Raw genomic sequence first — 141759 nt, forward strand, 5'->3', positions numbered from 1 at the left:
CTTAAGGATAGTGTAAGAAAGGAAACAACACCAGCTAGATACCTTTTGGGCTGAATGTTGGATAGTGTAAGAAAGGAAACAACACCAGCTAGATACCTTTTGGGCTGAATGTTGGCAAAGAACTCCCAAGTTAAGCGTGCTTGACCTGGGGTAATCCAGGGATGGGTGACCCCCCTGGGAAGTTCGTGTAGGCCCATCAGGGTAAGTTATTCCGGTCCTTCTTATCGCTCGAACGGGATGTTACAAGTGGTATCAGAGCCGACTCCCGAGCCTTTGAGCGCGGTGGTGGGGCAAACCTCAGCGAGGAGGCTGAGTCCTGAGGGGGGCGTGAGGCCCCTATGGGGGGTGCGTGTAGGCACCTTAGGCGAATCCCACATCGGCCATGCAAGGGGGGAGAGATCTGGGACCGGTTGTAAGGTCGCATGACGAGGACGTCATGTGCTTAAGGGGGGGAGAATGTAATACCCCGAGAGCCCGGAGAAGTTAGTATATATCGAGGATAGTGTAAGAAAGGAAACAACACCAGCTGGATACCTTTTGGGCTGAATGTTGGCAAAGAACTCCCAAGTTAAGCGTGCTTGACCTGGGGTAATCCAGGGATGGGTGACCTCCTGGGAAGTTCGTGTAGGCCCATCAGGGTAAGTTGTTCCGGTCCTTCCTATCGCTCGAACGGGATGTTACAAATTCTCTCAGCCATATATGATATGTTATTCACCTCACGTTTAGTGAATGTTTAACTAACACTATTTACATGTTTATTATCTACGTTTCATACAATATGGAATGTGACTTTTTATTATTTATCATTAGTATCCATATTAATCAAAGTTAGTAAACATGTGCTAGCTAGTAATTAATTAAGCAAAATCCCGTTTGAGAAATCTAAGAACTAAAAGCACTTTAAGAAGTCTTATATTAAAAAATCTTGTCACAATATTTTTAACGACTTAAAAATGAGATATTTAACAAAAGATCTAGAAACTTATTCATGTAAAAGAAGAGATGTGTGAATGAAGGTATGACCATTTTATTCATTTATAAGAATAAATCATAATATTGCCGATAAATGTCATCCAAAATCTTACATTCCGACATATTACTAACATATCATAGTGATTTTTAAATGATTTAAGGAAGAGGGTTTCTTTTTCTTCTAGAAGTTCTAGGAAAATTTTAGATGGAATGAAAAAGTAATTTCGTGTTGGTTAGAAAGTTAAAGTCTACTAGAGAATTTTTGGCCAAAAGTTAAGACCTCAATTGACTGTTTTGAGGAGGAAAAAAGGGAAAGAATGAGATAAATGAATAAGAGAGAATGAGAAAGGAGGAAAAAAAAGAGTAGAAAAAACAACAAGAAAAAAGAGTTGGAAGTTGTCAAAAAATTGACGAATGACAACCAAAAATTCAAGGAAGAAAACAAGTGCGAGCAGGTAAGAATGAGCAGCCAGGCACATGGAGCTAGGTGCGTGAAGAGGTAAGGGAAAAAAAAATTTAGAAAGAAATATTTTAAATTAAGAAAGGGTTTTTCCTAAGATTAGGTGTAAAGTTTGAGATTAACACATAAATCGAGAAATTTAATTTAGCACACTACTACGGATTAAGATGAGTGGTTCACCCACGAATTCTTATCTTATCATACAATGTTTAAGCATGCCACATAAGATGCCCCTACATGATGTGTTGATTTTGGTAATGCATGTGATGCCCCATTTTCCTTATTATTATGTCATTCATTCGCATATTATATGGGTGATGATGATATTTGTCTTTTGGGGAAGCTATGATTAGATCATTATGTTGGTTGGGCAAGATGGCACCCTGACCCTAAGTATAAAGATTGTATAACATGGTAACCTAGTATGAGATATGGAGGTTGCCTATGTTACCCATCACGAAAAAAGAACAAGGAGTCAAATAATTGTATTACTCATGTAAAAAAATAATTTTTGAGCCCTCATGAAATGATTCAACATTTAACATATTCAAATGTGTCAAACAATACAAAGAAAGGAAAGGAAAATATGCACAAATAGTCTTTCACCTTAGAGAGGCATTTTACAAAATTTAGTCTTGTTTATTAATATGTGTGACCTATGTTTTGAGCCGATAAGTGCACCTTATGTTTTCTATGAATGTTTTGAGTGTTTATTACATTTTCAATAAATGTATTCGACATTTAAGTTCGATGTAGTCCATTTTTCATTTTTATGTTATACATTCGGAAAAGTCTGGATTTTAATATAATTATGAAATAGTTTTAATAGAAATTTGGGGAACCCCACCCACCTACAAATTTCTAAGACTATAACACTCTATGAAAGTAGGGTGTTATGAAAACTTTCAACCAAAATCTTGAATTCTTAGCAAAAATCTATCCCCAATACACCAATCAAAACCCTTGGCTAGCCTTCGATAATCATTGCTTCCGCGTGCCAACCTTTCAAATAGGGGTCACAATACGCAAAGTGGCTATGTGGGTCAATGACCTTTTGGAAGTTGTCATGTGTGTATAATTTTGATATTATCTATATTACTTAAAATATTTTACTATAATGTATGTTTCTCTTAAAGGAAGTTAGTTGGGAATTTGCAATAAAAAAATGTGAGTGTGTGATGATAAAATTGTTCTCATATAAATGTAAATATGTCTAATATATTTTAATCCATTTCAATTAAGTGATAAGATGGGGACATCTCTTTCTTTCAAAACATTGTCATACGTGTTCTCTATATGGTGTTTGTTATTTATAATAACACATACGTGGAATTCCATGTAACCCTTGTTAGTTCATGTGAAAGTATAGTGGTTTTAAAAAATAAAACTTTTGAGAGAATCACAAATGCTGAATAATATTGCAGAGCTACGATTTTTTTTTTTTTACTAAATCTGATATGGTTTCTCATTTCTTTTCTCTTTATATGGAGCCAAACAACCATAAAGGCTAATTAAGGCATTTACAACAACTTTGGAATACAAAAAGATTTCTAAAGCATTAATGCTATAAATACTATATTAAAAAATAAAAAGACTCTACTATAATGGCTTTCGTAATACTTTAATGCTGTGTATTTAAATACTTTTAGAAATCACTTTAAATGCTTTTTGATATGCTGGAAATCATAAATTATCTCATAGTTGTAACATTTTCTGGAAATATTTTATATGATAGTTTATAAGCCTTAATTAAGAATTTTCACTCTTAAAGTCTAGAAATATTAAAAAATATATAAGTTTTAAACAACCTTTTATCCTTTTTAATAACTCCAGACCTATAAAGAGACTATTTTATATGCATAGATTTATTATATGACGTACACATTTATTGTGAAACAATTTGTCATCTAAAACTAAGGACAAATTAATTTTTAGTCTTTCTACTATGACCTTATTGTTGCTAGCATTTTGTCAAAATAAATGATAAATATTTTATCTCCAATATCATAGTTTATTACGAACTTTGAAATTACTCTCGTTATAAGAGATCCTTTACATTGTTTTTTAATGGGCTATGATACACATGCAGTGGTTCATCATTAGTTGTTATATCAGATGTTCTTTCCTGACCAAAAAAGGATGATCGGAGGCGGGGCGCGGGCTTCGGCAACGGGTCCATCCTGGGGGTGATTGGCACCTGCAAGCACTCCGACACTCGAGTGAATAAAAGAATAAGAAGAGGCAGTGTATCAGTAGGTCAGAGATCAGAACATACATTGACTATGAAGAGAACTAGTTGATATAGGAGGAGGAGATGTCCTCTTGTATGTATGCGTCGTGCGTTTGCAAGTGATGAGACTGACTATTCGATGCCTGTGGAGGTTCCCAGGTGGTAGTATGGTGGCTACATGACCCTAATTAATGTGGATGAGATCTGCTATTAATGAGGACAGGATCTGAGGCAGCTGCGCGAATACCCTGTGAGAGTCACAATGATGCCGTGACAGGCTGGCGCCAGGCCATGGTTGGGTCCAGAGGGAAGACCAAGATTGGGCTTAAGAATGAGGAGGAGATTGGGCTCAGACGATCCACAGCCCCCCAGGTTGGATGCTCAAGAAGCCAACGTTTGAGCTAAAGAATGGGAAGTTTGGACGATTTTAGCTGCATACGCTAGTTTTGGAGAGCGGGATGTTTAATTCAAGGCATGACTTTGGAGTTGGCCCTAGGTAGACTCGAGGTCTGGTATGCCTATCTGATATAAGGTATGGCTTGATAGGGTTGAGAAAGCCTCAAGGCTCTAGAACAGTGACGAGGCTATGCCCGAGGTCCGGGTCCTAAGCACGGCTAGTAGAGGACCGAGGTAACTCTAAGTCCTGATGGATTGCGTCAGTCTAGATCTCGAGCACGGTTAGTGGATGACCAAGGTAACTTGAATGGAGGATCGAGGCGGGCTCGAGATCCTATGACGGACTGCGTCAACCTAGGTCCGGAGCACTCCAAACAGAAGACCGAGGCGAGTTTGAGGTCCTGTGACGGATCGCGTCCACCTAGGTCCGGAGCACTGAAAAAAGAGGACCGAGGCGGGCTTAAGGTCCTGTGATAGACCGCGTCGACTTAGGTCGGGAGCATTGCAAACGGAGAACCGAGACGGGCTTAAAGTCCCTTGACGGACTACGTCGACTTAAGTCTTGAGCACTATAAATGGAGGATCGAGATAGGCTCGAGGTCTTGTGACGGACTGCATCGACCTAGGTCCAGAGCATTGCAAATCGGGGACCGAGACGGCTCGAGGTTCTATGACGGACTACGTCAACCTAGGTCCAGAGCACTGCAAATGGAGGATCAAGGCAGGCTCGAGGTTCAGCGTGCCTATCTGGTATAAGGCACAACTAGATAGGGCCATGGCGGACTCGAAACCCTAGAACGGGGCTGTGCCCGAGGTCCTACTAATACTTGTATTGAATGAGTTACGTGTAATAAAATGAAAAATTCTTGGGCACCTTATATTTAGCAGGTCGAGTGAGTCTGAGGTGACCCAAGATCTATTTATGCTTTGCCTGTTTAATGCAAGGCTAACTTCAGGGAGAGTGGCCAAGGTTACTCGAGGCTGAGGCTAAACTAAGGAAGCTCGAGATCTGCGAATGCCTGTTTGAGACAAAGCTATTTTCAGGGAGAGTGGTCGAGGTTACTTGAGGCCAAGGCTAGACCAAGGAAGTTCGAGATCTGCCAATGCCTGTTTGACACAAGGTTATCTTCAGGGAGAGTGACCAAGCTTACTCGAGGCCGGGGTTAGACCAAGGAAGCTCGAGGTTTGGCAATGCCTATTTGATACAAGGTTATCTTTAGGGAGAGTGACCGAGGTTACTCAAGGCCGAGGCTAGACTGAGGAAGCTCGAGGTAAGGAAATAGTTGCTTAGCTATAATATCTTCGTAGGCTAGCCACGTTCAATGACTTGGGCAGGGGCTTTCTTAGGAGTTCAACCATGTGGTAAATTCCGTTGCCGAGGTTGTTAGTGACTCGGTAAGGGCCTTCCTAGTTAACGCCAAGCTTTCCTTGTGCGGGTTGTTTGCCCGGGCCTTCAATCTTTCTTAGGACCAGGTCCCCTTCTTGATATCTTCTGGGTTTTACCATTTTGTTGTATTTTCGAGTTGCTATTTGTTTGGCAGCTTGTTCGTGGATTTAGGCTTGGCCTGTGATTTCCCAAATAAGGTCAAGGTCGGCTTGCGATTTTTCATCGTTGGTGTCTTTACAAAAATGTTGTCACCTAGGGCTAGGTTCTTCAATCTCTACAGGGATCAGGCCCTCTGACCCGTAGATGAGTCCAAAGGGTGTTTCCATGGTCAAGATTTAAGCTGTGGTGTGGTACGACCATAGCACCATGGGGAGTTCTTTTGGCCATGTGCCCTTGGCGCCATCAAGTCATTTTTTTAAACCCGTTAAGATGATCTTGTTGGCGGTTTCTACTTGGTTGTTGGTCTAAGGGTGTTCGACTGAAGTGAAAACCTAGTGGATGTCAAGCTCCTGATAGAAGTCCTGGAGCTTGCTATTGGTTTCTGGTTAACTTAGTGACTTGGTTTTGAAGTTGTTGGACAGTCTGGAGAAGGACCTCTGTTATAGCTGGGTTTTGCGGGAGGTGATTGGTGTCGTTTTGTGGGGTGTTTCTAGCTCGCACCATGGTATGGCCACGGGGAGATCGGTTTGAAAGGCTCTCGTGAACTTATGCGGTATGTAAGTTTTATCGAGCCCTACGGTGGGTGCCAGATGTTCCTTCCTGACCAAAAGAAGACTATCGGAGGCGGGGCGAGGGCTCCGGCAACAGGTCCGTTCGGGGGGCGGCTGGCACCTGCAAGCACTCCGAAGCTCAAGTGAATAAGAGAATATGAAGATGCAATGTATCAGTAGGTCAGAGATCAGAACATACCTTGACTCTTAAGAGAGCTGATTGATATAAGAGGAGAAGACGTTCTCCTGCATACATGCGTCGTGCGTTTCAAGGTGATGTGACTGACTATCCGATGCCAATGGAGATTCCCCGGTGGTAGTATGGTGGCAACGTGACCTTCATTAATATGGATGAGATCCGTCATTAATGAGGACATGACTTGAGGCGGCCGTGCAGATACCCAATGAGAGTCACAATGATGTCATTACAGGTTAGCACTAGGCCAAGGTTGGATCCAAATGGAGAACCAAGATTGGGCCTAAGAAGGGGGAAGAGATTGGACTCGGACGGTCCATCAGATATTGGACATAAGTGAGACTTTACTAGTAAGTTAACTTAAGTATATTTCTTAAATTATCTTTATATAGCAAAAATAATCCCATTACTTTGATTTGATTCCCAACGATGTTGTTAGAAAAACCTCTAAACTATAAATTGATTTAACAATACTAGTTGAAATAGGGATCTTTTACAAACAATATAGTGCATTTTGCTTTAATTATCAATCTAGCTAAGCACACTATTATCTAAGTATTTATTATAGTGAAAAAAATTGTATCTTATGGATTTAACTATGTTTGTGTACTACTTTTTCCCCACATGTCATTACATCCTTATGTTTTGTTTTGTCTTTTCATAGGATCCATTTTATCATCACACACAAGGCATTTTTTTTCACACTTTGCTGGCCTTTACCTTCAACTTGAATTATTTCAAAATAGTTACAAACTATGTTAGTTTGTTACCTTTTCCCACAACTACCCAAGGTTGATGGATCAACATCCTTGGGCATTTTTTATCACTGCAATTGTCTCGTTTATTCTTTTGGGCCTAATAATACAATTGTTTTTACATTAGTGATTTTTTTGGTTGGCGGATTATTATGTGTAGTTGTAGTACAATGATAGGTAATGTGTTACGGATATTTCCCGCTCTACTCCTTATGGGCTTGGCTCAACTCAGTGGACCGGCCCAATCGCATAAGACTCAGTAGACCTCGAGCTGAATTCGTCGAAGCCAGCTCGCACGTTGCTGGAGCCCGAGCTTTGATCGCAGGTCCTAGCGAGCTCTCAGCAATATTACTAGCTTACCGGCCTATCTGAGTGAGCTCTCAATTACGGTTTGAGCGAGCTCCAGCAATCCTCGTAGTTTGTCGGCCCAGCCGATTAGCTCGCATAACGAGAAGGTCATGCCAGAGAATATTAGTGGGTTATGGGCTGTCTTAGTTGGGCCATTCAGGCCCAATTTGGGCCCGTCTTCTCGACCCATCTAATTGGCCCATGTCAGTCCCATCCTGGCCCTTTGCAACAACATCATTACAATCGCATCTGGATTTTCGCGCGTCTACCTTAGATCCCATCCTCATTAATGACGGATTTCATTCACATTAATGAGGGTCTCGTCGGCGCCTTACTGCTACAGGGGCGTTTTCGTTGGCGCCATGTATTCTGTCCCATCACCTACAGACGTATAGCATATGCATAAGGACATTTCCTCCTATATATTAATCAGTTTTCCCGAGAGTCATGATATGTTTTTTCCTACCAACTTACTAATATTCTGCACTTTTACTTACTCGGGCACTGACTTGAGCATCGGAGTACATTGCAGGGATTACCCGGCAGGCCAACAACATGAACCAAATAATCCATTCTCTCCATATTGGATTCAACATGCCAGTGCGGGTTAACGAATCACTGTCGACCAATTCCAAATGTCGACATAAAACAATTGTAGGTTAATTATAAGGATTGTATAAAAGATAAGACAAAAATTAAAATATGTGCATAAAACAATTAAAATAATATTGTTATATAAGAATAATACAAATATAAACAAATCATGTAATGAGTGGTGATGGTTCAAATCTTAGAAAAAAATAAATAAGATGAAGATAAATAAAAACTTATTATAAGTTAATTATAAGGATTGTATAAAAGATAAGACAAAAATTAAAAATAATTAATGAGTTATAACTCGTATAACTCATTACTTGTAAGTTAAGATTTAGAAAAATTTTATGTTATCCATATCGAGTAATATAAAATTTGCTTGATATGGACAAATTGAAAGGAATAAGGGCGTGGGATTCACATACATCTCTCTTTAAGCCCGCGTCAAATAGCATCAAATTTATTTGATGTGAGTAATATAAGAATCCCTATAAAACTTAATATGTTATTGTTGTTTTTTAGGAGACGTGGCAATAATTAAAAAAATGTTAAACTGCAATAATTGCAGAAGTATGGGCAATATGGCCAAAAAAATAAAAATTAAGGCATCAAGTTGAAGAAGCAAACTTCAAATCTTACCGGGCCGGGCCTCGTTGTAATGATTCGAAAGTCGGGTCGGTTCGTTCCCACTCTCGACTCAAACCCAACCGAAGGCCAAGGGTTTAGTGCGCAGTCTCCAAGCTGAAGGGAAGAAGAAGAAGCTCTGCGAATCCCTTTCCAATCCCATCACCATGAAGCTCCTTCAAACCATTTCTGGTGCCTTACGTATCTCTCTTTTCATTCTACGGAGAGAAATCGAAAAGCCGTTTCTGATAATCTCTTTGTTCTTCTTCTCTAGGTCACCGGCGTTCACTGGTTCGAGCCATTGGACGGCGCTATTTCGCCGCTTCGACCGAAGAGTACGCAAAGCGTAATTACGCCAACAATGAGTCGGAGTACAACACCGTCATCGCCTCTCTCACTTCACAACGAAGGTCTCCCGATTGTGCCCTCAAGAATACAATTCACTGTAAAAAATGTGTTTTGTGCGTTTAATTTATGCATGTGTCAGAAATGTTGATTGTAATGTAGGCATTATTTGTTGAGAGATGTGTATGATGATATGATGCTGGACGGGGTTAAGCCAGAACGAGACACATTCCATTCACTCATTGCTGGATCCATGAAAGGCGCCCGCCTGCAGGACGCTTTCTTTTTCAGAGACGAAATGAAATCCATGGGTTTGGTTCCTGATGTATGTGAAGAATATAGTTGCTTTTAATTGTTTTTATTTTTCTGTTCTGTTTATATGTTTATTAGTGGATTTGAGACACGCGGATTATATTGAAGTTCATTGAAAGTATTGTCTACTCTCTGTTTTATTTCTTGTATTTGACACAGAAATGGGCTTATGTTTTACCATATTGGATACCATGAATCCCCCTGGTTCAGTTTGCCTTTTGGGGCATGATGAAAAACAAAAAAGAAGGTTGCCCCTTGGGGTTGAGAGCGTAGTGTTTTTCTTCCCTTTAGTGAATTAATTGAGTTCAAGTGCAGAATAATTCATGAGATGTAAATCTATTATATCTTGTAGCTTTAAAACGATCATATATCAAGCCTTAATTCCGTTAGGTGGAGTTGGCTAACAATATCTTCTAGTATCACATAGAAGGTTAGATGGACTTTTCTATTTTAACTATCCTGTCTTAGATTCCATTTTAACAACAAAGGAAGCTGTACCTATCTCAGAAATCCTACCTAGGGAAACTAATTAGGAAGTTCAGTATGGCAGATGCAAAGGCTGTAAGTGTGCCATTTGCCCAACACTTTAAGTTATCCTCAGATCAATCACCTAAGGATGAGGAAAGTTCAAAGGAGATCTGTGGGCAGCCTAATGTATGGTATGGTGTGCATAAGACCTGATTTGGCCCATGCAATGAGTGTTGTGAGTAGATTCATGGCAAATCCAAGTAAAGCACATTGGAATGCTGTTAAAGGGTATTTAGGTATCTAGGGATCTAGTGACATGGTTTTGTCTTATGGTGGAGCTAAAATAAGAGAAATAGCAAGTATTATAGGGTATTCAGATGCTGATTATGTAGCTGATCTGGACAAGAGGAGGTCCACAAACGGTTATGTTTTCAAGTTGTGGAACTCCATGGTCTGTTGGAAAGCAAACCTCCAACATGTGGTGGCTTTATCAACAACTGAGGCAAAATACATAGCTATTTCAGAGGCTATTAAGGAAGCTATATGGCTAAAAGAATTGGTCATTGAGCTCCTTGGGACACGAATGGATACCTTCTTGACGTGTGATAGTCAAAGTGCTATACACTTGTCCAAGAACCAAGCACACCATGAAATGACTAAGCATATTGATGTTCGTCATCATTTTGTTAGGGAAATATTGTAACACCCCCTCTCCTAGAACTGCCCGAGAAGAGGTGCTACTGGGGATAATAAAATAAACTGACTGATAACTGAATTCTGATACCAATACTGTATATATCAATTAACTGTAATAAGACTCCGAGTCAACAAAAACTGAAATCATAATTGCATCTAAGGGAAATTCCCTAAACTGGAAATTAAAATGAATCTAAACTGATCAAGCACTAACTAATAAACTAACAACTCCCAGACATCTTTGGTCTTGAGCAGCTCCACGTACACACACTACTGGACACTGTTGCTAGGCCCCACATCTGGTACTCCCCCACTAGGACCTGGAATGGTGAAGAGTACAAGGTGAGCTACAAAGCTCAGCAAGTAATAAACTGGAAAGAATAACTGAAGCTGAATCGAAGAATATCGATACTGATAAAAATACTTACTGAACTTGTACTGAGAGATATAATAATCACTAGATGGCATTTATAAGATGTAATGCACATAAGCTGTAAACTAAATGCAGGTATGCAACTTTGGCCCATAGGCCCACATAACTGTAACACATACCTGGCTGATCTGAGTCCTGCAAACATAAAAACTGTAAGCACATACTTTGGGCAATATGCCCCTAGCTCCCTGGTCGACATCAGGCGAGCAACTCATAACTGAGATATAATTGTACTGATACTAGTGGGATCCCCGTGGACAAGCCACCTGGTGCGCATAATGCAATGCTCATATAAATGCTGGCACACGATATGTAGTGCTCCACATAAGTCATGCTCAATGCTCATACAATGTGTATGCACATAATCTCACAAAATAATGCTGACCATGTCATAATGAACTGCTAAACATGGTATATGATTTTTACTAGAAATATTGAGATTCAAATATTCTGAAATTTCTAAGTATAGGCTCGGCATATTGGATTTTATCATATCTTGGCATAAAAATTCAATATTTGAATAATTGAATATTCATATTAAATTTAAGACTTGAATCAAGAGTTTATTAGAAGCTATTTGGATGCCATTTGATACTATTTGGATGATTGAGAAAGTCTAAGGAGGTAATTTGAATGAAAAAGCAGCCCATTCGAATGAAAAAAAGGATTTCAGCAAGCTCATTCGAATGGCAGAAAACTCATTCGAATGACAGAGACTCATTCGAATGACAGAAGGCTCATTCGAATGATAGATGATATTCAAAGGCTATTCGGATCTGATCTGGGACTCATTCGAATGACTCTCAAATTCATTCGAATGAATTTTGAAAATTTCCAACTTTTGAACTGGCAAAACTCGACTCATTCGAATGCAACAGTAACTTTATTCGAATCAATTTGAAGATCATTCGAATGACAAGAAGGCTCATTCGAATGCTAAGCTATACAAAGCAACAACTTACTCACATCTTCAAGGGCTCATTCGAATGACAACAAGGCTCATTCGAATGACAGTCTAAAAACCTCAAAAATTCATACGAATAATACGATATCTCAGGACTCATTCGAATGACTGATACATTACAAGGGAAAAACATTACGATAACACTGAAACTTATTCGGATGCTTTGAAATTCATTCGAATGACACAAGACTTATTCGAATGACTGGAATCTTATCAGATATAAAGCTTACGATAACAGAGATCATAACTTGAATCAAAACTTAGCTTCACTACACCATTCCAAAAGAAATCTTGGGAGAACAATCCCAATTGATATATAAACAACTTGAGGGATGATTTACTGATCATAACTAATGTAAACGTTGTAAGGAACATGCATGAACTGGCTGGTACTCACTGTACGCATGTAAATACATATATAAACATGCACTGAACTAATATAACTCACAGTAACGCACATATATATATATATACATGCACTGGAACTGATCCAATTCTGGAAATCTGATATCAAGCTCAATCAAGACCTGTAAGAAAGGATTACAGGGGAAGGATACTTGCCTTATGATCTTCTTGATCGACTTAATGATCTCACGAGAGCCTCCTATGCAAAACTTGAACTCACTGATTGCTTCTTGGCTCTCTGTTCTTGCGGCGTGAAGAACATATGACTTATGAAACTATATATACACTGATCTAAGAAGCCCTAACGCCATAACTCATTCTCCTATTATAACTAGGAGTCTTCTAACCCAATCGTCTCACGGATGGATTCTTCAATCCCTTAATCACAATAATTCTATTTAATAATTAAATGCTAATATCAAATCCTTAAATGACCAACACGTCCTTGCATTTAATCTTCTCAATAATTAAATATAATTAAATGCTATTTTTTCAATTAAATCTCTAAATTGCCACATTAACAATTAATTGGCAAAAATTCTCCAAACAAAACTAATTAAGAAATTCAATAATTTCTAAATAAAAATCTAAACCCTCTAATGGGTCGTTACAAATATTAGATAAAAAAGAGGTAAAACTGATAAAAGTTGCAGGTGATGAGAATGCTGCAGATATGTTCACAAAGGCAGTTCCTATGGCAAAGCTGAAGCACTAGGATACTTTAATAGAAGATCAAGACAGGGGTTGAAGAGGGCAGATATCTATTATTGATGAAGACTAAACTTATGCAAATTGTGGAGAATTTGTTAGAATTTGCCTAAGATTAGTCTTATGGCTCGAAAGAATATAGAGGATAAAAGAGAATGAGCCGTTGAAAACCGGTTTCTAGGAGTAGTTAGGCGTTTGTAACGGTAACTACCAAATAAGGTAACTAGCGGTTAGTTAGGTATTTTCTCCTTGTAACTCCCGCCTCTATGATTTATAAATTGAGGGTTGGGATGAGTCTTTTATTCTCTTGTTTTTCATTGTATCTTGTGATTGTGTACTGCTAGAGAGAAAAGCCTTAGTCTTTGTAATCTCGGTGAGGAATAGCTCAGTCATAGAGTTGTGAGTGTAGTGCATTTTATCATTCCTATTATTTTAAGATAGTGGAAGCCATAAGCCTTTTGATCAGTCTGGATGTAGGATTCATCGGTTCAAAGGTGATTCGAACTAGGATAAATCTGGTGTCCCTTGTGTGTGTTATTGTTGTTTATGTTCTTATTCTTGTTATGTCTTTATCGTGAGTATTTAGTGCCTTTCTTGGGGGCTGAGTGTGAGTGTGTGACATGAGTTTGTTCAACATATAATAATCTAATTTCTTATTCTCTTCACATCCACTATCCCATCATTTAAAGTCTTATTCATAATAATCCCCCACATCATTCCTTGTTATACTCTTTCATGAGTACCAAAGTTTATATTCAGATTTCGTCAACATTTTAGCCTTCAATCCAACCCATCTTATCTCTTTGAGGCACATAATATTATTTTTTTCTCCTAATCATCATGTCCAACACTTCCACAAATTTTCCTTATATTCTATGATCCAATCTTTAATTTATAATCCCAAATTGAATTCTTTACTCACATATGTCGTTGAAAATGTGAGAACCCTTATAGATTTAACACAAGATCTAGGTGTTGACAACAACTTGTCATGACCCTAGGAGCAATAGATGGACATTATTGTAATAGGGTTATAATAGTTTGCTAGGAGACATTTTGCAATTTGTTAGGAGCACATGGGTGCTATTAGGAATTCAGTTAGCAGCTAGCTAGGCTTATAAAAAGGTTACTTGTAAGAGGATGGATATCATGTGAAATGAGATTGAATTCCCTTGCATTCTAATTCTCTCTATCCATCTCTTGGTTCTCTCTAATTCTCCCTCCCTTTCCTGCTGTTTTCTTTCCCTCCTTCAATTCTATCATTTTGATTTCTCCTTTAATTCTAATTACAACCCTAGGAATGTGATAAATGGTATCAGAGCCGAACAATCCTCGGCTGTGATTCCAGCAATTCTTGCTCTAAGAATTTAGGCGAATTCATTTTCGGTTGATTTTCGACGCTTCTCTGCGGATTAATTTCCAACAATTCTTGTTTGCAATTCTGTCACATCCTATCAACTGATCCAACGAAGCAAAGTTTGGTGATTTCGGGCCCAAGGCAGAGATAAGCAAATTCCAATGATTCCGAAGCCATTGTACGGTGATTGGGTAGAAGGCGTGGTTGGGGCGATCATTGAATCACTTCGATTCTGGTGAGTAGTGAAGGCATGACATGGAAGCAGGCCCGACGATCTTGAATCTATAGCAATCTCGAGCAATTGTAAGCAAGTCCAACATTTGACGAACTCGTAGTCGTTAGGTTCAGAATTTGAAGGTGAATTCTGACTTGTGAGTTAGGCGGTCTTTGTCTACTAAAGTAAATTAGGAGGGCGACTGTGAGAAACAAATTCTTGCGTGACTGTAGGCTCTAATCGGCAATTCAGTTACAGATTAGAGGTACTAAATTCGAGAGAATCGAAAGTAGAGCCTTGAGCGATTGGTATTGGAAATTGTCTGGAGGTGATTTTCGCAAGTGGCGATTTTTAGTTGCTTTGATTTGGATTGTGATTCTCAACTCAGATTTGGAAGCTGAGCGAGAGGTGAGTCCTGGGCGAATTCTGACTTGATTATGGGCTGTAGCAGAATCAACCAACATAGGAGGTAGATCTAGTGTAACCGATCTTGATCTTAGCTGCAATCTGGAAGTGGGAATGAACTCAAGTGTCTCTGATCGAATTACCAGATCAGATCGATTTCTTTGAAGCATCGATTGAGGTGGAATTAGGTTGGCTGAACTTGAAGTCGCTAAGGAGGCGGATTAGGTTTACCGGATCGAATTCAGGTTCAACTTTGAAGCGGAAATTGATTTGGAGGCCATTCAGCAGCAGCTAAAGGCTGATTCAGATCTAGCCTTATGTGAATTTAAGGTTGCTAAATTTTAATATTGGAATAAGTTTCCGAAGAGGGCCTTGCAAACTGATCAAAAGGCTGTTACAGTGGTGAATTTTCAAGGATTGAACCTTTCAAGATGGCCAAAGGACTTCTTGAAAGTGCACCGCCTTTTGGGAAAACATTCAAGGAAGAATGTGATGCAATAAAGGAAGTAATCTAGGACGTTAGCAGAAAGTTGGACGACTTGATGATTCTATTTTCACATAAATTTCAAGTTAGTATTTCGATTGAATGTTTTTCTAAAGAATACTTTGCTTTCTTAAATCAGATCGGATATGAGAGTTACAAAGATGAGCTCAACAAGCTGAAACAAGAGGGCTCGGTTGTGGAGTACCTGGTCAGGTCAGGTTTGAGAAATTGAAAGCACTTGTGCTCAATTCCCATCCAATTTTGATTGAGTCTTATTTTTTATTGAGATTCATTAATGGTCTCAACAATAAGTTGAGGCCTATGGTGAGAATGATGTTTCCGGTCACGGTACAACAAACAGCTGAGAAGGCTAGGCTGCAAGAGTTGGCGTTGGAAGCCATTTATAGAAAGCATGGGTTGCCACCTAACAATTATGCTAAGAGCAGCCAGCAGATTAGAGGTATTCCTAAAACTATTGACGCCCTAAGATTCAGATTGATTGTTGCAAGTAGTGAGGATAGACCTTAGATGGAGCAAGTTATTCAAGATGACAAGGGAGAAAGGGCAGCTACTGGAGGAATTATTGAGGCTCCAACGGAGGAGAAAGACGTTGAAATGAATCTTGTTACAATTGTCAAGGAAATCCATGTGGATCACATTTTACAATTGCAGGAAGCTAGTGATTCAGTGGGTATGTAGGCTATAAATCAAATTGGAGGTGAGAACTGAGAGGAGGATAGCTTTCATGCATTCGATGGCCGGATAGGGATGGCAGTGGCAGGAATAGTCACTGCGATACCATTGGAGAAGGTTGATTCGGAGGATAGAGTTGTGGAAGGAGATATATTGGCCGTTGACGCTGTAGAGGAAGGCAGTTTGCCTATTACAACAACTGTTGAAACTGCACTGAAGGAGAATTCTGATGACATGAATTTGGGCACTATTGTTACGCAACCAGAAGAAGGGCTAATACATTAGGATGTGTTTAATGGGAGCTGGCGGGAGAAAAATGAAGGATTATTGGAGGAATTCACAAAGGAATCAAAGTCCCTTGCATTACCCTAGGTACCCAGTCCAATATATGGAGATTCAACTAATGTATGGGATTTGGTTTTGGGAAAAGCTGAGTATTCCTTGGCTGGGGTTAAAACAGGCAATAAGAATGTTAAGACAGCTTCAACATGAGGGTATCTTACTGCCGACATGGAAGATCTTGACCCTGAACAGTATAACGGCATTGCGGTTATTTCAGAAGGTGCAAACCAACTTTTGATGCTGGTTGTAACAGAGGTAACTAAAGCAGGTGTTTTAGGGGAGCAAGACATAGTCACTGAAAAGAGAGATGCTGATTTCTCTTTTAGTCATAGGATGGAGACTAGAAGATAGTTGGACACCGTGCTTGTTCCACATGCCAAGATTTGGAATATTAGAACTTTGATTGCCGAACCTCTAGAATTACGATTAATCAAGACATGTCCTAGTAGCAGCTAGGGGAAGTCTCCTAAGAGTTATGACCCTAAAAGGAATTCTCTCCTTAAGCAGCTGATTCAAAGTTGTTAAGGAATTTTGGAGACCGGTTGTAGCTGGAGGAAAGCTAAGGAAGGTACCTGCAGAAGTCAAAAGTTAGGCTGTGGAGAACAAAGTTGCTGCTGCTGCTTTGTGCATTCTTGCTACAGCTGGCCGATTAGGATTTTTGTCTACTATAATGAAGGATGGAGTGATAACTGGAATTGTTGCTGCCACAACTTCTAGATCTGACAATTCTACATTGTTGCATTTAAAGGTGATTGCTGATATTTTTGCAAGTGAGAATGGCAGTTGGTTTGTTTGGAATCCATTAACTACCTCTAAGGATGCAGGTCTGCCGTCATTAATTTTACTAGATGGTGACAAAATATTAAAGGAAGTTGGGGTCATAGTTAGCCAATCCTCTGGACTTGCACCAGCCCACATCGAAGGAACTATGAGGGGGAAAGTTGGTGAGGACAACAATCATCAGATTTCAGCTGCTCACTTTAACCAACGGAGAGTGATTGATTTTGGTTGTGTTCCAGTTGAGGTGTCCATGAGAGCCACTATAAATTTGTTATGCACACAGAGGTTTTTCAAAACTTCTCCATCCAAGTTGTGGAAGAGAAGGAAAAAGCATATTTGTGGCTGTGGAGGTTTAACATTTCTTGGGGATAAGAAATGTTTGAAGGCGAGTGGGGATTATCATGACCCTAGAAGCAATAGAGGGGCATTATTGTAATAGGGTTATAATAGTTTGTTAGGAGATATTTTGCAATTTGTTAGGAGCACATGGGTGTTGTTAGGAATTTAGTTAGCAGCTAGCTAGGCCTATAAAAAGGCTACTTGTAAGAGGATGGATATCATGTGCAATGAGATTGAATTCCCTTGCATTCTAATTCTCTCTATCCCTCTCTTGGTTCTCTCTAATTCTCCCTCCCTTTTCTGCTGTTTTCTCTCCCTCCTTCAATTCTATCATTCTGATTTCTCCCTTAATTCCAATCACAACCCTAGGTAACCCTAGGAATGTGACACAACCCTAGCTCAATTTTTGCTGCATTCAAGCAATGCAGTGCGTAGCTAAAGGTGTTACACCCTACGATTTGCTCATTTGTCTAGAATTTATGTTGTTTGATTCAATGAATTCTGCATTGGTTGTTGGCTGTCTAAAGCAACCTTCTTCTTTATTTAGTTTGGGACCAAATGTAAATGGGAATCCACGGGTGAAGTTGGCCAACAATATCTTTAGCCTATAAAAGAAATTTTTAGTGATGCTAAATTGGATAAGTTACTAAATTGTTGATAATTCTAGGTCCTTAATTGTCACAACTCAAGGGTAGTTAGAAGGGTATTACTGTAATAAGGTTATAGTAGTTAGTAGGAGGTATTTTGTGCGTTGTTAGGAGTACATGGGTGCTATTTTCCAGATTTCATTTCTTGTTGAATAGCCTATAAATAGGCCCTAGTATGTAGAGAAATGTAGGCTGAAAATAACATAGTGAATTCATATTTTCCCTCCATACTTTCTCCCTCTCATTCTTCCTAATTCTCTCTCATTTCTTTTGATTTCTACTGTATATCTCCCTCCAATTCTTCTTCGTTTCCCTCCCGAATCCTCCCCAATTCCTTCCTAGACCCTAGCTAAACCCTAGGGTCGTGACAAATGGTATCAGAGCCAATCCTTCATTGGCTGTGATTTCAATCAAACTCTGGTGAAGAAGAGGCTAAGGTGATTTGGGAAATCTGTAATTCATGCACGCTCAAGCAACAATTGAGTCCGGAGAACTTGCATGCGATTGAGTTTGAAATTGAGATTTGGATATGTCCGATCTGAGTGGTGAAGCGGAATTCAGATTGATCCTAGAAGGCGAATCTTAATAGCTGTGTCGGAATAGTTAAACGGAGGAGGGCGGCTCGAATTAGTGTTGAGATCTGGCGGATTCCGAGTGATTTGAGATCAGGTGACTGACTCGGAATTGCGTTGTGTTGAATCACAGAAGAAGTGATGAAGTGTGGCGAAGCAAAATCGTATCCGATCAGGCAGCTTTTAGAATCGAGGATTCGTAGCAAGGTCTGACGGAGGTTGATGCTCGGAATTGAAAGACTATCTTCAGCTGCGGAATCAAAATCAGGAAGGCGTTGCAAGCTGAAAGAGTTCTGACCGGACATTGAATTAAATTTTCAAGCGAATCAGAGGGCGCAGCGGAAGTAGCACCGAAAACGAGAAGCTGGTCGGTGATTGGGTGTGGAATCGAACAAGTTACGGAAGGAGATTCAAGAAGCAGCAAACTCTGGGAAATTCTGGAGCCAATTGGACAGTGATTGGGTAGCAACTCCGCTGGGGGAATTTGATTTGCATCAATCGGGGTAGAAAGCGACTAGTTGCAAGGCGGAACTGAACTCGAATTTGAATGGAGAAGCCGAGCAAAGCAAACATCGATCAGAAGTGAATCGGATTTGAAAGACGAAGTTGAGGCGCGATTGAAGCAGAGGCGTGGGTGATTCAAGAATTCAGAAGAATTTTAGGTAGATGTCGGTGATTAGGTGAGATTGGGCGATCCTTGAATCACTTTGATTCCGACACACTCGCTACATGTAGCTGAGGCGAGAAGGTAGGTGCAGTTAGGAGCGGAAATTCAGGTCTAGGTCACTGCATGTGACTGAGTTGGGAAAGAAGGTGCGATCATAAACGGTACAGGGGTGAATCTCGGCGATCTAGAGGAATTACAGCGAGCGGAATGATACTTCTCTGCTATTAATTTCCAGCGTTGAGTTTTGTTTGAGATCTGGAGGCGACTTTGAAGTACTGCAATGGAACCGATCGTTCCTCGGTTGTGAGTCAGGCAGCTCCCAAAGCAATATTAGCAGTGATTAGTTGCAGTCGAGGCGAAGCAACGACCGGGGCAAAATAGGTTGTTGAATTCAGGTTCCAGTGAATTTAGATTGGCTGAACGTGAAACTGCTAAGTTGCGACGATCGATTATTAGTAGGTCTTGGTGATTTATTGAAGCAATTTCAGTGACTGAATTCCGGTGAGTTTGGAGTACCGAAATAAGTTTCCAGAGGGTCTTTGGAAGCTGATTAAGAGGCTGTTGCAGGGTGTAATTTCAGGGAAATGAACTGAGGAGATGGCTGAAGGACTAATTGCTGCAACAAAGGAAATTAAGGACCTCCGTAGGTAGCTGGATGATTTTTTGATCATGTGTTCACATAAATTTCAAATTGCTAATCGGACTTTGTCGACTTCAGTTCCAAGTGCCGATTTGCCCACTCTTGCTCCATTGGCTATTCCGGTGTTTGACAGGGATAGGCCAAAATGGTGGATCCGGCAATGTGAACGGGTGTTCTACCAGCACCGAGTAGCTGAAAAGGAGAAGGTAAAAATGGTTGCAACTAATATGAGTGGAATTCCATATGTTTTGTTCTAGAATTGGAGCTGGGGAAGGATGGAATTGAGCTGGCCGCAGTTTGTAATTGACTTGTGTAACCGGTTTGGAGAAAGGACCAAAACCTATATGATCAATGGAGCTTCTAAGGCTGTTAATCTAGAGATGCAAGAAGCTGATGAGGAAGAAAAAGAAGCAGTAGAAGGGATCGAAGAATTGGGGGATGGCTGTCCAACGGTTGGCAGCATCTCAAGCACTCTCACTAGTACTGGAAATCCAGCCATTAAAACCCTCAATATAACACCGTTGGAGGAGGTAACTGTTGAGGATGAAGCTGAGATGTTTGCTAGCAATCCGGGAGCTAAAGATCTTGGAGTGGAAACAATCACAACAGCCTTAGATTGTGGAGATCTTAAATCTGTTTCTCTTGAAGGAATAGGAATGGAAGGAGTTGCTAAATTACCTACTATGGATCAGGTAACTCCAATTGAGAAATCAGTCAATTGGGAGGAAACTTGTGCCTTAATCGAAGTGGATAACCAATGGAGGGCAGTTCAAGAATGGTTAGAGATTAAGGGAGGATGCTTGCATGATACTGATTGCACTAAAATCTTTCAGCAATATGTTTCTGATTTGGAGCAATGGAGGAAGCAGAAGGATAAAGCGTAACAAGATGAAAGGAAAAAAAGGGAAAAACAAGATAAGAAGAAAGAAAAATGAAGAAGAAACCAATGGGTGAAGATGGACATTGGATAAAGAAACAATAGTTTGGTTGTAATAAGTTTCTTGGGGACAAGAAACCTTTTAAGGGGAGGGGAATGTCGCAACTCAAGAGTAGTTAGAAGGGTATAATTGTAATAAGGTTGTAGTAGTTAGTAGGAGGTATTTTGTGAGTTGTTAGGACCACATGGGTGCTATTTTCCAGATTTCATTTACTGTTGAATAGCCTATAAATAGGCCCTAGTATGTAAAGAAAGGTAGGCTGAAAATAACATAGTGAATTCATATTTTCCCTCCATACTTTCTCCCTCTCATTCTTCCTAATTCTCTCTTATTTCTTTTGATTTCTACTGTATATCTCCCTCCAATTCTTCTCCGTTTCCCTCTCGAATCCTCCCCAATTCCTTTCTAGACCCTAGCTAAACCCTAGGGTCGTGACAAATTTCTTTCTTTTCTGTTTCAGGTTCATTTTTACTTAAACTTCGTTTCCTAGATCCCATACTAGAAAAAGAAAGAATAAAGAAAAAGAAAGAATAAAGAAAAAGGAAAGAAACCATATCAACCAAGAACATACTGAGTCTTAATCCCACAAGGTGGGTCCCCAATCTACTCTACCTATGACCATATATATCAAACAATATATAATTATAGAACAGAAGGCACGTTTGGAATGAAGGGGAACAGGCAAAGTGAGATTGGAGAATTCAAATCTGGCGAAGCGAGTCTCCTGTTTACCGTAGCTGTGCTCCTGTTATCATTTATCATCATTCAATTTATGAGAGGCAATGAAGCATCAGAAGAAACTTTTGGAGAAATACTATCACCTTTTTTTAAGTTACTAAGAGACTTAAAACTTGGTTATGGTTCATGAAATGCCAATGGATTATCTATTTATTCTCATACAAATTGTATTTAACTTGTTTGGTTTCTTTGTGTTTTTCTTTTTTATAAATAATAAAGAAGACAACATAAAAGAATGAACTCAGAGGGAGTGAACCTTGTTAAAGTGTACAAGCATCCACTTCAAAGAAAGATAATCCCAAAGAGTTGTAAAAGAATCCAAAAACAAAGGGAACACTCTCCCTTGCTCACAAAAATTAAGAGAAGGAGAATGGTTCCCTTTAAACTAACTTGTTATTTTCCTGTTTTCTTTCATTCACACACGTTTCTAAAATGTGTTTCACTAACCTACTTCAGATCCTTTATTAACTGGTTATTAGTTGCTTATACATGATAGGTTGCTTTATACAACTTTTTGATTTCTACTTGTGGGAAATGCAAGAACTCTCAGCAGGCAATCCGGGTTTGTTTCTCCCTTAGTTGAACCTTATAATGTTTCTCCTCTGTAATAAAATTAGCATTATACATTCAACTAATATTTCTTTGGCTTTTCTTTGAGGTGTAGTTTTTTGAAGAAATGAAGAGATATGAGGTCAAACCTACTGGACAAACCTTCATCTGTCTACTGAATGCATGTGCGTCTGCTGGACGATTAGATAGAGTGTATGTTATCAAAGCCAATGTGTAATTTGCATTACTATTGGTTTTCTGGCATTTATTGGTTTGAGGACCAGATATTCCATGACTGTATTGTCAGTTAGGTCCTAGTCACTACATTGGCTGATCTTGGGCATGAGTCCATGACCAAAATTTTGGCAGCTAGCTGACAAGTTTGTTTTATTACTTCTTGGGGAAGGAAAAAAAAAAGAAAGAAAAGTTCTTATTAATTTTTTTTATATGGTTATCTCAACTTGGAGTTTTTTATACACCACCTTTTAAGATCAACTGGGGTTTTTATGTTCTTACAAGCAAGCTATTTTCATATTCTCTACTATTTGTACATCTTCATAATAGTCAACTTACCATGGTTTTATACCCGGCAATGCTTCCTTTAAGTTTTGTCCTGTGATTTGACTTGCGAATGTGTCTTTTAGCACACTGACAGCTTAAGTGGTCGCTGTATCGACCTGCCTTATTATTACAGGTATGCGATTGTGCGTGATATGACTGCAGCCGGTCTTGGGCTGAACAAATTTTGCTATGCCGGGCTTATAGCTGCACATAAGAATAATATCCCTACATCTGAAGATGCAGCTTCTAAAGTACCTATCAAGTATTTAATGTGTCCCTTGTTTTATCTTTTTAATTATGTGACTGGTTGTGACTTTTCCCTTCTTTGAAAAAGATTATTGAGCTTGTTCAGCAGTCCAAAGGGTGGTCTTCAGTTGAAGCATCAAGAGACAGTGCTGAAAATGTTATGATGGGTATTTCCGAAGAAGAGTTGTTTAATATTCCCACTTCAGAATATGTTCACAGACGCGGTGGATTCCTAGATCGGAATTTAACTGTATACCATGTTGCTTTCCATGCCTTTGCAGACCTCAGAAATGTGCAGGTATCATCTCAGTGTTATGCTTTTGAGTCAGGACATTTTCAGCTAATTCAGAGTAGCTAATATATATTAAACATTTTCTATTTTTGTTTCAGTTACCTTATTGTTGGTTTTCTTGGCTGGACTATACGATATCATTTGATGTATACATTATATTTTGCTTGGATAAGAAAGATTGTTTTTTTATCTATTACTATGTAGCAACTAGCAAGTTAGTCAACTATATAGTTTGTCTCAAAGTTGACGTCAATAAGCTTTAGTTAAGTGATACTTTATTATTTCTGTTCTTGCTGTTTCACTTTCTTGGGCTTGGTTGGTTATGGTTCTAAACATTGTTTTAAGATTTAGAATCTAAATAACCTCGGACATTGTTGTACTCATTCTAGAACTATTTAGGAAATTGATCTTAAAATACCACAGGCTTTGGGGAAAATGTTTCTTATGTAAATGCATATGAAAACTAAATGATAAAAAATGATTTCAGAATTTCTATAATTTCAGTTTTAAATGTAGGAAATACATGAATGCACACATCATAACTAAACATGCTCCTAGATTTTGTTTTTCAAGGAGCAACTTTTGTATAATGATGAGTAAAGCCCAAACACCAATCTTATAATGGTTGTGGGTACACTTCTCTCAAGCTTGTGATGTGATTGACTCTCTTATTGATTATGCTTTGTGGATGTTCAGCACCACACTTGATCAACTTTGGTGGGTTATTTTTTTGGGTGGGGTGGGGGAGCTGCTTGTCTCTCTAGAGTGCCCAACTCCCTTATAGAGCAAAAGATCCCACTCCTGGGGCCCTCTAAACTGCTCAGAAAGAACTATCTTCTTGACTCTTTACTGCCAGTTTCTTGCTTTCTTGTTTATTTAAGGTTCTTCCCTTCTTGTTCTTGCATCCCAACACTATTTTGGTGTTTGTTGTTACCGTGTTGGTTGTCCTTATCCATTTGGCTTAGTCCATCCGAAATGGTTACATACATCCAACTTTTGGTTGCTTGGAACCCAATGATGTGCAAAGCTGCAACTATAACATCCTCAGGTTTCATACCACTTCTCTTGATTATGCTTTTTTTTTTTTTTTTTGATTTCTTGTAACTGTATTGGAATCCTAAACAGTATGACATGGGGTCAAGGTCTCCAGGTTTAGCCCAATATGGTTTCGTATTCTTATAATCTTTGCCAAAAGCCTATAGTGGGAGTGGTAGTGCCATGTGTCATGACCATGGAACTTGCTCCTTTGTTGTGCGGCCTTGGCTCACAATCATCCTTCTGGTGGTTGCTTTGTCAGTTTGGAACTACACACTACAAGGACGAATAAGAAAATAGAAGAGAACATAAGAGAAAATTGAAGAGGAACTCATAAATCTTATTAAGAAAATTGAGAATGAATGGAATGAATTACAACTTAGAGAAGCACCCCTATTTATAGCCTTCAGGCGCATGTGCAAAAGATAAGAATGCCCTCCTTATCATTATCTATAGAGTGATGGACGGATTTCAGATGATTCCAAAATGATCTAGTTGCATCGAGAAAGTTCTCTCTCTCTACAATTCTCTCTTGAATTTCTCTCTAATTTCTCCCTATTCTTTCTCTCTTTCTCTGTTCTTTTGATCTTACTGTCTCTGTTCTTCTGAATTTTGATATCATTCAACAATGCCAAAAGATCCTCTCGAGTAGCTTATATAGCCACTCTTACAATCAGTTCTCAGTTATGATTTGTAACTGAAAGTATTACAACTGCCAATTCTAAAACAAAAATGTAACTGAAAAAATACAAGTTGTAACAGAAAAATACAAAGTAGTAATTGCATTAAACTGTAATGACTATAATATCCTTGGGGTCGTCACAATCCCACCTCTTTGAAAGATTTCTTGTCCTCAAGAAATCTTAGTTATTGGACCAATATTTCTTCATCCAATCCCTGCTTTCACTATCTGATCCATCATTTTTAGACTCTTCCTTTGTCTTCTCTTGTTCCTTTCTGTTTTTTTCCCCCTCTTTTTCTTTCTCCTTCTTGGCTTTTTTAGATTTTCTCTTTTTCCTCTTTTTTCTTTTTCCAATTGATCTGTATTCTGAGCTCTCCTTAAAAATCTATATGCTTTCCTTCCAACCAAAGTTCTGATGATTTCCTTGTTCTTCATGTAGTCATTATGCCTTTCCTCAGCCTCCTGCTTCTTTCTTTGATCCAGGTACTCATTGAATGCTTGTTTATGCTCACTAAAAGTTCTTGAAGCCCCATGCCTCTTGTTATTAATGATTACTCGCATTGCCTGCTCCTAGGTCCAATTGGATTCAACATTTATAGACTCCAACAATGCTTTAAAAGCATTTGTTACATCCTGCTTGCTAGCATATACCAAAGATTCATCTTCAACAGATTTCTCCTTCAGTGTTGTCGCAGTGACTTTTCCTGCAACTATCATTCATTTCTTGGCTTTCTGATTGCATAGGAAGAGAGGAGAATGTTCCTTAGGTTCCTCAATGGCTGAAACATGACCTCCATATCTAGATTTAAACCACCTGTAATAATTTTCTAGAGTCCAAAGGTCCAAAATTCCTAGATCATAATGAAACCACCGTGGATATGTGAAGGACCTAGGTTTGACCTAGGGTTTTTAGTGGAAATTGGGAGTAATCGAGGAAGAGAGAACAGAAAGGGAGAGAATTAAGAGGAACAGAGAGAGTAAGATCGGAAGAACTGAGAAAGAGAGAAGGAAAAGGGAGAAATCAGAGAGAAATTTGAGAGAGAAGACTTGAATTTTGATATCATTCAACAATGCCAAAAGATCCTCGAGTAGCTTATATAGCCACTCTTGTAGTCAGTTCTTTCAGTTATGATTTGTAGTTGAAAGTATTACAGCTGTCAATTTTAAAATAGAAATGTAACTGAAAAAGTACAAGTTGTAACAGAAAAATGCAAAGCAATAATTGCATTGAACTGCAAGGACTATAATATCCTTGGGGTTGTGACACCTTCCAATGCCTCCCTTTTCCACATGGTAAGGCTTCAATAAGGAGGTAAAGCCAATTGATAGGAAACCTTGCCTCCCTTTGCCAACACTGAGTAAGGTCCTTCATACTTTCTAATTAACCTTTTGTTCAACTTTCTAAAAGCTTTGAACTGTAAGGGGATTGCCTTAACCACCACCAAGTCACCAATCTGGAATGCCACCTTGTTATTTTTAGTTTGCGAACTTCATCATCTTTTTGGTGGCCTTAACAAGATAAGCCTGTGTTGCTTGTGTTTCACATGCCTTCTCTTTCCAAGAGGTTGCCATGTTACGCTCTTGGACTTCCTCCCTTATATTGCACCTCCACCATGGTCAGAGTCAAGGGCTGCTAGCCTGTAGCAATCTCAAAGGGCTTTCTCCCCGTAGATTTGATGCGCTACAAGTTATAAGAAAATTGCACCACATCCAAAAATAGGGTCCAGTTGCATTAATTGGCATTGATAAAATGCTGTAGGTAAACATTCTAACAGTGCGTTCACTTGCTCTATCTGACCATCTGTCTGAGGGTGAAAGCTGGTGGAGAAGTGTAGCTTCGAGTCAAGGAGCTTAAACCGCTTGATCCATAACTGTCCACTAAACTAGGGATCTTTGTTGCTGATAATCGTCTTTGGCATATCCCAATATTTGACCACGACATAAAAATAATTACGTTGCATCTTCTACGTTATAGTTAGGCAACCCTAGGATGAAATTGTCGTACTTCAAGAACTAATCCACCATGATGAGTATAGCTTCATATTCGTCCACCATGGGTAGTCCCAAGATGAAATCCAAGGAGAACTCCCATGGGCACTTTTGTGATAGGTAGTGGCTCTGATAATCCCCTAGGGAACTAGTATTCTAACTTGTCTGTCATGGACCCAAGTTTAAAAGGTAATTGGAAGAAATTGAGGGAGTTAGATCGGAAGAAATGGGAGGGAATTAGGAAAGAACAGAACATGGAGGGAGATTAGGAAGAACTGAGAGAAAGAGAGGGAAATTGAGAGAGATAGAAATCAGATTTCATTCAAAATATTCTTCTATATCTTGCATGAGAGATTGAATCAGCCCTATATACTAATCTGGAGCTGTTTGGTGCCAATAAGGCTGCCAAATATTCAAATCAGTCCAGTTAAAGTCAGTTACAACTTACTATAACTACCATACAACTAAATGGGAATTCCTTAAAACAACTAAAAAAAAATTCATTTATTATCTAATTACTATTATGTCCTTGGGTCATGACATTGTCCTATTGGTATACCAAACACGTCTTCATATACATCTCTACCTCATCTTGCAATTGTGGCCATTGAAAGGATTTCTCCATCAATGCTTTTGTCCTTCCCTAACCTAGATGAGCGACCACCAGGTGTCATCATTGTCATGGCATTCTTTGGTGAGGTTTTGTTGTAGGTTATCCCACCTTGGAACATAGATCGATTGATCCTTGTGTAGAGTACCCCGACCTTTAACCAAAATTGTCAAGTCTTCTTCTGTTGAGCCAACTCTATAATTTGTGTAGCCATCGGGTTGTGGCCATCCCATCTTGGATTTGGGTCAAAGTCTCCTCTTGTACCAAACTGATTGGGCCTAGCTCTGCCTTTTTGCTCCGTGCATTTGCCATCAAATTGGTGTGCCTTGGTTTATACTCCAAGTAATAATCAAACTTAGCTTAGAAATCTTGCCACTATACTTGCTTTGGGGTCGACTTATTATGGGGGTTGGAAGTAACTACTGATGACATTATTTGGATCATGAAATGTGATCCCAACAAATAGTTCCTCCCTGTCCACAGGCAATGTACCACCATAGTCATCTCCTTTTCTTGCACTGTATACCTTTGTTCTGCCTCATTCAACTTTCTACTCTCGTAGGTAATGGGGTGGTTATTCTGCATTAACACACTACCTATGGTGAATATGAGACATCATGTTTGCACCTCAAAGGGTTGGCCATAGTCAAGAAGGGCCAAGACAGGTTCATCAGACACCACCTTCTTCAGTCCTTCGAATGTCGACTAGCATGTGGTTGTCCACTCCCATGCTTGGGCCTTCTTCAAGAGATCAGTGACGGGGGTTGCTAGTGCTGAGTATCCCTAAATGAACTTGGGATGGTAGTTAGCTAGTCCAAGAAATGAATGTAGTTCGGGTACCTTTGTGGTGGTTTCCCTTTCTATTAGGACCCCAAGGGCATATTAGTAATATAGAGTACATGTTTTTTGCCTTTGTGTACTTTGCTACTTTGTTGATTTGTACCTTTACCTAGAAAGCCTATAAATAGGCTGTAACCTAGAGAATTAGACATTGATGAATGATAATTGAGTTATGTTTCCTTCTCAAATTCTCTCTTTCTCTCTGTTTCGTTTGAACTCTCCTCCTTTCTCTGATTTCTCCCTCCATTACTGTCTAATTCTACTTCGGATTCTTCCAATTTCCCATCCAAACCCTAGGAAAACCCTATATTGTGACATTTCATTTCAAAGCCGATCACTCCTCGGCTATGATTCCTGCGAAAGCAGTTAGGTTCGATCACTGTAATCCATAGGCCAACGCTTCTTGGCGTGATTCCAAGTAGAGTACTTGATCCTTTGAAGGTGAAGCAGAGCAAACAATTCTCTGCCAAATGGAACTGATTGAGTTACATGAGGCAATTCAGGAAGCTGAGCTAGCGATGATTCTCAGGCTGTTGATTTCTCAATTCTGACGCTATTAATTTCTGACACAGTGAATTCTGGACATTCTTGTTTGAAATTGAAAAGCGAAGCGGTCTGGCAGTTTCTGGTGGAATTCTCGACGAATTCAATTAGCAGGCTTAGGCGAGTAAGGAAGGCGTGGATTGGAAGCAGATCTGGAGGATTGATCGGCGATCAGTTGCAATGATCGAAGGTGATACCTACAGACAGACCAGAATCGATTAATTGGGAGATTACGTTTACTGAATGTTAAGTAGCGAATTGAGGCAGATTTTGTCACTGTAGATTTAGGTGGATTCAAGAACTGGTGTGTTTGTTGGTAAGTGAACCCTTGTAGTGATCAGAAACAATATATTGAAGTAGACGAACTGTGGAAATGGCAGCGACCAGAGGAACTGAAAACTTGGGAAAGTAGTCGTAGGAGAAAAATTGCGCTAACTTCAAGCAAAAGCTGGACTGCATGGACGAATTGCTAATTCAGCTTGCTAGGATGTATCAGGTTAGTATTCCAACTGTGAGGTTAGTTGGGCTTAGTTTGTGGAGGATTGAAGTGACTGGTCTGGAGAGAAGTCAATGACCGATGCGATTGGCGAATTTCATAAACTAAAACATGTCTGATCAGTGATGGAGTATCAGGATTGATTTGAAGAATTAAGGTCTTTGATGTTGACTTTGCAACCTGCCTTAATGGAGTGGTACTTCGTTTCCATTTTCATCCGTGGGCTTAAAGGTAAACTACAGTCAACTATCAAGGTGATGCAGCCTGCCACTGTTAAGCAGGCTGCTGAGAAAGTGAGGTTACAGGTGCTTGCTTTGGTAGTGACATACATCAAGCACGGGCTGCAGCCTAAAAATTATTTGATGAGCAGCCAACAGATTAATGGTACTACTTAGGCTGCCAATCAATTAGTGCAAGAAGCTGATGAAGTAGCATTGGAAGAGGAGGATTGCGATGAAGATAGCGTTCATCTATCTGATGATAGGTACGAGCCTGATGAGGTCCTAAGAATAGGCATGGTAGTTGCAAGGAATGAGGAAAAACCTGAATTGGATCAGGCAATTCAGGAAGACAAGAAAGGATTGGTAATTGCCAAAGAACGTATCGATGTTCCACTAGGGAAAAAATCTGCTGAAAGTGAGCCTTTGGTGTACACTAGCAATCAGGAAATTCAGGAAGTAAAAGATACTCCAATGGAGGAGATCTCTATGGAAGATGAGGAAGCAAAAGATGTTGTGAGTTCGAGAAAAGATATGATTACAACTACTTTGGATTTTGAAGACTTCAAGTTTGTTTCTCTTGAAGCAATAGGTACCCCTCCAATCCCTGATGACAAAGCAAAGCTAATTTTTGAGGATTTACAGGATAGAGCCAAAGAGGAGGAAAAAGCAGTTAAAGAATGTCAACGTGTGGCTGTTGATCGAAGAGATGTTTCCTTTTTCATCCATAAGATAAAGCCAAGAAGGAGAAAAAAAAAGAAGAGGCCAGAGCAAGTAAGAGAAAAGAATAAGAAAAGGAAAAGAATAAACCAGATCATGAAAACGAGAATTGAATGAAGAAACAGCGGCTCGGTAGCAATAAGTTTCTTAGGGACAAGAAACCTCTCAAGGAGGGGAGATTGTCACGACTCAAGGGCATATTAGTAATAATAGAGTACATGTATTTTTTCCTATGTACTTTGTACTTTGCTGATTTGTGTCTTTACCTAGAAAGCTTTTAAATAGGCTGTAACCTAGAGAATTAGACATTGATGAATGATAATTGAGTTCTATTTCCCTCTCAAATTCTCTCTTCCTCTCTGTTTCGTCTGAACTCTCCTCCTTTCTTTTGATTTCTCCCTCCATTTCTGTTTAATTCTCCCTCTGATTTTTCCAAGTTCCCATCCAAACCCTAGGAAAACCCTTGGTTGTGACACATTCTTGGATAGTTTGAACCTTCTTCGCATCCATTTAGAATTGCCCACCTCCGTTGATGTGGCTAAGAAAGTGCACCTCCTCAACAAATGAGCACTTCTCGTGCTTTACATATAGCTTGTTCTCTTGCAATACTTGAAAAATCTATTAGAGATGTGTCACATGCTTCTCTAGAGTATCATTACACCATGATATCATTTAGATAGGCCACTAAGAATTGATCCAAATACAAATGGATATTTCTGTTTATCAAGGTGCAAAAGGTGGTTGGGGCATTAGTTAGCCCAAATGGCATGCCTCGCCACTTGAACATGCCATACCTTGTGACATAGGCTGTCTTAGGGTCATTTCTTTCCTAGCTGAATGATAGATCCATCTTTGTGAAGGGGGATTAGGCACGTGTTCTTCATTGTCATTTTATTTTTTGGCTTATTAGGTAATGCAGAGTCATAGGGATCCATCCTCCTTTTGAAAGAGCACTGACGCCCCCAAATGGTGCTTTAGACTGTCTGATATGTCCTGCCTCCATTAACCCATACAACTGCCTCTGTAGTCCCTCTGTTTTGGTGGGGTCATCTTGTATGGTGCCATAGCAAGTGGCTTTGTACCCGAGATGAGTTCATTCTGATAGTCCACCTTCCTCATAGTTGGAACTCTCTGTAGTAGCTCAGGCAGCACCATGTCTTGGAACTCTTCCAGCACACCATTGATTGCCTAGGGTAGGGCCTCTACCAACCCCTCTCCTTAGTCCGTCTTCATTGTCACCAGATAAGTGGCATCTCCCTTCTTGAAACCTTTGGTCAGTTGCTTTATTGGGAAGATTGGTGACTCCTTCCCTCCAAATCCAGTTGGGATCATCCAAGTACTTTACTGCTCCAGGATGCAGAAGGTATTTATCCATGATATGGGTCTAAAGTTGATTCTCCGCAACAAATCCATGCCTAGCACCACCTTGAAATCGTCCATGGGTGTGACCTCAATGTCTGCACGGTCTTCCCATGACTTGATCTTTAAGGTTGCTCCTTTAACAACACCTGCCAATGGCTTAGCATTTGTGTCAATTGTCTTCATCATCCAACTGCCTTCATGATTCACCTTCAATCCCAATCGGTTGGCTTCCTTAGGGTAAAAAAATTATGGGTTACCCTCGTGTCCACCATGGCCTGGGAGGGAGGTTTTGTTGTTGATTGTAGTTAGTGCGTACATCTGGCCCTTTGGCATCTCCTTTGTTGTCAATCTTGCCTTCACCATATTGAGTAGGGTTAGGGCTCCTACCTGCACAGTGTCAACCTGTTCCTCTTTCTGGCTGTGCTACTCCTCTATGGCTACCAATTTGCCAAGTTTAGGGTAATCCTTCACTTGGTGTGGATTTTGGTAGACATATCATCCAGTCTGCAGTAACCAGCCTGAAGCCTTCTTCTTGTCTTCATATTCACGACGGCCATTGTATGAGGGTGTCCCATGCACCTGTTCCTCTTTCTAGTTGCAGATGAAGGATTTGTGTTCCAGCTTCACAAGCTTTCTTTGCGCTTCCTTCACCACATTAGCTGGGTAGAACTGGTTCTCTAACTCGGCCTTGAGGGTGTCCCATGCACCAATTTGGATCCTCTCTTTCTCAATGTTAGCATACTTCCAGCGCCATCATAAAGCATTGGTCCCTGCTAGGTAGTATGTGTGGTGCATATCTTTATTGCCTCCTTGATGCTGCTCCCTTCTAAGTACTGCTCCATCTCCCATGAGAAGTTCTCCACTTCAGTAGCATCACGCATACCTTTATATTCTTTGGTCTTCGACAAGTTGATTCTGGGTAAATCACAAACTCCACTTGCACTTGGGCGAGCACCCTAGCCTGGCCTGTTTATTCAAGCCCCCAATTGGTCCATGGATTCCATCAATTGGGCCTCCAACATATCTGTTGAATTGACCCATTGCATGTCAGACTCCTTTAAGGAATCAATTTCCTTTCAGATCTTATCGAATTGCCCCAAACAGTGAGCTTTCAGCATGGCCAAATCGTAACCCTGTCTCTCCACCTGTTTACTCCAACCTTCTGCCATGGTATCGCCATTCAACCCTCCATCAAACCAACATCCTCCTTTGTTTTGCTCGGTCCATGGGCTTCTTCCCACCTTGGGATAGGTTAGATCCATTCCTCTCCTAGTCTCATCAACCAACATTTCCTTTATCAGTCTCGACATGGTGTCCTCAACCACTCCTTCAAGAGTTTGGTGTAACCAAAGCTCTAATATCAACTGTCATGACCGTGGAACTCGCGCATTTGTCATGACACCTTAGGTCACAATCATGCACTTGGTGATGGTTAAGTTAGCCTAGAATTGCACACCACAAGAACCAACAAGAAAACATAAGAGAACACGATAAAATTAGAGAAGAACTCAAAATTCTTATTAAGAAAACTGAGAATGAATGGAATTAATTACAACTGAGGGAAGCACCCCTATTTATAGCCTTCAGGCTTATGTACAACAGACAAGAGTGCCCTTCTTATCATTATCTATAGGGTACAATTTACAAATTTAATCCTTCTATCCCTATCTCCATGCAACCGGATAACTTTGGAATCTTCCAGAATCTGTGCTCATCACTCCACACAGTGTCCTCAAATCACCTCTCCTTGTGGGAGATATTTTGAGGGTCATGTGAGATAGTGCCATGCCATTTGCTTAGTCAACTCCATGTGCCCTGCAGCCTGCATCCATGCAACATGTCCAATCACGTCCCTGATGGGTCCCAATCACAATCTCGTCATGTCCCTGTCAGCTGGATCATCCTCAGAACTTCCTAACATTGACTTGGGGGCAGAGCCTCTGTTACCTATTGAAAATGGCAGTCCTCATTGTGCGGAGCAGAGCACATGGCCCATCTACATGTAGAAGATATGGGTGAACTGTGAAACACCTTGTTTCACTTGATTCCATGGCCTGTCTACATGTACATTTGCCCTTTCAAGTTTGACTATCCTCTTGATGCTGCCAGTCAGGATAAATTTCACACCAAAAAAGTTGATGACCACTTCATGAGAAGCGCGTGCAAAGAATCAGAAACAATGGAAGTTCTATAAAATAGGCTAAGAATGCCCAAGGGACTGTTTAGTTCTAGAAAATAGCCCCAGGTTTTTAGAAAATTTCTCCACAAATGGAAAATTAAGAATCTTATTCAAATACAAAGTTATCTAAACAGAAAATGTAAATTTGGAAAACATGGTTCTGTAAAATTGAACTGAACTTGAAAGTTGAAAAACTCCTAAAATGAGTTTGTCAAATTTTCCTTACTAATCTAGAGATTTAGAAAGCACAGTTCTCCACAATTTTTTTTCCCAAATCATCTCCATCTCTAACAAGAAGTTACACAAAAGAAAAACCTTCCTCTCTCATCTTTGAACATACATTCCAATTTTCTAGATTGGAAATTAGGTTTCTGTATTTTTAACATTTTCTGTGGAAAATGAAAACTGGAGATTTTATAGAAAATTGGAAATACAAAACTAAAAAACATTTTCCACAAATAAACATCCCCTAAAAGTTTAATCTTTTGGATGTTTGATTTCCAAAATGTTATTTCCTTTAAAAAATATATATAGTGTATATATGTATATGGCAGTATTGTAGTGGGAATAAGGCTTGTATGTTGTTGTGTTTTATGGCAGCATTAGTTACAACCTTTCCTGATTTTAGTAATTTATTACTTGGCCAAACTATGTTTTCATCATTTTTGTCTTATGCGCTAAATTTTGATATTTGCCCATCATGTTAGGCAATGGAAACTCTTTTAGAGATGCTCAAAGAGGGCAACAAAGATCTTGATGTCTTTATACTGATGCAAACCATGAGGTACTATTTGCCATAAAATATTTGCACAAGTGAATTATTGTAAATTGCAATACAGTACACAAATGTGTGTGTGTGTGTGTGTGTGTGTGGGTTTATGTGTAGATATATGATCTTATTAGCAAATATACTTACATTTGTAGCAAGAGGAAACTTTCTCAGCTAATCTGCACTGTTATGTGCAATACTGTGAGTATGTTTTGTTCCTTGGGTTATGTAGCCGGATTTGATATATATTTGTATGCACAACTCATATTCAATTGAAGGTTTAAAAGATGCAGAATCTGATTTTGTTTGAAAACCTGTGGTTACTATCATGCAAAGGCTGGAATACCACAAACTATGACCTCCAAAGGAACCATGGAGAACCAATCGTTAATGGTCAGAAGAAGTAAAAATTCTGTGAATTTTTTACTCTAATAATTGCCTTAAAAAACAATTAACCTATTGATATTGGAAGACCTGAAGAAATTAGCATCTGGATCCTCAGATTCTGACAAGGAAAGTTCTCTGCTGACTGAGAGAACTAGGCAGAGTTAGGGCAGGTTCAGCAATTGGAGAAGGAAAGCAGGAGGAGGCGAGATAGAAAGAGGAAGATCGAGAGGGACAGAACAGAATCAGAAGATAGAATTAGAGAGGGAAATCAGAGGAGGTGAGAGAGAAAGAGCTCGGAAGAAGAGAAAAAGAGAAGAGAAGCTGAGGGAGGAAAAGCAGTCAGATCTGAGAGGGGGAGAACACGTAGAGAGAAAATCAGAAGTCTGAATTTTATATTTCACATAATGATTTCTTTACAGCTTTAATAACTTTATATAGCTACTTCTCCTAGGTAGGTAATTCTGTTACAAAGTACAATAGGAAATACAACAGCTAAAATACCAAAATAACTACTGCTAACTAATCCTAAGAAATAATCACCTACATTCAACCCTTCTGTAAGCTAATACACCCAAGGTCCTGACAATTAGTTTTAACTTAAGAATATTCAGTGCCTCAAAATTTTGATAATTCAATCAATGCACCCTCCATCTTTTGCTTTCCTAAAGAGAACTGATCTTTAATTCTGATTGCTTTAATGTTATCCAGGGAAGCAGAATTCACCTCTGACAAATTGTTCCCAAATTTTTGATGAGGCAATTGTTGTGAATCTTCTTAAAATCATGGTTTTAGAGTGATTTCCCTGGTTCCGGAAATGTGTATGCATTTGTCCCTATGTCATGTATGCAAACTTTGTCAATCATTAGTAGAACATCATATGGGATTCCTAAAAAAAGCAAGTCATCCAGTTAAAATCAAAGTTGACATCTTTTGTGAACTTTGAATTTTCTCATTTTACAGAGCCAAGTAACTAAATTAGGTTAAATTGGTAATCTAGAGTCCCAAATGATGAACAAAATATTGAGACAGATTCTTGAACTCACACCATCAATAATCAACTTAGTCAACTCATTACAAATAGCTCTAGTCTAAAAGATTGAATTATTTTGCCTGTCAAAACTTCTCTCTTAAGGATTGACCTTGGTTTGACATAAGAGTAACTCCTTTTTGGTATCACTGATAACATCAAAATGCCATTTTTTGTATGGCAGCATGTTTTTGTCATTAACATATTGCATATACTCAAAATTACTCTACATGGGTGGCCCTTTTCAGAACATCCAAAAAAAGTGTCTTTTATTAGTTGAGATAGGCAGATACGTATATAATCACATATATCATTACTTCTAGATGGCATAAGTTAGATGACTTCTATGCCATTTGTTCAAATCTCCAGTATATCTCTGTTGACGAATTGAATCCATGGGCGATTAGCTAAATCTGCAGCTAATGCCTTCAAAGACTTCTGTCCTTGCTGACCTATATTAGGCTATGGCTTGTTAGAAAGAACCCTTCGATCTCTTGCACACAAAGTACACAGAAAAAGAAGTTTATTTTCTGATCCCTTGCAGTACTTACAAGAGATTATTTATAAGAAAGCCCTAGAAGACAACTACTAGGACACTCCACCTGCTAGCAACCAAAATTTTAAAAGTCTCCTATCACACAAAGACTCCTAGTACTCTTGAAAAACTGACAATTGACTAAATAGGAATAGGAACAAGAATAACTCTAATATTCCTTAACCAAACCCAGAATGGGCATAACCTATTCAGTTTTCTGCTTGATGTTCTGACACTTATAGGTGTTATGAATTGGAGGTTTAGGAATCTCAACCATAACAATCTCCTTATGAGATTGATGGGTAAGAGTTCTCATAAATCTCCCTATTATTGTATCTCCATATATATTTCCTAGTAACATTGTCATTGAGGTCGTAGGTACAGTGTCTTCAAGATCTCTCTCTCTCTCTCCAGGGATCAACCTTTTCATAATGTTCGTCATTGGGTTGTTAACTTTTTTAAAAAATTGTTTTAAAATACAAATTGTATCAAACATATTTATATTTATTTATAAAATTTTAACTGTTATATGACCTTGACAATAAATTTAATAAAATTTAGAATTAATTTAAATTTTTGGGTTTAGGTTAAAAAATGTATAAAGGTATAAAATTTTAAACATAATAGTGTTGCTAACGTAATATGTCATTTATAAAAATAAATAAAAGTTTCATTGTTAACTCTTAAGTGCATAAAAATCTTTTTATATTTGAAGTCTATAATAATTATTGAAAAACATTTAAGTTCTTATTCACATAATTAACAAACTTATCATATTTCATAGCAACTATTTCTAATTTCTAAGAAGAACGAAGTTCTAACTTAGAATTGATTTGTATATACTCTTATGTGTTGGATTTATTAATTTCTGAACATTTATTTTTTAAAAGTTTTTTATTTGGAACTATCCAGGCCTTGGGCCAAATACCCTAGGCATGGCATGGTCCTAAGTATTGGCTCAGGGGCAGCCTAGCCCATTCGTCATCTCTCCTTTGATGATCAAGACTCCATTGGGCAAGGTCCCAGACACGTTGCTCATAAAGGTGCTTGTAGCACTTTTTTGGCTCGATCGAGGGAACTTTGTCATATTTTGGATGCTCATGCTAAATTTTTAGTTTGGCCAACAAACTCTCAACTTGAGTGCTCAATATTTGCATACTCATTGCAGATCTCCATGGATTGGCCAATGAAACTATTTGCCTAAATGCTTTGCTCCCATGGAAGGGCCTCACTACAAGGCTGCTCTCCATCTAGGGTTCTCAAGGCACTTTCATAGCTCAGTTGAGTGCTTTGCTTTGTCTTGCAGAGACAAGGCCTCCACTTAGGTTACCTTCTCTGTGCTGAGCTACACTTCAAAAGCTGGTTGTTAATCTCCAACTATGAGATGACTCTATTAACACAGGTTGAGATGGTGCTTGGATTTCCCTTTACACAAGACTTTCAAGGACTTCTAGATCAGAGTCTTAGAGTTACATCTCTCATTTGCTCTTCAATCATTTCTGCAAGGTGTTTGATCTCCCTGTGACGATACTTCAAGTATTCCTCATTTATCAATGTTATGATGTTGGAGAAATTAATACTCAGATCTTATCCTTTTGTGATGGATGTTTATATAGATTCCATTCCTCCTAAGACCAGAAGGATGCATAATAGTTCAAAGACCACTATCTATGGCCTCCAAAATAATCCTATGAAGAAAGGGTTAAAGAATAAAGCAAAAAATATAATTTGACTTTTTTTTTGGCTAAACAATATAATATGACTTTTCATTCAGTGCAAAGTCATGCTTTCAATTATCTATTGCAACAAATTTGAATTGTATTGCAATACTAACATGGAATTTAAGAGGTGAAAAAAAATAACCCTTAGTGTTGTGACCCAATAAAATCAATTCCCAACATCATGAACAGATCAAATCAAAATATCACATGTCCTCTTTAGGAAATTAAGCAGTTGTCTTTCCAAATGTTGATGAACTGATTAGGTCATAGGGTGCGTGATCTTGCTATCTGTCTTTTTGTTGTTCTCCTCAAAATTTTGGTGCATGATCTTGCCAAGATGCCTTTAAATTATTGGAATGTCTGTGCTGCATTATGTTGGCAGAAAATTCTATATATAAGTTCTGTAAAAGTGGTATTTCCAAAAGTTTTTATGAGGGACTATTGATGGTCTGCTGGTTTCTTTTTCTATTCATTCATTTATCCCTTGTCATTGCACGTGGGGTCAGATACTAAACATGCCTTCGGTTTCATAAGTTAAAAGAAAAAAAAAAAACTATAAATTATGTAAATCTAGCCCCCCCCCCCCCCCCCCAAAAAAAAAAAAAAAAAAAATGATGCATTTATTGCTTTTTATAAATGTTTAGTCTCTTAATCTAATAAAATTACACAGTTTTTCTTTTGCTTTACTGACCTGCAGCAATAACTCGGGTCTATGATGCCAGTCCAGAAACTCATCGTTTTTCCATAATGGCTCCTTGCTAAAAAAATTACAGAGAGTATGCTGCCTTTGCTTGTGAATAAAATATCATTGAAATCAATTTATTTAACTTTTATCCTTTTTAGGTTAGAATATTTTCTTTGCTTAGATGTAGTGGAGGCATTTCTATGCTCAGATTCTAAAAGAATGTATAATTATCAGAGAGGACATGGTTCACACTCTTTCGATTCAATCAAGGCTTAATATTTTGGAAACTGATGTTAACTTCTTGTGGAACACAGTAGATGACTTTCTTGTTCTCTTGTTTATATCTTGAGAATTTTGTCTAATATCTGACTTGTATGCTTGCCATTTCTAAGAGCAGTTTGGTTGTGACATTTTGACCTGTTCCTCTTACTCCGTTGATTGCTTGTTCTGTTGGGCAAAGTGAATAAGATCCCCATCTGTTGGAAGACTACTTGAACATCTATAATGCTTTACTATCCTTTTGCTGAAGGTGTTATCTACATTCTGGATTGGTTGGTCTTGGTCAAAAAGTTTTTGAAGAATACATGAACTCGGGGAAGCCACCTATGATAGAATTATATGTGGTAAGATCTATATTGCCGATGTGTCTTTTCAAATGCTTTACTGCAGAAGGTTGAATTTTATTGGCATCTGCTTTATAAATGCGATGTGTCTACCCTTTGTTTGGCTAAATTTGAGGATTACCGAACTACCTCTTCCGATAAGGCTACTCTTCTGTCATGTGCTTTTCCTGCGAAACTATATAAGAGCTTGTGGTAGACTTGTAAATGGCATTGCAGAAAAGTTCCTGGACCTTCCCTGCCTCTCTTGAACCTCTTTGCTTTGGGGCTTACAATGATCAGTTGTGGTCATCCTCTCCTGGAGTTTGTAAATAGAAACTTTTGGCAATTTTGATAGATGGCTTGACCATTGCTTATGTTGTTTTCTTCAACTTCTTTTCTACTCCAGTTATTATTCGGATTACACTTTTTCCATAAAAAGGCATGCATGCTTTGACTATTTTATGTTAGTTCAATTTTGTTGAAAAATAAAGTTTGGTGTTGACACGGACTTGCATTGTTGTAGACTCTTGCAGAGGGAGCAATGTTGGGGTACACGGAGGAGGGAATGAAACTTGCTCTTGAGACACTTGTATGTTTGAACTGGCCATTGAGTGTTATTACTAGGTATTTTGATCGTTCTCTGGACAATTAACACAAGATCCAATGCCCGTGTTATCCAGGAAAATATGACCTCAAGGAACTTTTCCTTAAGCCTAAAAATGGGAAGCGATCTCCTCCTTGTAGCTGCTGGGGAAAAGGTATGAATGTTCCTTTATTTTTTTTGGTTAAGTTAATAGAATTTAATTTTCATACTTCATTGCAGTCTGGAGGGTACACTGTGGCAAATTACATATGGGACCTGCTGCAAGCTCGCAGGATTACTCCTTCACTCCCTGCTGTTGAAGCATACTACAAGGGCTTAAAAGTGAGTCTTCTTGACTTAATATGTAATTCAGTGTTTATTTCTTATTCCCCTCTTGGGGGGAGAATCCGAACTTCTCAGGGTCAGCCTTAGCCATAATAATCTGTGATTGTTGGCGCTGAAATTTTGTGCCCCGGATGCTAGGTGCCTATGCACAAGAAGCAACAGGATTCCTTTTTGCTCCTCCCCACTATTGAAAACATTTCTCCATCACTCCTGCTAACATGTTGCCAAATCCCTTAATCTATTGCACATTACTAGAAGATTTTCTTTATGGTTGACGTATTAGTAATCCAATTGCCTGTCCATTTGTATTAACTTGGTTAATGTTGCCCCCTCCCCCGGCCTGCTATTAGGAACGCGACATACCTGAAGATGATCAAAGGCTGATTGTTGTCTCTAGAACTTACGACAATTTGCGTTTGAGATTTGGACCAGGACCAGGAGCTGGACGGTGATCTTAGGGGGAAGATGAATGTTTCCTTCTGATGCTCATCCATGTGGTTGCTCCTTTAGCTGCTGCTCCTTCCAATGGAATCTCACTTGGACAAGTACCTGATAGATAGATAGATAGATATATCCAAGTCAGTTTTGTTAGGGTTCATGGAGCTCGGTTAGTAGCTAGGTGAGCAGAAAGAAGTCGGTATAATTGTTTACACAAGTAGTAGCAAGCTTGAAGACATTCTTCCATTTTGGATGGAGCTTAATTTTTCTATGCATGGAGGTGAAAGTATGATGGTATTTGCATGATACTCTCATAGCTCTCTCCCATAAAGTGGCTGGAGATAGGCATAGGCCTCGATTAATCTCATTTAAATATTTATTCTCTTATACGTATTATCTTTATTTTCATATTCATTGGGTTCATTGAGACTCTTATATCCCCGGCCGGAGATACTCTTTCTTGCCCAAAAGTTTCTTTTCAGTTTTGCCTTCACCCTAACAACACCACAATAGAGATCCAAAACTTCACTGCGAAACAGTTACTTGGTGATTAGAGGTAATGGCATTTTTTTTTCGTAATTATGTTTAAACTTCCTTAAAAGAGTGAATTTACATATAGCTTATTGTGTGTTTTTATATCATGCTATTACGACATTCTCTATATAAACATTATGTTTGTAGTGTTTGATTAATTTGTTATCGGTAAAATGAATTTGTTTTCTCTTCATAGTCATAGGTCACATATATACATATATATATATATATATAGAGAGAGAGAGAGAGAGAGAGAGAGTTTTGATTTCATAAGCAATATTGTTTAGTTTATACTAAGTAATGTTGATGTGGTAACTCTAATATAATGATGTGGGGTCCATTCTATTAAGTTGTATTGAAATAATTAAATGGGTAAGTTTTATATAATTATTATATTTGAGTTATTATTTACTAATGTTGCTTAAAATTAAATTCTAGGGCTTTGCTATATTGTCCATTGTCGGGCAACATAACATTTGCCTGACAATGAGGGGACGCGAGCTCATGCATGTGGGGTCATGTGCAGAGCAGGCCTCACGTGCATGGGGCCCGCGCCACTCTCACTATCGGGCAAATATTATGTTGCTCGGCAGTGGACAACATAACATTGCCCTTAAACTCTATATGTATATATGTATCAATAAAGTATAATTGAATTGATAAATATTATGATTAAGAAAAATGGAATGTGGCGTCACATAAATTAAAGTTCAGCAATAAGAGAACATGAGGAGTTGTTTGTGATAATGAAATACAGATTTAAAACAATCTAAAAATTTTCAAACTTAAAAAGACATGACAGTGTTTGGTACAAAGAAAAAAAAAAAGGGAATTTCCGGCCCTTCAGTTTCAGATAAAAAAAATTAAAGAACGTCAATTAAAAAATTGGGTTTTTTATTTTTCTAGTGAGAGATTATATCATTTAATAAAAATTACAATTAAGACATACTTTCTACACTGCAATTGAACAACCCTCCTGTTTTCCAAAAGGAGTTCTGTTAATAAGTTATTATTATTATTATTAGCATGAAAAAAATATAGAATAAATTATTTCTAATATCTTAAAGGCTTGGCAAAAATTTAACAACAATAGATACCCTTGTTGAGGTTATTAATCATATATTTCTTTCTTTTTTTATAATTGTAAAAATATTTTGGGGGTGTGTTATAATATCAGTAACATTTCGAGGACAAAATATTCCATCTCTAACTAGCAAAATATTAATTGTGATTCAAGGGCTGCCCGCGAACCCTTTTCTCCCTCATTTTTTCTCTCATACGTTAATCTTTGTCACAGTCTGTGTGAGTGCCCTGGGCTCAAACAGCCCACCATAAAAATTAAATTTGTAAAGTAAATTTTTTTATTTTTTTAGTCTCCAGCTCAAACTGAGTCCAGCCCACCCTCATTTTTCCCAGCCCAGCCCACTTGCCTGCAAACCCTTCTCTTCTCCTTCCTCTCTCTCTCTCTCTCTCTCGCTCTCGCTCACGTCTCACCCTCGCTGCCTCTCGCTCTCTGCCTCCTCTTCTCTTGCTCGTCCGCTCGCACTCCATAACTCTCTTCCTCTCTCTTGCGTTCGCTCGCCCTCGCTGGCTCTCTCTTGCTCTCGCTCGGGCTCGGCCCCTATTGCGCTCGCTCGCCCTCTTCTCTGCCTCTCTTGCTCTCGCTAGCCCTCCGGCTCTCGCTGCCTTTCTCTCGCCCTCGCTGTCTGCCTGACTCTTCTTTCTATCTTTTTTCCTTGTTACAGCTAACAACTACTCTCACTCTGACCGTCCCCTTATCTTCGTTCCCCCTTGCCGCCCGGTTACTAGGTGATCAGTGCCGCCGCCGTCGAATCACAAACACAAACTGGGCTGAGCCGCCGTCGATTCACAAACACAAATCGACGTTTCCGTGCTCGGTGCCGCCTTTCCGTGCAACACGAATCGTCGCTACCCCTTCCAGCCGTCGATTCACAAACACAAACTCCGAGTGCTCGGTGCCGCCATCGATTCAGCTTAAAGGGGTATGATTTCTTTTGTTTTTCTTCTTTTTTCTGTTTCTTGGTCTTATTTCTGGTGATTCTCGTATTGCTTCGTTTTGATTTGAAAGGGTCTGATTCCTGTCCGTAAGCTAATGATTTTTCTTTCATTGTGATAATTTGATTGTGTTGTTATAATCTTTTACCATCACTTGTGAACCTTTTCTTGCTAGGCTTGTTGATTCATGTCACCCTAACTTTGAGGCTGCCCCTGTTTGATCAAATAAACTCATTCAGAATTATTAAACTGAATTATTGTTGGTTACCTTAAATTGAAAGTGGAATTTGTCTGATGGCAGTTAAAGGGATGTGCCCGCTCTCATTTCAACCCAATAGATGCTTAGCATTTAGCTGACTCTCTTATCCATCCCAACCCGCCAACTTCTATGCTTTTAACTACTCTGTCATCTCTCTATCTTCTCCGTTCCTCTTAATCATACTGATTCAAGTTGCTAGGCTATGGTCTGGGAATGAATTGAAGTGTGAACTTGGTTGATGTGTTTATTAAATGATATTGGACTTGGTTGATATCCAATAGAGCATAGAGAAGGAGAATGATGAAGTGGAGGAACTTTTATAAATTGTATTATGTTTGATTATTTTCTTCTTTTTTTTTTAAATTTATTGTTTGTTTTTTATTAGTAAGTCATGGTTTATGGATGATAGAACTTATGTTTATGTTTGTTTGAATGCATTATGGAATTTATGCTTATTTTTAGATTGAATAACTATTTTTTATATTAAAAATTATATTTACAAAAATGCCCCTATATATATTTTTTTTTATTTGAGCATTTCCGTTTCCTACTTTTTTGAAAAATGCCGTTTTCCAGTTTCCCTTTCGCATTGTATCCATTTCTATTCCCATGCAATCTAGCTGTGGATTTCTTCTCTATTTCCTTCACAACATATGATATTTAGTATCTATGTCTATCTGCTACCTGGCTTTGTTCTCTAGAATTCTCTTTATAACTTTTTACTCTTTAGATATCTTGTTGGTTTATAAATGCATGCATATGAGTTGTCATTTTCGTGGGACAATCTCTAGGCTCTAGGGTTTTTCTTTTTGTTAAGAGACTGATTAGGGTTTTTAAGCAACTTCAAGAACAGGAAGAATACGATTAGGGTTTAACAGCCACAATGACATTTGGAGCACCCTCAATTGATGAAACAGTTTCTGGTCCTGTACATGTAAACTTCCTTTTATGCATGGGCTAATTTGGATTGACACTTGATACTTGTTGTAGAATTTTCTGGAAAATTGTTTTGGTTTTGCGTTTTCCCCCAGGTTACTCGGTTCATTCATGGGTCTGTGAAACAGCATTGGGTACTGGAGCTTTAAGACAAGATGGCCCGTTTTATAACTGAGCGGCTATTGTCCACTAAAGCTAATTGATAACTTGCAGGTAGCTACAATTTAAGATCTCACTTGGGGAGGGAGACACAAGACTCACAGTGCTACTACAAGAGAATAAACTTAATTACTTGAATTGAGATTATTATATAAATCCAATTCTTCTGACTTCATTACATGTGTTGTACATTTGCACTTTCAGTGGAATTTTGATAAAATGCTCGAATGAACTACAGATAGTACAGTCTTGTCACTTTTTGTCATTAGAAAAGATTAAATAGTTCTGACAACTTGATCATAGTTGAAGGCCTAGGATATAGTGAATAAAAGAATTTGTCATACTCAACCTATTATATCACTTGGAGAAAAAAGGCCCAATTGTAGTTTGGACAGCATAAAACAGTGTGCCTATAATCAACCAATTATCTGCCATAACTATAGTGTGTTCAAGGCAACTAAGTTGAACAAAAACTTTTTCCCAACTATTTAGGGTTAGCTAGATTTATCTTTATTTATTTATTTTATCTTAATATCATGTTCACATTCTGAATTGGCATACATTTGCGAGGAGTAGTGTGTCAAATCTCTGTAATTACTGGGGGTTTACTAGATCAATGTACTTGCTCACAGGAGCAGAACCAGGAAAAACTGAGAGGGAGGCTAACAGATACATCATCTTTTTGTATAAGAATTCTGTTCTATAGGAGAAGGGTCAATACATTCATCATCATGTGAATTGGTTTTCTTCTTGAAAACTGAGTCTATGGTTTATGTCTTCATCATTAAATATATTTAATTCAATTTCAAGAAATATAAAAAGAAACACCAATAAAAACTATTGAACCAGTATCAATAAGAACAAAGAAACACCAACATCAATAAAATGAAACTAAAAATTCATTTTTCTTTGTTAACTTTTTTTAATATCACTATTCAACTTGTGTGTGTGTGTTATTATTATTATTTTTTTGGGGGGGGTGGGGTGGGGTCTCTGCCTGCTGCCCCTTGGTTCTTCCACTGCTGAAGTTTAGCTCGTCAGAAGGAAATGTGCGACAAATGGTACCATATGTGTGCTCATCTTCATATTTAATCTGTCATCTGTATTGACTCTGGTCTTTTGAAACCAATGCTATATTTTGTTTGTTCTTGGTTTTACTTTCTGTCTTCATCTTCATCAACTTTTGCACTAGATGCTTCAAAAGAAAATTTGTTTCAGTTGTCATTGTTGATTCTTTTTCTCCTTTTACTTTGCTCTGTTTCTTTGTATGTTTTCTTAACCTGTGATTGCTTTACTTGTATTGCATATGCTGTTTCCTCTAGATTCTGAATTTTAACTGGAATACCATTCATTTAAATTTATTTCTTCAAGGATTGGTATCCCACATAGTGGGATTAGTGCTGTTGTTGGTCTTGCTAATTATGTGCTCTTCATCTCTCTATTATATATGCTGTTATGCTCTTTTGTATCCTTAACTTGCTATGGCATCATTTTTATGTCCTGTAGGAGAGCTTAATGAAGTTTGTTTCTGTTCATGTTTTGTTTGCATTAACTAGAATGGCTGATATAGAAGAGGAAGTAAACCTGAAATCTGGCAGTCTGAGGACAGATAAGAAAAAGAAAAGAAAGAAGTTGTTATTGCAGGAAGCTACAGCAGCTGAAATGGCTGAGATAGAAGAAGAGGCCAACATGACTACACTTAAAGAGGAAGCAAACCTGGAACCTAGTGATGTGAGGATGGATAAGAAAAAGAATAGAAAGAAACTGTTATTGAAGGAAGCTGCAGCGGCTGAAAAACGTGGGATTTGCTACTTGAGCAGGATTCCTCCACGCATGGATCCTCTGAAGCTACGTCAGATTCTCTCTCAATATGGAGAAATTCAGAGAATTTATCTTACACCTGAAGGTACTCATGTTCCCCAACTCCCAATTTACCAAATGATGTAAATTTGTAGCACTTCACCATTTATTTTTTCACTAGTCTTTGTTTTGTGTTTTTCATTTTATTGAGCCAACCAGTGATGTAGCTATAGCTTGTTTGTATTGACCAACTCAAGGATGTACTGTGTACAGATCCTGCTGCTCAGATTTACCGTAAAAGGGCTGGTGGGTTTCGAGGACAAGAATTTTCGGAAGGGTAAGTTCCTTAACTGGTTAAAGTATGTGCATTAGAACTTCTTTGTATCAGATCCAATTCAAACATATGATTAACACATCAACCTTTCAAAAGATTAGTTGTAAAGTTTCTTTTAACGTGGTTTTTTGGTTCTGGTATTATATTTATACACCCCAGATTATCATGTGCAATCATATGTAGGTGGGTTGAATTCTCCAAAAAAAGTGTCGCCAAGATGGTTGCAAAGATGTTAAATGGTGAACAAATAGGTATGCAGTAAATTAATTTTTTTAAACTGAGTTTAATAAACTTGATTGTTTTCTTGAATTATTAGTTATCCTATATGTTAGATCTTATGTTGGGGGCCCTTATATTCCTGATTCTAGTGACACTGACACATTTTAGTGTGAAACATGAAAAATGTTTGTAGCATGTAGATAATGCATTATGAAATTTCTAGTCATTATCTCTTTTATTTACTTTTCCATTCCTGGTTCGGTCTCTTATTTTTTCTTCTAATGTGTAGGTGGGAAGAAGAGGTCATTGTTCTATTATGATCTTTGGAATATCAAGTACTTGAGTAAGTTCAGGTGGGATGATCTTACAGAGGAGATTGGTATGGAACTTTTTGACTCTTATGGTATTTTGTTATGTAGCACTTAAGTGGTTTATCAACTAAGTTGAGATGCTTCTGATTTGCAGCTTATAAGAATGCTATTCGAGAGCAGAAACTAGCATTAGAAATTTCTGCTGCCAAGAGGGAACGGGATTTATATCTCTCTAAAGTTGATCAGTCTCGTGCTTTAACCTCCATACGAGAAAGAATAAAGAAGGTAAACATCCACATCTTTATCTATTTGTACAGTTACCGATTCAGTTCATAATAACTGGTTTGACCAAGAAATTTTTCAGAGGGTGTTTGGTTAATGCCAGACGAAAGATCTGAACTGAATGAGGGTTCAAGATGTGAATTGATGAAATTGCCAAAGGGAACTAAGTATGAGTCTTAGTTTTCCACTTCCAGCCAATTTAAGTTCTACTGGAGAATACCTCTTCAATAACAACAACAACAACAACATATCCAGCATTTATCTCACTATGTGGGGTTGACTACATGAATTTTAGACTTCATGTATTTCTGTCTTTTGTCATATCCTCATTTAGATCTATATATTTCATATTAAATTTTAATGTCTCTCCCAAAGTTTTCTTGGATCTACCTCTACCTCTTTTTGTGACTAATTGTTCCATTTCATCAACTCTCCTCACAGGAGCGTCCCTTAGTCTCCTTCTCACATGACCAAACCATCTTAGTCTAGTCTCTCTCACCTTCTCCTCGATTGGCACTACTTCTACCTTATTACGAATAACTTCATTTCTAATTTTATCATTTCTTGTATGTCCGCATATCTATCTTAACATCCTCATCTCCGCTACACTCGTCTTTTGCTCATGCTAGTATTTGACTGCCCAACATTCTGAGCCATACAGCAAGACTGGTCTTATAGCTGTCCTATAAAATTTTCCTTTCAATTTTAATGGGATTTTACTATCACATAACACCCCCGATACATTTCTCCATTTTAGCCAACCTGCCTTAATTTTACGTGCGACATCCTCGTGGAGAATACCTCTTCAATAATGAGGTTAAAACTTCTAGCACATAGATGAAATTCATGTTTATAGATTTCATCGATAGAAGTTCCTACCCAGATTATTGACAGCGTAACTTCCATAATGAGATGATCAATTAAGTAGGTTGAATAGAATATCTGTAAATGCCGGCAAAGAAAACAGATCTGGAAAAACATAAGTTGTGTTCCAGTTACATAGAAAGGCATGAATAGTTAGGGTAACTTGCAAGAGTTAATTGATTGGAATGTTCTCAAAATAACTGATCACATATCCAGGAAAGAAAGAAAAAGATTGTGAATCTTTTATGAAGTATTATTGCTATGTATTTTTTCTATAGTTCATAAACAAAAACATTATTTTCTCATCTGTCATGTGTATGCATATATCTATCAATTTATATAGAAGGGGAGCCTTGATAGCAGCTCTAAGGTTGCTCTTTTGTGAATAGGTCAGTCTTTCAAGTTGTGGAAACAACCTCTTTGCAAGCAAGCATAAGACTACATATAATAATGACCCTACTCCAACCCTTGTAAAGCGGGAAGCCTTATACTCAGATCTATAAATTTTTATCTGTATTTATATTGTTCAGTTGGTCATGCAAACTCTAAGTTGCTTCTTGCTTTTAGAATATCTGTAAATACTTGATGCACTAATAATAAATCAATTTTTGATGCAGAAATGCTGTGTGATCGATGCTCAGAGTGAACAATTGTTAATTAAATGCATGCTTGCTTTCTAAACATGGGTGCAGCTTTACTTTTACATGACTTTTTCAGCTACAACACCTTTTTCCTCTTCAAGCACCGGCATCTTATTTGCCACTGGTTAACATATCTCATTCAATAAGAAATGCTGTTCACCAATTTTTGGGAAAATGAAATTGGATATGAAATGAATTGCTAAAAACAATACATTATAAATAAAAAATAAATGACCGAAGAATTTTTATTCCCTTTATTGTAAAACTTGTTCCAGATATAGAATGAGTATCTTTTCAAGACTAACAAGTGAATTTAATGGCAAGTTCGCATTGGCTTTCTAATTCAGTTGTCCCTTGTGGGATTTAGAGCAGAAATCTACTTTTTTTTTTTTTTTCTCCCAGCAGGCATCAATAACCTGCTGTGTTGATTCTGTTTAGATCCATTTCCCAGTAGAGAATTTGAATTTGACATGATTGGGTGCCTGATTCTGCAGAAGCAAAAGGTCCAAAATGAGTTGGGGATGGCTTCGGAGCTAGCCCCAGAGCAGCAGGCGCCTAAGGTGATTAGGCAATTCCCACAAACACGGCCTGTGGATAATGCTGAAAAAAGCAAACCTCGCCTTTCTAAAGACATCCTGGCTGGAGTGAGTGCCGTTTTTGTGTATACTGTATAGGCTCCTTTTCCTTTGTTGTGTATTTTAGTTATATCCAAGAGTTCGAATTCAAATTTTTTCATTTAACCTTTTGCAGGTATTTGGTGTTTCTTGAAGTTTAATATGCACCCTCATATTAGGTAGGTAATTTACCTTACCTTTCCTTGGAGGCGGCTGGAAATTCTCAAAATCCTAGGATTTCACCAATTAGCATCACTGACTGCTAACTTGTTTGATCTGAGTTATGAAACAACCATTTCAGTGAAAGCATGGCCAAATGAGATCTCTCTGCACTGCCTCCCCAAAAGTATGCCCTTTTTGTTTTGTTAATTATTTGTTCTCTTGTATAATAATTGATATATTCTCTCATTGCCTGCTTGCTATGGCAATGATCAAATCATTATATGGACGGTGCCTATTGTGGTGGCCAATATTTGCAGAATTATTGTCCTGAGGCAAACGGTTTCTAATACAGAAGTCAAGTTCTCTTGTGAGTTACAGCACTTTTGATTGATGGAATGAATTTGAGGCGCTGTAAAAGTATTCTTAATAGATGCAAACATTTATTTTTTTGTTCTTTCATGATCTGTATATTGTGTTTGTTAATAGCAAAAAGTGTTATGCGACATCAGAAGTTATTTTCCCTGCTAAGTGCAAGTTTAATAATAATGTTATTAATTTGGTATGTGTCTAAAATCAAGTGGCTGGCGTCCCTTGCTGCCTGCATAGATGTAGAAAAATTTGAGGTGTTATCAGGGATCCAATCGACCAATAAAAATGGGAATTAGTTTGCTATGTGATTAAAAGAAAAATGAATTATTTTTCTTATTAAATTATAATACAAGGAGGAGGAGGGGGTAGGTTGCTTGCATGCATGGCAGCAAGAGCAAAGCATTATGGTCTTATTTACTAGTAGGTAGGTTATGGTTCCAGTTAATATAATAAGATGATGCTGTTATATTGAAGGTTATGGTACCACGCAAATTAAATAAAGTTTATTATGATTTATATTTTTTATTTAGTCATAAAGCTATAAATTTTAATGGATTATCAAGTAAAATAGCAAATCACAATACAAAATTATAATAAATGCATGTGGATACAATTATTATTGATAAATAAATTTTAACACTTCAATAAAAGTCTTTTATTGATCTTACTTTTTAATATAATTGAATAATTTTTAATTATTTTTGTTTTTATGCATATTAACAATTAATTGTCTTTCATTATCTTTATTTTTAATAATTTTTAAATATGATAATTAAGTCATTTTATGTACATATATTGTTATTTAATAAAATTGTTATTTTACTTGCGTGGGTAAATATTATATTTACTCAATGTGGGTGCATGAAAAAGGGGCAAGAGAATAATCTTCTGTCATTAATTGTTAGATGGAAAGGAAAATAATATTAGCATTTTACAATTGTAATATTTACACAGTTGAATAAATAAATTTTAAAAAATTAAAGTGCGATCCTAATTTGAAAACTACTGATAAAAGTTAAATATTTATTTATTTTATCATAATTAATTATTTATTTAAATAATTCAATTATTAAATATAAATAGCAATTAAAAAACCAAAAACCCTTCACCTTGGCTGAAGGTTTGAAGTCGGTGCGGAGGAGTTCAATAAAAGAGGGGATCCTATCAGACAAAACCCTAATAATTCTCAATGGCTTCCTTCCTCCAGAAACTGCTCCGGAAGCATTCCGGTGCTATCATCCCCACTTTGAACAAGCCACCAGCCCAAATAGTCGTTCCCCCGTTCTTGAATCATCGCCAGCCCCATCTCGCCGGAACCGAACAAAGCTATCTCCCCGTTGGCTTCCGTCCATCCAAATCGGAGGATTCGATTTCCACTCAGTCGATCCCCATCTTTCCAAGCTTCCCATTCGGCTTGTCTTTGAACCCTATTCCTTCGACTGAGTTCGTGCCGTCCGGCGAAGGCGACGCCGTTTCCAGCGATTCGCGGACGATCTGGGCCGATAGCGTCAAGAAGAAGAGGAAGAAGAAGATGAACAAGCACAAGTACAAGAAACTGAGGAAGCGTCTTAGAGGACATTCTTAGCTTCGTCTGGTGAGGAATTGGTGTTCTGGGATTGGGAAATTTGTTATTCTTTTTGTTTTTTTTTTTGGGGGGGGGGGGGGGGGAAGGTATGAGGATGAACGTTTTTAGTTTTACTTCGTTGTGGCCAAATAATTTTTTAAATTTGCCAATCTACCATCGACTCCAATCATCGGGTATGAATTATGATTTAGTTTATAACTCTGAATAGAAGGGTAAAGTTTATAGTTGTTTTGTTTTAGACTTGATTAGCTCGTTAACATTTTTAAATCTGTTTTTGTTTTCGTAGAAGTGCACGTTTACCAAATCTATTTACCTAAACTATGTTTGTTTTTGTGAATGTGCTCCTATTTTTATGAGCAAATTGCATGGAGGTATGAATGATTTTGAAGTATGCAAAACAACACTGCCAATATGAGGGTTTGCTTGAAGGGTTAGTTATTCCTTGTTTGATATCCCATCTTGTGAAACCCTAGTGGAATGCAGTTTCTAAGAATTTCTTCTCTGAACTCCCCCTCTCTCTCTCTCTCTCTCTCTCAATCTCCATGATGCAGCCCAGAGGAAAATTAGTAAAAGGTTGGATGTGTGGGAGGAGACCACCTCCTTGGGCAGAAACCTGTAGAATTCAGATAAATGATCCGAGAGAATTGAAGTTAATATCAAAAGATATTAGACTGAAATATTCTTCAAAGCTGCCCAAAATACAGAGGGAAACCCCTATTTATAGACCCCACCAGGTTCTAGGACATATTGGACTCTTAACAGACTAAATAAATGATATTTGACTGGCTTTTGTACTGCTCTTGATTACTCAGACCCTTAATTACGAAAATCAACTTTCTAAGACTCCTTAACTGACTTATTTTCCCCAAAACCCTCCATGGACTCAATTAAAGTCTAGGCTGGAAGACTAACTTGCTACAAACATATGGACTCCTTAATTAAAAAAAATACCAATCATTATTCTCCATCACTCCAACCCTCCTCCTCCTCCCCTGTTTCTTCTTCTCTTCTTTTTCTTTCTTTTACTTCTCTCTCTCTCTCTCTTCCCCCTCCCCCCCCCCCCCCTCTTCTCCATTCTATTCTGTCCTATTATCAGTTTGGTATCAGGACATTCTTTAGTATAAAACTGTGTTTAGGTATTTCACGTACGAGAAGGAGTTCTATGTTGTGGTCTGCTGTCTTGACTATTGGAAGTATTATCTTTTACTGAGTTTGTTCTTTACTCTGACCATGAAGATTTATGATATTTGAATTCCTGAGTGCAAGTATGCTATTGCTAGTTGGGTTGTGTTCTTGAATGAGTACACTTTTGTTCTCAAGCATCGTTTAGGTGTTGAGAGTCAAGTGGTAGATGGACTTAGTAGGATCATAGCTACTCTTAATGTTATGAGCACAACGGTCATTGGCTTTGATAAGTTAAAACACGAGTATGCCCATTGTCTTGAGTATTGACTTTCGTATCATCTATGAGGAAGTCAGTCAGGGTGATTGGCATGAGTTTGTTGATTTTGTCATCCATTGGGCTACTTGTTCGGGGTACCAGGCTATGCATTCCTTGTACATCCTGTAGGGATTTCATTGTGTGGGAGTTACATGTTGGGGGGATTAGCTAGCATTTAGGGAGGGATAAGACTATTGCTTTAGTTGCTGATAGGTTTTATTGGCCTTCTTCACAGTGAGATGTCGCTAAGATAGTCTCTCAATGTTGCACCTGTCAGATGGGTAAGGCTAGAAGAAAGGACACGGGACTTTACACCCTCTTCGATTGCTGCACCAATCTTGCAAGGAAATATTTAAGTTTGGTTTTTGTCTTAGGTCCTCCCAAAACATCTAGAGGCCATGATTGTATCTTTGTTGTTGTTGATAGGTTCTCTGAGATGGGGCATTTCCTTCCATGTAGCAAACATGTTGATGCTTCACATATTGCTAACTTGTTCTTTAGGGAGGAGGCCAAGTTGCATGGGTTGCCTAGTTCCATTGTGTCAAGATACGGATGTTAAGTTCATGAGCTGTTTTTGGAAAACACTTTCGATGGACAAAACCCGCGGTGGTGGGTTCGGAGGTGTGAAAATTTATTGCAGCTCTATTAGACACCGGAGGGGCAGAAGATTAAATTGGCATCAACATACTTGAACGACATTGCTGATTCTTGGTTCCAAGATTGGTCCGAGTCGCAAGAAGGCAACAGCCAGTCACAGTTTGTGGAGGCTTTCTGTATTTGGAGATTGAAATTTGGGGGACGGCGTGGAAGAATTTAACAAGCTGAAGCAAGTCGGAACATGGCAGCAATATCAATAAAGATTAGAGGAACTCAAGTTAGTGATGCGCACATTGAATCCAGGATCAAGCAAAGCCTACTTCGTTTCAAGTTTCATAAGTGGGCTGAGTGACGAATTAAGGCTGGCAGTCAAGATGCAATGACCAAAGTCGGTGAAGGAGGCTGCTGAAGGGGCTAGGCTACAGGAGATGTGGGTGGAAGCCCTGATGAAGAAACAACAGCTTTTGGCTCGCGACAATCAAATAGCTTTCAGTTGTGAGGATAGGGAAGCCGGGAAACTGGGCCAAAACATGAAGGGCAAGGCTGTGCCGCTTGCGACAGTGGGAAATCCATCGTCCTAAGGCCGATCCGGGATCTTTGAGCAGTGGAGACTGGCTGGCCAGTGTTACAAATGTAGAGATCGGTATGTACCCGGCCATCAGTGTAAAAAAGAGTTGCTAATGTTGGAAGGCAAGGAAGAAATGCTTACGCCGGATGACGTTCCAATGAAGGAAGAAGTGGTGGCAAAAGAAGTTGCGCAGCTGTTCTCTCTACAAACTATTGAAGAAAAGAGGAGATCCAACTGAAGGGCTGGCAGTGCTGGTAATAGTCAGCAGCCCGGATTAATCAATGTGGCATATTGGAAGAAAAGAAAAAAAAGGGGGGGTTGGCTTCTCACTTTCTTGGGGACAAGAAAGTTCTGAACCGGAGGGGTATTTTCAGGACCCTACGGTGGTTAAGGTAGTTGGAGGTTGTAACAATAAGCTATTGAGGTTGTAACAAGGAGCTGTTGATATATAGTTAGTTGGAAGGTTGTAACAAATAACAGTAGGAGCCGAGAGAGTTAAGTGGTTGTAACGGTTTAGGATGAGCCTGTATAAGGGCCTTTCCCTCTCAATAAGAGGTCTCGATTAATACTTTGATACAATTACAGCTTATTTCTCTCTATTCCTTCTCTCCCTCTCGTACTCTCTGTCCCTCTCAAACCCCAACCCTAATTCCCCTCGCACAAGGAGAATTTCCCCCTTGTCAGGTCGAGACCCTGACAGTTAGCACTTCAATATCTTCCCAGTTGGTGTAAAGGTAGGAAATTATGCTGTTACAGTGACTTATGGATATTCTTGGGAGTTGAAAACTCCTGAAGGTCGTTGGGGTCTGCATAGGATAATTAATGTGAATGACTGGAAAATGAAAAGGATTGTCAATGACATAGATTCCAAAGAGTGGAATCTGCTGTTTGATATTGACTTAATGTCTAATGGTTACACTCATTATTCCTAAGAGACCCTTCAGAAAGGCAATGCCCAGTGTGCCGTACAGCATTGTAAAAAGAACTTGGTCTACTTTTTTATGATGATGCCCCATCGGGAGGTTGGATCACCAAAAAGGTGTTGAAATAATAACAGAGGCAGTTTCTTGGCTGATGGGCCACGATGTGCAACTGGTAGTAGGATCACCAAACAGGTGTTGAGCACAATGAGGGCTAACATGCAACAGATGCTCAGACAGTTTGAGACTTGACATCATGAAAAATATTGGATTCTCAGGGAAGACAACTCATTGGATAAGCACTAGTCCTGATATTCTATTGATGCCCCTTCCAGATTTGAGGTTAGTGGACTGATCCAACTCTATGCAATGAGTTATGGGATTGTTTAAGTTGTTCAAGATATGGGTGGACTACGAGATAATGGGCAGCATTTTGATCCTTATAATGAGTCAAGCATTGGGTGGACATTTGATAGGGGAGTATCATATCCATTGTTATGAGTGATGTAATTTTAAATGAATTAACTCGTTTATGAATTCAGATTCATAGTATTGAAGTTTACTCGCAAGTTAATATTATAAACTCATAAATTTAGTTTGTAAACTCTTATACTTTTGTTAGATATTTAATCATGTGTGTTGTTTTTATTGATATTAGATTATGATTAATTTATGAGAATTTATATTATATATAAATTAATATTTAAAATTTTGATTATGGATGAATGATGATAAAAGATGGACTTAATATTTAAAAAATTTATATTATTTAATATTTTAAAAATTAATAGATGAATTTATTTTAAAATAAGTAGATGTATGTATGTTATTTATAAGAAATATGATTGTAAATTGTAATAATTATGTTATTAAATAATATTAATTTATTTTTTATAAAAGTATTTTTAATTATATTTAAAATTTTACAATTTTACTATCCGAATTTACAATTTGATTTTATAAACTTTTCTTCAATTTGACTTAAAATTTTGATTTAAACAACCTTGATCATATCATATTAATACAAAGTATTCTTGTTGGAGTTGAGTTCCTTTTCAACTGGAGGAGATTTGTTATTAGTGTTTTTATTTTATTTGTTTAATTATGCTTAGTATTTTAAGTTATTAAGTTGTAAATATTATTTTTATTTATTAGTTTTAATAAATAGTCATATGACTACTAGACTGTGACATTTTAAAAAAAGATAAATTTCTTTATTAGACGGATTCAAGATTATAGTAACCTTGTATAAATAGTCTAATGTAAGCAATAATTTTATTTTACTTTTTAACTTTGAGAATTTCTTAAAACCTTAATTTTAAGATGTTCATTTTAGAATTGATCTGGGCAGGCGTAGAAAGTAGTAGAATTTATGATGTGCTTATATTTGTGGTGATGTTTGGGATTATTTCTTTAATTTCTTGTAACTTTAGGTAGTTTTATTTTATGTTGAATGAACATGTGTATATATATATAATATAATGTGCGCGTTTGTTTGTGGCCTTTGAAAATGCTTATTTCCTAAGAGTTATTGTTTGTTTCTTAGGGTTGCAAATGAACTTAGTGATTCGTGAGTGACTTAACAGTGGTTTTTTTTTTTTTTTTTTTTTTTTTATTTCAGTTTTAAATTTATTTTTAATTTTACATTTTGAGTGTTTGTTTTGAAATTTTAAAAAACGTAATATTTTTTTATTTTGAAAAATAATTTTTTAAAATAAAAAATATATTTACTTTAAAATTTTGAAAAACTATTTTTTTTATTATTATGATATTTTATTAAATAAATTTAATTATTAAATAAGAAAATTAATTCTTTTTAATAAAATTCTACTATTAAAATAAAATAATAAATTTGATTAATAAATTACTAATATACATCTTAACAATAATTTATATTAAATTATACACGTAATAATATAATATATGTTATCTATATTTTTAATTATAATATAAATATATTATATTTTTAAAATTTTAAATAAATATATAATTTTATTTTCAAAATTTAATAATAATTTTTTAATTCTTTTTTTTTCTTCTTTTATTTTTTTCCTTTTACTTTTTTCTCATTTCTTCTTCTTCGGCACTGGCTTTGTTGCTTACAAGCACTGTCAGTCGAAAATTTACACGATCAGAGTCTACCATTAGAAATTACAAGCTAAGGGGGTTAACATACACAAAAATGAGTTAGATTTAATAGTTGAATTTTGGCATATTTAATTTTTAATTTACGACCAACACTTGTATACGCATTGCCAGTCACCATCGGTGGCAGGTGGTTTTCGGCTGTCAAAAGCAACCACTTGTCATCCAAGGGCTCATCGACCAACATACTAAAAAACCAACAAGATCTAACGACCAAATCTTCTTAGATCTAAGCTGAAACGTTCGACTCACTTGTTTATATACGAACTGTCAGTCGTCATCGACCATCATGGCTGATGGTTTCCAACGATTAGAGACAACCACCTGACATTTAATGGTCTATTGACCAATATACCCAAAAATCAGGAAGAGAAGAGAGATGAGACAAAACCAGCAACCAGCGAGGCGACGATTGACTGTAGTGGCGGTGGCAGTCGACAGCTAGAAGAGAAGAGAGGAGAAAGATGAGAGATGTGGGTCTATGTGAGATTGGGGGAAGGGGTTGTTGGGTGTTTTCCGTGTTTTTCACATTTTGGGTGTTTTCAGTTAGTTTTGGTTGAAAACACCAAAAACAACAAAATTGTTGTTTTGGGTTTTTTTTATAATTTTTTTTCTTATTTTTGAAAATACATTTTTAAAAATAACAAAGTAAATGCATTTTCAGTATTTTAAAAAATTGAAAACTTAAAACGGGTTGAAAATAGTAAAAAGAATGTAGGCTTAATGTTTGGCTCCACAAAAATTTGTTCCTTAAAGTAAATAAGCATTTTGAAGTTGTGCAATTAGTTTTTAAAAAGACTTTAAATTAATTATAATATTGTCTCAGTTATTAATGATATAAAATAAATTAAAAGGATTGATTAACAAAAAAATAAGGTATAAAATTACTTAATATTAATACTGATAATATAATATAAAGAGTGTTGTGTTTAATTTTAAAAAATATAAAAAAGAATAATTCAAAGGATTTTAAAATTTATGAAAGGGTCAAAGATTATGATTAATTTATTTTTCTGCTTACGAGTATACGACAGGGCTTCCAATAGGCTGTTGAGCAAAGGAGATTATTATATTATTTGTGTAAGATAAATTTTATGTTGTTCGACGCAAATTTGCAAGGGAGAGGGGCAATTTGTCGGATGTGGGCAAATCTTATGTTTCCCTATGCGAGTCGGAAAAAAAATTTCAGAGTAGAATTGATTGATTAATTGAAATTTAGTTATTACACTTACAATTCGAATTCATTTTGAAAAATGTTATTAGTATATTATAGGTTATAGCTTGAGCTACGTAATATAGTTAAAATGTCTAAAATACCTTTTACCCAAAGCGGTGAAGTGAGTCAGTGAGACGGTGGAGACGCATGACTAAAATACCCATCACCCAAAAAAGTGAGGTGGTGCAAGGCGATGAGGCAAAGCGGTTAGATATGAAAAATATTTTATTATTTGTGATGTATTGTCTAGTCCAAAAAATACGTAGCATGATCCATTTATTTCTTTGGTGTTCAGGATCACCTTTTTGTTTAATAACTAATTATATTATATTAACTTTGCAAAGACAGTAGTAAGTCTTGGGATTACGGTATTTGTGTGGTTTCTTGTACTCATGTCTTTGATTTTATAGGGAGAGATAAATCGCATAATGTGTCATGGAAGATTAGGGTTCGAACTCATAATTCATTGGAATAATACCAATATATTATAGCCTGTTTTTTATCATTTGAATTATGCTGCGGGCAAAAAAAAATAAAAATAAATGAATGAATGAATAGCATCCATCAATCACTAATTTGGATTGATTTTTGATTTATGACTAGCACTCGATGATCATCCATTCCATCCCAAATCCAAGTATATATATATATATATATTTATATGAATGAAACAGAAGATAAGACATTAATTAACTGCGGAGGCAGGGAGGAGATTATATACATCTTATCAAATTATTGATTAATTAAATGCTTGAGATTATTATATGACCTTAATTACTTAACATAGGCTAATTAATTAGTCAGATGTTTTCCACTTAAATTAATTTGCAATCTTATGAAGATTTCAGGATTACGCATATATACACTTTGTATGTATTGTTAATAGTCTCCCTTAAATTACACCATCGATCCCAATGAAACAGAAACAGAAAGATCCATTCTTTCTAATTAATACATACATGGTGATCGATCCTCCTGCCAGCCACTGAACCCCATGCAAATCGCACCACCAACAGACTCGCTCTCATCAAACTTTCCGTTTCACATTGCTGCCATTCTCCGCCGTGCCCGGACCTCCATTTGCGCCGCTGCCGCCACCTGTCCCCTCCGCCAACCCCTATATATTCCCCTCCATCCCCCACCGGATTCCTCATTCTCTGATCTCCGCAGTAGTGATCTTCTCTACTATATCCCATCTTAGAGAAAATCCACTGCGCCATCGGAGAATCCCAATAAAGCTTTCTCCATCTTCATCAACAACTCATCCTCACAAATGGCCCGCCAGTTGGTCGTCCTCGCTGCCATCTTCCTCGCCGTCTTCGGCTCCGTCTCTGCCAGATCCCCCAGCCCCGCCCCGGCTGAATCCCCCAAGGCTGCGGCCCCAGCTTCATCATCCCCCGCTGCCACCCCAGCTTCCGTTCAGGCTCCAGATGCCCCCCCAGCTTCCGGCCCGGCTCCCGCCGCCACCCCAGCTTCCGGCCCTGCTCCAACCGCCACCCCAGCTTCCGGCCCCGCTCCCGCCACCACCCCAGCTTCTAGCCCGGCCGACGCTCCCTCCGCCGAAACCCCGGAGGCCGATGACGTCTCATCTCCCCCCGCCCCTGGCAGCGAATCAGCCTCCCCCGCCGGTGAGCCAACAGCCGCGGACGCATCCCCGGCCGAGGCACCAGACAGCGGCGCCGCTGCTTTGAAGGTCACATCCGTCGCCGGTGTCGCAGCTGCGGCAGCAAGTTTCTTTTTCTTCTTCTAAGCAGTGAAAGATCGGTGATGGTGTGGAGTGTTTTTGATAGAGTGGAGATCATCCTCATATGAAGAGGAAGCCATTGCTCGTGAGCTCTTAATTAGCAACCATTTTCATGCATGGTTTGCGTTAAGATTATAGTAACTCCACTTGATTCAAAATCTCTATTCAACGAGCAATGTTATTATGATTTTAACTTTGCATTTTGTTTTGTTTTTGCTTGCATCTTAATTTGGATGATATTAAACATTTCGAACACCCAACATATCTTAATTAGGATCGAAGGATCGAATCATACATACAAATCACATCCAGAAATCAAGAGAAGTTGGTTAAGTGAACTGCTCAAATATGAGCCATGAGGGGGTGCTGACAAAATGATCAGTAAGTTATGATTTTATATACATACATTCAGAATTAAAGCAATCATTGACAATTCTAAACCCTTGGATAGAAATATAGCAAAATCAATCGGAAAGCAAATGGGTTTCAGTTCTAAAGCTTATGAAATTATATCAAAATTGTTCACTAAAATATGAAATTGGGACAAAGAAACATACATAATAAAAGAAAGGACCCAACGTCATAATCATGTGTGGATTTAATAATTCAGTTACGGTTCTTGAACCTGGTGGACCCATGAATACCCCTCTTATGGCCAATGTGGTGTAAAAATGCGAGTAAAATAGATAGATCATACCAATTAAGGCTGATTAAATTACATTAATTAATGTAAAAGAAAATATTTTGGGTAGAGAATGACATGCAATACAAAGAGCTTGAGAAAGCTGTTGGAATCAAACTTGCAACAAAAACCATAAGGCAGAGAATGAATTGGGAAAGAAGAAACGAAGAGCTTGGCTTGGGCACAATGAACCAAAACGTTGGAAACATAAGTGAGAAGATTTTTGCATTTTTGCCTTTGACAGGCTTAAGCTCTACCTGTGTTCTCTACCGGTCCTCACCAAGCCACTATTGGGTAGTCTACGAGGCAATTAGCTTGGTATTGGGTATGAGAAAGGGACATACAACAGAAACCTATGTACCATGAAAGCAAGGTGCTGATCGGCTTTAAAACTTATGCCCTTGTCATGTCAACCTAGAGGTTGAGGCCCTATTTCTAGGCACTCTAGGTGACGATGCTTACTTGCCAACCCCTGTGGCAAGTTCTTCGTTAACTTGAGTTCTCAAGTGAGTAATGGAATTGGGCAAGTTTGACATTGAATACCAGCCTAGGGTCGACCATCACAACTCAGGCCTTGGCAAACTTCATAGCTAAGGGCACTTGGGTGGAGAAGGAGCCTAGTTATCGAGTAGGTTTGGACCCTTTTTATGGATAGATCCTCTCATTTTAGGGGGAGTGGGGTCGCGCTGATTATCTAGAATTTAGAGAGTCACACTTAGCAGGACATACTACTTTGAGTTCCAGACATCCAACAACGAGGCCGAATATAAAACCCTTTTTACTATGCTCAAACTCAAAGAACAACTAGGAGTCAAGCATCTCGTGGTCCAAAGAGATTCTAACCTAGTTGTCTAGTAGGTTACCGAGGAATATAAAGCCAAGATAAGTGAACATGCTCACTATTTGAGCCTTACAAAGGAACTCTTAATTACAAGGTATAGCATGTTCGGAATTGGACATATTTCTTACTCTAAGGACATCCTTGGCAATGCTTTATTGAAGGTGGCATCCTCGTCCTATCCAATTTTATATGGATGATCCTGATTGTGTCTTTATCCTAAAAGAGCATTAATGAAGTTGTTGAGGCTTTATGCTCAATGTTGGAATCAAGTTGAACGAGTAATATTATTGGGTGAATCAACTGGTTTATTCTGAACTTATGGTCATTTTTTAATTTTATTCAGTTTTGATATTTGCTTCAATTTTCTCATCCAATTTTAATATTAATTTTAATTTTATCCTCAATTGATCAGTCGTATATCCCAACATACATGACGATTGAGATGACATGCTGATGTATTAAATAAAAGACACATTAACAAAACAGGTAAATTGGGCAAGATCTAGGTTGGATCTATGTGTCCCAATATTCAAAATAAATTTACTTTTTATATTTATTTTTAATTCAAAATAAATTTACTTTTTACGTGAGTTAAAAATACATTTATATTATAAAAGTATTTTTGTTATCACCAACATCTTATTTACTTATTTTTTAGCTTAACAATCTCTCTTTTTTATGATTACAAAATTTCATATTTTATCATATATAAACATAACTCCCCCTAAGAATATGCTCCCCTTGAATTTATGCATAAAAAAATTTGATAAAATAATTGACTAATAAAATATTTTCGATAAAAATAACAGATTAAACTTATCGAATATAAGATAATTATATTCATTTTGCAACATACATATATGTGAGTAGATAAGATCAAAACAAAAGATAAAACATTAGGTCCTCTCTCTTTCTTTTTGTCATAATCAAACTAAGATTTACTCATGGGACGGAAGAAAAGGAGGAAAGCAACTCTCAAGTCTAGTGAGCTAGTCTTCAACTCGGGTAATCCACCCTCGAACTACCTATACTTCAGTCAACTGACCCTTTAACTTAGGTTGACTGAAGATGGATAGCGAAGTAGGAAAAAGCAATAAACTTAAGATAGCCAAACACATAGATGATAATAAACTCGAAGAACCATATTAATAAGAAAAATTCAACATTTCTAATTCTCTTCTAATTTTGCAAAACTGGTCATCTCCTAAGAGTTTTGTAAAAATATCAGCCAATTGATCATTTGTGCTTATATATTTTAATTCAATGTCTCCATCTTTTACATGTTCTCAAATAAAATGATATCTAATTTTAATGTCAACTATATATATATTTTCATTGTTGCCCAGAAAAATACAACTAGCTAGAACAGGTTATATACCTGCTCTGATACCAATTGTTGCCTAGAAAAATATCCAAGAGGGGGTCAATTAGGTTTTTCGAAAATTAAAAATTTCAACTCTTGTTGAAAACTCTTGAATTTGTGGTCTTAATATGTGATGATTTTAATATGAATAAGCACAATAAAATCAAACAACCACAGAGTACAAAGAATATTTATAGAGGTTCAGCTCTAAAGAGCCTACTCCTCTTTCTCAAGACTTAGCTTGAGGTTCCACTAGGAAGAATCAACAATATCTTTTAATTTGAGATAGAACCAACATACAATCATTTGTTTAAGCAAAAACCACTAGCACACTGGTAGCAAATACAATTCATTCACACAACAAGTAAAAATAACAAACTTACAACTAGAGACAATTATAAACAAGTCACCAACGGTTGAGAATTCCACCAGCCAACACACTTATAGCACTTTGAATCTTCTCACTCTTGTTTGAATACTCTATCAAGTTTGTTCTTTCTTGAGCCTTCATAGTTACTTTATATATATATATATATATATATCTTCCAAACAAGCTAGTCGTTAAAGAAATGGTTAATATGAAGTTTAAAATTCAAAAAAAAATTAGGCTTTTTCAAACAAAGAACAAAAACAAGAAAACATGTCTAAAAGCAGCTCACATTTAATTCAAAATAAATTTATATTTTGCATAAGTAAGAAATATATTTATCAAGATATAAAAATTTAAATATAAATTTTCGAAACATAAATGATCAAAATAAGAAAACATGTCTAAAAATAACTTATCTTTAATTCAAAATAAATTTATTTTTTGCATAAGTAATATACATTTATCAAGATATGAAAATTCAAATATAAACTTTTGAAACATAAATAATCAAAATAAGAAAACATGTCTAAAGACAATCCACATTTAAATCAAAATAAATTTATTTTTTATACCAACTTTTAATTCAAAATAAATTTACTTTTTGCATGAGTAAAAAATACATTTATATCATAAAAATATTTTTGCTATCATCAAAATTTTATTTACTTATCTTTGGGCTTAACAATCTCTTCCTTTTTTATGATGACAAAAATTTCATGTTTTACTATATATATAAATATAACTCTCCCTAAGGATATGATCTCTTGAATTTATGCATAAAAAAATTTGATAAAATAGTTGACTAATAAAATATTTTCAATAACGAATTAAACTTATCAAATATAAGATGATTATATTCATTTTGCATGAGACAGACAAATATTAGAGTACATAAGATCAAGATAAAAGATAAAATATAAAGTCTTTTCTCTTTTTTGTCATAAGAATCAAACTAAGATTTACTTATGGGATGGAAGAGGAGGAGGAAAGCAACTCTCAATCCTGGTGACCCGGTCCTCAACTCGAGTAATTCACCCTCAAACTACCTATACTTCGGTCAACTAACCCTTTAACTTAGATTGATCGAAGATGGATAGTGAAATAGGGGAAAGAAATAAATATAAGATAACCAAACACATAGATGATAATAAACTTGAAGAACAATATTAATTAGAAAAATTCAACATTCCTAATTCTCTTCTAATTTTGAAAATATAAGATAATTAAATTCAATGTCGTCGGCCGGCCAAACAAAAGGAAAAATAGACCAGAAATAGCGAAGGGTTGGGGAAATGAAGGCTTCAGTGGTGGAGAAAATATGGGTGAAACGCTCAAAGATGGCCATCTGGTGGATGAATAGAAATATGGGTGAGGCACTGGTGGGGGTGGTGGTGCTGACCATTTTTCCTTGCGGGCTAGTTGAACAAAGAGATGGGTTTGGAAGAGGTGAATAATTTGGGGGGAAGGGGGAGTCTATTGCCTTCGATCAAGTGGGCCTCTGCAAACGTCAGACGACCATAGATCGGCCTTTCATCTACGTCGGCCATCATGCTTCTGTCATCTTTTTCATCACGTTCCCTGCAACGTGACCACCAACAACATCTAGATTCATCATAACTGACCGACGTCTTTCTCCTATTCGCGACCACCGATCAAATTGCTCATTATCATCGTCGATCTTTCTCACCACTAGCATTACTTCTAGCTTTCTCGTCACTGACCATCCCTTCCTCTGTCTATCATTAAAGCATCCATTCCAAGCACACCCAGATCTAGCCCGGATCCAACTCGACCAAGCCCAATTTACCCATAGATCCAACCCAAATCTTGCCCAATTTACCCGTTTTGCTGATTAGCATGCCACCTCAGCTGCCATATATGTATGTTGGAGCACACATCTAATCGATTGAGGATAAAATTGAAACTAATGTTAAAATTCGATATCCAAATTAAAGCAAACGTCAAAACTAGATAAAATTACAAAATGACCCTAAATTCAAGATAAACTAGTCGATTCCCCCATTAAATATATATTTTTAACATCTTCACTCACACGCTTGGACATAAATGCTCTCAATCTCCACAATGAAACATATTCATCATACTAGTGAAATACATTGTGTGACCATAGAACACACTTATAGATGGGAGCTTCACACTAGATATCGATGTGAAGGCATCAATCTATAGTCTTTTCGCGCTTGGGGTGCAAAAAGCCAAGAAATGGGACCACCCCATTTGCATCCTACGTCTCCTCGTGCTTAGGACACTAAAGTCGGGAAAGGCATCACCCACTCACATCCTAAGTCTTCTCATGCTTAGGACTAAAGTTGCGAAAAAGGACCACTACTCACTCGCATCTTAAGCCCCTTATGCTTGGAACGATAAAAGCTAGGAAATGGATCACCCCACTCACATCATAAGTCCCTTTGCTCTTGGGATGCTAAAGTCAAGAAGATGACCATTCGACTCATATCCTAAGCCCCATTGCATTCAAGATGTTAAACCCAAGAAGAGGACCACCCACTCGCATCTTAAGTCATAAGTCTCCTTGGGCTTGTTGGGACATAAAAGTTAGTAAGGGGAACACCCACTTACATCTTAAGTCATAAGTCCTCATGCTTGGGGCACCAAAACCAGGAGGGGGGGGGGGGGGGGGACACCTTGCTCTCAATTGCCATTAAGTGTTCCTTAGATCAGGCATATCAAGGAAAAAATACTTTTCTAAAAATGGGAAAAAAGAGTAAGGTCAAAACGTTCAACAATGCCCGAGGCCATGTACAAAGAAAAGTGGAAGGGCTTAAGGCCGAGTACAAAAAAGAAAAGAGAAATACAAGAGAAAAAAACAAAACAAAAAAAGACTACATCTACCATTGTTCTTTCCCCACGGATAAATATAAAAGTTTGCCCCTTGAGGGGAGTCGACCTCGTGCCCCTGTGCCTAACCCTAGGAAGGTCCCTTGGGAACTGGCTTATTATTACTCAACGAAAGGTTGGGTGTGCTTGCTTAGTCCCCCCAGAGTTGGGCAGTAATCTTTTCCATAGAGTGATAATGGTTGCCTAGGACCCCTCGACCTTACATCGTTGAAAACCTATCACCTAACTCTTCACAAGGTTAACACAAAATGTTTCAGCAATCTCGAGAATGTTAGTGGGGGTTATTCTCCATTTGCTCAACAAAGGTTGAGTTTCTTTCTTCAGGAAGTCAATTTTGGCTTTTCCACCTTTCTTCTCATTGCTAAGTCGCGTCTAGTTTATTTCAGAGGGGTAGACATTTTTTATGTTTGCTTTTGTCTCAGCCCTTTAGACATTATCCACCTCAGTTTAAAGTGCCTGCATCTTCCTGGCATCTTCCTCTATTTGACTTTCTTTGTTGTTTAATATCTTTTCGAGCCTAAGTAGCTTGGTAAAGACCTTCACCAGATGAGGCGACAACTTTTTATAGGTCTCAAAAGGAATATGAATTCGTGCCTGTATTTGCACCATGGATGAGGCGACAATATTTCATTTGTACATACCTGATAGAGAGAGGGTAGGAAAAGGCCTTTACCTACCAATTGGATGAGTCCGACTAGCATCTAACCATAACATTAAATTCTAATTAAGTCTACCCTATTCAGAAGTTGGATGGAAAGACCCCCAACTTTACTCCCAAGCCTAACTTTCTAAACTCAACCCAAGGAATAAAAGGCCAAGTGGTGATAGGGCACCTTAACCCCAAAGAGGAATTACCCAAAATAACCTTTACATGGAAAAAACCCTCACCTAAAAAGACATAGGCCCAGATTCAATCATAGACTCGAGAAGCTTGTGAAGATCAAGGTTGAGGAGTTAGGCTTGGACCCATAATGGGCCCAAGGCACAACTAAAGATCCTCCAAGGGTAACAAACTCGGCCCATGGGAATAGGCTTGTATCCTAGCTCGCATTGCATTGCCAACTAGTTATTAGTCTCACCCAGGGATCAAGATTCGTCCCTCCACGCAGTCCAATCTTAGCCCTACAGGAGGCTATATGAAGGCACGATTTTCTAAGAACCAAGCATCTCATTGATTGCGCATTGATAATGTCATTATTGCATAATTCAATATCACATAGTAACTGACTTGGGTGTCAAAGGGAATCTCAGGGGTTTAAGCCCCAACTCTTTCTTATAGGTTGAGTAAATTTAAGATAGGCTCTGAGTAAGTTTCAGACTTGAGGATGGTGGGGAACTCCTCCGAATTGGGAAGGGCTAATCACAAGCATTGCTATTGGGTCGAATCGGGTGCTAATCTCCAAAACGTCATCAAGATTCATCTCCTGTCTTTGGTTAAATTATCCGAAAAGATAACAAAATTTAGGAGAATATTATCTATAAAAAAAATTAAGGTATGATAGTTGTGTTCAACTTTTTATATGATAGTAAAACCTCATTAAAGATAATAAAACAAAAAAAAAATTAAAGATGATTATAAGGCTAATTTTATTATATAACACTAAATGCCTGTTAGTACAACATTTGTAAAATATGAGCATAATAAAAATAAATATATTAATGTATCATAAAAAACACAATATAGAATTAGAAATAAAATTATTCTTAATCAACTTGGAGTACGTAACTTTTATTGAAGATGCATGTGATACAAGCTTAAAAAAACTTATTAAAAAAATCTTAGGCATGATATATATACATATATATATGAATGATAAAAAGAATAATGACTATATGAATGATAAAAAGAATAATGATAATTGAGTCAAAACTTCCGGCGTAATTGAGAGGGTGGGTGGGCCCTTTGTCCTATTTTTTCCTAGTTGATGCAAGGGCAAGATCACCAAAAAAAAAAAAAAAAAAGACATTCGAACTCTTAGACTAAAAGTTCCATTGGTGAAGGGTAAAGTGGGAAAAAAGTGCCAGTTAGACCTTCCAAATTCAGCCAAAAGTTTCAACCCATCATCATCACATATAAGCTTTCCCTAGGATATGGAGGATTCTTCACTCTTGCAAGGTATTGACTTTTAGAACCCTCCCCTTCCATGTGCAAAATATTCAAGGCTTGAGTAAGAGCCTTGAAGCCTGCCTACCTAGCTAGCCAGCTAGCTAGCTCGCTCTTGTCGTTTAGTACCGTACCTCAAATTAAGTTGAATGGTCATCCAGCTTGTACATGATTAGGAACTAAAATCTAATTACTGCTTTGAAAATGAAAAAATGAGAAAGAGATCAAAATGAAGCAAGAAATTGTGCAGTCATCGGTAGCTTGAATATTAAGTATACTACTTTTCTGAGTTTTTGTTGATCATTAAGTATAAGACAAATGGTTACTACCCAGTTGTAATATTAATCTCTTGAAGAACTGATCAAACCATATAATTTTTACAAACAGCTGTCTATGTGAGTATATATATATATATATATAGAGAGAGAGAGAGAGAGAGAGATGGTTGAAAGAAATCTTACAAACTTTCTATATATCTTCTCTTTATCTTTCTGGGAATTGTCTGTCTTGTTCTCATTTTCTCACAAGAAAACAGGTGTCATCGTGCAAGATACCATCAGAATCATGAAAGAAGAGAGCAAATTAATTAATCCTCAGGCAAATGAATCATACCTCTTGATTAGCCGCAGATTGGTGCAGGTGCAGATGCAGGATGTGGGAGAAACTGAACATCGATTCGATCGGCTCAGAAAGCCACGAATCATTTGTTGACAGAAGAAGAAAGAGCACAAGGCTGCTCATGCCCACACCTTCATGGACATGTTCAGTTGTGCCCTCTATCTTCTGTCAAGAAGCAGAAGCAGAAGCAGATAACAACATCACCAGCCTCTTCGCTATCCATCAAAACAGCAAGGATATATCAAAGATATGCAACTTTTCAAGTTTCCTGCTGCAAGCAAAATCGAAACCAACACAAAGAAATTAAGAACATTGAGATGCAAGAGAAAAAGGCAGAGATAGAGCAGAAGGTGGGAGCTGGATTGATCAACGAATCATCCCACTGGAAGAAGAGGAGAAGCGTGGACAGACAAAGCACAAAGCCCAGCCAATTAAAGTTGACTGTTGAAAGCAAGTGAATGGCCCTTGATAGGACTTATACATGTAGAGATCATGTGACTCTCTTGAAAGTGGGTTATCTTTTTTAGGATAATGTTAGGTATCATGATTGATCGTTTTCAGTTATATAACGTTTTTTTATTAAAAAAAATTAAGGAGATCGTTTGTTATTATCTTCTTTACTTAATATTTTTTTTAATAAATAACTCTTAATATTATTTTTTATTTTATTATGTAATAAAATAGTCTATCAATCTAAGCTTTCTCTTTCCTTTCAATTGACTTGCAAGGTAAATTGTGTAGGTTTTCCAAGATATATTTGTTTGTTTCACAATGGCGTGCTAACTAAGAACATCTCTTTTGTTTTTATAGGTCTCCTTGCCATGATATATATATATATTTAAAAAAGAAATAGTTAGTGTATGATTGTAAAAGAAAATGTTACTGTCAATTGACATCAATTCATAGAATTTTTGCATGGGTACGGCATGTATAATTAATGCGCACAATCTCCAAAGGAGGGTAAAACGGTCAATTCATGATGTTTATTTATTTATTTATTTTTTTAATTTTCAAGTGTGTGTCAATGGGGGCATAGCCATCAATTTTCATGGAGAGCATTTCCACCATAACTTTATCCGTGAAAGGATGACTATGGGGGGCCTATATAACCATGAATTGTCCTTGCTAGAATATCAACGCTAGTGTGAATTAAGTTGTATTTGATTTGCTATATTTTTATGAAAAATAATTATTTGTCACTTAAATTTTAGTTTTTGAGATATTTAATTGATTAAAATTTTCAGGCTAATTATTTTCCTATTTTTGGTCACATAATGTCATTTTTCCACTTTTGTTAGAAAAAGTTTTTCAAGGGGGTAGATCAAAATTTTCATGAAATTTGAAAGTAACCCATATTTCCAAAAACTAAAGAGCGAAGAAGAGATGAACAATATATAAGTCCTCACGACTGATGGTTGAAAAGAAGAGGAGCACGATTGTGAGGAGGAAGAGGAGTGTGGTCGGTGACCAAGAAGAGGAGAAGAGCAATCGCCGATTTCGCGGTCACCTGACCACTAGGAGGAGGGGGATGACTAGCGACAAAGCTTGAGAAGAAGTGTGGTGGTGACGAAATTTTAGGAAATTTGAGTGAAATTTGGGAGAGATAGAAAGAGAGAGATGGGGAGAGGCAGGAAGAAGAATGTGGGTTGGGGGGTTCACACATGACAAGTTGATAATTTCTATATAAATCAAATACCCTTAATTGATACTTTCTATACAAATTATTTCTAGACAATTATATTGCCTAAAATTTATTTTTTTTCCATACAATTTTATGCCTACAATCAAATGCTCCCTTAGTGTTTTTTTTTTCCTAACCATCTCTTAAGATTAGTGTATATATACATGGTATTTACACAATAATTGTGATCATTAATAAAAAAAAATATAAATTAGATATATTATCTCTTTCTTTTTTAAGACTCTGGCTCCCCTTTCTTTCTCTTCTCTCCTTTCTCATTTCTCAATCTAATTAAAAACACACATATATATATATTTAAAAAATGCATTAAAAATTAAATTACTTCTAAAAGTTTGAAGGATACTACCATCATTACACCCATTTGGGAATGCTAAAAAATTAGCAAATCTATTGAATGGATATTAGATACGTACTTTTTTTAAAAAACCTCAATGTTTACTCGATTAACAAAGAGTCTCTAAATTTTACTTAAGTAACATTCTGTATTACTTGAATAATAAATAAAGAAACAAGCAGTTTCAAAATCTTACTAAGTAATATGTTGTATTACTTAAGTAACTAAGGCATGAATTTCAAACTTGAAAAAATGAAAAGATCATTACTCGACTAATATTCTGATGTTACTCGTAATCTGCACGATCTAAAAATTTGAGAATTTTAGATGTCAGGTCATGTTTAATGTAGCATGCAATTGTATTTAATGCACTCTAAATGAATCCTTGATATATTTTTCTTTAGGAGTCATTTATTAAAATGAGTAAAATAAGATATATCAAGATAAGTTTTGAATGTTTTTTAGATCAAGATATGGAATTGTCAAGATAAGGTTGGAAATTTTTTAAAGATTTATATTAAATTATTTATTAAATTTTTTAAAATCCACACTTTTTATTTCTCTGTATTTGTTAATGCATATGATAAGTATCAAGATAAGAGTTTCTTTACCAAAATATCCCTATTACCAAATTCATTCAAAATTGTTTGTTAATATCAATAACAAATTTATGATTAATATGAATTGTCAAAAAAATAAAAATAAAAATTAAAAATAATATTTTATTTTCTAAATCTATGTTCAAAAATAGATTTAAAAAGAGTTGAAAAGTATAAATAATTATTGTTAGAATTACAATAATTCTATCTAGATAATTAAAAATGGCCAAAACATATTTTTATAATAGATAATAAAATATAAAATTGAATAAAATAATTTAAAAATTAGTGAAATGAATTATCTTAGTTAATAAAATATATATAGAGAGAGAAATTTAAATTTTAAAAATCGATGAAAGAAATAATGTCATTTAAATTTTAAAAATTGTCAAAACATATGACAATTTAAAAATGTATTAAATAATATTAATTATAAGACTTAAATGAACAAGTTCTTTTAATAAATTTAAAATTTTAAAATATATTAAATAGCATTAACTATTCTATAAGAGGCATATAGGTAATTGAAACTCATCTGTAAAATATCAGATAAATTTATCTTGAAAGATGGAGATAAGAGGTCACGTGAGGGTTTTTTCGAAAATGGTCAAATAAGTTTAACAAATACGTTAGAAAGACCAAACATCTGAAACACTTCCCATATCTAACTTTTTTTCCTTCTTATTTTGGTTAACAAACATCTCTTTAATATATGTTTGATTTCTTTAACATTGCACATGCTACCATGTTTTATTTGCCAAAATGAGTGTTTCTATCTATTTGATTGTATATGGGAAAATGAGCTATTTCTATCATAAATCTATGATATGAAAAACTGAGAAGGTTGATATAATAGGGCAAATAGCAAAAAAAAAAAAAAAAACCTAAATCTTTTCACGAATTTGCAATTTAGAAGGTTTGTGTCAATACTAACATGACATGTCAAATGTTATTTAATAATAATATTTATGAGATCCATATGTACACATAAGTAAAGGAAAAAAAAAAAAGAATGTGAACAATTGATTGATTTCGTGTGAGTAGCCTACGCAACTAATTTCATATATATTTTTTCTTTACTTATACGTACATCCAGGGCTCATAGAAATTTTTATTAAATGACACCTAATATGTCACGTTAGCATTGACATATGCTTTTTAAATCGATTTCAGATGTTAAATAAAATTGTATTCAATTGAGTCAATTATAATATAATTTTCAAAATTAAAACGATTGGATAAAATCGGAGAAGATTTAAGATTTTTTTACTATTTATCCTATTATAATATTCACATCAATTTGTATTTGTATGAAAAAAAGAGAGAAGAAAAAACAAGAGCTCAAAGTGAAAAACCATCATTCTCATCTACAAAAATATAGAGCAAGTGATTTATTCTTATTCATTCATGTCTATGTTAAAATCAGGAATATACTCTTCTTTGTATTGAACTTATTTTTAAGGACCCTTAGTAATGAGAGCATTTTTCTTTTCAATTCTCTCTCTCAAATTGTATTTTATTTTATTTAAAAGTTTTTTAATTGGGTAATTGCTTCAACCCTTCGAAAAAACATTACAATTGGGTTATTGCTTCAATCCTTCAAAAAAAACGTTATAAGAGGATTATTGTTTCTGTTCATCAAAAAATATTATTAGATTATAACTATACCTACCAAAAACTAAAAGATTTGTAAAGAGAATAGTAGTTGACTCTGTAGTGAATTTGAAAAAAATTTACTATAAATACTTATGTATAATCTTCTATTTTTTGTATTTATTTATTACATTATAATTTTAAAAAATAATTTTTGAGAAGTTTAATTCACTCTCCCTTTTAAGTTAACAAGTTTTTAAGATTAAATAATGAATTTATCTTTTATTATCTTTTTTTATTTAATTAAAAAATAAAAAAAAATTAAATTAACACCGGCACGAAACCTACTGTGCTGTATCACTTGCCTTATCTTAAATTACATAAATCAAAACAAAAACTCAAATCTAGGCTTGACTAAAGGAGAGGAGAAAGAGAAAGAGAAAGAGAAGAATAAACGCCCCTTCCTTCCGACATTATTGTCGTTATTATTCTTAGCCATGAAACGTGGATATTGGTCATCTTATGAGGGCAGGTTGTTCGACCAGGGCCCACTGCCCAAGTTGATAATATCATAATAATAATAATAATAATAATAACCCAGGAAAAAGTAATTTAACCTAAAACGTGATTATAAGCTAATAATATAATAGTTTATTAGGATTTTATACATTAAAAAAAATCATCAAAATAATTACACAAGCTGTCACTCTCATATTATGCATGCTTGGCCAGAGGGCCACCCTGCTGATCAATTCTTCACTGTTCTTGAGTTGATCCAATGGACATGATGATTGATGACCATGATATACACAGCAAATAATAATTTTAATAGTGGTGATGAGGAGGAGGACAACGATAATACAGCGCAACTATCATTAAAGATTGTTAAAAGATGGCTTAAGAAAAATAATCCGTGGTTGAGTAACTTCCAAAACTATTCAGCCTAACTGATCCGTCACCAACTGCAGCCGCAGACCAACACTTGGTCCCCCAATTCGCTCTCGGTTAATTTATGGAGCAGATAAGATTTTCCGGGAAAATACCCACTTCTTCTTTCGTGGTCTACATCGAGATTTGGTGCCAGTGGAGGGTTTGAGCAAGAAAAAAGCCCTTGATTTTGTGGACGTTTCCTGTGTGTTTAGGGCTAGTTTTCCAGATGGGTTTCTAAGGGATCTATCTGGGTTGGATTGAACGAAGCTTTAATATTTATAGCCATGGAGCCTCCGAGGGGGTTCCTGGCTTCTCTATGGAACTTCATCTGTTTCCTGCCTTACTTCATAGGCCTTCTGCTTCTCGGCTTCATTAAAGGTTGGTGTTGATTTATTCCTTTTTTTCAGGGTTTTTCCTATTCTAGCATGATTTTGTCTACTGTTCTTGTTTTCTTTTTCCCTTCAAATTGGTCATTTGTGTGTTCAAATTGGGCTTGTATTTTGTGTGCAAAGTTCATTCTCTGCCACCAGAAGGAAGTTCATTGCAAAATCTGCTCTCTCTCTCTCCCTCTCTCCCCCCATATTATTGATCTACCACTTTTGAATTAATCCGGTTGCTCATGGTTATTTTCTTGCTATCAACTGCAAGTGTCAAGGTTGTATTTGGTGCCACTGGCTCTAATACTGAAAACATGCCTATTTTTATGTCAAGCCTTTCTTTCCAGTCTCTTCACTTGATTCAGAATAATTACCAAATGTGATAGTTACTGGTTCTAGTGTATTCAATTTTTCAGTTTTTTAGGAGAATTGATAATTGAATATATTCCACAACATGTCTTCTGGATTTATTGTATTAGGAAGCCCAGTAGTGTGTAAACTTGGAAAATTATCAAGGAATGAATGTAATCCTGGAGAAATGTCCATGTGCTTATGTCAAAATTTTATTTCAGGTATCGTCTTCTGCCCATTAATATGTCTCATTATGACCGTTGGAATCTCTGCAATAATTTTGAGTCTCTGGCCTATGCACATTTTCTGGACAAATTATTGCATTTTAAGGTGCAGTATTGGCCCTTCACCTTCCACATTCGTATATCCTCTGTTCACCCCATAATCTTGTCTAATTTGTGTTAATTTCCTTGTACTCCTTAAATGCCAGAACAAAGCTGTTTGGACCGATTTTGAAGATTGTACTCTGCTTATGCGTTACTGTTCTACTGATTGTGTGGCCATTTGTCGGCATTATTGGAAGTATTATTGGAGGTGCAGTGTATGGCTTTCTTGTTCCAATATTTAGAACTTTCAAAGCAGTTGATGAAGGGAAGACTGATAAATTTTTTCACTGCCTTTATGTATGTATGCTCAGGTGCCCCTTAAGGTTAGACTTCTAATTGTTTTTCTCTGTGTTGCATTTGTAATGCAAATTTCATTGAAATATGATGCAGGATGGAACCTGGGACACTGTCAAAGATAGCTTTACTGCCATCCAGGATTTTAAGGACGTGTGTTACCATTCATATTTCTCATTTATGGATGACCTACGGCAGCCCCAAGAGGGAAAATATTATGAGATCAGGTATGCTGTGTTTTTGGTTAATGCTGGGAAGTTGGAACTATTCCTTTGTGTGGACAGTTTTTCAGCTATAAGAACTGAAGTACAATATTTATTCTGCTGTTGAAATCCTTCCAATCAGGAAATGGGCAGTTGTGTTGGATCCCTTGAAATATCGAATTATTAAGCAGGAAAAAGCTTGATTCAGCAAAGCTCTTTTTTTCATCCTGTTGTATATATGATTGAAATGTTAACATTTCCTATTGTTTTGGTGCATTTTCTTCTTGATACTGCCCCGACCAATCTTCTCTTAGATTTGAATGTTTGTTCTTCTCTGCTTTTGGATCTGGATATTAACATTCCAATCATAACTTGGGCTGCGGCAGCTTAAATCCATCACCACTTTCACCAGTGAAATACGAAACTTGGCAACTAATTTCAGACCATGAAATGTGTTCTCCATGAAGTTTTGATTATTTTCATGGAGATGAAAGTGGACTCTAATTTCCATACAGCATAAAAATAATGCTCTTCTTCAAGCTATTAATTTCTCCTCTTTCACAACTAAACCTTTTCCCTATATTGTGCTTGTCAAAGAAATATTGGACCTCTTTTATACTAATTTTCAAAATGGCAGATGGAGAATCAATGAATGAAGAATAATTTGGAATGTATGACATTGTTGTGTCCACTTGCTTTCTCTGTGTTATATCAGTTTGTGTTGGCAGTCCTACTCTACGTAACGGAATCCTCACAAAATATTTTGCAGATTGATCTATCTTCCAGGAGCTATTGTAGCTGGCATTCTTGGTTTCATGGTTGACATGCCAGTGATCTCTGTTGTTGCCCTATGCAAAAGCCCTGTCATGTTGTTCAAGGGGTGGCATCGTTTGTTTCACGACTGTATTGGTCGAGAAGGCCCTTTCTTGGAGACCTTTTGTGTTCCACTAGCTGGCCTGTCCATCCTGGTCTGGCCTGCGGCAGTTGTTGGGGCTGTATTAGGCTCCATGGTATCAGCTATCTTCTTAGGTGCTTATGCAGCAGTGGTGGTATATCAGGTTAAACACAATTACTTTCACAGGTTTCTCTATCTAGGGGAATTTGGAAGTGGGCTTTAGTAATTTTCTTTTCAATTTTTTTTGGTGGTTGACCCCTTTTTCCTGTTATATCATTAGAGATAAGTGAATTTGCAGTGGCCAAAGAATATTAAAACAAAATGGACTAAAGAGAAAACAAATCAGAAGCTAACACCTCCATAGTATAAACTTTGAATAAATGGTAAACGGGAACAAAGACACCCCCAGCTTCTTCATTCTATATCATTTTAGACAAAACCAACTCCAACTCGTGCATGCATGTGAAACTAATGTCGTGGCATCATCGGCTGTGTCATATTTGATCTGATCTTGAGGAGGCTACTCATATTAGATGCCTCGGACTCATCTCAAATGCTTAGGAATATGCCTTTTGATTTGCTTTCTATATGAATTTGCAAACTGATTTCTAGTTTTATTTTGTTTTTGGCTATGGATTATTTTTTCAGGAGTCTTCTTTGCGGTTTGGGCTTCGCTATATTATTGCTTCCTTGTCCATTTATGATGAATACAGCAATGATATTCTTGACATGCGAGAAGGATCCTGCTTTCCTAGGTTCTATTGAACACCCTGTATTGTACTTCTTTCAATGTTTTTCCTTTTTTCCTATTTTCACAAAATTCTGTTATGTACATACAGGCCTCAGTATCGAAAAAGAGCCGTGCCATCTGAAGCCGGGTCTCGTTCATCGTCATTCTCAAGGGCCGTTTCTATAAAAAATCCTCTCTGTCGTACAGCCTCAATTGCAAGTCCTAGGATTGAATTGAAGCCACTTGAGGTATTTTGTTAATTTTCCGTTTAGTATTTATTATATTGGAGTTCATCTCTTTGTCCATTGAATCTGGTTACCTAGCTCTCATTATGATCATGGATGCTAATCGTCCCGAATACTTGTCCACTGCAGCTACTTGATGACTTATTTAAGGAGTGTCAACGACATGGGGAAATAATGGTTTCCAAAGGACTAATAAATCTTAGGGACATGGAAAAGACCAATTCTAAAAAAGATAGTGGTGGAGTCATAAGCATCGGCTTACCTGCTTATTCCCTTCTCCAGACACTAATTCGTTCTGCAAAGGCTAACTCTGCCGGTTTATTACTAAGTGAGTCCAAGTAACGCGTCTCTCCTATCACTTTTTTCCCTGCCTAAGACCCAATTGAGCTGACAGCTCTGCAAGGAAATGATTTTGAAAATTTCTCCATTGATGCAGGAGATAATGTTACTGAGATAACCAGCGCGAACAGACCCAAAGAGGCCTTCTTTGATTGGTTTTTCAATCCACTCCTGGTCATCAAAGACCAAATCAAAGCCCATAACCTTTCTGAGGTTGAAGAGGACTACCTAGGGATTTTAGTTCTGCTGGGTGGGGATCCTGAGCGGATGAAAAGCTCAACTATTGATTTTGCACCTGATTCTGAACGTAAGCGAGCTGAACTTGATGCACTTGCCCGAAGGTAGCCATGCAAAATTTGTGAGTTTTTTTTTTTTGAAAAAAGAAATCCTAAATTTTAATGCCCTTAAGTGAAACTTCTTCATTTCCCGCACTGATGACATTTTGTTTTGCTTATTTTCCACTCAGGCTTCGAGGGATTATCAAATCTTTCTCTAGGTATCCAACATTCAGGCGTCGGTTTGATGATAGCGTAATGACCATATCCGAAGATCTTGCCAAGAAAAATGAAGGCAGCAGATCGATAAACGGGCAGCAACCTGTTCAGAGGTCTAAAAGCGCCTTCTTCATGAGGATGTTTAGCCATAAATCTTTTAAAAGAACAGGCAGTCAAAAATCTTCCCAAGAGTCTGATGTAGTCATTGAAAGAGATGAAGAAATTGCCTGATGTTGAAATGGTATGCAATTTCCTTAGCACATATCAATTGTTGGAGCTGTTCATATTACAGGCTTTGATGTGAGTCCTCTTTCTTTTTTCATTTGAATATGGGAGAATACACTACTATTTGTAGATGGAAGTTTCTTGGCTTTTTTCCGAACCAGAAAATTAATTCGTAATAGGAGATGTCATATATATCAGGAAAATCCATTCAACCAGCACAATCGTAGTTGTGCATTCTTTGTGATCTGAAGTATGCAAATTTGTTGTCCAACTCTGTTGACTTATAAGAGCCTTGCAGAAGATAAGGTCATAGAACGAAGAATTAAGGGCTTGGAATGTTGTTGTTTTTGTTGTTGTTGATCTCTGACTATCATCTTTCAGCTGTTCAATATTGTAAGTTTCGTGCCTGAGATTGTGAGGCAAATTGCTGGCTTGAGCCTCCATTTTTCAGTGCTGATTGCTCAATATTTCTATGTTTAGCATTCTGCAGGATGTTGATCGTATTCTTTAACGATGTGTCAACTGGAAGTCGCATCTCTTTGTGGTAACCTGATGCTTGACATCCAATGAATTGATTTAAGTGTATGATTTGTAAAATTGTGGAGCACCAAGTTGTTGAAAGGTTGCTCTTTTCAGAGCTTCTTCCTGGAGTAAGTACTATTGGTTGCCCTGGCATGGGCGAGCTTTGGCAGCTGCCCGAAAATTACTAGTTAGACGATCGAAACTGATGCAGCATGCTCTGTTGCTGCGCTGTGTGCATCTGAAACCTTAGAATAGAGCTCTATATTATCTGAAAGTGAAGACGGCGAATGGTTGGTCTATGTAGATCAAAAGTTGTGGAAGACAGAATAATTAATGGGGAGAAGAATTTGGAAATTAAAAGATTTTGGGTTTTTAACTCGTGATAGAATTTGGAAAAAATCCTATTATACGTATTGATCGACTTCCACCAGCTTCAGCTTCTCCGGCCAACTGGAAGCCCGGGGGGCTCTTGCAGATTCCGTCGTATGTCCGGTGACAATCAGCCAGAGTCAGAACTTATCTTTTTATGTAAATAAAAGGTAAAAGTAAATAAAAAAAAACAACGGTATTCAATTCTTTATTCAAAAGGCAGCATTTTTATCCAAGTTAATTATAAGAACCCATGTCATATGTATCTAGAATTTATACCCACAAATTAAACTAGAGATACTGAATAAGATATTCAAATTTAATGTCAAAGACACAAACAAACAGAGAATTCCTAAAACAATAGAAACTATATATATATATATGTGAAACAACCATCACTATTAAATATCTAATTAATTCTGCTAATTAAAACCTAAGCAAGCTAGAAGCCACCTGAGCAACGATTCCGTAGACCTAAAGTTACGGCAGTGCAGAAGAACCAGAACCAGAAGAAGAAGTACAGCCGTTGCCGCCGGAGCTCAGCTGGAGCCGGAGTCTGCGCTGAACATCATCTTGATGATCATTTTCTGGCCTTTCTGGCAGTGGCCAGCCGCTAGCTCCACTGATGAAGTAGAAGGGCCCTTGCCGGTCGAGTTTGACGATGGTGTCGCCGGTGTTGGAGAAGAAGAGGGGACGCATGGAGTTGCATTTCATGTACTCCTCCTCACTCACCTCCATCGCCTGAGTCCTTCCTGTACCTAAAATCTGATGTATTTATCAAAACCATGCAATACATATATCAAATAACCACTCGAAATAAAAAATCTATGTTTTCACTGTTTTTTTTTCTTTTTAACATGATTTTCGTGTTTAAGAAAAAAGGAAAGCCCATAGATTTCTTCCACAAATTTTGTTTGTTGGGGAGTAAGACCAGGTCAATAGAGATAACCGTTAACATGGTTGTTCCCCACTACCTCCATGACCATCACTGCAGCCATAACTGCCTTGACGCCATGTTTATATGAATTAGAAGTAATATATGATAATTGAATTATCGTCTTGGGTGATGGCTTGGAAGACACGATTTTAAAGTAAAAAAAAGAAAAGAAAAATAAATAAAGAAACACAGAGATTTCTTCCACGAATTTTGTTTGTTGGTGGGTAAGACCAGGTCACAAGAGATAACCGTTAATGTAGTTGTCCTCCCACTACCTCCATGACCATCACTGCAGCCATAACTGCCCTAATAGCAGCCAGCAGTTGCTCCATTATTCGCTTATAAACTGAACCCCAACCCACCAAATTCATTCACATTATTAACCAAAGACCGCAAGAATCTCCATTCATTAATGGCTTCTCTCTCCGCCGCCCCCATGCTGCTCTTTCTCCTCCTCCTCGCCCTCACCTCTAATTCCTCCGCCGCCGCCGCTTCCTTCCACTTCCAAGTCGGCGGCACCCGAGGCTGGGCCGTCCCACCGCCCAACGACACCCGAATATACAACGACTGGGCCTCCGACAACAGGTTCCGTGTCGGCGACACCATCCGTAAGCAACAATATATACATATATATAATGGATTGATTTCACGTGGTTGTGATCTGATATTGCATGGTTTTGATGAACTATATCAGATTTTAGATACAGGAAGGACTCGGTGATGGAAGTGAGTGAGGAGGAGTACAAGAAATGCAACTCCACGCGCCCCATCTTGTTCTCCAACACCGGCGACACCGTCGTCAAACTTGACCGGCAAGGGCCCTTCTACTTCATCAGTGGGGCGGCTGGCCACTGCCAAAAAGGCCAGAAAATGATCGTCAAGGTGATGTCCAGCCCTGACTCCGGCTCCAGCTCCAGCTCCGGCGGCAGCGGCAGCACTTCTACTTCCGAGTCTGGTTATTCTGCACTACCGCAACTTTTGGCCTATGGAGTCGTTGCTCAGTTGGCTTTCTCACGCCTCTTCTAGCTTGCTTAATTGGGTTTTAATTAGCAGAATTAATTAATTAATTAATTAATAGTGATCGTTGTTTCACACACACATATATATATATATATATATAGTTTCTATTGGTTTAGGAATTCTCTGTTTGTTTGTGTCTGACATTAAATTTGAATATCTTATTCAGTATCTCTAGTTTAATTTGCGGGTATACGTTCTACATACATATGATATGGGTTCTTATAATTAACTCGATCGGATAAAAATGCTGCCTTTTGGATAAAGAATTGAATACCGTTGGTTTTGTATTTAGGTTTACCTTTTATTTACAAATTTTATGCCCTAAATCTTCCTATCACAAAAGATATATAAGTTCTGACTCTGGGTGATTGTCACCGGAAGTACGTACGACGGAATCTGCAAGAGTCCCGGCTTCCAGTTGGCCGGAGAAGCTGGTGGAAGTCGATCAACACATATAATAGGATTTTTTTCTAAATTCTAGATCACGAGTTAAAAACCCAAAATATTAATTTCCAAATTCTTCTCCCCATTAATTATTCTGTCTTCCGCAACTTTTGATCTAACATAGACCGACCATTCGCCATCTTCACTTTCAGATAATATAGAGTTCAATTCTATTCTAAGGGTTTAGATACATACAGCGCAGCAACACTAGTAATTTAATTTGCGAGTTAATTAACCTGTAATTTTCTAAGTTCATAATTCAATTTTATTAAGTGCATGGTTTATCGTAGAAAATGGTTCGTACGTAGTAAGTAGGAGACACAGCTCTACTTCTCATTCCCTTCAATTTTCGATCTTTTTGTCCACTATACTTTTGTTATCTCCAACAAATTTGGTATCTAGAGCTTCTTAATCCTTTACACATGGCTCCCAACCCTTCAACTACCTTATTCACTTACTCTCAAAATCAAGACCCAATTTTTGATTGGGAGTATATATTATAATTATTGGAGTAGTCAAATGAAAATTATTTTCATTTCTCAGACATATGGGAGATCGTAGAGACTATATATATGAGGATGAGTCATCAAATACCAACCATTCCGAAGCACAACAAAAAATCTTGAAGAATAATTTGAAGAAGGATGCACTTGCATTGCATTATTTATAAGGAAGTCTATCTTTCCTTATATATTTAGCATCACAAAATCAAAAGAAATTTAGAACACCTTAAAAAAGGAATTCCTAGGCAATGAAAAAGTTATTGCTATTAAATTACAGTCACTATGGAAATGTTTTGATAACCTAGAGATGGAGGAGTGCGAAAATATTGGAGATTATATTTGTTGTGTGTCTAAGATTATATATTAATCAAATTAAAAGCATTGGAGATGCAATTGAAGATAAGAAGATTGTTTAGAAAATTTTGAGAATTTTAGCCCCAAAATGTGATTTTACTACTTTTACCATCGAAGGGGTTGAAGACCTTTCAACAATTACCATGTATGAGTTGATGGGTCTTTTAGAGGCACATGACCAAAGGATTAAAAGAGACCTACACCAGTCTTTGGAGCAACATTTCAATCCAAGATTAATTTGTCAAGAAATAACTCACAAAAGGAGCAGAAAAAAAAAAAAAGGCGATCATCAAAGAGGTAGCCATCAAAATAGAGGTTGTGGTGCACATAATTCAAATCATGGACTGGACTGAGGACGACATCAAAACTAGCAGTTAGCAAAGACCAAGTAACTCTACCTCTCAATGCCTTGTTTGCAAAAGTTTGGCCATCATCATCAGAATGGTGATATAGATCCAAAAAATACAAAATCAAGAGTCATTCACAAAGGGATTGTTGGTATCGAGACAAGAAGGAGAAAAACAAGGCCAACTTTATCAAGGAGGTGACTAGGTATTCTATACTTGCATGAATGCATAAGAGAAAACCAATAATATTTGGTTCTTGGATAGAGGTTGTAGTCATTGTATGACAGGAAATAGACATGTTCATGAAGTTGGACATGGGTACTGCAAATAAAGTGACTTTTGGAGATGATAAAACAGCTAGTGTGTTGACGTTAAAGGAGTTATCACTGTAAGATCTAAATCTAGTGATACATAATATATACACAATGTTTTGTATGTACCCAACTTGGCACATTATCTGCTAAGGATCAGCAACTTGTTTGAAGAGGCTATTTGGTGAACTTTGATAATGGTGAATGCAAAATTTTAGACAAGGAAAGTGGTGTAACTTTGGCAATGGTTAAAATGTTCGAAATAAAGTCCTTCCTCTCCTTCTACCACATAATGAGAAGAAAGCACTTAGAAGTGAAGTCGTTGATGAATCTCATCTTTGGCATTTGCAGTATGAGCATCTAAATAAGAAGAGATTACAGTTGTTGAAACAAAAAGACATGTTAGTCAAACTCCCTCACATTGAAAGGAGGAATCAAGTACGCGAAGGATGCATATATGGAATGATGCACCGATTGTCATTCTCGAAGTCATCTTATTAGAGAGCAAAAGCACCATTGGAGCTAGGATATTTAGACATCTTTGGTTCCACTAGAAATCTTTCTCTCTAAAATGGCAAGAGATACTTATTTTATTTGTCAACAATTTCATTCACATAATATGGATATATTTTCTTGATAAAAAATCAAAGGCTTTCAATGTCTTTCTCCAATTCAAAGCACTTGTTGATAGACAATATGGTCATTTGATAAAGACATTAAGGTATTAAAAAATAATTAATAGTTTGAAGATCTCCTCAGCAAAATGGTGTAGAAAAAGAAATAACCACACCATTGTTGTGGTGGCCAAAAGCAATCTAGAAGAACCACACCAAGGGCATTAAAATTTAGCATTTCTTTTAAAAAAAAAAAAACTCACAAATTTTGCGTTGCTACCTTCAAGCAAGTGCATCAAGTTCAACTCGCTTAAGCTTAGAATTAGATGCAAAGTCAATGGTTGAGCTTTTCATCTCCTTAGGATCCCCACAAAGCATAACTAAAATCCCTACGTAAACCTCTTCAACCTCAGAAAGATGTTGGGCTTTGATGACCAAGAACGAATTGAAAACCAATCAAAAAAGGCTTAGGGGTTTGTTTGTGCTAGTTATCTCAATAACATTATCTCCTACATCAATGGGGAAATTTCCAAAATCAATTATTTGTAGAGCTATCCGCTCAATTGGATCTTAAGCAAGGGGAAAAAAGTGATAAGAGGAGATATGTTACTTGGACTCATTTAGTAATAAACTAGCAAAATTAGTCTTTGTAGAACAAATTAGTATATGGAGAAAGGAATAAGTAGGTGAGTCGATACTTATGTCTCTACCAGTGTTTTTTTAAACTTGACATCTTCAATGCTCTTAAAATTTATTAACTTTTTGAAAATCATTATTATCTCGTGTTGTTGACACTTTTCAAGTAAGAAGTTATCAAGTAACTAAAATAGATATGTATTCAGGACGATTAGTATCTATGATCTTACCGAAAGTTAGGTTAGCAAGATACAAAGAATAAAGAGATGAACTCCAATATAGTACTAAATGGAAAATTAAGAAGATACCTCAAGTGGTTTCCATGAATGAGAAGGAGAATTTTTGAAAGAAATGAGCCTTGGGAATGAGAGGGAGGATCTTTGTAAATCTTTCATAACTATAAAGCTTGCCTTTTTTTTTTTTTTCATTACAATAATGTAACTAAAGCATTTATAATCTTTTTGAATCGTCCATAACAAAGATTGAATTCAATTTTTATCAAATTAGCTTACTAAAGTAATTTTGTATTATAATTCATTGATTTATAAGTAATCATTGAGTTAGATTTAATTTCTTATAAAATTTTGTTGTAAAAAAAGATATTAATTGATTATTTTTATTTTAGTCTATAGTTTAAAATTTATTTTTTATTGTAAATATAATCCTTTTTGCAAATTTGTAAGCTTAGTGATACTTTTTCACAATTTTTTTATTTTAAAATTTTAATTTCTATGTAAATTGATGGGAGTCCAAAACTACGAATAGCCATGTGTCGGGTGGTGGCCACGTGCACGCCTCAACTCCAGCTTGGTCCGGCGGCGTAAAACTCGCCACGTCATCACGAAGACTTCTTTCGACGACGGCCAAGATCGAGAAATTTCAATCAACGGGTAGCCTTTAACATCTGTAGTTCCAAAAATACCCCGACAATTCATCTTTATTACACACACAGTCCCTGGCCCGGCCTTTGCGTCCCGCTAAACACACCTATTGACATGTATTACACTTCGACCCCCCATACTATAACTTAGTATCACTTTACCCTCAAATGAAAAGACTGTAACACTTTCACCCAGACAATTCATCTATCTTTTTAATCTTTAGATTAGTTCATACCTATTGCTAAGCCTACAACACTTATGAATGGTGTCTTAGTTTTTTTTTTTAATTTATATTATTATTACTAAATCTTCAAAATATCTTATTTATCACCACCTTTTGTATTATTTTAGTTTTTAAATTTTAATCATCTTAGATATTCTACATATATATATCACAAAAATAAACATGATTAAGAATATAAAATAAATTTTAAATAAATTATGTTAACAATTTTATATAAATTGATAGAATAATTATTATTTGATAAATATTTATTACTCAATAAACGTAAAATGAAGGATTAATAATATTAATAGATGTGAGGGGGGATAAGGAAAGAAATAATAATGTTTGGGGGAGGGAAAAGGTTTTCACCAAATAAAAAGGGTCGAAATGTAATTTGGTGAAAACTTTTCCCTTTAACGCAACCTGTGTCCTCCCTTTTCGGTCTTTTCACATACTCTCCAAGTCTCGGAACAAAAGGGTCGATCATCTCTGCCCTTTTCCAGTTGTTTCTCTCTACGATTCCATCCTCCTCCAATGGCGACTGGTTTGGTCCGGCGAGCGATATCTAGGGTTCAGCTGTGGCCGGTGGCGAGGCTGGCGATCGTCCGCCACTACGCGTCCGAAGCCCAAGCTCAGCAGGTGGAGCCCAAGGCCAAGGCCGATTCCAACCTCAAAACCTTCCAAATCTACCGATGGAGCCCTGACAATCCTACCAAACCCCAGCTCCAGGACTACCAGATCGATCTCAAGGACTGCGGCCCCATGGTCCTCGACGCGCTCATCAAGATCAAGAATGAGATCGATCCTACCCTAACCTTCCGCCGCTCGTGCCGCGAGGGCATTTGCGGCTCCTGCGCCATGAACATCGACGGGTGCAACGGCCTCGCCTGCCTCACCAAGATTCCGGCCGGGGCTTCGTCGATGGTCACGCCGTTGCCGCACATGTTCGTGATCAAGGATCTGGTGGTGGACATGACCAATTTCTACAACCAGTACAAGAGCATTGAGCCCTGGTTAAAGCGCAAGAGCTCGCCGTCTACGCCTGGGAAGGAGATTCTGCAGAGCAAGAAGGACCGGGCGAAGCTTGATGGTATGTACGAGTGCATACTGTGCGCCTGCTGTACCACATCCTGCCCCAGCTACTGGTGGAACCCCGAGTCTTATCTCGGCCCCGCCGCTCTCCTTCATGCCAATCGGTACGGAAAAATTCGTTGTTCTACAGTTCTATCAATGTGTTGTGGTGCCTATTGATTCTTGGATTTCTGCTTTGCTAATTGAAACTGTCTTCTGTTCTATTCCCTGCAAATGTTCCTTTCTGTCCTTGCATGACATACTGCTATAATTCCATGATATTTTTCATTATCTCCAGAAGGTGTTTACATTTGGGCTTTGTTTGGTTTCAAGTAAATATTAAATATTCTTACATTCAAAAAGTTTTATGGGGGAATATTTAAGTAGAAAAATAATTAATAAGTATTAGTTTAGGTGTTTTGAGTACAACCTTAAAAAATTTTGCTGGGAAATGGGAAAACAATGTAGATTTAGCAATTCTGGGAGTTTTGCAATGAAGACAAAAGAGTGAGCTTCATTTCTACCAGCAGGGTCTAATGGCCCTCTTCAGCCAACCCACCAACCAAAATATATACCCTTTGGTGTCCCGTCAGCACAAGGCTGGAATGGACAGGCACTCATGTGCGCATTGGAGATATGGAGAATTTGCTCCATGAGCTATTTCCTCAACAGATTGGCAGATGTCAATGGAGAAAAGACTGATGAGGATCACACAAGGATAATCAGGAGATGAACACACCATATTCTTCCCCTCCATTAAGGGATTGAAGTTGCATCTGGTATTTTGTAACCTGTAAACACCAGATCTCTTGTGTCTGTATCTTTAGGAGATTGAGAGGCTGCTTGAGCTATGAAAAATTGCTCATTGAATTGATCTGAGATTGATATGTTATTTTCCTCACGTTTGTAGGAAAAGATTCATGTAAAAAACGTTTTACCACGCATTTGTGTGGCCAAACATGAAAATTATGAAAGTATTTTTTCAAAAAATATTTTACATAAAAAGCAAAGCCTTAATTATGAAATTTACATCTCTTTCAAGAATTTTACCTTGTTCATTTGGTGCCTTTCAAATCAATTGACAGAACAGGTAAATAAGCTCTCTTAGTAAGTTTTGGAAGATCACTTATAGTTTCTAACAATCAGGTTTTATGGAATCTAGACATTCTCTTGAAGTTTCCTTAAATAAACATCTTCGCACTTGTTTTAAAACTTTTTACATCCTGATGTCTTTGTTTATTTTCCTTGTTGAACCCAAAAACGCATGCTAAAAAATGGATAAACCATTTTTACCTTTTTTTGTTCATAGATGTGGAATAAATTGTATCCATTCTCGGAGTTCTTGTAGAATTCTCTACCTGAGTAAAATTATGACTAGGAGTTACAAAGAAAGGAAAAAGGAACACCATGGACCCTCTCTGCTTGTTGTTTGTTTTATTGCCTTATCTTATTAACCTCTTTGTTGCATCATTCATGGTAGGGTTCGTGCCTCCTGGTTTCATGAAGCTGGGTGACAGACCAAATTGCCTTTTTTCAATTTTACAGTTGCAGAAATACACAACCATACGAGATGGAAATTAATATTTCCTGGCATTTGAAGTTATCTGTGCCGTTGCATTTACATTCAAGAAAACTGATGCGTGGGAGAAGTTTCTTATTCTTCCTTGTTTACTTTATTCAATTCTTGTTTTTCATTTGCATATTTAGACAATATTGTCGGGATAGATTGTTGGGGCTTAAGGTAGATTGGTTTACTAAAACACATTAGGTGATCTTAAATTTGAGTTACATCTACTCATACATATAAGTGCATGCAGTGAATGGATAATCAGAGAGTGGATAACACTGAGTAAGTTCTTAAATAATTTCTACTCTGGCTTTCTTTAGAACTTGAGTTTGACTGGGCAAGGTTTTAGCAGGATTCAAACTTAAGAGAAAGATCTTGTTTTGGTCTTGAATGCAAAACTCATTGTTATCATCAACCTGTATGCCTTAATCCCATTAGATGGGTCCGAATACATAACTGTACCTGTCTAATAATCTCTATTCATAATGATATCTTTTGTAAGATCATTCTATTTCATGTCATAACAACAACAACTATTCCAGGAGGATGATGGTTACATCTTTAGCCTTCTTTAATGAGAGAATAATAGTTATCATCAACAATAGAGTAGTTATGTCTTTAGGTTTGAGTTATTCATATATTTGTCAATTTGTACTTGGATATCTTACTTATAACATGATAGTTATGTCAATTTCATGTGGCCTCTTTCCTCATGAAATACTCATGTAAGGTAGTAAAACTGATGGGATATGGACGTTTGATTGCTCTTCACATTCATGACACTCAATTTGGGAGACTACTTAAATATTTTTTGTTATACTTGACAAGCGACCTACCATGTTCCAGCTACAGTCTTGTGCTTGCTGTTTGTGAACTTGAAATATCCTGATCCACTATTTGCAAATAATTGCATCCTGACTAAATTAATTTATATTTAATTATTATTTGACTAGTTATGTTGAACATAGTTTGCACTAAACTCATTCTTGTTTATTCATCTTAAACATGGTTCTTTGATGTTGGTTTCTGTGTGGTCATTAAATTGCAAGGTCATCTTGGAATTTGAAATTTTTATAAATTGCTGATATATCATTCGTGGAAATAGTGGCTAGTATATGGCTATTTTCTGCCCTCGCCAGATGGTTAATTCATATTTTCACTCTTTTCTGGCTCGTGCAGGTGGATAATGGACAGCCGTGATGAATATACCAAGGAGCGCCTCGATGCAATATGTGACGAGTTCAAACTCTATCGTTGCCACACAATTTTGAATTGTGCACGTGCCTGCCCAAAAGGGTTGAACCCTGGAAAGCAAATTACAAATATCAAAAAGCTTCAGCTTGCAAATGGTATCTAAAAGGTCCAATAATGTCCCTAAATCTCGCAGTAGGAATTATTGCGGTGAACTGGTACTCGTTTAAGTTAATAATAGCTTGTCCCATTGTCATCATGCAATTCCTGGGATCTTTCTTTGAATTTTTGTGATCAAGGTTCTTGTTTTGAATAACCATCAATCACTCAATCTCTCTGTGCTTGAGTTGTGCTTTTGATTGACTTCAGTACTTGAATAATTAAAAGTATCATCAGCATGTGTATACAACAACATTCAAGAGTATAGTTCTTAGGATTTTTTGACTTGAGCAAGTTCTAGATTTAATTCATCAAGTGCAAGGGAGGAGTGGGGGGGGTAGAGCTCCACTCATTTTGATACACGAGATCTTTTCTCTTAAAAAACAATATATATTTTATTTATTTTACTTTATTTTTAATTTTCACTACTATAATTTAATATTTATTTTATAAAATTAATAATTAAATACACATATACAAAATCAATAATCAATAACCAAATATACAAATACATATTGACACAACCTCTGATCACTTCAAACTACCGCCTTTGCGACAGTTCCCCTCTTGTCATCGTGTCTGCTTGTTGTCGTCACCATATCTGCTCACTCTCCGATGTTAAGAGGTGGTCTTCTCTAACCACTTTCCTCTTATAGAAGACCCTGGTCCTTCGTCGCCAAGTCTGCTGCAATGGCGAGCCTCTTCTGTCGGCAAATCGACTTCCACCCATGTTAGATGGCCTTTGTGGGAGAAAGACAGCGAGAGATGCTTGGCCGAGATGGATCGCCAAATCTGGCAGAGGCGACTAAGGTTTGCCAAAACTTTGGCGAGTGGATTTAGCATTTTGGCAATGGAGAGCAGCATTGGACATCTCCAAATCAAATTGTCTCACTATTAATTTGGCTTGGTGGGCGTTTTGGTGAAACGTTGGAGACAGCCTTACGGATCGGGGCTGCGCTGCCATTATTTTTCATGGCGCGATATTGGGATAGGCCATTATGCCATCATCAAAAGGCGCATGAATGTTTGATCCCTAGAGAAAGATTTGGCAATCCCACAAAGCCTGAGTGGAAAGTAAGCCAACTAAAAAATCATCAATAAACGCGACAACGAAATTTCACTTTTAAGGGCATTAAAATTTAGCATTAACAATTAAAATAAAAGTCACAAAATTTTGCATTGCTACCTTTGAGCAAGTGCATCAAGTTTAGCTTGCTTAAGCTCGAGAATTAAGTGCAGGGCCGATACTAGTACTTTTCATTTCATAGGTAGTCCTCCGCCTCAGAAAGGTCCTGGGCCTTGATTTGATGATCTGAAGTTGATTGAAAAACCAATCAAATAATGCTTCTTTGGATCCATTACTGCTGGTTCCTCAGTTAGCATTATCTCCTGCATCAATGGAGAAATTTCCAAAATCATTTCTTTGCAGAGCTGTTTGCTCAATTGGGCCTTAGGCAGGGGAAAAAGTTATCCGAGAACTGTTGCCCAGACTCATTTGGTAATAAACAGGCAGAATTAGCTTCTGCAGAACGTATTAGCATCTGTAGCAGGGAATAACCAGGCAAGCCAATTGATATGACTCCACCCCGATTTTTGTTAAACATGGCATCTTCCAATTCCTTAAAAGATCTATGAGTCCTTGGGAAACCATTATTTCCCTGTGTCATTGACACTCCTTTAATTAGTTATCAAGTAGCTGCAGTGGTCATGCATTTGGGATGATTAGCATCAATGGTCATTATGAGAGTTACAAGGTACAAAGAGGTGAACTCCAGAAAATGTCAAACAGAAAATTAACAAGATACCTCCAGTGGCTTCAATTCAACCATAGTACTCTTAATTGACACTCCATGAGAAGGAAGAATTTTTAAAGAAACGGGCCATGAGAAACCACTTTAAGGCGGCACAGCTTTCTTTCGACAGAGGCCTGTATAAATAACAGAAAATTGTGATAACTCCAAAAAAACAAAAAAGTTGAAAGAAGCAACAAGCAGGATCCAATAAGAATATGATCTAGGGTGTTTATTAGAGCCTTGGAAAGCAGCATCCTTCTAGCAGGTCATGAATATTGTTGCTGTATTCATCATAAAAATGGACAAAGAAGAAATAATATGGGGAAGCCCAAACCAAAAAGAGGACTCCTCAAATCCACAGCCAAAAACAAACAAAACTAGAAATCAGTGTGCAAATTCATATAAAAAGTAAATCAACATATTCCTCAACATTTGAGATGGGTCTGAGGCATCTAATATGAGTAGGTAGCCTCAAGGTTAGATCGAATATGACATAGGGGATGATGCTGCCATGTTAGCTTAACATGTATGAGTTGGTTTGTCCAAAATGATATAGCATGAAGATACCAGGACGTCATTGTTGCAGTTTACCATTTACTCCAAGTTTATAGTATGATATGTGGAAAATCAGGAATGATACGGCTGTCCAAATCACTAGCTGTACAGATCTCTAGTTGTCTCCTTTATTCTGTGTTTCTAAATATAGCTTAGGCTAATAGGAAGGAGAATATGCATAACTGTAAATTAGCAGTTTCCTATTCCTGTTATTTTCTATTATTGTATAGACTAGGCATTAATGTAGATTCCTAATCTAGGATTAGAATATCTGTATATAACCAGTGATGTATAGCAGAAAACACATTCTCTCGGTTATATTTCTACCTGAGTTCGGTCATTCAATTATTCAGTTGCCTACTAGAGTAAACCTCTTATTCAGTTCCCTCTTTCATTCATGGTATCAAAGCCACAATGGTTCAATCGCAGCCCTGTTTTCACTATGTCCGAAATTTCATCTGAATCTTGTACCTCTACTCCAGCCCCGAACCCACATAGAAATTTCGAAACTCAGTCCAATCCTGTCCAAATCACCACACCATTAGGTTGAATGGTATAATTTTCTACGCTGGTCTCAATCAGTCCAGATGTACATACGTGGGCGTGGCAAGATTGGGTATTTAACCAGTGATACAAAGCAGCCTAATGAGAAGGGGATCCAGCCTACTCCACATGGGACGCAGAAAATTCCATGATCATGACATGGTGAATTCGATGGAAGAAGAAATCAGTGTAAATTACATGTGCTATGCAACTGCGAAGGAACTTTGGGACAATGTCACCCAAATATACTCGGATTTGGGAAATCAGTCCCAAAGTATACAAGTTGACCCTCAAACTAGGTAAGATCCGGCAAGGAGGACAGTGTTACAAAATATTTCAATTCACTGAAAAAGCTGTGGCAAGATCTAGACCTATTCAATGACTACGAATGGAAATCTCCTGAAGACAGCAACTACTACAAGATGGTAGAAAACCACCAGATTTTCAAGTTCTTGGCTAGACTCAATATCAGAGGTAGAATAGTCAGTAGCCAGCCCCTTCCATCCCTTAGTGAAGTGTTTTTTGAAGTTAGAAGGGAAGAAAGTTGGAGGCAGGTTATGCTCGAGAAAAAAACTGAAAATATACACACCAAAACTTCGGCTATGGTTGCTGATGCTAAGGTGTATAACATGAGCCACCAAGAGAAATTTAAAGTTTGGTGTGATTATTGTAATAAACCACGTCATGCATGGGAGACTTGTTGCGTTATCTGCAGGAAACCAGAAAACTGGAATCCCAAGAACAGCAAGAAACCTGGCTGTACCTACCCTAATGTGCATGAAGCTAAAATCAGTCCATTCACCAAGCAGCAGATGGATCATCTTCTAAGGTTGCTGAAATCCAATTCCTCATCTAGCATTCCTAGTGCGTCAATTGCTCAAACAGGTAGTGATATTACTCTATCTTGTCTTTCAAATTCTGCACCTTGGATTATAGATTCAGGTGCATTTGATCATATGACAAGTTCACCCCACTTATTTGATACTTATTCCCCTTATCCTGGAAACGAAAAAGTCAGAATTGCTACTGTTGGAAAAGGTTCATGTCATGACCCAAGATTCAATAGAAGGGCATTATAGTAATAGACTTAGCAAGTTGTTAGGAGATATTTTGTAATGCTGTTACAGCACATGAATGCTGTTATTTTTGTTAGATGAAGCCTATATAAAGACCCCATTGTAAGAGGAGAGGATACGCTTGAATTAAATGATTGAAATCTGATTCTCCATCTACAATTTCTCTACAATCTCCCTCTCATTTTCTCTCTACTTCCCTCCCTCATTTCTCTCTACATTCTTTCCCATTTCTTCCTCTCAAATATTCTATTCTTGATTCTATTCATCAGCTCCTTTCGATTGTCATTCCAACCCTAAGCTAAACCCTAGGTTCATGACAAATGGTATCAGAGCAGTCAATCCTTGGCTATGGATTTAATTCCAATTGAAGGCGAATTTCAGTGGCGAGCTAGTCAGACGAATTCTAATTGGGTCGAGGCTACTGCTTCTGGACGCGGTTGCAGATCAGAGACACTATTGTCCGATTTTTGAAGACGAAGATGTCCCTTGAATCTCAGAATTGATTCCAATGCACGAGGAGGTGAGTGTCGGCTCGGATCTGAAGGAGGAGTGACTTCGGCTACGACTCTGGTGGTTGAGTCGAAGGACGGTATCTAGCTAGTGATTCTCATATCCGACCGTGATAGAGGAGGTGACCAGAGGTCGACGCTAATGGCCAGGAGATCGCGACTGGTGCAGGAGTTCCAAGCGATCGCAGTCTAAGAAGGCAAAGGAGTGGGTGTTGCAGCCGAATTAATTGCAGTAGGTTTGGCGATTGTGCAGCGGGTTCCTCACGGTGGTGCAGTGGGTGTTGCAGCCGAATTAATTGTAGTAGGTCTGGCGATTATGCAGCGGGTTCCTCATGGTGGTGCAGTGGGTGTCGCGGCCATTTTCAATGGTCAGTGATTGGGCAGTAGCTGGCGCTGGGAGGTGTTAATCTCCAAGCAAGTGAGCACCCTCAGTTCGGAATTGGAAGGTGCAACAGGTGAGTGACCCTCGGCCAATAATTTCGGTAACTATTAATTGGAATCGAAGGGGAAAGTAGGATCTAGTGATTTCCGATGTTGATGTGAGGCGATTATCGCCTAGGAATTCTGGACACTCCTGTCCGAGTCTTGAAGAGGAAGGCGAATAGCTGAGGTCGAAAGAAGAGGAGCGGCTGAGGTGTGGCAGTTTTAATTGGAATTCCGACTGGAGTTTTGCAGGTGTTGCCGCTTTGATCGGAAGGCACTGTGTGTGCTACGATTTGGGGTTGCCTTCTGAACCGTGTTGGTGAACCGTGCTTTCCTCCTTGATCGAAAGGAGATTCCGACCATTCTGGAAAGCCAACTCAGAGCATAACCAAGGGAAATAAGCTTGATGCATCACTGGCCATAAGCTGAAGCGGATTCAAGGCCAAGCGATTGTTGAATCTGTAGCAATTGCAAGCAGCGACAGCAGAGAGTCAGAGACGGTGGTGTTCGACGGTGCTTTCGGAGACGCCTAGGGCAGTTCCAATTGATTGGAACTTGCAGGCGCATTAAACCTCCTTGATTCCGACGGAGGAATTCTTGGCTAATTGGCCTTGAGGCAGTTGATCACCCAACAGATCTGGCGATCCTCAATTGTTGTGATTCCTATTGTAATATTCTACTGAGAGTTAGATGCTTTAGGAGACTCTAGGAGGCCATCAAGTCACTGTGACTGGCAACTACTTCTGTTCCTAAAATAGGCTGGAATTTGAAGCAAAACAACGCCTGAAATTTGCCACTTCTAGGATTAGCTTTAGGGTGACTATTGAAGAGAAGTGAGAGATTTAGGATGTACAAAGCTCCTGTTTATTGGCCTTTGAGTTGTCCTGCTCATGAGAAATTTGCTAGGGGCAATAGTGCAAGCACGAGGACATTGGAGTCTCAGTCGCAGCAGAAGGGTGTTGCATTTTTAGGGGGACGACCTGATCATAAGACCATTGGTAGCAATGCATACATGGAGCAAATGGGCCCTAAATTGCAGCAAAATAATGCTTCATTTTCAGCTGGAATGGAGTTTCAATGGCAGCCAAAGAATGCTGCATTTTCAGTTGACCAGAAGCATCAAATTTGGGAAAAGAAGTTTGAGAATGAGACTAGCCAAAGGGACAAAAGAACAAGCAGAGGGTTTGATGAAGACTGCAAGGAATTCGATCGAATGTTTCGCGAGAAGTTGCAAGAGTTTGCAATGATACTATCTAAGGAGTATTATTACAGTTTTCCTGCCGAATACTTTGATAACTATCATGGAAGTTTTAATAAGGAGGAGTTTCTTAAAATGGAGAAGCTGAAGGAGAAGACAAGAAGATGGGAAATTGATTCATCATTGACTTCCGAGTATGCGCTTGGGTATTTTGAATTAGGCAGCAATATCAAGAAGGATGTTGGCAGCATCAGAGATGATATTGGTGATGGATTACATCCTTCAAAGGGAACTTGTAATGAACAGATTGATAGGGCAGCCAATGTAGAGGGATCATCTGATATTGCTGAAAAAGAAGTCCAAATAGAGGGGAATTGCACCCAACAAAAAGGAAAAGAAGTTGTTGAATTACTTGCAGGGAATCAAGAGATCATAACTGAAACTGCTATCATCATTAAGGATGTTTTAGTTGATAATCGAGGAGGTCCAAACCAATAAATGATTGGGGAAGTCAATCAAAAAACAGTACTGATGGGAGCCAGCAAGAAATTGGGAGATTGGACATGAATTCGGCCACAGCTGCTTTGCAACCAGCTCTGCAACAATGGAAAGAGCTAATACCTCGTCAGAACTGGCAGTTAAAAAATGAAGGATTATTGAAGGAAGAGGAAGCGGAGGATTTAGTTGATAAGCAAGCTATAAATCGTGTGGGAAAAAGATGGAAAGGATGAAATACATATGGCAGCCGCTGAAAAATCATTGGCAGGGATTAAAGTGGCAGCAGATCCTAATTCTAAGGCTCACAAACAACCTGAGACTGTGTATCCAAGGCAAGTCTACAGTTTCCCAATGCTGTATGTACAGGATGTGGTTGATATTGCTGAAACAGAGCAAGGCCATGGGATGAATGGGAATAGAGTAGAGGTTGCTATGGAGGTAGGTATGTCATCCTTCCTCATATTGGATGGGAGGATTGAGTGTAATTGGACAGCCATTGCAGGACTTGGGTGCATTAGACTTGAACTTCATAAAGTTTCTTCTGCTGGAGTCTTGCGCCAACTTAGTCTTGGAATTAATCTTGAGAACCTACAAACGAAGAAGAAGAAGCCTAGAAGAAGAAAGAAGGAAAGAGGCATGATAGGGATTGAGAAAGCTGGAATTGGTTAATAGCAATGACCAATTGTTGAAGTTCTTGGGGACAAGAACTCTCTCAAGGGGAAGGGAATTGTCATGACCCAAGATTCCATAGAAGGGCATTACAGTAATAGACTTAGTAAGTTGTTAGGAGATATTTTGAAATGCTGTTACAGCACATGGATGCTGTTATTTTTGTTAGATGAAGCCTATATAAAGGCCCCATTGTAAGAGGAGAGGATATGCTTGAATTAAATGGATGAAATCTGATTCTCCCTCTACAATTTCTCTACAATCTCCCTCTCATTTTCTCTCTACTTCCCTCCCTCATTTCTCTCTACATTCATTCCCATTTCTTCCTCTCAAATATTCTATTCTTGATTCTATTCATTAGCTCCTTTCGATTGTCATTCCAACCCTAGGCTAAACCCTAGGTTCATGACAGTTCAGTAAAAATTTCAGAAAATATCTATCTTAAATTTGTTTTTCATATACCTAACCTTGCCAGTAACCTACTATCCGTGAGTAAACTATCTGAATATTATAACTGTTGTGTTACCTTTTACAAATCTCATTGTAAATTCTAGGACCAAAACACCAACAGGATGATTGGCAATGCTAGGATGATGCATGGCCTCCACTATTTTGATGACAACTCCTTCAATGAAAAATCTAGAGCTCAAAGGTTTGAGTTTGGGTACTGTTTGCTCTATCCCTACTTACAATCAAATAATACTTTGGCATTGTAGACTAGGACATCTCAGTTTTCAGTATCTTAAACATTTATTTCCTAAGTTGTTTAAAAATATGGATGTTTCCCTATTTCAATGTGAAAGCTGCTACTTGTCTAAAAGTCATCGTACTACATATGTTGCAAAACCATATTGTGCCTTAAAACCTTTTTACTTGGTTCATAATGATGTTTGGGGGCCCTCTAACTGGCAAAAAAAGTTACTTGGTTCATTGATGATCATACTTGGTTGTGTTGGATTTATTTGATAAGTGAAAAATCTGAAGTAACCCAGTTATTTAAAGATTTTTCTAACATGATTGAAAATTAATTCCAAACCAAAATTGGAATACTTCCTTCTGATAATGGAGCCGAGTATTTCAATGAAGGATTGGTAAATTTTTATAAAGGAAAAAGGAATTCAACCAATCCACTTGCCGAGATACCCCTAGACAAAATGGAATTGCTGAATGGAAAAACAGACATTTACTTGAAGTTGCTCATGCTATTATATTTTCAGCAAATGTACCAAAATATTTATGGGGTGAGCCTGGTTGTGTTGACAGCAACTTACTTGATTAATATGATGACTACTACGGCCTTGAAATATACAACTCCATTGGACTGTTTGAAACTTGTCTTTTCAGAATTTAAACTGCAAGTAAGTCTCCCTCTTAAGGTGTTTGGCTGCATAGTTTATGTTCACATACCTGCTAAATTCAGGTCCAAACTAGAGCCTAGGGCAGAAAAATGTGTTTTTACAGGGTATGCTCCCAACAAAAAGGGGTACAAGTGCTACAATCCAAAAACCAAAAAAATGCATGTCAGTATGGATGTGACATTTGTTGAAAATGAAACCTTTTCTAAAAATTCTCTTCAGGGGGAGAATGAGAGAGTGGAAGATATTTTTTGGAGTGTTTAATCTCTTCCCAATACAATTCTAGAACAGCCTGCAGCAAATCCAGTTTTAGAAAAACAAAATAATCCCAATCCCAGTCTGTTTCTGCCAAGTACCAATGGTTCAAATTCAGGGGGAGAAATACTACAACAAAACCTAGACTCTGAACTTCAGGTTTACACTAGAAGGAAAAATCATACAAAAGAAAGGGACCTACCAATTACTCCAGCACAAGGCCAATCCAAATCTCAAAGTGATGGGTCCAGGAGTCTTCCAAGTAACTCCTTGATCCCAATTCCTACTTCTTTAAATTCTAATCCCATTCCAAATGAGCCTTCAGATCTTAATATCCCAATTGCTCTTAGGAAAAGTACTCATTCTTATACTAATCATCCCATTTCAAAATACTTAGTCATATGAAAACCTCTCTAACAACCATAGAGCTTTTACTGCTAAGATCTCTCACCTATTTGTTCCAAGAATCATACAGGAAGCTCTAGATGATCAGAATTGGAAATCTGCAGTTTTAGAAGAGATGAATGCTCTAAGAAAAAATGGTACATCGGAGATAGTTGACCTACCAAGGGGTAAGAAAACAGAGGGAAGCAAATGGGTGTTTAATATAAAATGCAATGCAGATGGAAGTATAAAAAGATACAAGGCGAGGCTAGTGGCTAAGGGATTTACACAGACTTATGCAATTGGTTATCAGGAGACTTTTGCTCTTGTCGCAAAGTTAAATTCTATCAGAGTTTTGGTTTGACTGGCTGTAAATTTCAACTGGTCCCTACACCACCTAGATGTGAAAATTGCCTTCTTGAATGGAGATTTAGAGGAGGAAGTATTTATGAGTTTGCCTCCTGGCTTTGAAGAAAAATTTGGCCACAGGAAAGTATGCAGGTTAAGGAAATCCTTTTATGACCTTAAACAATCACCCAGAGCATGGTTTTAATGCTTGAAAGACTGTAAAAGGTCACAGTTATTGCCAAAGTCAAGCAGACCATACCTTGTTCTATAAGCATTCAAGGGGAGGTAAAATTGCTATTTTGATTATTTATGTGGACGACATAATCCTGACTGGTAATGATGTACCTGAACTGGAAAAGTTAAAAAAAGACCTTGCTAGTGACTTTGAAATCAAAGACTGAGGCAAGTTAAAGTACTTTCTCGGAATGGAGTTTCCCAGATCAAAAGAAGGCACTTTTGTTTGCCAACGCAGACATATTCTTGATTTAATTGGTGAGACAAGTTTACTAGGCTGCTAAGCGGTGGAAACTCCCATTGAAGCCAACCTAAAGTTACAACCAAACCAAGCTGAATAGGTGGTCAACAGGGAACAATATCAGTGTCTAGTGGGAATATTGATCTATTTATCTCATACTCGACCGATATTACCTTTGTTGTTAGCAAGGTGAGTCAATTTATGCATTCACCAGGTCCCGAACACTTTGAAGCTGTGTACAAGATCTTAAGGTACCTAAAAGGAACCCATGGAAGAGGGTTATTATTTAAAAAACATGGACATCTACAAATTGAGGTCTATATGGATGCAGATTGGGCTAGCATTGTTATTGATTGGAGATCTACCTTAGGTTATTGTGCTTTTGTGGAGGAAATCTTATTATGTGGCAAAGTAAAAAACAGAATGTGGTGGCACAAAGTAGTGCAGAAGCTGAGTTTAAGGCCATTGCTCACGGTAGGGGATGTGGATCAAATGTCTGTTGGAAGAATTAAAAACATCTGAATCCACTCCTATGAAAATATATTGTGATAACAAAGCTGCAATCGCTATTGCCCACAACCCAATTCTTCATGACTGAACCAAGCATGTGGAAGGAGACAAACATTTTATCAAAGAAAAGCTTGACAACAAGCTGATTTGTATCCTTTACATTCCAACCAGTGATCAAATAGCAGATATTCTTACAAAGGGACTACATAGAAGACAATTCGACAGGCTGATAAGCAAGCTGGCCATGAAAGATATCTTTAGATTAGACCAGCTTGAGAGGGGGTGTGGAAAATCAGGAATGATACGACTGTCCAAATCACTAGCTGTACAGATCTCTAGCTGTCTCCTTTATTTTGTGTTCCTAAATATAGCTTAGCCTAATAGGAAGGAGAATATGTATAACTATAAATTAGCAGTTTCCTATTCCTGTTATTTCCTATTATTGTATAGATTAGGCATTAATGTAGATTCCTAATCTAGGATTAGAAGATCTATATATAAACTGATGTACACACCAGTGATGTATAGCAGAAAACACATTCTTCAGTTATCTTTCTGCCCAAGTTCTTTCATTCAATTATTCAGTTGCCTACTCGAGTAAACCTGTTATTCAGTTCCTTTTTTCGTTCAGATATGTTGATTTCATCCTACTTTTCTCTTTATTGTTATTATTCCTAGTCACACAACAACACAGGGAATAGCAACCCCAGGAGCAAAAGGCCAATAGTGCGAGATAGTATCTTGCTGCCAGTAGGAAATTAAGCTAGTTGATTTTGTTTTAATATTGTTTTGCCACTACAAATTCGCCTATCTTAGGTTCGACCACAAAAATAAAAAATAAAAAAACAAAAGAAAACCTGCATCCAAATTCCCTTAAATAGAAACATGCGAAAGTAAATGTAGTTAACCTGATATACCACCACTGCTGCATAAGCACCTAAGAAGGTAGCCGATACCATGGAGCCTAATACAGTCCCACCTAATACAGCCCCAGCAACAGACAACGACCAGCCCAGAATGGCCAGGCCAGCAATTGTTATGCAAAAGGTCTCCAAAAAAGGGCCTTGTTGACCAATACAGTCATGAAATAAACAGTGCCACCCCCTTGACCAGCATGACAGGGCCTTCTGCAAAGGGCAACAACTGGGATCACTAGCATGTCAACCATGAAACCAAGATTCCCAGCTAGAATAACTCCAGGAAGATAGAGCAATCTGCAAAATATTTTGTGGAGATTCAGCAACACAGAGATAGAACCACCAACATAAACCAATGTATTCAAAGACCGCGCATGGACACAACAATCTTATAAATTCCAAATCACTCTTCAATAATTAATTGCCTCCATCTGCCATTTTGAAAATGAATATGAAAAAAGTGCAATGTTTCTTTGACAAGCACATTGTTTGGAAAAGCTTTATTTCTGAAAGAAAAGAATTAATAACTTAAAGAAAGCTAAAAAAAAAGGGAAGAAAAAGTCTAAAAGAAGAGCATTATCTTTATGTCGTATGGATATCAGAGTCCATTTTCATCTCCATGAAAATAATCAAAGAAATATTTTTCATAAAACTCCATGAAGAGCATGTCATGGTCTGAAATTAGTTGTCTAGGTGTACTTTTCATTGGTGGAAATGGTGATGGCATTAAGCCAAAGCACAAGTTATAATTGTAATGTTAGTTTTTGGATCCAAAATAAAAAAAGAATAAACATTCAAATCTAAGAGAAGAATGGTTAGGGCATCAAGAACAAAAGGCACCTAAAATAGGAAATGTAATGATGTGTTATGAACATGAAATTTCAATCATATGACAGGGTGAATAAAAGGGCATGTGCTGAATCAAGCTTGTTCCTGCACAATAATTCTAGGGTTCCGACACCCGGGTTCATTTTGCTGATGGAAGGATTTCAACAGTAGAACAAAGATTCTACTTCAGTTGTTATAGCACAAAAAACTGTCTAAACAACCAACACAGCATACCTGATCTCAAAATATTTTCCCTCTTGAACATACATCCTAAAATCCTGGATGGCAGTAAAGCTATCTTGATAGTGTCCCAAGTTCCATCCTGCATCATATTGAAATGAAGTTTGCATTACAAATGCAACAAGGAAAAAGAATTGGACGTTTTAACTTCAGCGGGCACCTGAACATACATAAATGCAGTGGAAATATTTATCAGTCTTCCCTTTACCAATAGCTTTAAAAGTCGCAAATATCAGCACTTTCCAGCGGGTTGCTAGGCCCAGATCACGAGCTCTCTGGTTGTAGCGGCGCTGCCTGGTTGGGCTGGGCATCCGGAACTTTCAACCCGAGTTTAATGACGGCGTTGTTGTAAGCCATGGCGGCCTCCTCCGGCGTGTCGTAGGTCCCCAGCCAATGCCGGACCCGCCTTCGCCGGTCCCGGAACTCCGCCACCCATCTCCCCGACGACCGCTGCCGGACTCCTTTGTACTTCCGACCATTGCTAGCCGGCGGCGGAGTCCTCACCTGAATCGCTTCTTTCTTTCTATTTTTACTAGCGGTTTCGTTGTAAATCTTATTTCTGAACTTTATGACTAGCTTTGGCCGGCCGAATAACTTGTTATCCTCATCTCTGGACGAGCCAGTAGCAGCAGGATCAGTAACTGAAACCCGGACTCCTTTGTACTTATCATTGCTACCTGGTTGGGGCTGGGCAGTCGGAAGTTCCAGGCCGAGTTTAATGGCAGCGTTGTTGTAAGCCATAGCGGCCTCCTCTGGCGTGTCGTAGGTCCCCACCCAATGCCGGACCCGCCTCCGCCGGTCCCGGATCTCCGCCGCCCATCTTCCGGACTCCCGTCGCCGGACTCCTTTGTACTTCCGGCTATTGGCAGCCGGCGGAGGGATCCTCGCCCGAACCGCTTCTTTCGCCTTTCTATTTCTAAAAGCGGTTTCAGTGCGAACCTCATTCACGAGATTTTTGACTAGTTTTGGTCGGCCAAATAGGTCGTCTTCTTCATCGCTGGACGAGTCGGTAACACCAGGACCAGGAACCGATATCCGGACTCCTTTGTACTTCCGACGATTGCTAGCCGGCGGCGGACTCCTCCTCGCCTGAACCGCTTCTTTCTTCGTTCTATCTTTACAAGCGGTTTCGTTGCGAATCTCATTCACGGACTCTTCGACTAGTTTTGCCCGTCCTAATAGCTCGTCGTCTTCTTCGTCGCTGGACGAGTCAGTAGCGTCAGGATCAGAAACTCCTTTGTCCTGCCGACCATTGCTAGCCGTCCTCGCCTGAACCGCTTCTTTCTGCTTTCTATTTCTACCAGCAATTCCGGTGCGAATCTCGTTGACGAACTTATTGATAAGTTTTTGTCGGCCAAATACGTCGTCGTTTCGTTCATCGCCGGACGAGTCAGTGGCACCAGGATCAGGAACTGATATCCGGAGTCCTTTGTAGTTCCGGCGTTTGCTAGCCGGTGGCGGACTACTCCTGGCCTGAACCGCTTCTTTCTGCTTCCTATTTTCACGAGCGGTTTGAATGCGAATCTCATTCACGACCTTCTTGACTGGTCTTGGTCGGCCAGATGACTCGTCGCCAGAGGAGTCGGTAGCGCCAGGATCAGCAAATGATATCCGGACAAGTCTACCGATTTCAGAATTAGAGGGCGATGGCTTGGGATGAGCTTCTTTGTGGCAAATGGAGCTGTCTTCCATAGCAGACCTCGAAACCCTAGCTTTTTTCTGGCCGCGTCCAACCGTGTCTCAGTTTAAGAATCTACGATTGTGAAATCATAGCCCAAGGATAATAATTTTAGGAAATAACAATTCTGCATTTGGTTTAATGAATTTGAATGGTTGTGATTTTTCTCTGGGGCCGTCGACGTTGAGTTTAAGGAACGAATCATTAGCTACAGAGCTCCGCCCCCGTCCATCCAGCCTAGCCTTGCCACGACTAAACTTGAAATTTAATTTTATTTCATATATTTGGCTAAAAGATAGAATTGAATTGTAATTCTAATTCTAATGTTTGAAATTAAAATTAACTCAATAATTTTTAAATGTTATATACAAAATAAATAGCAATTACACTCATTTTTAATAAACAACTAAAACTACAACGGTGACAAAATCAAACACTACATAGATTTAAATTATATTATTCATTGTGAATAATTCAACATTTACAATTTCAAATTCAACACCACCTAATTGTCAACTTTTAAAATGATAAAAAAAAAGTTTTATAAATAAATATAAGGATGTTCGAAATAATTGTAAAAACTTTTTTTAAAATGAGCAATTTTTAGAATTATTAGGAGGTCCGTTTAGCAAGCCCATTAGGTCCAAGGCCCAACTCATCCACTCGGAACGGTTCTAGTAGTGTATTGAGTTCAACTACAAAAATATGTATATATCTATCTCTCTCTCTCTCTCTCTATATATATATAGTGCATGCTAACCCACTACACACCTATTTAACACAACACTCCCATTACCCCTAACTAAATGGCATATTTCCATTAAAACCCAACAATGTTAAAGAGGAAAGATGCACTTGTGATACCATCTAAAAGACAAGTATGACACTTTTATCTCCAATCAATGTGAGACGTGGCCCAAAACAAATATCAACATTGGTAGGAGCACTATATGGGTATGCTCATACCTTTGTTATGAACCCTTTTTTATCTATTCCAACCTCAAAGAAAGGAAGTGGGATTTTGACCTATGCATATAATATCTTTACTATATGGTCACATAACTATGGGATGAATACTACTTTTAAGTTCACAACCCCATATTCAAATGGGATTGGAATTTTCTCAACTCCTAAACTTCAACTGCCAACACCCCTATATAAACCAGCAGGTATAAAGACATTTACCCACAAAGCAGCCAACCTTAAGCTTAAAAGGATGAAGCTGTTGCTAGTAGCATACTGTTTGGTGCCTCTGGTTTTTGCCTGGGTTGGCGTCGATGCTGTTCGAGCAAGCGCTCGCCTTCCTGCTACCGTTAACCCGCAAACTCTTGAACCACGTCATTATGTCATAGTAACAGGTAATGAAGGCAGAATCCTTCCTCAGAAGAATTCTAAGTTGCACATAACATATTGGCTTTCCAATCACAAAAATGATGCTTGCAAGCAAAAATAGAAGGAAAATGAAAGCTTTTTACCGGAGATTGATGGAGAATATGTTCTTGTGGTAGGATGCAACAACAATTGCGACATAGCTTGTTGCTACTGTGATATCAGGATACAGCCACCAATATGCATTCAATGCTGCCAGTAGCAAGATTGACCTGCAGGTATGTGTATTTACCCACTATACTGAAAACCAGTTTACTTATTAGATAATTATACCTAATGACGTGGATCATAAGTTGCTTGATGGTAAAGGAATATGAGAGGTATCAAGCACTTAAAGCAGGGTGACAGCTTCAGATTACATGCAACAATTCCTCAGTGACACAGAAGATACGATTATACTGCAATATGCATCACCATACCACTCAAATGAACATATTAAGCTTCATGTTTTGTCTACATAACGGCAGCATTAAATCTGAAATTACCATGGCAATACTGGGACATGAATAATTACAGATAAATAAGGCATCAAACATAAAGTACATGAGGGTATTAGAAGTTATTCGATGGAAATCACTATGAGAACCTTTAGCTCTTTTGCTAGCTATCATGGTGCTTGCCTGTTACTAAGCTTTAAAGCAAGTCCTCAATCATCATACAGCAAGTGCCCAAACACAACTCTTTTTACTTTAATGATGAACTCATCTTCATTTCACATTCATGGATAATGATGCAGGACTCAACAGCATTCACCTAAGAATTTGCAAACACGTTCATATACCATAGCAACCAGCTATCAGAAGGAATATATGAAAATATTGCGACACTTTTTCAGATATCTCAAACTTGCAAATGCTATCACTTGGCAACGTCAAAACTCAGGTCAAGACTATGTGATTCCGACAACCAGTGACTACAATGTTATAAGCTGAAATACCAGAAACAAGTTTGTAAAATATTCACATGCATAATTACTAATCTGAGCATCTGTAGTTTGTAGTCTTTTAAGAAACGTCATATTGATCCATCTATATCATATTACTCAAGACTTACTCCATGCGATTCCATCAACATATATTGAACACATCCAATATGCAGAAGAAAAGATTGTACATCCAACTTGGGTAGTCAACACAGTTTGCTATTGACATCCCAAATCTGTACAATACTTGGGGCTGTTTAGTTGTGGAAAATGTTTTGCAGTTTTCCATCTCCAATTTTTTATAAAATCTCTAGTTTTAATTATTTTCCATAGAATAGTTAAAAACATGTTCAAAGGTTAGAAGTGCAAAAAACTAATTTTTTATATTTCCTGTGGACTAATTTTCCACAAAACTTGGGCTGTTTATAGTTCATGACGGTGAATTATTTTCAATTCCTCAAAATGATGAGAAATCCCCCCAAACACCCCCCCCCCCAAAAAAAAAAAAAAAAAAAACCTGGGCGGAGGCTATGTTAGAATTGTGCATCCAACTTTGGGAATCAAAATAGCTTGCAGTGGGCATGTGCCCAGATCCCTACAATCCTTATAGTTCAAGATTACTTTCACCTGTGTAAATTGTTTTCAATTCCTAAAAATGACAGCAACTTCTTTTCTTCTCCGACTTTTCTTCTTTCCACATATCCAGTCCTATAACAGAAAAAGTGTAGCAAAGCAAACAGCATGGAGTACCTTGTATATATCTCAAACTACAGGGACTATGACATCATGCTAATCTAATGGACTAGCACAGTATCATCTTTCTATTCATCTCCCATTTACCAATTTTCATCACGAGTTCTTAGGATTTTAGAATATCACCAACCCAACAAGGGGAATTGCCAACATCGAGGTTTCAGTGAAATTGAAAATGCGCAAATTCACCATTAACAGGAAAAAAGGTTTGTGGAATGGTGGATGCTAACACCAGAAGTCATGCAACAGCCACTGAAACAAAACAACCAATGCGGATGCAAACATCAACCAACAAGAAATAATTGTCATGACCCTATGAGCAATAAAGGGGTATTATTGTAATAGGGTAGAATAGTTGCTTTGGATATTTTACCAATTAGTTAGGTGCACATGGCTGCATGTGCAAGGTTGTTAGGAGACAAATATGCCTATATAAGGCTAGTGGAAATGAATGGGTTTCTCATGTTGAATGATAATTGAAATTCCAATCTCTCTCTCTCTCTCTCTCTCTCTCGTTCTCCGCTGTTCCATCCATTCTCTCCCTAATTTTGTTCAATCTCCCCCTTTAATTGTTCTCTGTTTCTTCCCCAAATTCCTTCCAATTACTTCTAAGACCTTAGCTAAACCCTAGAGTTATGACAAATTGGTATCAGAGCACTATTCCTCGACTGTGATTCCATCGATCCTAGTAGTGAATTCTGTTCAATCACGTATTGGAGGTAGATTCGAGCCATCAAGATCCTAACAATCATGATCGAATAGGTGAATTGCAGTGACCCACCGCGATTGGTTGGGAATTGTGTACTACCAATCCACAACAGGTAGTGCAATCGAAGCCAATCCATTCAAGAGGCGGGGCTGGAGGTGCTTCCTAGCAACAACTCTGACCACCGATTCAAGAGAAATTATCAAGTAGCGTGTGAAGGTGAAGCAGATTCCAGCACTCTTGGGTGTTAGTTCCGTTTAACATCCAAACAAATTTTTGTCGATTTTGGGTCAGAATTGAGGGCATAGCTGGTCAGAAGTGACAGGCGTGAAGTAGACCAAGTCTGAGACGATGCGGGCAGACCCAAGGTGAACGCAATTGTCCAAGATTAAGCAATCTTGGTTGAAGATTCAAAGCCGGTGAATCTAGGTAGCTCCCAGGAGTGATTCAACGACAAAGAACCCACAATTGCATTGGTCGATTGTCTTCGATGGTGATCAAAACCGGTTTGGCAAAACTTCGACAATCCTGGTTCGTCACTTGAAGGCAATTCAAGAAGCAGCAACTTCCAGTGAAGACGTGGAGAAGTAGGAGGATTGGCTCGCGGCCAAGACTCTGGTAATCTTGGCAAGACTTGAAGATGAGCAAGCTAGGAGGATTCGCGAACTGGAGCGGACGACGGGTGCAGGAATTCCATCCAAGTTGACGACACTGATAGGTGAATTGGCTGCGAAACGAAACGGATCGCAGGAAGCAATTCAGGACACAACAAAGAGTGGATTGAATAACAGAGTCGATCCGTTTTGGTGGTGTGATTGGAGTCAATCCATTCGGGAGACTGTGCTAGGGGTGACTTGGCCAATTGATTCTGACAGTCAGTGTTCGGATCTCCGCAAGCACAACAGGAGGCGACTCTTGGTTGGGATTACAACACTCATGTGATTGGGTGAGCCATTTTTCTGGGTTGATGTGAGGCAATTGTCGCCTGGGGAATTTTGGGCACCCCTGTCCGAGTCTTGAAGAGGAAGACGACCAGTGATTCTTGAGGTTAGATTCCAAAGCATGAAGGTGATTGACGGCGGATAGGCAGTTGCTTCCAATCTGATTTTGAGGGTTATTGCTGGCCGACTCTGTAGATTTAATAGAGCAGTTGCTGCTCAAAATGGAAGGGTGAAGAGGATTCAGTGAATTCTATGTGGGAAGTGGATTCTTCCAACTTAGCCAGCTCGTTGATTGTTAGCGCTTGAGGCTGTGAGCAAAGGAAACAAGAGGTAGATTTTGGCTATAAATTTTTGGCTAACTTGGGTCAAAGTGGAAAGGCAAAGAAGAGCAGGTGCCCCAACTTTTGAGTTGCAATTGAGGTGAGTATAGGAATTGCTATAACAGGCAAAACAGAAGCATGTATAGAACTCTCATTCCTTGGCCGTCGAAGTATGTTGTTGGTGAAAATTCGACCATGGGTAGCAATGGATATATGAGACCATTGGAGTCTCAATTGCAGCAGAAAATTTCTTCATTTTCAGTTGGAATGGAGCCTCAATGGTAGCCAAAGAAGGCTACATTTTCAGTGGGGTGTCCTACTCATGAAGCTAGGGGCGGCAGTGCATACATGAAGCGGAATGCTTCATTTTCAGTTGGAATGAAGCCTCTATGGCAGCCAAAGAAGGCTGCATTTTCAGTTGGCCAGAAGCAACAATAGGGGAAAAGAAGTTTGAGAATGAGATCTATCAATGGGACAAGAGAGCAAGCAGTGGGGTACACGACACGAGCAAGGAATTTGGCCTTATGATACGCGAGAAGCTGCAAGAGTTTGCGATAATACTTATTAAGAAGTATCATTACAACTTTCCGATGGAATACTTTGATGATTATCATGAAAGTTTTAACAATGAGGAATTCCTTAGAGTGGAGCAGCCGAAAGCGGAGACAAGATTACGAATGAACGATTTACTACCTACTCTAGACTTTGAGCAGAAAAAGAAGCATTCTGATGGAGGCAACAATGACAAGAAGGATGACTGGCATTATCCAAAGAGAATGGGTAACAATTAGGTGGATAAGACAACAGATGAAAAAGGAGAATTAAAGGAACACATTGGTTCATTTGGAAATGAAGTTCCTAATCAGGATGTTCCAAATGATACTCATGGAAGGCCAAAACTAGAGCTGAATGATGCAGCTACCTGGATGATAGAGATGACAGAAGGAAACCAGGAGTTTTTGAGTTGGAAAAAAATTATCCAACTAAGATTGACAAGATAGAAGAAGAATTAATACATCAAAGGGCAATTACCACAAGGTTGCAGGAGGAAAGCTGGGAAGTATTTGATAAAGTGACCAACGAAACCAAGGCCAACTTGTTACCCTTGACATCTAATGCATGGACTGAAGGATTAGATAACGTGAAGGGTTCTTTATCAAACGATAAGAGGAAGATAGCCCCAGCAAAATGAAGACTTGTTGAACCTAAACGATGCCATCGTATTGCTGCCAATTTTGAAGGTGATGAAAAGAGGGGAACATATGTGGTAGCTGGTCGGCTAGAGTTTCGCAATGATCGACATTTGAAGGTTGTAGGGTTGTAGATTTCAGCTGCTACTTGTGACAAGGAGCAGCTAAATTCATTGAAGGCATTTGATGTGGACACATTGACAGGTTTTGGCATTATATTGGATCCCCAGACTATGAATACTAGCAACCTTAATTTGGTAGTTATTGCAAACCCAAGGGAAATAGTATGTTACTCTTTGGAGGAAGATGCAGCCTTGTCTGCAATGATTATCATTTTTGTTTCAATTGAGAACCTAAAAATGAAGAAGAAGAGACCTAGAAGGAGGAAGAAGGAAAGAAGGATGAACCAGATGGAGAAGGCTGGAATTGGATGAAGAGCCATGGCTACTTGTTGCAAGTTCTTGGGGACAAGAACTCTCTTAAGGAGGGGAGAATTGTCATGACCCTATGAGCAATAAAGGGGTATTATTGTAATAGGGTAGAATAGTTGTTTTGAATATTTTAGCAATTAGTTAGGTGCACATGGTTGCATGTGCAAGGCTGTTAGGAGGCAAATATGTCTATATAAGGCTACTGAAAATGGATGGGTTTCTCATGTTGAATGATAATTGAAATTTCAATTTCTCTCTCTTTCCCTCCCTCCCTCTCTCTCTCTCGTTCTCCACTGCTCCATCTATTCTCTCCCTAATTTTGTTCAATCTCCCCCCTTCAATTCTTCTCTGTTTCTTCCCCAAATTCCTTCCAATTACTTCTAAGACCCTAGCTAAACCTTAGGGTCATGACAATAAGAAACGAGGTAACAAGTTGTACAAATGAGACAAAGGCAATTAAATTAAATCACTAAAACAAAACGACCAACAGGGGACACAAACATTGACCAACAAGGTATGAGGTAAAAAGTTATACAAATGAAACAATAAGCATGCAGGGTATTACCTCTGGCATGGCACATATTTTGTTTTGGTGCTTGTTAAAACAGGTATCCAGAAGTTCATAGTAACCTTGAGAATTGTTCATTTGTTAATGTTACTTTAAGCTATTTCTAAAATCTGTTTCCAGAGTTTCACAGCCTTTTTTTTTTTTCTTTTCAAATTCTAATATTCAGCCCAAAGCTTTGGAAACACATAAAATCATCATCATTAACCAAGTTAGGTCAATGGCATGGCATTCATAATGTTAATTGACTTAAAGTAACATTGACAATGCAAATCCATGCAAAAGAACAATGTGACAAATTTTGCACCAAATGCCCTTCTTGATGCGACCCTCTACCGAGGAAATGGAGAGATAAAGTTCCAACACCATCTTCATTCAAAAAGACATAAAATATTTCCAAAAATAAATAAATAAAAGAGGCATTCCCCAGTGCATGAGATACCCCGCTTTGAATGAACCGGGGAGGGTCCTTTTATACCCAGCTTTACCCTTACTTTGCAAAGACCAAAGAGGTTCAACAACTCAAATATATGACCTATTTACATAAAATGTTTCAAACAAAATGGAAAATGGCAAAAATAAAAAATGCCGCAAACATCTGAAAGCAGTGCACAAAATATACAGCAAATAAAGATAATAATTCAACTTCCCAAGGCACTCTATATTATTATTAAGTAAAGGGCTTTTAATCTATATATTCAAGACTAACAGTTTGACTAGCATCCATCTAGCCACCAAAAGTTTTTGCCGCATCATATGCAAAGAGATGCTTTAAGAATGCAACCAAGTTAAATTCAAGGAAAAAATCTAGCTCTCAGATTAACACAAGGATAAGTTGAAAAATATACAGATTTTAGGGCCTCCTTGAAAGTCCCAGAAACACAGCAGCTGATGAGATTTGTACACGGAGATCAGCAACATCAACATCATGGCCACCTTCAACCAAACCCCACTTGTCAATCTGCACTCAAAAAATAAAAATAAATATACAAATCAAAGAAAACATGAACTGACTTAATCCTTTTGAGAATGGCTCCATACATAAATGCAAATTAATATCCTATATGAGTGTTTAAGTCTGAGAAACAAACAGAAGAAAGGGAAGAAGTAATGACAGCAATAAAAACCTGCAAATCTTCTTCTAGTCTAATCAATTCAATTGCTTCCTCAATCTGCAGTCTTCCCCGAAAGATTCCAATGGAAATAATTAGTGAGTGAGCTGCTGCCGCAATTGCATCAATTGCAGCCAATTCACAATCATCTGTTCTCTTAAGAAGGCTCTCAACAGCATTTACAAGACCATCTTCCTGTTTCCCACCAAAGAAACTGGAGTATACAACAGGCTTAAAGCCAAATTCTGACTCCACCCACTCAAGTAAAGGATCAATTTTCTCCACTTGCCGTTCTGAAAATTCCAGGGATCAACACAATAGTGATTGGCAATTATACATCCCTTTTATCCATAAAGTGCGTTCAGAGAATGAGCTACTTAAGGCATTATGTGCAACAGAGTTGAACTGAACTTCACAAATGGTAGATTTTTCCACAGATACAACAAAAAGTTCCATGCAATTGAAAACTTGACTTTAGCGTGCAATTCATCTATTGAGTTCTACCATAGGCACAGAGCTATTAATAAAAAATTACTGCTCATATCTTGTAATCATCATCATCAACTGCACCTTGTTCTAACTGAGTTAGGGTTGGTGGCATGGCATTCATAATGTTAATTGGCTTCTAAAAGTCACATTGACAATACAAATCCATGCCAAAGAACAATGTAGCAAAATTTTACACCAAATACCCTTCTTGACGCAACCCTCTAGCAAGGGAATGATGATATAAAGTTTCAACACCATTTTCATATGAAAAAGTTTCATAAGATGATGATGATGATGAATGAAGATAATAGGTTAAGGTTTCTGATGTTAGAGACAGATTGTGAGAGTGAAAAGGATTATGAGATCTACGAAGAAAAATAGGTTAAGAGGCAGGAAATAGGCTATAGGCTACCGAAATCAAAGTGAGAGGAATGGATAATCAAAGTGAGTTGGGTTTGAATTGAGAGGAATCGCAACTGGAAGATAGGGATAGAAGAGAAGGATAGAAGAGAGGGAATCGAGAGTAGAAGGGAAAAGAGGGGGGGGGGGGGGGGGGGGGGAGAGCTTTAGGAGAAAGGGGAGGGCTGAAGTGGCAGCAGGGGACCACATGACACATGTCGCACATTCACTAGGTAACTTAACCGAGTTAGCAAGTGTGCCAACAAAGCAATGCTGATGAGTGCAAATGCTGGTCCAGTCAGCGCCGGCTCACTATCTCCGGTGAGGGAATTACTGGAAAATTCAAAATGTGGTCACATTGTAAAGAAAATTAAAATTAGGTGATACATCTGCAACAAATTAAAGTTTGGTGACCAAAGTAGAAAGAACCTATAAGTTTGGTGACCCCGGGTGTCTTTTACCCAGCAACTTAGCTAAACGCCTAGTTTTGGACTAAAAGGCAGATTTTTGCCTAACTTTTTAGCATTGACTTGAGGGTGATGTTGGTCCACCCTTGAGCCAATTCTAGATTTTACAGTTATTGGTACAATTATTTGTAAAGCCATGCTAACTTTTCTTCTTTTCCACATAGTGGCAACCCCTAGGTACGTTTTGATTTACACAACCCATAATCTTGCCCATCAATCAATTCTATATGCAGCATATTAGTACATAAATTCAAAAGAGTTGCATGTTAAAATTCAAGCAATGCCAAAGCCAAACCAGAAAAGTAAATTACAGCTAGTTATTTTATTCAGACCCTTTAAAGAGCAAAATAAAAACACAGAATATAATGTCAAAGATAAAGAACAGCTTAATAGGTAACATCCATAACCAGGCATCCAATATCCTAACTTTTATTTCCTGTCCAAAACATAAAATTTTTCATAATCTTAACTACTTGAATAAATATATATAACTTGCAGCAAAGGTATTAAAAGACCACTTAAAAACTCATTAGTAGTTAGAATCAATGGCAGAATAAAGAAAAAAACTTCATACCGCACATTTCTCCAAAATGAGAACTTATATCACACCCCCACAGAAGTTAACCACGAATTACTAAAGAAAGTACACAGTAAATCAAACATGTAAAGACTGAGCATTACTTAGCACATAGATAAGTTTACATACCAAGGACTCCACGGGTCAGGTCACAATCACCAGGAGCACGGCAGAAGACTAAATCTTGGTGGAACTTCTTCAGCAGACTGTCAATTACCTTGGGGCGAGTGAGTGGAACTCTTTCCAATGCCGTGCACGCAAGTTTCATCAAAGGCATTGTGAAGGGTCTGATTCCATCTGTTAGCTACAATCACAGAAACCAAATCAAATTGTCCCCAAATTAATCAGAAGTAAAACCACTTGAACAGTTACCCAACCAAATCCATTAATTACATACTAAAAAAAAATAAAAAATAAAAAAGCAAAACCACGGATCAAGAAAACTTAAAAAAATCCAATAAAACACTGACCTGGTATTCCCATTCGACAGCAATAGCCTTAGCGAGAGCGAGAGTAGGGCACTTGAGGGGCCTCTTGGAAGGGGTTTTGAGGGTTCTGTAGTCAAGCATTACAGTCCAGCCGTTGCCGTCGTCGGCCTCTCTAGTTGTAACGTTCTTGTAAAATCTCTTCCCGACAACCGAGCCCGTCATGAACGACATCGGCATGGTAACCGAAGACGCAGATGCCGGCGATGACTTCGTATTAGGCGCCTTAATAAATATACTGCGGTCATCCGTGTTTGGAGACTCCTGCTGGGCGCCGTCGGACGAAAACGTGAAGGACGAAGAAGATGATGCGTCGGATTCGGGTTGGGCGGCGGCGGTGGCCGTCATGTGGCGGTTCAGAGAGTGAGAGGTGAGGGTTCTGAGCAGGCAAGGGTTTATTGATTTTAGGGCTCTGCTCATCATAGCAGATGCCATTTGCTGCGAAACGAAAACAGATCCAAATACTATTGCCGGAAAATAAAAGCCAGCAGGCAGCAGCCGATCGGTAAGGCTTTGTTTGGGAGGAGACCCCTTGCGAATGGAATGGAAATGGAATGATTTATAATAATTTTATTTAAAATTAATAATAATTTATAATAAATTTATAAAAATTATTTATCAAATTTATTTATAAAGATAACATTTCTATAGAAAGAATCAGTTCTCCATACTCAACATATCAATTGCTCGAGATTGGAAATTCTTTAATCACACCAACAAATCCGCAAAATTAAAATAAAATAATGATGCAGGCTGTTTGCCTCCCCCAAATTGTTCTACTAGTCCTAAAACAAATAAATAAATAAATTTTAATCCCTAATGAAAATAATGTTATTGTATATATATACATATACAACCAAAAATATATAAAAATAGAAAATAAAATAGGTCTCGTGAGATTTGGGTCGGTTATGATCTAATCTAATTCGTGAAAATTGAAAATTAAATGGACATTCCATAAAGTGGGTGACTTAAAGAGAAAAAAAAAATCTTATTTATTTGGGCAAAACATATAAAAGAGACACTCATTTTTTTTTCTCTTTTTTAAGAAACTCTAGAAAAGCTAGACGATATCATAAATCTTCCTTTCAACTTTTTGGCTACTTCCCTCGTATCCCTTTTCATAATGAGCCGTAGAGCAGCGACGATACTCAATAGTCTTTGCACTATCTAGAGGAGCCAACCAACCATTGGCAATAAGAGAGATCAAGTTTTTGCAATAGGTATATCACTCACCTCTAAAATTTGATTATTGGTTGATGTTGGATTCATTTGATTGAGATTCAAGACCCCACACACTCGAATCCACACTAAGACCTATTCAATTTTGGGTTTGAATGTTCAATTAAAAAGCAAAGATAGAAGAGACTGATGATATTGTTAGACTCGATCCACACTAAGACCTATTCAATTTTAGGTTTGAATGTTCAATTAAGAGGCAAAGATAGTAGAGACTGATGATATTGTTTGCCTAATGTAAGAGGTGTGGGTGTGTGTATGTACTGGTTTAATGTATGATTTTATTTATGAAAAGGTTGATTTTGACATATTAATATGTGAGTTTTTTATGTTTAATGTCGATAAGAGGTTTAAACACTAACCTTTTAAAGGGTTGAAGCAATAACCCACATACAATGTTTTTTCAAAATTGAAGTAATAATCTTATAAGATAGAAAATAAAGTACAGATGAAGAGAGAAACTCTTTAGGGGTCCTCAAAAAGTAGACTCAACACAAATAAAAGGACACTCTAAGTATCTCATTGAGACAAATATGAATAAAGTTGAAGAATTCTCTCCATGGATAAGAAGGACAAGATTAATTAGGCTCTTTGTTCTTTTTTTAACTCTTTTCTTACACTTTTATTCTATTTCTCAACATTTCTTTTTCGTGCTTTCACGTGAATATATATATATATATATATAAAAGAAAACCTTTTCAATACTTAAAGAATCTATTTAGCAATAATAGCTCTTTTTCTTATAGATGATTAGACAAAACATTCTTTTTACAAGTAAAACATATTAGAACTTATAATCTCCAAGCAATCAAAGGTATATTAAAAAGAAATTCATTAGAAATTTAATTTGAGAGTATTAAATGTTGTTTCAGACTTTATTAAATGTGATCCAACGATTACAAATTTCAAATTTTAAGTTTTGTAAGCCATTTTACTCAAACTAATATATGGGGGTGTTACTCAAGTAATGTTCTGAACACATTTTGAATTCTTTTCAAGTTACTTGAATAATAAATACTTGTTATTCAGTTAATTTTTTAGGCTCAATTTCTCTACAAGTTACTTGAGTAATAAATATATGATAATTAATTTTTTAAAACTCTCAACTTTTACAGATTACTCGAATAATATAAGGCCATTAATCAACTAATACTCTTATGTTACTAGAGTAATGTAAAGTATTACTCAACTATCTTTTTCCTACTGATTTTGTAACTTTAATTTCTTAGTAATTAACTTTGATACTCAAGTAATATCCTCAAATGAAAGCTAAGCTAGATTTTTATACACAATACTCGATTAACATATGATCCATTATTTGATAATCAATTAAGTTTTCATCCTTCTTGATTTCTTGGTAAAGTACTCAAATAATACACCTCAATATTTGAGTAAGACTTTGCCCTTTATAACATTCACTACAACAAATTTTGGATTAAGAGGTATTTAAAAATGCCTTAATAGATAGTTTATTGGAGTATTTTAACTATTAGGGTACTAATAATAATGCCTCATGTAACTGTGCCCTAAAAACGTATTGAGGCACTTACAAATGCCTTAAAAATAACTATAAATTTAAGTTTGTTGCGACACTTAAAAATGTCTCAAAAATCACTATAAATTTATTTTTCATATTCCCCACAAGGCCATCTCTTAACTTTAACTTACTTCTCCCTTAACTCGAACCATAAACCTTTCATTTTTCTTGCACACGCGTGACTACCTAATCTATACATTATCTTATTAATATATGTGCCTATGTTTATTTTATAGTATATCTAAGTTTCATTAGCATTATTCTATTGGGGCACTTAAGATTTGTCTATTAGGACACTTCATTAGAGTGTCTTGTTAGAATTATTTTAATGGGGCATTTCAAAAATTCTGTCATATTAGATTTATCTATTAAGACACTTATATTTATCTATTAAGGCATTTCATTATCGTGCATCATTAGAGTTGTTTTATTGGGGCACTTCTTTAAATTGTGCCTTAAAATGATATTTTATAGGGCACTTAATTGTTGTGCCTCATTAAAGTTATTGTATTGGGGCACTGTTTTAGATTGTGCCTTAAAATGGTATTTTAGATGACACTTTCTAAAAAATGCCCTAAAAAATATGTCTCAACAAATCATTTTTGTTATAGTAATTTGTCTCAAAATTTGCCTAGCTTACTTGAATAATATATTTTTGCCTAGGTAATTACTCAAGTGGTATTTCCTAGAGTCTTGTTACTCGATTACATGTTCAATTGCTTTTGAGTATCACTCATTCCTATCAAGCTATAAGAATCAAAAATCTTAAACCTGGAGAGTTCATTTCACAACCTCTAAATCTGTTTTGTTAAGTACTAACACTTCCCTTCAAGCTTATAATTCTTAAGATTCAATGAAATAACTTGAATGATAATATCTGATACTGAACTAATAAATTAAGATCAAGTTTAACCTATATATTACTCGACTGATACATGTTCAAACACTTAAAATTTCATTTCAAAGCATTCACATGTGTCCCAAACACATGTTCTAATACTTTATAATTCAATTTTACTTTTAGGCTTATGGATACTTAGGTACCCCTTCAAATTTCATTCAAACACTTAAAAGCATGTTTTGTTAAGCATCAAAAGTTTTGTTAAGCATCAAAATTAATTCAATGAGGGGTTGGGCAATGGATTCAACAAAAGGAATACAAACTTATGAATACAAGTATATATATATATGTACATATAAATATAAGGATATAAAACATATACCTGAGTATGAATTATGGATCATTTATAAGGTATAAAAAGAATTGGGGATATAGTCTTAGGCTTTATCAATCTAAACTAACGTGTTGGAAAATGAACTATATGGTAAAACGATACGCAGGATTACCTTTTTCGAACATAGATACTAGGGGGGATTGAGCAGGGGCGGATTTACTAGCGAGCTGCCCTGGGCTGAAGCCCAGGGCAGCCTACAAGAATTTTTTTTTTTATAATGTAATTTTATTTATTTTTTAGTAATAGCCCACCCTTAATTTAGCCCAGCCCACCTCCAATTTTGTCCAGCCCAGCCCATCTCACCTGGCTGGATCTGCCCCTGGGATTGAGTGTGAGTTAGAATACTTGAGTATCTTATACAAGTTCTAAAATTGAATGTTAATAAGAATTTAACATTAATTGTAGGATCTGAGACGTAGTCTAAGGAAAGACAGTCTTGGACCTTTATCTATAGATATTAGATGAGTACTCTAGTCATATTGTCTAAATTATGTCTTTACATGTATTACTATATCTACTATAAGTTACAACAGTTACCTATATTCTCAAAATTCTTATTGGCAAATATTTACCTCAATATATGAAATTGTTTTAAATTCATTAAAAAAGAAAAAACTATGGTTTTATCATTCACATGATTACAAGGATTATAATCTTTATTGTTACCACATGATTTCGTGATTACAAATTAAATGTCTCCACATGACCATATAAATTATAATTTTACACGCTTACGAATTTACATCTTTTAAAATCAACACTACGTTTTATTATGTGGGAGTATTTAGTAGAATCTTGAATGTTTATAGTAGGAATCTATGAAATTTGATGCACCATGTATATGTTTTGTCATGATCGTTGTCTAACTATCAACATAGGGTTGGGGTCATTGGCCTTTGACATTGGATCACCACCAATCACATGTTTATACATTTTCCTAATTATGCCCTGCATTACTCCTTTACATGTTTACATGATATACAACTTTTGAGATGAAATCGTTATGTTGATATGACATCATACTTGGGTATATATTCTCTGCATGTTAATGACATACCTTTTAGCATAATTTCCTAGTGGTCATAGCATGTTATTTGTTACTTGTTGGTCCTTCGAGACTCTCACCCTTCATATTAATATTTTTTCAAGTTGTGGCCCGATGTTATTGTGTTGACAATACGATTTTGTTTCGACATTATTGGGTTAGGCATCCTCTAACTATTAAGCATGTTCCATGGGGACATAATTGACACACACAACCATTAGAGTAGATGTCATATTTCTTATCTATTGATGTAAGGCATTATGATATAGAGTATACTTTGATAATGTTGTTTGCCCTCACATGATTGTATATGACAAAAGATTGCACACTCTTCTTTTTCCTTTCTTTATATGGATGATATGATACCTCTTGACTTTTGAACAATTGAAACATAGAACTTACATTAAATTGTTTAGTATATAGGTACATGTGGCTTTTTTTGTCTCAATGGCTAGGGTTATATTGGAATTGGGGTAATGTTAGTTATAAACCTCTATTTCTTGGTTGTGATAGAGTGGTATTAGAGCCTAGATTTATCTTATCATCTAAATCTAGCAACATCGTCATGTCATTCATAGGTACCCCTTGTATTGTCACACAAATCTCATGAAGCAACCTTTAATTAGTAGATTTTGGATCATGGTGTGAACACTTCTAGATATAATTTGTGCTAAGGGTTCATAATCAAAATTTATACACCCATGAATAATATGATACATATATGTATTATTGTGACATGGTTATACTGCCTACAAGGGATATGATGCCACCATCCACTAAAATAAGCTCGTGACAAAATGTGTTTAATGAGGAGAATCAATTGCCACTAAAAAAAAAACCATTATAGGTTGAGATCAAGGTAAAGGTAAAGGACGCGGGGGAAGGAGCAGTGACTAAACCCACATTAGTGAAAAGGATGGTGAGACTACACCTAACAAGCAACAACTCGTATCGAATGCTTTGATGAATACCACTATTCTTTTAACTCGAGAACAATAGTTGTAACGGCCCGCCTCCCGGAGCCCCCGCTAGCATAGAGGATCCGTGAGAGGGTCATTATAAAAATGATATCGAACAATGACGCATCTACAATTCACACACAATCCCTATTAAAATCATAATCTCTTTTTAATTATAACATCTCATAAACATCTTTACAAAACCATTCATCTCTTAGGCCCACCTGGGCTTACATAACATACGACAATCTAAAAAAAAAAACGTAAATATTAACCTTAACAGAAGTGCAACGACACCCAGGATCTAGTTTCGGGAGAGCTCTGCACTTGCTATCATGACACGACGGTCTGGACCCAAACCCCGATGAACGTACTTGGAATGATGTAAAACAACATGAGTCGCGAGACTCAGCAAGCTCTAGAAAGAAAGGCTGAGGGTCTAAGATATGACTCTTCCCATAACATCCCATGCAATTCATGCCAATGCAATCACGCCATGTCATGAGCTATACGTACCATACTTCTACACGCATAACATAAAATTAACTGCACATAAGGAACCAGGGGCCCACATAAGTCAAACATTGGCACCTGGGTCCCACATACAAACCTGTTGTAGCCTAACATAGGCTACCATATCATCATTCTCTTAGACCAGCCTTTTCCCGACATGGTCGACTTTTCCTGACATTCAACATTTGTCTTTTCCTGATACTTGTTACATATTTTTCCTGATACCCATCATATTCTCATGTGTTCATCATGTCATACATCACATAATCAAATACTTCCGCGATCTTGATCTTCCCTCGGGCCAACCCCGAGCTAATATCTAAGCCGAGCAGAAGCTCACATGAGTCGGTACTCCCGACACCTGGCACGGTACTCCCGTCCAGAATAACAATAACATTAGAACCATGCAATGCAACACATAAGAAATGCAATGGCCTTTGTAGTATAAACGTGATAACAAGGCCCCCATAAACCAAGCATCAGGCCCTACTACACCTCACATAGGAATACACACATGCGGCATGCTCTAAATGCATATGCTCACCTAAGATACCCAAATTGGCTCTTAGACCAACCGGGTCATGCAAATACTCATACATCCCATCACACACAAAACATGTCCCCACATGAATGCAACCCAGCCCCTTGTAGCACGCACATCATGAAATGCACAAACCAATGCGGGAATTTGGAGTACTAGCTCTTATGGCCGTCTAGCGCTTATCGTAACAACCGATGACTGACGCCCATACATCTAGCCATCAACTGCCACGACCCATGGTCAACAGTCAGTGGCTTTGTACCCATACCCTTAGACACACTTACCGACACCATTAACTTTTATAGCCTATAAACTTAACATTACACAACATTTCTCCAAAACTCTTCATGTACATAACCACATAACATCATGATATCATTCTCATTCTTCCTCATTCATAAAAACCATCTCAACATACATAATAGACTCTTTAGTACATTCTCCTAATTCTGACCATAACCAATTTATCTAGGAACCTAACCCCAACGGGTTCGGCATCATTCCCAAGGGAGGCAGAGCGATACGAAGCTCCGTGACGGTCGACTTAAAAGACGCCATAACATCCTTACTTAGCTTATCCCATTAACAATAAACTCATTAATAAAATAAAAGTCATAAAATGGTTATTACGCGGATTATTATTATTTGTGCGTAGAACCGAGTCATGGTGAGGGAGGGTTTTAGAGTATAAGAAACTTCGAAAACTTTCGCCAGAAATAAATAACGCGAGAGGAGGGTTAGGAGCTTGCCTGAAAACGATTGATTTCAGCCTCTCTTGTGCTCCCGATGCAAAGTAAAACGTTTTCTATCAAATAATACAACCGTGACTTAAATTGGTTAATTCTAACGCGTAAACTGTATAATCTAACCGTATAAAATCCATGATTTAAACATATAACACTTATATAAATTTTACCCACTTACCGAAATATTCTAAATACCGAATAATCTCGAAAACTCCTTAATTTTCTCACTTCTCTTTCATTTCGTAGCTACCGTGCGCTTCCCCAATTCTTTTCTCCTTCATTTCCCTTTGCTGCTCGCGGTCTCCCTCTTCTCCAAGCTCTGCTCACGAACTCCCTCTTTTCCAAGTTTTCTTTAGCAAATTTGTATCCCTATTTATACTCTCAGAGCACCTTCGCCACTAAGCTTTTCCCCAACCCCAATGGCCATCATTTAAGCTATCAAATCTCATTTAATTCTCTCACAACCTTTTGAATTTTGAACCAATTTCAGCAGCATTTAAGCCATTTTGATTGACCATTTTCCATAAAAATAAGGAAAACACAAGTTGGGAAAAGAATTAAAGGCAGCGCATGCTGCCAGCGCGCCACACGTCCCACACACACACACTATATTACATGTATATATACATATATATATATAATGCTATCTCAAGCATTCCATACTTATATATATTATGTAATATAATATATTAACTTAAGATTATATTTTACTTCACATATAATTACGTGCGTTTCCTGCGTTTCCTTCCAAATTACTTTCATTCCTTTATTTAATTATTTTATTATTTTATATTACATATAAATATATTAATTGCTATACTATTTTATTTATCTTAATCACTTAATAATCTAAATCCTAAAAATTCTACAAACTTCCAATCACTTCCCCATTTAAGAATACAATAATTTTAATATTCCCATTTAAATTTCTTTAACTCACAAGTATTCCATAAGTCACCAATCACTCTAAAACGTCGAAATTAGTAATTATTATTTACCTCTAAAATTTCAGATGCTACAATAGTCACTTGAGGCGATATATGATGATGAGACTGATATCAAGGGTGATGTTGTTGGCAATACATGAGGTGATGTAAAGAAAGACACTAGTGCCTAGGATGATAATGATAAGACCTTGAGGTTGATGAGGCTATAGGGTTTTAGGTGCAACTAAAGAAGTTTTGAGCCATGAATCACCTAACTTTGTAATGAATAGAAATAAGGCTAAGTGGTTCCATCAATCATTGAGATGTTTTGACGTGGTCACCACGTGATAAGTGTTGTTGCCTAGAAAAATACCCAACAGACGGGGTGAATTGGGTTTTTCGAAAACTTAAGATTTTAACACTTGTTGAAAACTCTTAAATTGTGATCTTGATAATTAGTGATAACGATAGGAATAAGAACAATAATAAGTTAATAACAACAAGCAACCACAAATAACATGAGAATTTTTATAGGGTTCAACTTTAAGAGTCTAGTCATCCCTCTCAAGACTGTGCTTGAGGTTTCACTAAGTAAAATATAACACTACTTTTTAATTTGAGCTAGAACTAATATACAATCACTTGTCTAAGCAAAAACCACTAGCACACTGCTAGTAAATACAAACCCCTCACATAATAAGTAAGTAAAATCACAAACTTAAAAATAGGGATAAATCAAACAAGTCACCAATCTTGAGAATTCCACCAGTCAACACACTTTCAGCTCTTTGAACTTTTTCACTCTTGCTTGAATGCTCTTCAATTAGTTTGTTCTATATTTTTGAGTCTCCAAACTTACCCTATATATATACATCTCCAGAAAACTAGCTGTTACAAAGAGGGACAAAAAGTAATTTTGAAATTAAAAATATCTTCAGGTTTTTCCAGACTACAACTTGATACATTCCAACATCTGTAGATATTTTTGTTTAAAAACACATTAGAAATATATTTTGTACAAAAATCAATTAGAGAAAGTTTGGAAAAGGTATGAAGAGACAACCTAATATCATAATTAAATATAAATTTTTTGAGACAAAAAGTCATAAGAGTTAGAGATAAGAAAATCAAAGAAGACATAAAAATCTACAAACAGAGACAAATCTGAAGTCAAACCACATTTTCTCCAAAGGAAAATGCCACTTGTACACTGCGGGTGACACTTTGGGTTATACCTAGGTGCACAAATGATCAAAATGTCCTTACAAAAATTGTAAATTTGCTTCCCCGACCCTTGGCTGTCTCTATTCTCCTCTCTTTCCCCTTCTTCCCACGACTGCTCGCTACAATCTTCGGTCATCGTTTTTCTCTCACCATCTTCGCCTCTCCTCGCGTTGATTGCTGTGTCGCCTCACTTTGCACCAATCGTCGTGGATCCTCAATCTCCACGATTGTCGGTGCGAGGCAAGGCGACGCAACTATTAACTCATGGTAAGGAAAAGACAATGAGAGAAAGGCAATGACCTGCAATTGCAACGGACGACCATGGAAAGAAAAGGAGAAAGATGAGAGAAGAGGCAACCAAGGGCAGGGGAAGCAAGTTTACAATTTTTGTGAAGGCATTTTAGTCATTTGTGCACTGGGTGTAACCCAAAGTGTAGGCTTGAGTGTACAAGTAGCATGGTCCTTCTCCAAAAAGAGATTTTACTCTTTGTATGATGAAAAGATAAATTTATTAAATTATAATTTTAAAGTAGAAGAAGTGAAAAACATCTATTGTAATTTATATTTGAACAAGCAACAAATTTTTTTTTGAAAACTAAGACAAACAGAGAAGTTCGTTAGACTTTAGTCGACTCAAATTACCACTTCAGTCAATCTAAGTCATTCAGCAATCTTTCGCACAACTTCGATTGAAAGTACGATCAACCTAAGATTAGAGGCCAAAATTCTAGCCAACTTAGGTCGACCGAACAAACAGACAATCAGATATCAACATACCACGTTACTTCAGTCAACTTAAGATAAAAAGCCATAAAAAATATTTTTACTTCAAAAAGAGTTGATTAAAATTTTTAAATATATTTTTATCTTAATAAAAATATTTTCATTATCATCATCTTATTATTCTACACTTTAACTTAACAAGTGTTAATTGTCAAACTTAACATCTATACTATTATATAAGTAAATAGGATGTTTTAGTATTATAAAACTCTTTCAATAAAAAAATTACAGCAACAAGTTTAGAACCCACAACCTCGAATTGAAAATAATCTTATTTTATTACCACTACACTAAATTCTAATCTTTATTTAAATTTTACCTACAAAACTAAACAACCTTTTAACTTTCATGATACCAAGTTTTGGAGTTTTAAATCACTATCATTCTTCAAATATTCTTTATGTATCTTAGTTAAAAAATAAAAATTAATTACGTTAACAAAATTTGAATTCATAATCTTTAAACAATAACCGACTTGAAACAATTTTGCTACTACATCAAGGCTTATTTTGTTTTAAAAATATTTCTAAAAAAATTAAGAATTAAATAGCTATTATCAAATACTATCAAATGAATTTTTATTTAGATTTTTTTTTTTTACACGATATGCCAACCCTCAAGTATTATAATAATAGTAAAATTGTATATTCAGTGAATAATTTGTGAACAAGCGCAGCTTAAGGTTGTTTATGTTTATTTATTAAAATAGTGTTTGTTAAAATAAATAAGATAAGATTATATCAAAATAAAAGTAGAATATTTTTCGAATTAAAATATGAAATTATCAAAAATAAGGCTAAGAAATATTTTAAAATTTGTATTAAACTGTTTGTTAAATTTTTTTAAATACACAGTAAGATATATACATAATTTTTTCTTATTTATAAAGTTCAAGATTTGTTTATTTAAAAAAATATATATATAAATATATCTGAAAAATATCAAATAAAAAGTCACGTGACTTATTTTTAAGAGTTACCATATAAATTTAATAAACATATTAAAAATAACAAAAATTCAGAATATTTTTTATATCTTATATTTTTTAATTTATATTTTAATTAACAAACACTAGTTAAGTAAACAAATAAATTTAAAGAAAAAATCTCTACTTGATTAAATTATAAATTTGAGAATGAAAAATCACAAATAATCAAATTTATGTAAAACTGGTTCCAAGTCATTGCCCTAAGTGTTGGGTTGTTTGACTTTGACTTGCAACAGAACAAAAATGAATATTAGGACATAAGAGAGGGACTAGATGACGACTAGAGCTGTGTAATCTTCCGTGTGTGGTCTCAATTTTATCGGATGTCCACGAGAAGGGATTAGAGCTGTCTAATCTTCACCGGGTTTGGGTTTGAAAATATAAAAACTGTACGAAAGAGATTTAATAAAATCAGTTAGTCATTGTTGGCAATGGCGATAACGATGCTGTCTTGGCCAACACGCAGCTTTTGACGAAATCATCCACCCACCCACCCCACCCGCTTGCACCCCAAGCTTTCCAAACCATCTCTCTCTTCCTTTCTATATGTAGAACAATCATCATCGTCATCGTCCTCGTCGCTTCCATTCAGCCCTTCAAGCCTACCAGACAGAAAAAGGATGAAGAGAGAGGGCCGCCAGCACGGCCTCGTGCGGAGCTCCCGGATCCTGCCTGCGCCCTGGAACCCCAGACCCGACTCTCGAATCGTCAACCGCGTCGATTCGCCGCCGACCGCCGGCCTGTTCACCAAGGTCTCGCCGAAGCCCACCAATCACTCCAAGTTCACTGGCAAGTGCGGCCGCCCCGCCTGCGTTGCCTGCCATGAGCGCCCGGCTTCCAAGTCCAGGGGCAAGTCCAAGGGCACCCAGCGCCTGCGCTCCTCCGACGTCGGTTCCAACCACAGGCTCGTCACTTGGCGGGTCGTCGATTCCAAGCCCGGCTTGAAGCTTTCCGGGTTCTCCGCCACTGGGATCCTGGATCACTTGGCCGGCGATTGTTTTCTCGACGACGATGAGGCAGACGAGGGCTGTGTGGACGAGGTGTACGAGGAGCCTCGTGGACTTGCATCAGGAGCCGTTGAAATCAATGATCATGGTGGTGATGGTGACGGTAAGAGTCGGGATAAAGAGGAATACGACTTGGGCTGGGCTCTTGTTTGCGGAGAGATGGATGAACAGGATGGGTGGTGTTTGGTTGGAGAAACATGATATCACGATATAATCATAAGCTATCACGTATTTAAATTCTAAATGCATAAAGTGCTGATAAGGAAGACCAACAATTGTTATGTATTTACGATTTGAACAGCGTGTGATGTAATAACACCGCTGTGTTGAATATTTTCTTCTACTCATAAACTCATTTTCTCTTGTAATAAAAATTCAGCCAAAATAAAAAAAGTTAAAAGAAAGAAACTGCCAATTTGAGTTCTGCAAGAGAAGTATCTGATTCTTACTCTAGATTTTCCTCAAATTACAAATCTCAATTGCAAATCTGAAAATTGCAGTAAACAACACATGAAGCCAAGATAGCTCTCTCTCTCTCTCTCTCTGTGGTAATCTAAAAGTAGCATTCAGCAGCCATTCAGTAGTATTCTACAATTCTCTGCTTTCTTTGCGAGTCAATAATGCTGAATGAATATTTGGAGATGAATTCTCATTGGAAATTATCAAAACACCTAGTGAACCAAGAAGATTTGGTACCTGGCTTTTCCTTTTCGTGATATTATTAGGGAATCTGTTCTTGGCTGAAGCTGTCTCTGGAGGCAGAGAGGTTGTAAGTTGAGATGTGATAGAAGAATTTGGCTTTATTTTTCTGGGTGACTGAGAATGTGTCAATGGAATCTGCACGACAAATGGGGATGGAGTAAGGCGAATCTACTCCTGATCACATAATATGAACCCAAAGGGATACCTTTTCATTCTTCATCTGATCTTTGGTTGTTTCTCTTCCCCCACAATGATCAGGCATGGGTGGAGCTTTGAAGCAGAGGCTTCGACAAAATCCTTTTCTTTCGGATTCTACTTTCTCCTGGAAAAGAAAAGAAGAGAGGAAGAGAAGAGGAAAAAGAGAGAGGTGACAAGAAGAGGGAAGAATTAGAGGGAGAGAAAGAGAGCCTTCGTAGCTAGATTTATAGCTCTAAAATAATTAGTGGAAGTCTTAGTCTCCAACCAAAAATCAAATAAAACATATCCAAAATGACAATTAAGATGCTGTTTTGCAAATAAAGAGGCATCCGAGCAGGTATCCAGTTGTATAATTGGTTTGCAAACACAAAAGAAGAGAATTCCAATGGTGGGTCCTCCACCCGCTCTGGATTTGTCATGTCTGCTACTTTGTCTATTGTGTCCACAACCACATCCTCACTTGAACTAGTCACAATGTTCAGCACTTGTCAACCTGTCATGCTTAAGATTAGCATCTCTAAGGTGTCCATCTCGTCTTTTGCTGGCTGCCTCAATTTAGCCGTGTACAATGCTGATCTAGCACAAACCTCCAAACAGAGGTATTGCACCTTCTTGCCTGGGGTGCCATAGAGCTTACAACTATGGTTGTGATTTCTAAACAGGTAAGGAACAAAATAAATACAAACAACTACTTACACCCCTCTTACGGGTGAGGGAAATAAATCTTCCATGGTGAATGAAAAATTACAAATGCATGACAATCCCAAAATGTCCCAAGAGTTGATGCCAGTACCCAACTTCTTGTAGTTACACCACTTCCCTCGCATGAATCTTTTTTCTTTTTCTTTCTTTTACCACTCCTTTCTAGCTGTTTTCTTCTCGATGGCTTTTCTTTTGTCACAACTTTCACTTCACATCACCCTCCCATTTGTCAATTTCTAAAATTTGGAAAAACCACCACAATTAAATCCAACTAGATGTGGTTGGCTATATGAATTCTAAACCTCCAGTCATCTCTATCCATGGCTTCTAAAATGTAGAAGTTAAACTAAAATCTGCCAGAACCACAATAAGATATTGTTTTTCCAAGAAAAGGCACATAATTCCTTCCTTTTTATGGATTGGTTTGTCCACATAAGAACAGATACTACATGGGCAGTTATCTACCTAGATGGAATGGACCACCCAAGACCAGCTAGCATCAAAGCAACCAGTATAGTGCAGCAACCACTATTGCCACCGCCACCTCTATAACTTACCATGACACCCCACTAGGTCACAATCACCACCACCACTGCCATAAACCCCAACAAACACCCACCAATCATATCTACCACACACCATCAACCTAATCCCTACCGCCCCTAGACCCCACTATGACCATAATTACAAAACAATTGTTTGCACTAGGGGCTAGCAACCTTACAATTGGCATGAAGGAAAAATGATTCAACAAGGTATGTGCATAGTGAGGATAGCATTGCTATCTACATAGAGCTTTGGAATGGGACTCTGACCTTTACTCTTGTCTGCAGACGCACTTCTTGTGTCTCCTGGGAATTGAATTTTTCTTCAAGCCTCTGAATCAGAATAAGATGAGGAAACAATTTAATCATATACATACATACAGCCCAAGAGAGAGGCTTGATTGAAGGAAAGAGGAAAAATAACTGAGGCAAAGCTCACCTGCTTTCTTCTTGCAGCTCTTTCCTCCGTCCTCAGGCTAAAAGGAATGCATAAAGTTGGTGACTGTAACTTGTTTCTGCAGACACTCAGGGACTTGGAACAACTGAGGTGCAAATAGAAGTATTTGAGAAACTCGCAGACAAATCCATGAGCACAGATGTGGCTAGAAGGGACTCAAATGATCTTCTATTTTAACAAGTTGACAGAACTTGCCAAGGCTTATATTTCTGGATAATGGAAGGAATTTGTATCCACAATATATCACCAAAAACTGCTGGTAAATACCAGTCTGATATCTACTAGATTGGACAGTACTAAGTGTCAGCCAGTCAAAATTCTCATTGGTGTACACAAATATGCTAGTTTCATAATTCTTCCTGACCATCTGTGTATCAAACATGGAGTTCAATATGCATGCCGCTGACTCCTAAATAATTTCTTGTGGATCATGCATTATTCTTGCACCATGATTGCTATATTTTAGAACAGATAGGAAGAACTTCTAACAATTTATGTTGGGAAACTACGTACACGGTAGATAGGATGTTCCATTTTGGTCCTATTGTTTTGCTTCCAGCAGCAGTGGGATGAAGTGGTGTTGTAGTTGTAGACCTATAAGTTGCAGATAGACAAAGTTAGAAGTAACCCAAATGACAATGACTAAAACATATGCGCCATGGCTGATGATCTGAGAACTACTGTGGACCCTTTTCCTTTTATCTTTAACCAGAGAGAAGAAAAAAGGACAGGTACCTTATATTTTTTGAACAAGGGGTTGCTGAAGGATGCTTTAGTTCCCCATTTGACGAAGCCTGCCAATTGAGAATGAAAAGAATCTTAGCATCCGTTACAATACAGGGAATGCCACATGAACTGGAATTAGCAATGACAACAACAATTGTCATGATCCTTGATCCTGCTAGGAGGATTGTTCCCTCCCGTACTTATAATGTTGAAGGTGTTCCTCCCATTCATAGTCAGCCCCAAGCCCAGGTAAAGGAGGGTTACATTAGGTAGACGATGACTGGTATAAAATTGTTGGATTAAATATCATGAATTCTAGACATGAACTGAAATTAACATAAAGGTTATTTCCCATGATGCAAAACGCCCGCATTTCAGACTCGTACTTCCAAGAATGCCGCTTCCACACTGTAGAGGGAAGTCAGAAAATGGTGTCCAACAAATAGGCAGCAGCAAAGAGAACAGAGAGTACCGTAATTAGAGTCCTTAGAGGAGTTCTGCAATCTTTAGATTCCTTATTAGGACTAGGAGCAACTCTTGAGCTTTCAACCATATGGGCAGCCAGAGTAGTCGGCTTGTCTGGTCCTTTGGCAGGCGTGCAATAGATCATCTCGTGCAGGGATCTCCTGGTTGATCTCTTTGTATCTGCAGTGGGTACCATCGATTTCCTGGTAACTGGAAGGGCATTGATTTTCCTCCTGGGAGGAATTGGAGCTGCCGGTTTGGCAGGAGAAACTGATGGTTTAGGTGCTCTACGGTGAAGTGTTTCTGATTCTGAAGATGACAATGCTGGTTTCGTCTTGCTTATTAGCAATGGAGCCTCCTCATCTGCAACATTCTCAACCTGGTTCAAAGTATGGCTCTTCACAGAATTCTCCCCCAGAACCCCCGTCTCTGTTACCAAGTCGGCTACTCTCACCCGCTCAGTCTCCACTTCCTTCATTTCCGCATTTGGACTGTAATTATTTCCATTGATCGTAGAATCCCCCTCTACACTTTGCTCGAGCGGTTCATCAACATGCACTTGGGAATCAGCTGCAGCAACACCGCCATCGTCGGGTTCAGGTTCTGGTTGGGGGCTGTTATCGGCAGCATCATTTGGTTGCTCAACCAACGTCTCCGTCGTCGTCGCCGCCGCCGCCGCCTTCCGAGCAGCAATGCTCTTGTAATGAGCCTCAAAGAAAGCCTTCTTCTGCGCCACCGATCCTGGGCGAGCGTAACTCCGCGCTTCTTCGACGTAGCGTTTGTGAGAGAAGGTGGACCACTTCTCCCAGGCCAAGGGCTCCGACATGAACCTCCCGAAAGAGATGGACTCTCCAAGAGCATGAAATTGGGTTCCCTGCAAGATGCACGCACAAAATCTGTAGCCTCAAAAAAACCCTAACCTACCCCTATTCTGATTGAATCAAACTTGACCCGAATCAGGAAGGAACGAAGCATATGAGAATTTGACAGAATGAAAGGATCAAAAACAGACCTGTGTGGATGTGGCATCCTGAGATGTGGGTGTGGAAAGGGAGAACGAGTTCAAAAGACAGGCAGATTCTCCCATGCTTTTTGCTGAGTCCTCAGAAATTCAACTTTTCTTTTTGATTCAGTTTCACCCCCCCTTTCCTCCTCCTCCTCCTTCTTCTTCTTCTCTTCCCGCTGTGTGGAGCTAACGGATCCTCGCTCTTTCTCCACGCTTTAGAATTTGAAATTCAAATTAATAGTCATTTCATTTCATGTGCGTTTAAGGCAGTTTTTTTTTTTTTTTCCTTTTTTTTTTTCGTTTTGGCTCTTTTATTTAAAATGTGTAATGAAAAGATCATATTTTAAGAGTAATTTATTTTAAAAAATACTGATTTTTTATTAATTAAAAAATATTTCTTAATTAAGTTAACAAGAATTTAACTAATATTATTAGTAAAGAAACGACGTACTCTAAGATATAAATCAAGCGATCAAACAAATAATATGTTGAATTTAAATCGATAAATCATAAATTCAATTTTCGTAGTGAGATAAAGTCTTATATTTGTAATTTATCTTCTTTGTCAAATTCGATGACACGAGCGACAAGGTCGCGCAAGGATGATTATTTCAAAAATGTTTTTAAATTTGGTATATTATTGAAATAATTAAAAAAATTTAATATAAAATAATTAAAACTAAATACAAAAGTTAGGTATGTTATTATTTAGTATTTTTTTAATAATTTTATTTTAAAATAAAATACAGTTATTACAACTCAACAGTTACTTAATTTTAAAAGGTTATTTCAAAAGGTTATTTCACTTTTCAATTATATGTTTGAATAATTTGAATCCTTTTCAGTGATGGGTCGGGTCCCAATGGTTTGCTTTGATCAAGCTCTCTTAACGTTCATTTTCAAAAGTCCCAACGGCTTTATTGGCTACGGTAACGGTAGGATGATTGCGGAGGAGGTTGGTTGATTAATGAATTTGAATTTGGCAGCACAAAGATATGGTAGAAATCAAATGCCATGAATTGGCTTCTCACTCTCTTTCCATTTTCTGAAAAACAAAGTCAAGCAGATGATATTTGCGACATTTTTGGTATCAGAATTAATTACAAAGATTGCCAAAATTATGGAGTTAATTTTAAGCTTTTTAATTATTTTAAAAATAGCATGTGGGATGCGTAATTCAAATAATTTACATGTATGAGGAGAATATCAAACATGCGAAGTGATCAGATTAAATAATAAAACAAATAGAGCAAAAGAAAGATTGGCCAAAAGTATATTTTTGCTACTAAATTTCTTGAATTTTTTTATGAAACACTAAAATCATTTATTTAAATATTTAGCTAACAAGTGATGCGCGTCACGCTGTGATGTGATAATTTTCTAACATCTCAACTCCCCCCCCCCCCTTTCTCTTTTTCCGGCAATGTCTCCTTAGCTCTTTCTCTCTTTTAGGCGTCTTCTTAATTCACTCTCTTTTCTCGACTACATCTCTTCTCTCTTTGACGTCTCCTACATCTTCAACTGTGTATAAGATGAAAGAGAAGAAACACTCACAAAATGATCACCAATTATTCACACATGATTAAGTATGAGAGCTCCAAGATTTGACCATACTTAAAAGATCAAGGTCCCTTCTATTTATTTAGTCTTAATTCTACTAAATGAAGTCAATTACTTAAATTCTAGTCCTTCAGTCATCTATCTATGATCATAAAAGAGACATATAATCTAAAAATTGAAGGACGAAAATAAAAAACCACCCCCAAGGTTATAAGAAACTGCAAAGACACTCTTACACTATTGAAAAACTATGTTTTTCACCATATTGAAAGATTGTTGGCATTAAATATAACGAAGTGATAGCAAAATTGTCTTTTTAGAAGGATGAGCAAATTGAGCACAGTTTTCTTGTGATTTTGGAGATTTTTTAAATTTATTTTTGTATTGAATGATTGATATTGTGTATTTGATTATTAATTTGTGAGTTTAATTATTGATTTTGTGTATGTGTGTATTTGATTATTGTGTGTATTTAATTATTAATTTTGTTTATGCGGGTATCTAACTATTTTGTATATCTGATTATTGATTTTGTATGCTAGTAGTGAAAATTATAAATAAGGTAAAATATATAGAATTGAAGTTTATTAATAAATAAATAAAATAAAGAGTGAAATAAAGAAAAGAATAAGGAGTGTAGTTGGAGCACTCATAATTTTCGAGACAAAATAAAATAAGAAGTAAATTATTTATAATATAATAAGAATTGAGCTAATCACACTGTGGGTGCATGCATATTAGTTTCAGTGTTGACATTTTTCAATTATATCAAAATCGTTTTTTTCTTTTAGGTTTAAATACTTGTATTTTCTTCCTAATACATTTGGTTGACTACAAATGTTACTAATATATGATTGAATGTAACTCTATTTTTCGTTACCTGATTTAATATGTATACTAAATTTAATTCTTTCTTATCAAAATATTTTTATATAATTATAAAGTTGTTCACTTGATTTCTTTTTTTATTTTCTATTTTTTATTCTAAATTTGTATTGATATTTGGATGTTAAGTATATATTATTCTAAAATTTTATTTTTTATTTTTTATTTTTTTATTTCATTCTACATTTACATGTGCATTGATATTTGAATGTTAAATATATATTATTTTAAATTTTATTAATTAATTTCCTTTTATTTTTTTTTATTTCATTAATTAATTTTTGTTTGTTCTAACTAATTGTTTTAGTCATTCACGCGAATTTTATAAGGGTATTTTGATACATTCTGTAGTTACCAGATTTCAAGACTAACATCTATTAATTTATAAGAGTCTTTGTACTACATCGGTAAATTAGGGGAAAAAAATATGAATTTCCAATAGTGCAAAGGTGTTCTTACAATTTCTTAAAATTTCAGGGTGGCTTTTGATTTTTGCCCAAAATTAAAACAAATCTTACAAACAATAACAAAAATTCACAAAAAAAGACCAACCAATGAGTTAAATAACTAGCTTCCTTGTTCCTAGTTATACAACCAATGCATCCTTCTGCAACATAATCAAACAAGAAAAGCATTTGAAAGAAGAGAGCTCATAAAAACTTGGAACAAGCTTCTGTTGGATCTTCTTAGACCTCTGCAAAGAGCAAAGGGAACTGTTAAAAATTGGTGAATCATAATCTTAAATGCTAATTGCCATCTATATTGCCAGAAGAACACCTCCTCGTGCAACTAATAACAAGCGGGTGAGATCCTCCACTAAGCTTCGCATCCATCAATACGATGCCAGTTGAAGAGGTCAAAGGAATTGTAACCAAAAAAAAGTTTTCACTTTCTTCTAGGTGGATCTCGAGAAAGTCCATGCTTCTTCAGAGTTCCGATGTAATTTCTCATAAGGGTGAACTTATTGCTCCCAAGATGATACAAATAATCCCAGGTGTAGATCCCGGTTTTGTGCAAGTCATCAAACAGTATCCTGAACCGGCAATCCAAGTTAGAAACACCACTGGATTAAATCGAGATAGTACATAACCATCAACGTAACCTCTAGTAATAAAAGTACCTCACCCCATAGTTCCCTATGGGTTCAGCAGACATGATGCCTACATGATGCCTTCCAGAGATTACCTGGTTAAAATGCCCCGGGAATGGAACAAGTGGAGTAGTGATTAACAATGACTCAATGAGTTGATTGCACAAATCAATACAATTGTTGGAGTCACACACAGGTTTGAATTGTGTGGGAGTGTGAATATGACGTTATGTTCTGGGGTTACCTTTTCACCTCCAACTGACCTAATCTTGCTGTCAGCAGCTGGGCTATGTACTCTTAGAAACTCAGCAGACAAATTATAGACACTACCATTGGCGAATTCCACCTCTACCTGATATTAAAAACAACCATAAGGCGCACAAGCACATTATCATTGTTATGAAAAGCTAGAAGTAAACATTTTTCATCTAAGCAAATGGGACAATGACTCATTGAAGATAGCTTTCCCAATACATAATTTGACATGTCTCAGGACATTATTAAATTTCCCATGAAACACCTAAAACTTCCATATCTTGGACATCCTTCATGACCACGAATGAGCGACTTGTTTCCTGTTGCCTTTTTATTTAGTAATTTTCAATAAGCTTCCTTCTTATTGCTCAATCGGCAAAAGACATTGCAATGGTAAAAATTGCAATCGGCCAAAGACATTGCAAGAATGTAAGAATTGGGCATAAGAAAACCAATGGTAAAAGTAATATAGGCACATCATGTGGAAGTCTGCTTTTGTGCACCTGATGGAAACCAAAGGGGCACTATTTTCTGCTGTTAATAGACATCTCTGTTTTAGGCACCGGAACACTCCATTTAGATGGACGGAAGTGAAGAATATGCCACAGGAAAGGATAAGGATGTGTCCCCCTTTTGTTTGGTTAGACAACAAATAATCAGGGTAACATTTGGTTAGATAATAATAATAGATATAAAGGAAGGAAAGTGCAGAAGCAAATAGGTAGTGTCTAAATGAATTATGTATATAACAAACATTTTGCCTCCCCTCAGTTTCCTCCAGTTTCGGAGGGAAAGAGGAGTAATCAAATGGTATTTGATTCCTAGATCTCTCCTTGCCTCTTTAAAAACAAATCAAGCAATGAACAAGACCTCCATCCATATCATTCACATCTCCCCAAAACTGCTCGATCTAACCATATAAAGATTCTTCAGACAAGGAGAGTTGCATGATTTGTTTTCTGAGAGACCTAATAACTTAGGTCAAGGTTGAGCATATTTTTAAAAATTAGATCAAGTACCTTCGTGTAACCATCATCAGCAATTAGTTATCAATGGCTAAAATTTGCAAGGTTGTACTAGAGTGACTTTTAGATCTTTAACTTTTAAGTGATACAAAGTGAATTCTACCATTTCTTCACAAAATGATGCCTTGTCAAAGCTGAATCAAAAGGAGGAACACTTTTCATTTTAAAAAAGAGGTCAAGCAGTTGGTTTTGTACATGTTCTAAAGAAGATGGACGCTGTAACATACACAAAAACAATTATACATATATGAGTCATGTAAATGCAAGAAACGAGCTAACAAGTCTGCCCCCTTTAGCGTGATTTTTGTTCAACGATATCAATAAAGGGTGTCCTTAGTGCACTAAGGCTCAACACCCCCCCCAAGATGCTTTACGAGGACTGGGCCAGGTTTTTGGACATAGCCTTCCCTTACTCTGCGAAAAGGCTGTTTCTGTAACTCAAACCCTTGACCTTACAGTTACAAAAGAGCAACTTTACTGTTACTTTCAATGCTTGCCCTTTGTTCAATGATATCACACTTAAATTAAAAAAAGAAAAAGGTCATACCAGTGTTTGCATAAGAAGCAGCTCTATTCGCAAATCTGCAGAATTGTGGTCTACTTTGGGAGATTAACAGTCAAACAAAACATGGAAAAAAAAAAGAAGGTAAACATAGGGGGAACAAAGAAGCAAATGATGGATCTCAGTTTTTGCAAGTACATTCAGCTCATATCTTCCATTCCTTGGAAAACTTGTAGATCAATAATGAATAAAAATTCAGAAGAAGGCTTCTCCCTGAACTCCTTTTCAACTCTACTCTGAAATTTATTTTTCCCTAATCCAATCCAAAACATAACCAAACCTGTACTTGATTTATTTTTCCTTTTCCTTTCCCTTTCTCGAGATCCAACTTGCAGTAAGTAAACAGGAAGTGTATTTAGGGCACGCATATATGTTTCCCATTTTCCCCCTTTTGCCAATATAGGTGCCCAACAATTCATGTGGGAATGGTCTTGAGCCAGACGAAATTAGAAGAAAATGTTATAGTCCGAATAGATTAAAAAGAGAATGAACAGAACAGAATGAACAAATACAGAACGGATAAGGAAGCCATTTCAGTGTAGAAGAATCAAGTTCAGCAGCGGGGATACTAGAAAAACATCAAGAGGCAAAGACGGAATATAAAAGTTTACGTTCTTAGGAGGATGAAGAGAGAATTTCGTCAGGCGAGGGCATCCCGCCGCCGAGTGAATGCTCCGAACCGCCCTCTGTATCGCCGACATTCTCTCTCTCGCCCTCCCTCCTTCCCTCTTCGCTGACTCGCGGTGAGTGGCGAGTCTGGTCACTCGGGAATCCCACCACTATGAGGCCAAAACATTGGGCCTGGGCCCAGCCAACATCCACTGGGCTTAGCGTTCGCTTTTAAGTAAAAGTGTGTTTTAAGAGTAAATTTCATTTAATAATCTCTTCTTTTTTTTTTAAATTTGTCTTAATTGTGGAGAATATTTAAACATATTAAAAATGATAATAACTCTTTTTTGTCATTAAAAAAGAGATAAAATAACTATTTTACCCCAACCTCCCTTTTTTCTCTCTCTCCCCCTCTCATTTTAGTTAGAGAAAATATAATTTCTAATCTTTATAAACTAAATATATATTAATGTCAAAAATATATTTTAAAATATAAATAATTTTCAATTAAGTGAAAATTAAAAAAAAACTTTGAAAATGTTCATGATAAGGTTACAAATGGGGTTAAAGTTCAACCCTAATAATAAGGTCTATGAAGAAATGATCAAATTTGAATTTGTCACCTAGGGTTCCATATCCTCCAGTTGGGGGGAAAAAAAGAAGAGAGAAAAACAAAAAATGGGCAAAGGCGAATCTAGGAACTAGTCATGAGAACGGGTGGTGAAGGGTTAAATTTGATAATTTAAAAAATTTAAGTTGGGTTAAGGGTAGGGGTCGATGCAAGGATCGTAAAGGTATAAGAGATTATTATTATTTTCCCAACTTTAAATGAACTTTTCATTTTGAGTTAAATTGGATGTTACTTATTTATGTAGTATTTTTTTAAAATGAATAAGATAATATTAGAATGTTTTTCGAATCAAAATATGAAATAGTAGAAATAAGATTGAAAAACATTTCAAAAATTTTATTAAATTATTTGTTAAATTTTTTAGAATACACTAAAAGACATATGCATAATTTTTTCTCATATATAAGGTCTAAAATATGCTTTATCAAATTGAAAATTACTTTTTACTATGTATTTTTTATGCTTAATTAAAAGTTTAAAAGACCCGATAAGAACTTTGAAATAAACACAAGATATATATTAAAGTCAAATATAAGCTTAAATAACAATCAATTACGATCATATATAATGATAACATATATATATATATATATATGTATGATACAAATCACAAACCCGGTTAATTAATTATTAATCGGAGAGGGAGAGAGAGCAAGAAGCTTGGAGAGAAAGAAAGGATAGAAATTCAAGCTAATTAAACTATCACTAATTGAAGCTAATTAAGGTCTAATTAATTAGCTTCATTCATGATGTGCAATTAATTAATGAAAAGCTCATCATCTTCTAGCTCTAGCTAAAACCGTCCCAGCATGAAAGCATGGAATCAACAATTCCATCCACCCATTGCAACTCATGTTGCAAAGACGACGACGACGACGAATGATCTTCCATGGAATTAGAATTAGAAGGGCAGTTGTAGTTGAGAGAAAGTTCATCCACAGAGAAAGAAGCTGAAGGGCTGCTGCTGCTGCTGGGAGTGGTAATTGCTAATTCCTTCATCCACATGAACCCCGCCGCTTCTCCTCCTCCTCCTCCTCCTCCTCCTTCTTCTAATTCCAAGCTTCCAATTCCATAGAAAATCTCGTGGCTCTGCAGAAGCTCATCAGTGGCTTCATCTGACAGTACCGCCATATTCATCATCCCCTTCCCTGCTGCCCCTAATTCTCCTCCATTTTCTTGCTGCTGCTGCTCATTCTGGGAGATTAATTCCTGCTGATGATGATCTGCTGTGGTTGTGATGATATTCATGTTGGTTTCTAATTTTGCTTCAGCTGTTTTCTCTTTATTAGAATGAACATGATCGCTCTCTGCCGTTTGATCATATTTCTCTTGATCCTGATCCCAATGATGAAGGTGATCAATTATAGGTTTATGGGTGAGTGGGTCCAATCCTTGGAGCTTCAGCCTTTTCTTGATGCGGGTGTTCCAGATGTTCTTTATTTCGTTGTCTGTGCGCCCGGGAAAGTGGGAGGCTATCCTAGACCACCTGCATGCAAAACCATTATTATTTAAGCATTTGGGGTGCTGTATCGAAGGTCCATTGGGGCACTTAATTAGGCTAGACTATTGACTGTTGGATCATGTTGGGCCTCCCCTTCTTAATTAGGAGGCAATATGACCCAACTTTGAACATAATTAGAGTCAGGCCAGCCAAGCCGCTCATTTTATAAGCAACACCATGCATGCTGTATATATATAATTGAAATGGATGGCACTGGTTAAAAAGTGTGAATAATTGTTAATACAAACGTAGTTGTCACCACTTAGAGATGTCACATGCTTCAACCAATGGATGACTTTCAAGGTTTTCCACCCAAATTTCCCTCTGTCCATAATTTTAATCTTAATAAGTGGGGCCCTTTGAAAGAAATAGAGTTGCTAGATTCGATAAAGAGGGAAAAGTCACAGTAGAAAATAGGGTAATTAAGATTATTCAAAATCAGGAATTGGAGTTTAATGTAGCTAGAAACATTTGTTTGAATTAATTGATTACCTGTTGCCAAGA

General features: G+C 37.3%; 13 protein-coding genes across 33 annotated transcripts in view; 8 read left to right on the top strand and 5 right to left on the bottom strand.

Annotated features, from left to right (window-relative positions):
- Nucleotides 1-8703: 8703 nt before the first annotated feature.
- Nucleotides 8704-41666, top strand: LOC127799935 (pentatricopeptide repeat-containing protein At4g35850, mitochondrial). Its single transcript, XM_052334236.1, has 14 exons — nucleotides 8704-8864; nucleotides 8947-9082; nucleotides 9180-9342; nucleotides 22316-22381; nucleotides 22484-22581; nucleotides 23063-23180; nucleotides 23264-23473; nucleotides 34849-34925; nucleotides 39795-39888; nucleotides 40391-40456; nucleotides 40548-40625; nucleotides 40691-40792; nucleotides 41146-41414; nucleotides 41455-41666. Exons 1-13 carry the CDS (start codon nucleotides 8840-8842, stop codon nucleotides 41245-41247), a joined length of 1335 nt encoding a protein of 444 aa, XP_052190196.1. The 5' UTR covers nucleotides 8704-8839; the 3' UTR covers nucleotides 41248-41414; nucleotides 41455-41666.
- Nucleotides 41667-43235: 1569 nt separating this feature from the next.
- Nucleotides 43236-50818, top strand: LOC127800528 (pre-rRNA-processing protein esf2). Of its 7 annotated transcripts, XR_008022827.1 has the most exons (10): nucleotides 43236-43770; nucleotides 46694-47043; nucleotides 47211-47274; nucleotides 47431-47522; nucleotides 47780-47869; nucleotides 47956-48086; nucleotides 50083-50232; nucleotides 50339-50381; nucleotides 50504-50548; nucleotides 50682-50818. XR_008022827.1 is itself a non-coding variant. In XM_052335184.1 (9 exons), the coding sequence occupies exons 2-8, from the start codon at nucleotides 46695-46697 to the stop codon at nucleotides 50354-50356; spliced, it is 894 nt and encodes a 297-aa protein (XP_052191144.1). In that variant the 5' UTR covers nucleotides 43236-43770; nucleotide 46694; the 3' UTR covers nucleotides 50357-50381; nucleotides 50504-50818. The 7 variants fall into 7 exon arrangements, 5 of the variants coding, with proteins under 5 accessions (XP_052191144.1, XP_052191143.1, XP_052191145.1 ...); XR_008022826.1 differs by having other exon boundaries at nucleotides 50339-50548; XM_052335184.1 differs by having other exon boundaries at nucleotides 50504-50818.
- A 1016-nt stretch (nucleotides 50819-51834) lies between these two features.
- Nucleotides 51835-52556, top strand: LOC127798657 (uncharacterized). Its single transcript, XM_052332187.1, has one exon. The coding sequence runs from the start codon at nucleotides 51923-51925 to the stop codon at nucleotides 52316-52318; it is 396 nt and encodes a 131-aa protein (XP_052188147.1). The 5' UTR covers nucleotides 51835-51922; the 3' UTR covers nucleotides 52319-52556.
- A 7466-nt stretch (nucleotides 52557-60022) lies between these two features.
- LOC127799365 (classical arabinogalactan protein 6-like) lies at nucleotides 60023-61608 on the top strand. The gene has a single exon (XM_052333340.1). The coding sequence runs from the start codon at nucleotides 60479-60481 to the stop codon at nucleotides 60953-60955; it is 477 nt and encodes a 158-aa protein (XP_052189300.1). The 5' UTR covers nucleotides 60023-60478; the 3' UTR covers nucleotides 60956-61608.
- Nucleotides 61609-74949: 13341 nt separating this feature from the next.
- On the top strand, nucleotides 74950-80078 carry LOC127800406 (uncharacterized membrane protein At3g27390-like). Of its 5 annotated transcripts, none has more exons than XR_008022805.1 (11): nucleotides 74952-75340; nucleotides 75912-76020; nucleotides 76121-76313; nucleotides 76407-76537; nucleotides 77283-77571; nucleotides 78057-78163; nucleotides 78248-78386; nucleotides 78513-78711; nucleotides 78820-79063; nucleotides 79189-79516; nucleotides 79932-80078. XR_008022805.1 is itself a non-coding variant. In XM_052334993.1 (10 exons), exons 1-9 carry the CDS (start codon nucleotides 75247-75249, stop codon nucleotides 79065-79067), a joined length of 1509 nt encoding a protein of 502 aa, XP_052190953.1. In that variant the 5' UTR covers nucleotides 74950-75246; the 3' UTR covers nucleotides 79068-79080; nucleotides 79189-79333. The 5 variants fall into 5 exon arrangements, 2 of the variants coding, with proteins under 2 accessions (XP_052190953.1, XP_052190952.1); XR_008022804.1 differs by having other exon boundaries at nucleotides 79922-80067; XR_008022803.1 differs by lacking the exon at nucleotides 79932-80078 and adding an exon at nucleotides 79640-79777.
- Nucleotides 80079-80649: 571 nt separating this feature from the next.
- LOC127799836 (mavicyanin-like) lies at nucleotides 80650-82295 on the top strand. Its single transcript, XM_052334053.1, has 2 exons — nucleotides 80650-81877; nucleotides 81964-82295. The coding sequence occupies exons 1-2, from the start codon at nucleotides 81682-81684 to the stop codon at nucleotides 82293-82295; spliced, it is 528 nt and encodes a 175-aa protein (XP_052190013.1). The 5' UTR covers nucleotides 80650-81681.
- A 4771-nt stretch (nucleotides 82296-87066) lies between these two features.
- On the top strand, nucleotides 87067-90790 carry LOC127800779 (succinate dehydrogenase [ubiquinone] iron-sulfur subunit 2, mitochondrial-like). Its single transcript, XM_052335592.1, has 2 exons — nucleotides 87067-87801; nucleotides 90423-90790. Exons 1-2 carry the CDS (start codon nucleotides 87140-87142, stop codon nucleotides 90598-90600), a joined length of 840 nt encoding a protein of 279 aa, XP_052191552.1. The 5' UTR covers nucleotides 87067-87139; the 3' UTR covers nucleotides 90601-90790.
- Nucleotides 90791-91019: 229 nt separating this feature from the next.
- LOC127800777 (uncharacterized) lies at nucleotides 91020-106337 on the bottom strand. Of its 8 annotated transcripts, XM_052335582.1 has the most exons (7): nucleotides 106323-106337; nucleotides 103340-104922; nucleotides 103164-103251; nucleotides 102093-102398; nucleotides 92399-92520; nucleotides 91780-91982; nucleotides 91020-91656 (listed from the first exon to the last, which is right to left on the bottom strand). In XM_052335582.1, exon 2 carries the CDS (start codon nucleotides 104859-104861, stop codon nucleotides 103434-103436), a length of 1428 nt encoding a protein of 475 aa, XP_052191542.1. In that variant the 5' UTR covers nucleotides 104862-104922; nucleotides 106323-106337; the 3' UTR covers nucleotides 91020-91656; nucleotides 91780-91982; nucleotides 92399-92520; nucleotides 102093-102398; nucleotides 103164-103251; nucleotides 103340-103433. The 8 variants fall into 8 exon arrangements, with proteins under 8 accessions (XP_052191542.1, XP_052191548.1, XP_052191545.1 ...); XM_052335588.1 differs by lacking the exon at nucleotides 106323-106337 and having other exon boundaries at nucleotides 103378-106316; XM_052335585.1 differs by lacking the exon at nucleotides 106323-106337 and having other exon boundaries at nucleotides 91020-91626; nucleotides 103340-106316.
- Nucleotides 106338-106534: 197 nt separating this feature from the next.
- LOC127800778 (uncharacterized) lies at nucleotides 106535-116146 on the bottom strand. Of its 2 annotated transcripts, XM_052335591.1 has the most exons (5): nucleotides 115579-116146; nucleotides 115238-115412; nucleotides 113192-113469; nucleotides 112913-113025; nucleotides 106535-106989 (listed from the first exon to the last, which is right to left on the bottom strand). In XM_052335591.1, exons 1-4 carry the CDS (start codon nucleotides 116026-116028, stop codon nucleotides 112918-112920), a joined length of 1011 nt encoding a protein of 336 aa, XP_052191551.1. In that variant the 5' UTR covers nucleotides 116029-116146; the 3' UTR covers nucleotides 106535-106989; nucleotides 112913-112917. The 2 variants fall into 2 exon arrangements, with proteins under 2 accessions (XP_052191551.1, XP_052191550.1); XM_052335590.1 differs by lacking the exon at nucleotides 106535-106989 and having other exon boundaries at nucleotides 112699-113025.
- An 11681-nt stretch (nucleotides 116147-127827) lies between these two features.
- LOC127799625 (uncharacterized) lies at nucleotides 127828-128691 on the top strand. Its single transcript, XM_052333826.1, has one exon. The coding sequence runs from the start codon at nucleotides 127950-127952 to the stop codon at nucleotides 128535-128537; it is 588 nt and encodes a 195-aa protein (XP_052189786.1). The 5' UTR covers nucleotides 127828-127949; the 3' UTR covers nucleotides 128538-128691.
- Nucleotides 128692-128857: 166 nt separating this feature from the next.
- LOC127799624 (protein WVD2-like 7) lies at nucleotides 128858-133338 on the bottom strand. Its single transcript, XM_052333825.1, has 8 exons — nucleotides 133144-133338; nucleotides 132139-133005; nucleotides 131676-131734; nucleotides 131454-131534; nucleotides 130923-131025; nucleotides 130754-130816; nucleotides 129244-129360; nucleotides 128858-129173 (listed from the first exon to the last, which is right to left on the bottom strand). The coding sequence occupies exons 1-8, from the start codon at nucleotides 133216-133218 to the stop codon at nucleotides 128925-128927; spliced, it is 1614 nt and encodes a 537-aa protein (XP_052189785.1). The 5' UTR covers nucleotides 133219-133338; the 3' UTR covers nucleotides 128858-128924.
- A 2894-nt stretch (nucleotides 133339-136232) lies between these two features.
- Nucleotides 136233-139251, bottom strand: LOC127799626 (uncharacterized). 3 transcript variants are annotated; one of them, XR_008022654.1, is made up of 5 exons: nucleotides 139126-139251; nucleotides 136917-137024; nucleotides 136703-136767; nucleotides 136360-136615; nucleotides 136233-136276 (listed from the first exon to the last, which is right to left on the bottom strand). XR_008022654.1 is itself a non-coding variant. In XM_052333828.1 (4 exons), the coding sequence occupies exons 1-4, from the start codon at nucleotides 139213-139215 to the stop codon at nucleotides 136468-136470; spliced, it is 411 nt and encodes a 136-aa protein (XP_052189788.1). In that variant the 5' UTR covers nucleotides 139216-139251; the 3' UTR covers nucleotides 136233-136467. The 3 variants fall into 3 exon arrangements, 2 of the variants coding, with proteins under 2 accessions (XP_052189788.1, XP_052189789.1); XM_052333828.1 differs by having other exon boundaries at nucleotides 136233-136615; XM_052333829.1 differs by lacking the exon at nucleotides 136233-136276 and having other exon boundaries at nucleotides 136467-136615; nucleotides 136708-136767.
- Nucleotides 139252-140517: 1266 nt separating this feature from the next.
- The window catches only part of LOC127800172 (myb-related protein 315-like), a 1870-nt gene continuing 628 nt past the window's right edge, over nucleotides 140518-141759 (bottom strand). The window contains exons 2-3 of the mRNA XM_052334628.1: nucleotides 141748-141759; nucleotides 140518-141240 (exon numbers count right to left, since the gene is read on the bottom strand). The exon at nucleotides 141748-141759 is cut by the window's right edge and continues 118 nt beyond it. Coding sequence (XP_052190588.1) covers nucleotides 140544-141240; nucleotides 141748-141759 — 709 coding nt within the window. The 3' untranslated portion in view covers nucleotides 140518-140543. The remainder of the gene's footprint in view (nucleotides 141241-141747) is intronic.

The sequence above is a fragment of the Diospyros lotus genome, chromosome 4 (genome assembly GCF_014633365.1).
Source record: "Diospyros lotus cultivar Yz01 chromosome 4, ASM1463336v1, whole genome shotgun sequence".
Classification (NCBI taxonomy): Eukaryota; Viridiplantae; Streptophyta; class Magnoliopsida; order Ericales; family Ebenaceae; genus Diospyros; species Diospyros lotus.

What these genes read in the sequence shown, in the direction of transcription:
- LOC127800528 (XM_052335183.1), top strand. Translation starts at nt 46,695, where the DNA reads ATGGCTGATATAGAAGAGGAAGTAAACCTGAAATCTGGCAGTCTGAGG. An exon ending in GGACAAGAATTTTCGGAAGG is followed by an intron (nt 47,275 to 47,430) that starts GTAAGTTCCTTA and finishes TATACACCCCAG; the next exon opens with ATTATCATGTGCAATCATAT. An exon ending in GTTAAATGGTGAACAAATAG is followed by an intron (nt 47,523 to 47,779) that starts GTATGCAGTAAA and finishes TCTAATGTGTAG; the next exon opens with GTGGGAAGAAGAGGTCATTG.
- LOC127799365 (XM_052333340.1), top strand. Translation starts at nt 60,479, where the DNA reads ATGGCCCGCCAGTTGGTCGTCCTCGCTGCCATCTTCCTCGCCGTCTTC.
- LOC127800778 (XM_052335591.1), bottom strand. Translation starts at nt 116,028, where the DNA reads ATGGCATCTGCTATGATGAGCAGAGCCCTAAAATCAATAAACCCTTGC. An exon ending in CTGTCGAATGGGAATACCAG is followed by an intron (nt 115,413 to 115,578) that starts GTCAGTGTTTTA and finishes CTGTGATTGTAG; the next exon opens with CTAACAGATGGAATCAGACC. An exon ending in GACTAGAAGAAGATTTGCAG is followed by an intron (nt 113,026 to 113,191) that starts GTTTTTATTGCT and finishes TTTTGAGTGCAG; the next exon opens with ATTGACAAGTGGGGTTTGGT.
- LOC127800779 (XM_052335592.1), top strand. Translation starts at nt 87,140, where the DNA reads ATGGCGACTGGTTTGGTCCGGCGAGCGATATCTAGGGTTCAGCTGTGG. An exon ending in GCTCTCCTTCATGCCAATCG is followed by an intron (nt 87,802 to 90,422) that starts GTACGGAAAAAT and finishes TGGCTCGTGCAG; the next exon opens with GTGGATAATGGACAGCCGTG.
- LOC127798657 (XM_052332187.1), top strand. Translation starts at nt 51,923, where the DNA reads ATGGCTTCCTTCCTCCAGAAACTGCTCCGGAAGCATTCCGGTGCTATC.
- LOC127799626 (XM_052333828.1), bottom strand. Translation starts at nt 139,215, where the DNA reads ATGTCGGCGATACAGAGGGCGGTTCGGAGCATTCACTCGGCGGCGGGA. An exon ending in GGTCAGTTGGAGGTGAAAAG is followed by an intron (nt 136,768 to 136,916) that starts GTAACCCCAGAA and finishes CATTTTAACCAG; the next exon opens with GTAATCTCTGGAAGGCATCA. An exon ending in ATAGGGAACTATGGGGTGAG is followed by an intron (nt 136,616 to 136,702) that starts GTACTTTTATTA and finishes TTGCCGGTTCAG; the next exon opens with GATACTGTTTGATGACTTGC.
- LOC127799624 (XM_052333825.1), bottom strand. Translation starts at nt 133,218, where the DNA reads ATGGGAGAATCTGCCTGTCTTTTGAACTCGTTCTCCCTTTCCACACCC. An exon ending in TGGAACATCCTATCTACCGT is followed by an intron (nt 131,026 to 131,453) that starts GTACGTAGTTTC and finishes TTTGCACCTCAG; the next exon opens with TTGTTCCAAGTCCCTGAGTG. An exon ending in ATCAGATGAAGAATGAAAAG is followed by an intron (nt 129,174 to 129,243) that starts GTATCCCTTTGG and finishes TTTGTCGTGCAG; the next exon opens with ATTCCATTGACACATTCTCA.
- LOC127800777 (XM_052335582.1), bottom strand. Translation starts at nt 104,861, where the DNA reads ATGGAAGACAGCTCCATTTGCCACAAAGAAGCTCATCCCAAGCCATCG.
- LOC127799935 (XM_052334236.1), top strand. Translation starts at nt 8,840, where the DNA reads ATGAAGCTCCTTCAAACCATTTCTG. An exon ending in ATACTGATGCAAACCATGAG is followed by an intron (nt 34,926 to 39,794) that starts GTACTATTTGCC and finishes CTTTTGCTGAAG; the next exon opens with GTGTTATCTACATTCTGGAT. An exon ending in AACTTGCTCTTGAGACACTT is followed by an intron (nt 40,457 to 40,547) that starts GTATGTTTGAAC and finishes CGTGTTATCCAG; the next exon opens with GAAAATATGACCTCAAGGAA.
- LOC127799625 (XM_052333826.1), top strand. Translation starts at nt 127,950, where the DNA reads ATGAAGAGAGAGGGCCGCCAGCACGGCCTCGTGCGGAGCTCCCGGATC.
- LOC127799836 (XM_052334053.1), top strand. Translation starts at nt 81,682, where the DNA reads ATGGCTTCTCTCTCCGCCGCCCCCATGCTGCTCTTTCTCCTCCTCCTC. An exon ending in CCGTGTCGGCGACACCATCC is followed by an intron (nt 81,878 to 81,963) that starts GTAAGCAACAAT and finishes GAACTATATCAG; the next exon opens with ATTTTAGATACAGGAAGGAC.
- LOC127800406 (XM_052334992.1), top strand. Translation starts at nt 75,247, where the DNA reads ATGGAGCCTCCGAGGGGGTTCCTGGCTTCTCTATGGAACTTCATCTGT. An exon ending in GGAAAATATTATGAGATCAG is followed by an intron (nt 76,538 to 77,282) that starts GTATGCTGTGTT and finishes AATATTTTGCAG; the next exon opens with ATTGATCTATCTTCCAGGAG. An exon ending in TTGAATTGAAGCCACTTGAG is followed by an intron (nt 78,387 to 78,512) that starts GTATTTTGTTAA and finishes TGTCCACTGCAG; the next exon opens with CTACTTGATGACTTATTTAA.